The 144,179-nt window shown below is 41.3% G+C and overlaps 3 protein-coding genes across 4 annotated transcripts in view; all 3 read right to left on the minus strand.

Moving 5' to 3' along the window:
* Positions 1-347: 347 nt before the first annotated feature.
* Positions 348-5,103, minus strand: bmp3 (bone morphogenetic protein 3). The gene is made up of 3 exons (XM_034090188.1): positions 4,827-5,103; positions 2,726-3,639; positions 348-539 (listed from the first exon to the last, which is right to left on the minus strand). Exons 1-3 carry the CDS (start codon positions 5,101-5,103, stop codon positions 348-350), a joined length of 1,383 nt encoding a protein of 460 aa, XP_033946079.1.
* Positions 5,104-8,116: 3,013 nt separating this feature from the next.
* cfap299 (cilia and flagella associated protein 299) lies at positions 8,117-116,308 on the minus strand. 2 transcript variants are annotated; one of them, XM_034090231.2, is made up of 7 exons: positions 116,191-116,308; positions 111,551-111,693; positions 82,651-82,741; positions 31,846-31,988; positions 29,298-29,440; positions 11,765-11,894; positions 10,116-10,206 (listed from the first exon to the last, which is right to left on the minus strand). In XM_034090231.2, exons 1-6 carry the CDS (start codon positions 116,296-116,298, stop codon positions 11,779-11,781), a joined length of 744 nt encoding a protein of 247 aa, XP_033946122.1. In that variant the 5' UTR covers positions 116,299-116,308; the 3' UTR covers positions 10,116-10,206; positions 11,765-11,778. The 2 variants fall into 2 exon arrangements, with proteins under 2 accessions (XP_033946123.1, XP_033946122.1); XM_034090232.2 differs by lacking the exon at positions 29,298-29,440 and having other exon boundaries at positions 8,117-10,206.
* A 22,020-nt stretch (positions 116,309-138,328) lies between these two features.
* fgf5 (fibroblast growth factor 5) overlaps positions 138,329-144,179 on the minus strand; it is a 20,945-nt gene continuing 15,094 nt past the window's right edge. The window contains exon 3 of the mRNA XM_034091286.2: positions 138,329-140,170. Coding sequence (XP_033947177.1) covers positions 139,802-140,170 — 369 coding nt within the window. The 3' untranslated portion in view covers positions 138,329-139,801. The remainder of the gene's footprint in view (positions 140,171-144,179) is intronic.

Below are 144,179 nucleotides of genomic sequence, written 5' to 3' on the forward strand. Positions count from 1 at the left end.
TGATACTGAGTTTGTGATTCATCCATCGCCTGACGGATAGTTGAGCAGCGATGGTAAAGACATAAAGTGGTGAAATGGGAGCATGGAGATTTGACTTTCCATTCCAGTTATCTGCCACGAGGACAACTCACAGGATCCATTCCTTCCCATGAACAGTCTCCTCTTCACCTGGAACAACAGGCGCGACTCTCCTCCAGTGCAAAACGGAAGTTGGGTTCAAAGGTGGGTTTGGAAGTGAAGGAAAGTAAGACTGAGGGAACAGGAGGAGAGAGTGTCGTTTTGGCTACACTTTTTTTCTTTGCTGAGTTTTTTTATGAACAGGCATTTAAGGGGGGGGGGGGAATAAACTATCTACAGGCACAAGAATCTACAGTCATGTTGGGGTATACTTTCAACACCACGTTCTTGTCTTCATCGAAGAAGAGGATGCTGAGAGAAGACATCTTCTCTGGGACACAGCATGGCTCGGGGATGCCGGGGACGACGCCCACCGCCCGCACTATGCTCTGGATGGTGGCATGGTTGGAGGGCTTCAGAGCCTAAAGCAAAAGGACAACAAAGTTAATAAATGCCACGTTATGTTGTATGGTTGAATTCCATGATCAGAATGAATCACTTGAAAGCAAACGTTTTTCTTTGATTATACGAACATTTCAATAAAGGGATTCTCTTTTACCCCATATACCATCTGTCTTCGGAAGTGAACACAAAAAGTCAATTCTATCCAAAAGGTCCTGTTTTAATTATGAACCACTGTACTTGCCATAGTTGTGTATGCATTGTCATGTTCTAAAAGGACAAACTTGTTATTGATATTTCAGGTCCAAACACATTTGTTTGGATAATCTTGATCAAACGGTTTAGTCCAACGATCCAGTTTGTGCTTCCCCTGACTTTGTTGTTGTGATATTATCGGAGCAATTACTTGAATGACAATAGAGTTATATAAAAGATGGCTAGATCTGGCCTTCGCACAACAGGTTCAAATCAAACCCAACGTTAATAAAGGTGACACTTCATGTATCTGCCCTGTGAAACAGGGTCCCACTGAAATGTAATGTTTTTTTACTTGGCCCAGCTACACTTTTCCACAAAGTTTAAAATCGGGCCAGTAGTTTTTAAATAATCCCCCTGATAAAAAAGCAAACCTCCTTGGCGGAGCTAATAAGACCTAAGTTATAAAACAAGAGGCCTGGACAGTATCTCTTACAGAGGTCTTTGTGTTACTACCATTCAGAGCTAATTCAGAGCTAATTTGACAAGTTTGCATATCAATCCTATAACGCACACTAAACTGAATATTGTTCCGTGCATCCAACAAGCAGCCGCCTGTAGATCAAAGACCCAGGCCCTGAGTGTGGCTCTACCCCCAGCAGTTCACACACCTGATCAGCTGCTTCGTGTCTTAGCAGGACCCTATAAGTGACAGCTCACCTTCTAATAGTAGCTATTTAGCAGCTTCTAAAGCTTTTGGTTGACAGCAGAGAAACAACATCACAGGATCACAGACAGCAAACCTACAAGAGAGGGAGGGGCCGGCCTCAGGCCCTAATGCCCCACTTCTGGGACTAATTACGTCCGACTACAAAGGCCGGAGACTCCGAGGTAATGAATTAAGTGGATGGATCTCGTGCATTCCGGCCATGTTTAAAATACCTGTGATGTTATCTTGTCACCGGAGCCACAAGCTAAGATGCGAGCTGATGTTTAACATTCGTTTTTTGTATCTTTCACTTCTTGGTATGAGGTTTAAATGTGTACGCATATGTTGTTTTTTCCTGTTAAGAACAATGAATACATCGGTCTGAGAGAAGAATCTTGTTTGTGTTCCTCGAGCATTGTTTTAAACTTTCAATGATTATGATATCGAGGTCAGCCACCTGCTCGTAGGAAGTTGGATATTTGAGCTATTTGAGTTTTTCCAACTTTTGGTTCCAAAGCCATATAGATTGCATTATTTGTAATTCGACCATTTATACTGCATGTTTAGTGAAGTTAAGTACGCTCTGGACTTAACTTTACTTTATCACAATGGTATAACTGTAGCCCTGATGCATACATTTATAGACGTAATGACCTTAATTCCTAGAGATAAAAGCACAAGCTGTAACTATTTATTGTGGGAGTTGAAGATTAAAGCAGATGGCATTCCGTTTCTTTGCCATGATCATCTATAATATAAGACAGACAGGCTTCAGGGACATCTGATATGAATGTTATCCAAGTGCACATAACACAAAGCAGCAACAGTAAAGGGGCTGTGTACTTAATGGCCAAATGTACTGATAGCTCAACATAGCCTGCTCCATGTACAACACATGTGCCATACTGGCTGAAAAAAGAGTTAAATGTAAAGTACAGAAGGATGCGTGTAGTCTTCTGCACTGCATCTAAAATGCCTCAATATGCATTTACTTTCTGTCAATACAGATCATGAACTGATATACAAATACAAATGGACTACTTCTATTGGCTGAGAGGGAACAGAACCTTGTTAGAGGAAGTGTTGAGAGTTAAAACCAGTAGTGTTGCGTTTCCAAACTTGTTGGCAACCATTGTTTACTTGTAAACCTGTTGTATTTGTTGACCCATATTAAATATAATCCAGTCATTTCAAAGAGAACAATGAATAATGCCTGGAAAAATAAATGTATTTTGGGTGGCTTTTATGCTTTGTGTGTTTTCCCATTACTGAACCACAGCAGAAGTGCACTATAAGTCTCACCTTTGGCATGGGGAACTGGCAAGATCCTGAGCAGTAGTAGGCATCAAACGACTTTGGTGATATAATCCATTCACTCCATCCAATGTCAGCAAAGTCCACTTTCAGGTATCTGCGAGCACAGTTCCTAGGCTCGTTCCACTGCTTCTTTCGAGCCTTTTTAATCGTCTGCTCGTCGAACTGAAGCAGAGGCATCTTGTGCCGCTGATTCTTGCGTGTCTTTTTACGTGGGCGACGGGCCTGCTTGTTTTCAAAAGTTTCGTACGGACTCGTCTCATCCCACCCGGTCGTCTCGTACGGATACTCGGGCCCGGGGAGTTCATTGTTCTGCAACGGGAGCAGAACATTCACTGAGCGCTTGTTTCTGGCCTGCGGTTGTTCTTGTTCAGTGTTGTTTCGCTCACGCAGTCCCAATTGGGAAATGGAGCCCTCTCCTCCCACCGAGTGGTGTCTCTGGAGGGTGGCTACCACACTTTCAGGTTCTGAAATGGCAGAGTCATTGGCGTAAACCAAGATGTAGGGCGAGCGGTCAGACAGGAGCTTCTTCCACTGCTGGGGCCCTTGTGAAGTCACATCGATCCCTATGAGCAGCTCGTCGTGGTGTTTGGCCTGGTTGACCACGCGAGTTATGTCCTTCCACTGCCAGGATATGAAGTCCCTGTAGAGGGTGGACACATTGATCCGGAAGTGTCCAAGAGTCCTTATCTCGTTATCCACCGAGGCAAAGCTCCATATGACCATGTGGATGTGGTTGTGCCTCCGGGGGCCATGGCGACCACAGCTTTTGGACCTGGAGCAGCCCTGGGTTCTGTTCTGAAGGTCTCCGATGTAGTAATGAAGAGTGGCAGACAAAACGTCTTCCGATTTGGTGAGGGCGGTGAGGTTGAAGATCTGCAGCTGCTTGTTGTTTATCGTACCTGTGTAAATAAAGAATAATATTAATTACATAATGCAACACAGTTGTACAGGACATCAGAACTAACCAACTTTCCTATTTTCCCTTTTACAATGTTTGACATAATGATATGTTTGCATTCACTTTTTGATGGTCTAACATTTTACAGATAAAGTTTCATTTGCTCATTTTAAAATATCTGTGTTTTCATTATCTCCCTCCCTCCCCAATACTCTACAAAACATTCTTCAAGTTTAGTTTTTTAACTAAACAACTTTGACAGTTATGTGTGCAGATCATCCAGAGTAACAGGATGGTGTTGACCTATAGCCTACCTCTTTATAAATGAAAAAATTAAATATTTCACTTTTTGTTTATAACATAAATATAACTCCATTAATCTCTATTAATGTGGGATAGAAGCATAGTTCTCCAAATAATTTACAACCTTGGAAAATGAAAGCAAAACTGTCTGCATAGTTATATATTTGTAATTTAGGTGAACTGACCCTTTTAAAACCATGACATACAACTACCCATAGGAGGCAGTGCAGTCCAACACACTTTGAAACTGGTAGTGGAAACTGAAAATAGTGCACATGTCCTATTGATAATTCCACCCCGTAGCCTGTGAAGCAATTACAAGCTTATAAAATTGAAGTTACTACCAAAGTTCCCTGAAAAAAAACAACTATCAAAATCCCTTTAAATGCAGAGACTCACTGCGGTGAAGTCTCCCAGATTCTAACGCAACACATGCAAGCTGGGCATCTGCCAGATGCTGGCTCCGGAGAAATCTATCTGGAATATCTGACACTTAAATCTGAGAAGAAAAATGCTTCGGGAAAGGATTTTTGCATACAGAGTTCTCTCTGCTTTTGGCGCATGGAATGGGTAACAGGTTGATCATATGTCCATGACTGGATCAACAGGTGTATCTCGGTTTCAGCTCAGTACACCAGGACGTGAATGGTTCAGGTTTTGGGGATATTAAAAAACTTAATGAGGATAATAAGCATTTGTTGGTATGAGAATACGTTTTGTGGCCACACACATCGTTGCACTTGTAATTTGCGGATAATTACAACTAAGCAATGCAGGAGACGCTACCAGATCCAGTTTATATTAACCAACATTTACGCAACAATGCATACATGCCTCCTCTCGACTGGCAGTGTTGATAACATGCGTAAAAGTTTGGGCACCTACCCCATTGCGCTTTGAAACTGCGGACAGTGTTGCCGTCCTTGAAGGGAAATCCAGCCCGGTTGTACTTCGCGTAAAGCATCTGCATGTGTTCCGTCATTGTATCCTGTAAAAGCAGATCCTGGTCGTCTTTCGCAGGGTGCTTTTTATCCTCTGAATGCGTAAAATCCACCTTTCGCTTGTCTGGGAAACTGTCTGTTTTCAGCATCGCGCAGTATCCAACGCACAGATAACTCCATCCGTAGAGCAGCACGACCACGAACCGAGAGTAAAGAGCCATGCTCGAGCCAAAGTGAAGGTAGAAGCAGAAAAAACAACTATTTGTGGAAAGTCTAGCACGTTTCCAAATGTGGTCTCTACCTCCGGAAAAACATACCATCACCTGAGGAGTCCTCACTTAGAAAATGATACCATCACCTTTGACACCAGGCACAGCGAGAGGGAGGTGGGAACATGAGAGCGTTATCCAAATTGTCTCTCAGGGCTGTTAAAGTCAGTCAATGATAACAGTATCGGAGCGCTGGAGAAGGTGCAACAGATGCGGCAGAAGTAGGCTGCTAAAAAAGCGACGCATTTGGTTTTGCACCCGAGCAATGAACTGATTTCAGGGCAGCAGTCAACCGTCCCCCCGTCTCAGCTTTCATTGAAGGTAAAGCATGTTGTGCTTGGTATTATAGGACTTGAGGGACCAGCTGGGTATTCCTCTCTCTCTCTCTCTCTCTCTCTCTGACACACGCACGCACACACGCACGCACGCGCGCGCGCACACACACACACACACACACACACACACACACACACACACACACACACACACACACACACACACACACACACACACACACACACACACACACACACACACACACACACACACACACACACACACAGAGAGAGAAGAGTTTCCTGTTCGGGGTAGTTCTTCTAAAATATTGTATTACGTGACATTCCGCCGATGTATTGAACATATTTGAATATCTGAGCGGCTGCCACAGAGCAGCCGCTCCGTGCGTAATTTCTACTCCGCAGAGCTGTGCGTCTGGGCCGCGCTGCTGAATGAAGCGGCTTATTGTCGGCATTAAAGGCTCTCTCCCCTATTTAGTTTAGTTCAATGGAGTTAAGCACACACATCCTGTACCATCACCGTCCTGTAAACACCATGCCGCCCTCCACCCCCCGCCACGGGCTTCTCTTTCAGGGGCACTCGGGAGGAAATGATTAGGGTATTTCCCCGCCCTTGGACATCTGATGGCAATAATATTAGCATGCCATGTCCTCTATATGGGGGTTTAACCCCTTCAACTAGCAGGAGATGGGCAGGAGAGAATCCGTTAAAACAAGAACAGCAGCAGAATGAACATCAGACTGGATCAACTCAATATATATTTTTCACATGTTGTGCACAAGTAAGACATTAACACTTGAGGAGACGATGTGTCACATTCTGAACACTGACGCCTCATATTGTTATTTTAAATCACCTTTTCACCCATCACTTAACTATCTATGAACTGGAGGAATTAGCTCAGACCACTGTTAGGTACGCTGCGCATGCGCTGACTTTTGCTTTAAAGAGGCCCTATTCTGCTCATTTTCAGGTTCTTATTTGTGTTTTATGCCTCTCATGTTTCCATGATTTGATGTTCAAAAAGCTCTTTATTTGTCTCGTACTGCCTTCTGCAGCACCTCCTTTCATCCTCTGTCTGAAACCAGAGCCCAGTCTGCTCTGATTGGTTAGCTGGCCGGATCTGTTGTGATTGGTCAACCTTTTAGAGATGTGCTGGAAATGACCCGCCCCATAGCATATCACACACTTTGTTGGAGCGCTAACCAATAGAAGCACACATAGATACAATGGAGGCGTTTCAGGCTTAGTGTGGGAGAGAAACTTCTTCTGGAGGGAACTTTAGGATTGTAGCCTTTGCAGACCAATTACATGCACAAAAACCTAAATAACACTACAGGAAAGAGACAACCCCAAAGCACAACATGGCCCCTTGAAAACTAAAAGTGATATACTTTAACAGGATGCATACTGTATGTCTGGATGTTTTGTGTTATCATGGAGAAACTGAATAAAAACGCTTATCAACATTCACATAATAAATCATTTTTGTGGCTTCAATTGATATTATGGGATTTAAAACTCCAGGAAAACTAGTGTGCACTCTTTTTGAATGGAGAACATGTAAAAAACACAATTAAAAACATGAAGTGAGTTTTAATTATTATTCATAGTGCCCATGGTTCTGAATATACTTAGGTTAGGTTGTTTTCTTTATTAGTTGTATTTTAATTTTACTGCAGGTGAAAATAAAATGTCAATATAATATGAATAAAATGTACATTCAATCAAATAAACATATTCGTTTATTCCCATTCCGTTAGGCGGTAAATGAAAGAGTTGACAACCAATCAATGAATCGCTCAAAGAATTGTGAAAATGAGAATAGCATGAAACTAAAATGAAGTGAATGGGTTAATATGTAATTAATGCTGATTGTAATTGTTGGATGAAACATTTTATAACAAGAGTCCAAACTTCATGAAGATACCTGAAATGAATTTGGAACTGAAATTGTAAATGTATATAGAGGGTAGAACAGTGGTTCTATGGCCCAGTTGAGTTTGAATCCACCTCTTTACCTCATGTTGTGTGTTAGGGGCAAGTCCAGGCCTCAAACTAATAAAACCATGCTTCAGTAAAAACCCAACTGCTTAAAAGCCCAATAAAATGAATGAAGAGGGATATAAGCATTTCAATTAGATTTCATTGTGAAATCATTACTATTTAGAGACACATGATTTGTCTGGCTGAGATCCAGCAACTCGTTTTTTTCAGTTTTTAAGGTCTTGCACAGAAGTACACAGATGTACGGCACATATAAAAATAGCATTTTTACCAGCTTTTTAAAGCGCCCATTTGTCACGAGCTGTTTTGATTGGTCGGTGTTCTGAGCGACTGATTCCACTTTGAAAGGAGGGAGAGCTGTTTCATCACCATCGACGAGCCACATGAAGGAGCAGTGGTCTGTAAAGCTAAACAGCTGTAGATGAGGGTGAAATGTTCATTTGCCACCCGGCCAGTTTGAATTCGTGTTACCAAAACACAAAGCAGGGCAGATAGTGACAGGTGGACCGCCCTGGCCCGAGGTTAAATCATCTGGCCTTTGACAAAGAGGTCAAAGAGGAAATGACATTCCCCAAAGCAATCCTTTGCCAAATGTAAATGTACTTCTCATCCTTGTTAGTCCAGTTAGTTTTGTTGAGACAAAAGCAGAGACTATAACCTGTTTTTCAGAGCCTTTTTTATTTCATGAAGAGCGACATTTCTTTATTTTATATACTTCATGTTACACTATATTTAAAGACATAACAATAACAACACATTCGAGACAATGTGTAATGACGGAAGAAACTGCCCAACGCCAATATTGGTAGTTGTTATTTAAAACTCTGGAAGACTTATTCACATGTATTTCATCATTATGCCACAACAGACTGAGATTCAACATCTCCTTTTTAAGAAAAAAAGAAAAAAAATGAACTGACGAAGAAAACCCAAAACCCAGACCCCCATTCCCCAAACCCTTGCTTTTACAGAACCAGAACCCACATCCATGTGTCACCACACCACACATGGCCAACAGGGTCCAATTCAGTCAAAACAGATGCAGCTGCTCTGGTAACCGGGTTGCTGAGGAACATTAGAGGTTAGAATTTACTCATTTGTTTAAAACCTCGTAACTTCAAATTAGTACCACGGCAGGTTGAATATGGCTCGAGTTGAAAGGAAAGGTTTGATTCTTGTCTATGCGTTATATTAACCTAAAGGAGACTATAAGTGCAATGGAAAGATGGAAAGCAGGGCCAAGCAGCTAGCCTGGCTCTGTCCAAAAGTAAAAAAAAACATCATGGCCAGGAAATGTATAGATAATCCAGGAATTCCATGAAACAGTGTAACACAACCCCCATGTTAAACCACAGCTGGTTTTTGTATTGATTAAACACAAATGAGATATAACGCTTTATATAATCAAGCTTGAGATTTTCTGGCGGGCAGATTTTTAAACCATTGGAACGTCTAGTTGTTCCCCAATTTCCAGTGTGTATGCTAAGCTAAATTCAGCTAAGCTAACTAAACTAAGCTAACTAAGCTTCTGGCAGTTACATACATTTACCACACAGACAGAAGAAGGGCTATCCCCATCCAACTCCAAAAGACCATGTCAAACTATTTTTCTTAACACGTGTATTTGTCTTGTTTTAAATGCATTTTTTGTAACAAGATAACATGATAAGGAACCTTTATTTCTGTTAAGGTACATCAATGCTGGACTTTGTGGATTACCTGTATTTTAAGTTTTTTTCGGAGCATTTAAAAGAATGTGGGGAAATTGTGGGGAGTTAAAGTTAAGATATGTATATGGACTACATTTAGCAGGTTTCCTTGTAACTACGGAAACAAATGTTACCTCTCAACTACACGTTTAAATAGTCATTTATGAATACATAATAAAGGCCCTGTGATTTGTAAGCTTGTAGGGGGGCAGATTATATCATATGTTTCAATCATAAATGCATGCAAGAAATTAAAAGGAAGCAAAGTTGCCTACAGTTTCTAAATAACTTCCTGACGAGGGTTATTTAAAGAAATGTCTTCTTCAGTGAATGACTAATATGTAAATGATAGGGCACTTTGATGTCCTGAAAAGTGTGCCTTGCATCTGGGAACATGCGGAATGCTTTAAGCCCATTACCCATTCTTCCAGTCCAATTGGAGCTACCGCAGCCTGGGGGAGGACATAAAAAGCCGCCCCCATCATCTTTCAAAGCTCTTACGCCTTTAATTTGTTTAGACAAACAGCCCAAAACAGGCCAGGCTAAACGACGGGACGAGCCCGGGGTCCCAGAGCAAGCATATTCCATTCCTCTGGGGAATCCCAAATTAACTAAGGGTCTTCATTTCGGGGAATTAGGAAGTCAAAAAACTCTATAATACAATTGTAATAAAAGTTAATGGGAGGAAAAAATCTGAAGTATAAATTGACATTTTTAAAGAATTTTGCAAGTGAACTTGTCACACTAGTCCATCCACTTGTGCATCTGGGAATCCAATGTTAAAAGCCAATTTTTCCACTGCAGCACCTCCACCCAGATGGTATGCATGATATGAGGGCAACAGTTTGTAAATGACGGTGCAACTGCAGCCACTTGGTGAAATTAGAGGCTTCCTGCACTCTCCAATATGTGCCATATGTATGAATGTGTCGGCAGCAGCCTCTGAAGATCAGACCGTCCTGATGTTGTGGTCGTAGATGACGACATGGATGTAGAGGTCCGACTGTAGGAAGGTCCGGTTGGAGTCCTCACCAGGACCAGACTGGAACCCAGCACAGAGTAAGAGTGGTTAGTAGGGCTTGATGGACTACAAGGTGCATGCAAAGTGAATTGTTTTGCCTGCCATAGATGTGAAATTAAGCAAAGCCTCAGATATCGAAACACATTTATTTGTAATAAGACGTATTGTGAACTGTGAATATCAAATCTGATACGGCCCCACCACTAAGATGTGAAGCCACTAACAGCTGGGAACATTTATTCAAGGCTAAGTATGTCAAAAGCTTCTAGTGGGAGTGAATCCATAGCCAACCATTACACTCAATTTACACTTTTACCTCAAACACACTTGTGGGTGTCCTAATAAGTGAGTCGGTCTTCCTTTGCAGGTTCAAAAGAGCGTCAATAAAAATGGTCCAATACAAAAATGACTTTATGGACACTTTGGGAAATGCTGGGTAACCTAAATGATAAGCATCTGTTTGTCAGGAAAACAACAATTAACACTCAAATAATCTAAGAAACTTAAAACTTTTACTTAGATTGAATCAAGCCATGGTTATAACTGACCAATTAAAAACCCTCCACCCCCAAACCCACTTTCTGGCTAGGATTACACGAGCAGAAAAACAAACAAACCACCCAAAGTGAGTTGATGTGAGAATTGATTTTGGAAGGTTGCACTGCCTATCTGTGGGCACATGATTGAGCTAACACTGGGTTAAAAGCCGGATGGTTCTGTTCTGCTCCGTGCCGAGCCAATCTGGGCCAGTGTCTGGGAACACGGGTGGTTTGCTGTGTCTGGCTTCCTATGCCTTCTCTTGTGTTTTTAATAGACAGCCTGGTCGGGGCGGTGCTCGACCGCAGCTAGAACACTGTGCTGCCATTTTGGCGATTGGCCTCAAACACGCAGTCCCCACAACTCTGTCTGCAATTTCAAAATAGTTCAGCCCCACACCAACTTCTTCCCAACCCCCCCCCAGCAAAGAGGGGAACTGGAGAAAAGAAGAAAAAAACACAGTCTGTCAGTCGTTAGTCTTCCAGGGCCCCTGTCAGACTCTGAGCATGGAGGAAGCACCTGCCTCGACCCCTTGATCCTCCATTCTTTGTGCAGGTGGAAAGCAAAATACTTTTCCTTCACACTGGTTTACTCTTCTCTTAGTCCCTCCAACTGATAACCCTTTGCTCTAAGCTCCTTCAAAACAAGTAATACGTTTAATCTCGGGGTCAATTGTTGCTACGAACTAGTCAATTAATAAAGTCGGCAAAGTAACTTTAAAATAACTTTAAATGTTTCTTTGCATTTGATAGTTACAACTATATACATTGGAAGTAATATAATGGCATTTTAGGCAAAAAAGACCCCAGTACATATTAGAAAATAAGGGGGATGATACATTGCAAATAAGTGAATTGAGAAATACAGTTTGTTTCATTGATAAGCGCGAATACTTTAACAAATGTGTTCTGCCCCTATTGCCTTTTTGCTTTTCAGGGACCTTTTTAAAGCAGTGGAACAGGTGCACTTATCTCATTAGCAGTGCCATTTGTCTCCCTGGGGCTTACAAAAACACAGGACAACAACATAAACAAACACCTACCATGGGGTCCACATTCAGGATCTTTTTGTCCCTCTTGTTCTTGAAGAGAAGGCCGTTTGGGTCGTCATAAATGACCTCAAAGTTAGGGCTAGAGTTGGACGTGGACACCCGTGTCTTCCAGTTGTAGTAGCTGTAGAGAAATGGTAACAGGTTAGTCGACTGAGAAAGACACGTCTTAAGCTTAAATGTATAATAAGTACAATTTGCGCTACAAGACTACACCTCTTATATATTTGGTTGAGTTGTGTACTACCTACACTAAAATGGCCTCGTCTTTGTGCATGCGTTAGCTGGAAGCTGTCATGAGTTAACTTTCTCCCGAGTTTAAACCACAATGTTACAATACTTTTTGATATTTTTGGTCTTTAACTTTTTAACCAGAGGAAGTTATTAGCTATCGGACATCTCGATCTTAAATAAATATTCAGTGGTTTCACAAGTTTTAAATCCGCAGGTTGGTTAGATTAAACTTCGATGGAAAATGTGGCTTTAGGTAAAAAACTTCTGAACGATGAACACTGAAGACATTCTAAGTAGCAGAAGCTGCCAGCACTGACTGAAACATTGGTAAAGACAACAACTCCCATACCATACTACTTCATAACCCCACTACACTCCTTATTCTGTTATTATTTAGTTACTAAGTGTAGTAAGGTAACTAAAAGACAGTAGTTTTGGGTTGCACTGGTTTTGCTGTTTTGTTTGTTTTTGTGGGCCCACACCGGCTTGCTTGCTTAAGAGAAAACACATTTGAAACTCATGTATTTCAATGAAACCCAGAAACTGGGTTTTGGAGCAAACTCTGTGAACCATGAAACCAATTTATATTGCCACTTTTGTTGCATTCTGTTCGTTCATTTCTCTTCCCCTCTATTGGAAATCAATGGATCTAGCATCTACAGTGTACCTTGGGTTTCACTCCCAACAGTTGCAGAATTTCACTTGAATATAAAAAGTTAAACAGGTTTTGTTAAAAGTCTGGCTGTGATTGGTAGATCGCATTGCTGCAACATAACACAGAATGAACAGTGACCTGTTGAATAATATAAGGAAGAACTGGTGACTGTGTTCGGTGGTAGTGGTGTGGCCATTTGGAGATCTAACTTTCTTGAACATTTTCCTTTATAGCCTCCCACAGCCAGGAGGCTTTAAACCAACATGGGCACCATATTGAGGTTATGACTTTGCATGTTTCATGGAGGAAGGGAAACTTTATGGATTACAGAGCAATACACGGTCATTGTTATCGTATTCATATTCAACAGCAGGTAATAAAAGAACCCTGCATTGCAGAATAAGAAAGGAAAGCAACCTGCAGAGCCAAGTATCTTTTTAAGAGCTGCAGAAGGGAAGCGTATGTTTCCAATTTGATTGCGAGGGCACTGCGTTGGAGTTCACCAAGCCAGGCATTAGAGTAAAGCTGTGGCTAATAAGTGAATGGAACCAAAGAGAGGGTTGAATTCCAAAATAAATGAACGATTAATTTACAGCATCCTATTGGACCATGCATTGCTTTTAGGTTTTGTGTTATTTTTGAGACACCAGAGCAGTAGTGTATAACTTGGTGACAGAGTCAAAAGGACACAAATGACTACTGCAGGTAGGGGTGGACGATATGACGATATATATCGTCGTGACGATATTAGGTCTCCACGATATGCTTTTTCAGAGATATCGTATCTATCGTGATAAAAAAAAAAAAAAAAAAAACTATATATAAAAAAAACTTTTCCCTTCAGTTATGCTAAAGTCTTTTATTGCACTTCAAGTCTAAAGTTTTGGAACTGACTTTTCGTCATTGATGTTTTACGTTTTACTTACGTAGTTATGTTTTACCCTCCTTTTCATGTTTATTGATGTTCACTGCTAGTGCTACCTCAGAAAGTTCATTTTTATACTGAGAAACTGTGCCTTGAAGCCATGTCAAAATGTTGAATTGTTCATTCAGGGATTCATTTCAGAAATAAAACCAGCTTGAAATGCTATTTTGGTCTGTTACTCCTTTTTGTTTTAGTTTCTGTTACCTTGTAGGTGCTTGTACTGTTAAGTAAGTTGAAAAATAACCTTAATAAACGACATGAAAAAATATCGTGATATATATATCGTCTATCGTGATACTGCTTGAAAAATATCGTGATAATATATTTTTCAATATCGCCCACCCCTACCTGCAGGTTACTTTAATGCATTTAGCATGTGCATTATGATTTATTTCTTACAACTCAACAACCACAGGTCAAGGTTCTCCACTGTCTGACCGGGTGTCCCTCAAGTGTAAGTATTGGGTCCATTCCTGTTCATCATATACCTCCTTCTCCTTGGCACTATCCTACGTCCTCATAATGTCCACTTCCTGATACACAGGTGAACCTCTCCACCAAACCAAACACTGCCCTGCCGCTCACCTCTCTCATCACCTGCTTCCAAGACATCAGGAGCTGGATGAGCAGGAACTTCCTCAAACTCAATGGCAACACAACAGAGGCCCTGCTCATTGGCTCCAGACCCACCCTCTCCAAAGCTCAACACTCCACTGCCTCCTACCTCATTATAGATTAGGATGTAACGATACCAAAAACTCACGGTACGATAATATCGCGATAAAAAGTCCACGGTACGATATTTATCGCGATATTGAAAAATAAAGGAAAAAATGTGAATTTTTTTTTACATTTTTTTTTTTATTTCTTTATTAAATAATACATCTGATTTGTACAGCATTTTTGTAGGATAGTAGTATTTTAAAGTGTCAACAATATAATAATCAGACCCTGCAATAGAATAAAGTTTTTCAAGTAACTCACTCATTCAGCATCATCAAGGTTATCTTTTAGGAATATGAGCATGTCCACATTTCCAGGTAGAAGCTGGGATGTTTGGGTGTTTACAATATCCCCTGCTGTGGAAAAAACTCTCTTGCTTGGTACTGATGTCGCTGGGACAGAGAGATATGCTTTGGGCAGTGGGTAAAACTGCGCATTGTCTCTCCACCGCTTCAAAAACAATACCGTTTTTGCCAAGAAGGTGAGGCTTATTGACCGGGCGAGATATAAACATAATGTTGGTACTTGTCAATGTCTCTAGGTATGTATATGTAGCCCTGTAAATACGATGTCCTTTTGTGTTATCTGTTGTTGTATGTTCATGTTGTAACCATGTTGGACAGTTCTCCCTTGAAAAAGAGATCGATGATCTCAATGGGACCATCTGGTTAAATAAAGGTTTAAAAAAATATATATATTTAAAAAAAACATCCCTATTATAGATACATTCCTTGTTTATTACTCCAACCAAGTAGATATTGTTCGCAAATTGGTAGGGTCAATCTTTGTCAAATTATTCATCACCTGAAGCTACCCAAACAAAATGATAGAAGAAACATGTTTGTTGATGAAAAGAAAATTATAAACAGCAGCATGACATTCGTAAATCCTTTAATACTTTAATTGTTATTGCTAAAGCTTAACATTTTTGAATCCTCAATTGTTACATTATTTAAGTGAGGTTCTTCAGAAAAAAGGCACACCAAGGTTTTGTAACATTCAAAGCATCAAAAGCCAGCAAATGCGGGACTTCCGGTGAGGCACGAGGCTGATGGCAGCAAGATACTGAGCGCTGAACAAAATCCCCTTTTTCGATAGGTCTGGTAGCCCGGTGCCTCCACTGTTTACATTCATGGGCGCGTGATATGACGTCATCGGCAGGCGACGGTCTGTATATGGGCTATACCATGCTTGCGTTCCAATAGTCCATTTAGCTTAGGAACCTTCCTAACCAAGTGAAATGACCCGGAAGTCCCTCAGTGGCAGCCATGATAAGTGCCGTTCCAATTCTCCAAATGAAAGGAAAGGAGGTATCAAATTTCCTTTATCACCTCCTTTAGCTTAGGAACCACTGGACCTCCCTAACAGAAAGGAGAGGAGAAAATGCTGCCCCACAATTTCATTTCATTTCAAACCTTTATTTAACCAGATTGGTCCCATTGAGATCATAGATCTCTTTTTCAAGGGAGACCTGCAGCATATAGGTTCCACATGAAACATAAAACAATAAAGGACATTATACATTATATTTACAGGATACATAGTTATAGACATTTACAAGTGCCCATAGTATCAGCAAGCATTTCATTTAGCCTAGCTTTAAAAACATGCAGAGGAATGAGATTGCTCAGTTTCAATTCTTGCTGAAGATTGTTCCAAGCAAGTGGAGCTGCGCACATAAAAGCTGTCTTACCTAAGACAGTCCTTGCTCTTGACACATCTAACAAGACTACATCCTGTGATCTCAGACAATAGCAGCTTGCAACTCTCTGTGTTATCAGAGAGCAGATATAATATGGGAGTTTACCCGACAAAGCTTTATAAATAAAAGTGTACCAATGACTGAGCCTCCGTACAAAGAGTGATGGTAAACCTGCCTTGCAGCCGCAGCATTTGCCGTCACTCAACAGTCGGCCGTTCACGGAAACAACCGATTATGACCGAGAAATGATATCATGAAAGTTACGGTGCTTATTAAGCATTTTAAAACATAGGTGGTAAGTTGCCAAAGTGCTTTGTTTTGAACTTTTATCAGTATTATAATCAAAAAGAGAAATATGAACGTTAGTTTTTACTTAAATGATCAAATAAAGTCAACATCTCACAGTCTTTACTGAGCTGTGTGGAGTTTGTTAAACTTTTAAAAGATGTTTGAATGGTGATATACACAGTGATAGATGTTAAGGACTAACGTTTATAATAAATACATTTGTATTGATTTTAAGATCTTTTCATCAATCATACGTATTGGGATCATTTGTATTAATGTGGACCGGAGGGAGAGGGTGACGAGCAGAAGTTTCACTTTCCTTTTTTATTTCAATTCCAACTTTGGTCATGAAGAATATGTTTCTCTGTTGTCCACGTTCATAAAGCAAAGCAGCAGCATCAGAGCACGGTGCAGAGTCTCTAGATGAGTTTACATCAGTCCCTCGTTCTTATTAAACATCCATGTTGTAGTCCGCTGTATAGAAAACTGTAGTTTCCATAGTTTCCCCACAGCAGCAGACGCACATTCATGACGTCCGCTGGCGCATCATAAACACGTCGGATAGTGAAAGTGCAGTCTCTTCTCCGAAGTCCTTTTGAATTCTCCTATCCACTATCCCTTAACCCCGTGACGTTTCACTCAGAGGTCAAGGAATAGACGATAGGGTTAGAACTTAGGAGGTGATTTTTGGATTATCGGAACGCAACCCATGTCATGAGAACGAGAGGGGGATGGTTTTAATGATACAGGTTGATCGGTTTCAGAGAGGTTTTCTATTCCTCAGTTTTACTGTCTGTGAGATCTGCTATGCTTTATCTTTATGCAAGGGGGGGAACAATCAGTGTTCAGTGTTAGACGTAGCTAAGTGATGCTCACAGATGTTACCAAGAAGAGGGTCGAATGGGGGGGGGAAAGGGGAGGGTTGTTACTCAGGGATCCACCACCAACTCACAACAGGTCCAGGGAATAAATACACACACAGATAAATTGGAACATTTGAATATTGTATCATTTAATGTAGGAGGACTTAAAGGTGGGGTAGGTAAGTTTGAGAAACCGGCTCGAGATACACTTTTTCTTATATTCCATGGAATGCTCTTAACATCCCGATAGCAATGAATATCTTAAGTGCTTTGACAAAAAATCCATAAAATTTCATCTGGAGAAGCCGTAATACTGTAAAAAGTACAACCAATCCGAAACGGATTGGATGGCCTACCTGCCTGTCAGCCTTCCATCGGGGCACAAACTTATCTCGTGCCCTCATTGGTCATGTGCGTGTTCGTGTGTGTTGGAGGAGGGGCTCTATAAGGAAGTGGCAGATTTTCTCCGGTTGTGTATTTTGAAATTCTAGCGATCTCGAGCCGGTTTCTCAAACTTACCTGCCCCACCTTTAACTCTCCGTATAAACGTTCACAAATCTTAGATTTCTTACGTAGAAAGAAGATAGATAATGCAATGTTTCAGGAGACACACCTTAAACCTAATGATATTTCAAGGGTTCAAAACAGATTATATAAACCTATTGTGGCATCAACTGATGGCACTCGCACTAAAGGAGCTATGATACTTATGAGGCGTAACTTAAATGTATCAATTGAAAGGATTGGCTCCGACAATAAAGGACGTCTAGCTTATTGCTGCACATCTATTCAGGGTAAAAAAGTGGCTTTTGTATTATGCCCCGACAGTATTTGAAGCTGATTTTTTTCCCTCAGTCACTTAATGATTACCAATTATATATTCGGTCGGACATGAATGCTTTTGTAAATAATAACCTTGACAATTCTGCTGCAACTCCATCAAGTTCTCAATAATCTGCTTCCAAAGCACTTAGGCTGCGGCCACACGAGGACGAAAACGGCTAAACGCATAGGATTAACGCAAACGCAATCGCAAACAAGCTTCCGTCCACACGCAATAGTAATCCGGATAGTGTCTGCCCACACGAGACCGCTCCGTTTAGCTCCAACTGCTGGAGAAGCTGCAGTACATATGCAGGAGCCTGTACGTGGCGCTGTAACTTCCTCCACAAAAGCAGCGAAGAAGCATGGTTGTCATGGTTGCCCTTCTGTTTATTCTCCGCGGTGGGGGCCGAGGGAACAGAGTTTTTCGCCAGTCAACGTGTATTAAAGTTTAAATCTTCCGGACAAAATTATAAAAGTGCCGGTCAAAGGTCTTCTTTGTTATTTATTGAGCTTTAAAACAAATGAATAACGACTCTATATAATATAATAATAAAATACACAGAGCCTCTCTTTTTCCTCCCTCTCTTCGGACAGCGTCAGTGTCTGTCTCATGCAGCAGCTGATCCAGTAATGAGTGACCCGGCCGACAGTAAAAAATAAACATATTTATAACTAGTTTAGGGAGTTTGAGAGGTAATTAAAATAGCTAAGGGTGATGATCTGACTTGAAGTGTGTGTTTTGCTGCAGCGGGAGGAGCTGCAGGTGAGCAGAGCTGCGTGTCTCCGTCCTGTCAGATTAGACTTCACTCGCGTTTAGGTCCATATCGAGAGAAAGATAAATAATCTGAATTCAGGGTGCAGTTTACTTTGACGCGGGGGTGAGCAGCAGAGGTGGGGAGAGGCGGGGCTATTGCCTCATCATCATTATTGCTGTAGATGTTGCACAAACAACTGTAGCATGGTCAATAGCGTCCGGAGCACGAGTGCGAGGAAGAACGGCTGTCCACAGGCAGTTCCAACTTTAACAACTTTATTAACTTCCAGGGTCGTGAATTGAACATGCAATTGTACTTGGGTGTGTGGTATATTTTCATGCACGCACGGCGCATGTTCCACAACACACAAACTGAACAACACTCAATTTTCCGATCGCTAAATTCGCTACCAGTGTCCTTGCCATTTTGCTACAACAAAGTGCACATTACTGATGCAATATGGTTGAGACCATTCAGGCTTATTCTAGAGGGGTGCAAGGAATAGTCCAAGTAGTGGGGGAGTTTTATAAAATATGTTTAAAACATAAAGATAAAAGTTATTGTTTAATGTTTTAAGGAGGTGACGCTACTCAGCCAATCAAATCGGTGCCGTCAGTGAGTCAGCACGATAGATTCAAACACACACAGAGACGAGACAAGAGGAGCGAAACAGTCGGAGTAATTTCAAATGGCAATATTTGGAATGGTAAATGACCCAGTATAAAATGGTCAGCTCTTCAGTATAAAAAAACACTACTCCTCTGTCACACAATCTGAAGCACTAGCGGGCCTGGCTGTTCCTCAGCAGCAGTTTGTGGTCCAAAAACAAAGTTGGACCTCAGGGAGAAGGCTCAGTGTACATCTGGGAAGAGGGATGTTATGTTGGCTATCGCAGCAGCAGAAAGTTGTTAAATATGGGAGCATAACGCATTGGAGAGGCTACAGGTTATATTTCCCTAGCTATGACGCTTAGCTGAAGCTAATACATGATAGCAGGTATAAAGTATTCATGACCCACATGATGTAAAATACATCTAAAAATTTTTACATTTTCATTATAAGTCCTCTGCCATCTTTGAAATATTTTCGGATGGCGTCCATATGGTTTCTGCAGTACCTGTCCCAGAGGTAATCTCTGGTGGCAAATACAACTAGTTTGCAAACACTCATTTGCATGTGAGCCATTACAAATATTTTCTGACTACAACATATTAAGCGTGCTTGCTACAAATTACAAACAAACATATAAGCAATATGAAAAAAAACTACCAATGTGGCCATTCCAAGACCAACACAGCCCCACACAATTTTGGGAAATGTAAATACATGTTTTTTCAGGACAGTCAGCTTTTGAATAGCTATGAAAAAGCTCAGCCATTCCAGTAAATAGCATTAGAGACTAACTTTACTGCTGGTATTGTGGCAACAAGGTTTTCCTTGATTGGTCACTTATCACATTCATTGAGACAGCAATTCAGAATAAGTAAGGATTTCAATTTAAAGCTGACTTGAACTTGTCTCAACAGACTTCGATTCACGAAGTCTGTTGATTCACGATTGACTTTGCTCCATGACTTGACTAACACTTGTTTTAAATGGCTCAAGACTTGACTTGGACTCGTGTTGATTTACTTTCACTTGGAAATGAACTTGGACTTGTTTGAAATTACTTGACTAAAACTTACCCTGGTGGACTTTATCTTAGGTCTTGACTTGGACTTAAATAAAAAGAAATTAACTTGGACATGTTTAAAATGACATGAGAATTGTCCTGACTAAGATTTGTCCTTGTTGACTTTAAATTGATACTTGACTAGGACTTCCAATTACTTAAAGAGCCTGTGACACGGTTTTCCCCCATCATCCAAACCCATCAATTTGAGTACATATTGTCCCCTTGAAAACCGTTACTGAACTGATTTTGGATATTTGTACTTTGATAACCATTAATCTGCCTTCAATGTTGACAATTTTCTGGATCTTCTCGCGGATTCTTCAAGTCCCGCCAAATGATGGGTGACGTCATTGCGGGCACAGCGCTCCAGCTGCACCGTTCAGGATCCCAGCATCTGCATGAAAACCTTTATATATATATACAGTCAGATGTAAACGCACGACGGCGCACACAGCAGCAAACTCAGACAGCGATGACAGGTTAATGTTGAACGTGTCTGAGAGCTCATATGAGGCTGAAGGATCGGTTTATGTTGTATCTGTTAGAAGTTTAGGAATGAGGTGCGTCAATATGGGCGATCATATGGTCATGTAGCCAGTGGTGGAATGGGACTAAAAATCATCCCGGGACTCTCGACCGGCCCACTTCGGTACCGCTAGTAAATTGTCAACGGGGGGAGTGGGGGGTGTCAGGGGCGGCGGGTGCTGTAAATAGTAAATGTAAATATGTAAATATTTGTGTCACTGCATCCTGGTAAAATACAAATATAATGTATAATGTCTGTGTCTTTGACATTAGCGCTGCTCGCCACCTGTGCCCTGTACTACGAAGCCAGTTCAACAGACCCTGGATATGTTTGAGTAACAAACAAACTAACAACAACAAACTAACAAACGAGATCTCGCTAAGCGGTCCTACGACGCTGGTGATCAACTCGGTAAATCAAGCCAGGGTTTCTCTCTCCAGCTGAGAGCGCGTTCACGTCTAAGACAGGAGTGGATCTGACTTTAATTACATTTGTCTCGAGTGTTTCGTCAACATAATGTGTTAAATAATACTTCTGCATCCAGTCTGTGACACTGTGAGTGTTGCACGGACAGATGAGGCTGGAGAAGCTGACTCAGATAAGGAAATATATGATATATTATGATATTATATGATCGATGATCTGATTGATGATGTAATATGAATGATAAGTGCGACACGTCGGCGTCTTCTCTGCATACGGCAGTTTAAACTGTATTTTCTTTATCCTGTAATATGACTTGAGAGATTTAAACTCCGCACACTGAGTTGATCTCTTTTCTATAGACACCGGAGGCGGGCAGCGTCAGGTAAAAGAAGTTATTTAGCCTTCTCAAACCTGAGCCTCACGCGCCGCCTATGGGGGATGTACTAGTTACTTATCCGACCGGCCCACTTCGGTACCGGCCCATCGGGATTCGTCCCGATGGCCAGTCCGCCACTGCACCCAGCCCACGTAAACTGTCAACGGGGGGAGCCTCGCTGCGGGGAAACGGTGGACCGAGTGTCCCGATCGGAGTGGGAATAATAATAATAATCCGTGCATTTTATCCATTAATTTCCCCAACATTGTGGTAAAAAAACCACACGTTTAATCCATGTTGTTGGTGTACTACTACAACTACAAAAAGCATCGGTTTGTTTTCTCATCAGGAAATGCAGACCGGCTCAAACAAACGATTTTTAATCATCATCCTCACGATCATTTAATGTGTTCATATGTTCGCTGAATTGACATGAAAGCACTAATAAATGTAGTTTCATCCACTTGAGTTTATAACCACAAAAATAATCGATTTGTTTTTATATCTCATCCGACGGGAGGAAATTCAGCAGCTCTCACTCCCGATTTTTAATCCAAATGTAATCATCATCTTCACCACGATCATTTATGTTTATGTCGCCGAATTGACATGAAAGCACTGACAAATATGAATATACTGTAGTCAACTTCATTAAAACGTTATTAACGTGCCTAATCTCACAATTTCTACGCATGACAACACACTTTGTCCTTGTTTGGCTCTCGAAGCGTTCCCGCATTGACGTCACTTCCGGCTTCCCCCAAAACTTCAAAATGAGTGAAGGAATTTCCCCGCGATGTTCGAAATTATTGATATTTAACGGAACGGTATCGCTTTTTCTTTTTTAAACTGACGGTTCGAGATTACTAGTAGCCCAATATTTCATTGCACAACAGTTGTTGGGATGCTGTCACAGGCTCTTTAAAGGTCCCCTATTATACTCTTTTTCATCAATATATTATACGTCTCAGATATATACAAAACATGTCTCTGAAGTGTCTGGCTCCAAATAACAAACAGTTCATGCATTGTAGCATCCCATAAACCCCTCACCAGTTCAAGTCCCGGCAAGACCAAGTGCTACCGAGGTGTCCCTGAGCAAGGCACCGTTCCCTACACTGCTCCCCGGGCGCCGTTCAAAATGGCAGCACACTGCTCCTAACACTAGGATGGGTCAAATGCAGAGAAACAATTTCCCCACGAGGGATTAATAAAAGTCCATCTTAACGCCACTCTGATAGATATTTGGTTAAAAACAACACAATAGGCGCGTTCACACCGGAGTACTTTTCCCCCGTACTTTTCCCATTTAGTTCCGTTAGTACCCCTTATTGTTTATTTGGTTCACACCAAAAAGAGTACTTAGTGCCGGGAACTTTTACCCCCATTTGTAGTGCCTGGTGGTACCAAAAAAGTACCAAATTCCATTGGCTGGGCGAATTGCAAACCATGCCCCGTAAAACTCTGAAAAGTTTTTTGAAGCCGCCATTGTATTTGCTGGCATTAGCATTATTAGCATTAGCCCCGTGCACCAAAGGAGAGAGAATAACTTATGGCAATACAACAAAAAAACATGGGAGCGGTGTCCCCAACTCCGGGGACTTCCGGCCGGGGACTTCGGGCAGCAGTATACGCTGTGAAGTTGTTTGCGGCCTGCCAGTAAACCCAAAGCAGAAGAAGACAAAGTGACATCAGCGGCTCATTTGCGTAATCTTCCCTCAGGGAACTTATTCCGGTGTGAACGTGATTGGTACTAAGTGCGGCAAAGTACTTGGTGTGAAAGCGGCTAATGGTGCTCTAGGAGGAGATTCAGGTGATAAGGTGGGGGGGGGGGGTTACCTTGGTTGGTTATTGGCTAATGGTTACACAACCGAAAAAAACATTATGACATCACAAAGTGGGCAAAATCTGATCAGCTCATTTTCAGACAGGTTTTTATATAAATGGATCAGGACAACAAGAGAGAGAATCTTTTTTCCTGAAACTTCCAGAATCTCTTTCCACAGAGGGGACACATGTTTATGTAGAAAAGACGTGAAAAAGTGGATTTTGCATAATAGGTGAGCTTTAAGACTTTACTTGGACTTGTGTTGATTGAGTTCAACTTCTAAGTGAACTTCGACTAGGTTAAAATAATTAGAGACTTGACAAGGACTTGCACTGTTTCACTTTAACATAAGACTTGTCTTGAATTACTTGAAACTTGCCTTAGACTAGTCTTAATGGACGTCAACCTGGGACTTGATTTGGACTTGCCTCAAACTTGTTGTCTACATTGAGTTTGAAGGACTTGGCTCAATTGACTAGACTTGGACTTGTCTACATCACAGTATCTCATGATACAATAACATGTTTCCATATTGTTCACTCCTAGCAGGCTCTACTATATTTTGTATACAGCTATTAGATGCTATGTGAATATGAACATGTGACACTGGCTACCATCAAATGTCTCAGTAGTCCGTCAACCTTTTCCTGCCAGCTTTTGGAGTAATCTTCCTCTTAAGGGAAACAGGCACTGCATTCCTCTGAACAGTCCAAACTGTGTTGGGAAATAAACTGATGCATTCAATTATAAGGTATGCTAGGACGAGAGGTCTGGCATTTTTTATTACAAGTTGCCAACAGTGCTGAGTATAACAGGTTCAGAATAGACTTCAGCAATGCTCCAATTATGAAATACAAATTGAGGTTTGTCCCTTAAAACTCAGAGGAAAATTATATTGTCTGAGATTTGCTTTCAGAGACATACATACTTCTCTTCTTTGAAAATTAGATCTGACAGCGCTTCAGTGACTATTTATACCGAAATGCCAAACAACAATTAACATTTTTGGTCGGCCACTTTTATTCCATGGTGAACCGCTTACGTTTTCAAGAGAAATGGGACAAATGTGAGATATTTTAACACCGAACATGAAAAACACTGACGTAAGTGTGAGAAAAATAGTTTTGAAGCAATACAGGGAATTTTGGTTCATACGTTACTTGGATGTGTTTATTGGACCCACCTCCCTCATCGTCCCATATGAACTGTCACCAGGGCAACTAAATGCACGGTCTTTGCAAATTTGGTCAGAAAGAAAGTTCCAGCAGCTGGATGGCACCACACCCAGACACATGGACCAGTAAAAGTGTGAGAACCTGGATTTGGTGGAAACAATGACGGTGCTCTCAGCACAGGTTCCTGGTTCCCTATGCATTTACCAAGGCTGTTGGACACGTGCACTGAGTCCTTTCACTTTCCATAGTTACCGTGCTTAGTTCTATTGTTATCTCCAGGTGGTCATTTTCCAGTGTAATGTCAACAGTGTCATTATAGGGCTCAGAGGAGCTGGACTCTGCGCTGGATGATATATATATATCATAAAAGAGCAAATACCTTGCATGTGTATTCGTTCAGCAGTTTTTTTCTGAAGTGGCTGAAGAATACACGTTTTCTAACTGTTTCTTAAGTTAATGTTTCCAGTGTAAATCACAAAAGGCCTCTTCGGTGTTGAGAGGCAGGAGTTGAATTTATTATGTAGCCTTCTGGGGGTGCCATGGGTCTGATTCTAGAACAAATCACAGATGGGCCATGTCCAGTTGACAACCTCGTTAACAAAGTCATATCCAACGACCCACTTACACACACACCTCTGTTTTCTCATTACATTTAGCCGAAAGAGGACCTATTAAGCTGATTTTCAGGTTTCATATTTGTATTTTGTGCCTCTACTGTGACATGTTTACCTGCTGTTTTAATGTTCAAAAAGGACTTTATTTTGCTGCAGCACCTCTTTTCACCCTCTGTCTGAAACCTATACGACACAACAGGAAAGGGAAAGCCAATAATGGGGCCCGTTTAAAAAAATGGAGTGATATCAGACTCTAAGAAAAACATTTAAATACAGTTTACTGAATATCAGACTAAAATGAGTACATAATGCAAAAGCAGACTGTACAAATGAATCAATCAAGTGTTTACTTTGTACATACAAGATCTGGTGCGTAATCATGAGCTTCAATATGTCAAATTCCTTACAAATATAAAGCTGAAACAATTAATCGATCAACATAAAAATAAATGTGCAATTTGTATCTTTTTTCAGTTTCATTGATTTAATCCAACAACATTTGCAAACTTTATTTGGTTCCAACTTCTTAAATGCAAGGATTTATGAATTCTTTATTTTCAATAACTACGAACTGAATACTCTAGAATCCCAGACTGGTCACCTGAATGTGTCACCTTGGCTTCAGAGCTTGTGATGGACAATTTGTCCTCTCCTATGGCTTTTCATACACAAAGCGAGCAATCAAAAAAGAGTCATGAGAGACAGGTAATGTGTAATGCATAGAAGATAGTTCAGTGTGTGGTCTGGCCACAGATTGGTACACGCACGTCAGAGCCACAACATAATACAGTGACAGAGTGTGTTATACTGTATTCATTTTGACTGGAGCTTAAGAGGTTAACCACGCCCTGAAGGAGTTTGAGGGTCAACCTCTGTTTGTAAAAAGGGCCTAGAAAAATACAGGCAACTAGCCCAATACCTTTACTCATATTGAAAGAATGCTCACTAATGACAACTTATGTCCGGTATGATAACACCTTAACAAAAAGATTTATAATCACTTATAACAGTTTGTGTAATTGTACGGTCCTACTTTAAATGTTTGACATCCAGACATCATTGCACATGTTAAATCTTGTTCACGCGGGGGACACGGATGAAACGGCCCATCGCACTTGGCAGGAGGTCTCCGATGATCGTATCGCTGGTGGAAAACCGAGTTAATCTATCAAATGCAGTCCAAACAGCATCAGCACTGAGAACAAACAGCCTGACTGGATTTAACCCCAAGGATCCAGCCAATGAAGTATGTGTGCGCCATGTGTGAAGATCAACACTCATGACACGGAATGTTCCGGCTTACCGGCAAATATTTATCAAGCTGGCCTGCTCCTCGCCAATAGAATAACCCACCGCTCCACATTAAAGCCCGGACACAATGCTTTGGGCCGAGCCGCCAAATCACCTATGGAGCTGGAACAACTTCTCTTTTGTATTAAAAGTTAATAAAATAGGACAGCAGTGCAAATATGCTCACAGTGGAAAATGAAGCCAGACACATAGGTGCATTGCAGAGGTTGAGCGTGAAGGCAATATGGTTTTGGTTTTGGCGGAGACATGCGCCATGTTTTGACCGAGCAGATCTTTCAAGTTCAATATTTCAGTCTGTCGGCGAGTGCACGCAGGGTGTGCAGAAGAGCTTTATATGATCCAGTATTTCCAAAAAGCCGTTAGCTATGAATAATAGATGCATGGTATATATTGCTGAATCCAGAAATACCCATTCATTTGTATTATGTAGTTACGCAAATATTTGTTTTCCCCACAGAATGATACCTCTACACTAACACACTGTTTCAGTTTGAAGAAGAGAAGAATCAATTAGGATTACCATATGTCAGATGTTGCCCAGCCGATTAAAAGAGTGCTAAACACAGGGACTGCAGAGGGAGAGAGATAGAGAGAGGAAGGAGGGAAACAGCCAGAGTGCATACACAGATGGTCACTTTGCTGGGGAACATGAAATAGACATCAGAGATGCTGTAGGCACATCTGGAGGGGCAGGAAGCTGGGTGCACGGAGCTGCAGATCTGTAGGATAATTAGATGAGGGTCAGGACTTTAGTGTGCGTGTGAGTTGGAAGCGCAGAGTTAAAAGTAATGGAGACATAATGAAGATTTAACGTTTAAACATTGTATGTTTTTTAAACAGGTTTTTTAAACCAACAGGTGCAGTATCATTATCAGATTCTGGTGAAATCAATTATAAGTAGCCCGAGTGTTACGTAGTGATAGTGGAGTCCAAGTCTAGTTTGAGTCATTTGTCAAGTCTTCATTTAAAGTGAATCAGAACAAGTTTTAGTCAGGTCTCAAGTCATTTCCAAGAAGTCAAGTCTTGAGTCATTTGAAACAAGTGCTAGTCATGTCATAAGTAATCGTCTATCGAGACAACCCCAAGCCAGTTCTTGGCGCAAAGACAATTGTGACAAATTAAGTCAGGAGTCCAAGTACAAGTTCAAGTAAGGTCTACATTTAGATCCTTCCCTCTTATTCCGAAAAGCTGTGTTAATGATAAGTGAAACATTAAGGAAAACCTTGTTGCCACAATACCAGAGGTTTCGGTTTGCTCTGAAGCTGCAGGAACTAAAACATATGTACATATCTATCTTAAACATTTATTGTCACTTTGAAGAAGTTACATATTTCATTAAAGCTATAGTGATTCACATTTGTTATCATTTTACAATTTTTTATAAATGTCCATCATTTACAAGTATTTACAAAAAATTGCCAAGAGAAGTGTTGGTTTATCATCGTCAATATCGCTTCTATTGTTATGTGGTTTAGCTTCTTAGATGTAAACCTTTTACAACCAAAAATGCTGCGCTCGATTTACTTTAACCAGGTTTCCCAGGAGGCTTTCAACATATGCTTTTTACAAATTACGTTTATATGTCCCACCCACTCAGTGTGTGCCTGCTCAAATAAATCAAGCCAAGCATTCAACTGATTGTTGCCTAAGCATGCACAGAGGTGACTGAGAATGTACTGAAATACGAACAATACATTTACATGAGATTTGTTTTGCTTATACTGCAGATGACCAAACATAGAGGTTAGTTTACTAGTAGTAGCACATTAAGATGGATGCAAAATCTAAAATAACAGCCTTAAGAAATCAAGCTGTAATTTATATTATGGTTCGAATTCTAAATTAGAATTGTGTTGGGTCTTGCTTTACAATTTACACATTGGGTTGAGATGGGGTATAATGAAGGGCAGAATTCAAAAGTTACCAAATGTGTAACAAGGAGAAAAAGCTTGTGTGATTATTTGGGAGCACCACTTACAAATTTGAGGAGGAAAGATTTGTTTTCCACCCAATATTTCTAGGGCAGATCCAGGGTTCCTACAGCCACCTTCTAAAGACCAACTTTAGACACATTTTTTATCTGGATCTAATTTGGTTTAAAGAGGTCCTATTATGCTTTTTGGGGTTTCCCCTGTTGCGTATAGGTTGTTGTGCATCTAAATTGTCTGCAAAGGCTACAATCCCAAATGTCCCTCCAGAGGGAGTTTCGTTTTCACTCCCCCACCCTCTTGCCTGAAACACCTTTACTTTTGTAACATATTGACGTCACTATGTAATACTTGTGATTTATTGACGCTCAAACACACTGTACATGTTAGGCTAAGGAGCACAACATTTCCGACACATCTTCAAATAATCTTTAGTTACCACTTGGGAAAATCAGAGTTACCAATTGATGATGAGATCTAACAACGCAACATAAAAAAAAAAAAATTCCATCTCATGTCTAAGCTCTTTTTAGACTTTTGGAATATTGATTCAAGACCATATAATACCAATGAATTGCTTTTAGATGAATGAATGAACTTCCACACGTAGCATGAGAAACAGGCGTTCTTTTTTTCATGACTGATATTTTCGTCAAAAAAATCAATTTCTGTTTTTCCTGTTTTTAAAATTCACATACTCTGCTCCAGGGAGATACTCTCCAACTGCTCTTTTCCCCCCTCATTGCAGTCTGCATACGTGAACCTATCCACCCTTCCTTGCTGGAGGTGGGAGGTGGAGGCCAGAGCTGGCGCTGGTGTCGCTGCTCTGTGTTCTTTGTGGCTGTGGAGGAGGAGGAGGGACAGGATTCAGAGAACTGCGGTGGGAGGTTTAGTGCACTGAGTGGGCAGCAGCTCCAGCATCTGCTCCCTCTTAGCGGCAACCACACTGGGTGTTATTGTTCCCGACAAAGACGAAAAAAAATAGGGGGGGGTGACAGAGAAAGGGGGAGAGGTAGCAAAGCATGGAGGTTAAAGAAGTTGAACATGAGCCGTGAATCTGATGGAGTTTGCCGTGTAAAGCAAAACGGACGGAAGGCAGATATCAGATGGAGGGTGGGCAGGGAGACCCATGTAGGGGGGACGCCTCATAAAAGCATCATTAGGGAGTGGGCTGCACCTCCAGGCATGCTCGCCCAATGACTCACACCTACAGCTTGTGATCAAGCCACGAGCAGGGTCGTGTGTCAAAACACATTGTGAGAAATGGATAAATAAAAGAAAAATGCTGCACATGTCTTAACCTTCAGGTTTCAAAGAAAGGGAAAACCGCTTCCTAAAATAATATGCAGACAGTCTTTCTTGTTGTGCTTTAACCCCCAACGCAAATAACACGTTTGAAATGACTGAACATATCGCACCTTTGATATTAACAAAGATATTGTGCTTTCTAAACTGGGGATATCTGACAGTCTTATTGCCGTGCATATTGTGCTTAGAAAACTAAAGACACTTTTTATTCTCAAAAGGTTTGAAATTAGTTGATTAAAGGCAGCTACAGCATGTCAGCAGCGCACATCTTGGGACAATGCAAATACTGCTGTTAAATTATAGGACTTTGTATTTGAATCATTTAAAACACTCAACTCAATGTATTCTCTCTGTAAAATCTTTTTTTAAATTTGTTTACAAACTCAGTCTTACTTTTTCTCGTTAGCTACTGTAGCTCTTGGTTTATCTGTGACCTAACTACTGGTTGACCTGGAAAGCAGTTTTCGACGCTGTGGAAAACATTTCAAGTATGCTCTATCACTTTCACTTTCTTGGATAATATGATCAAGCTGGGCATTTGTTTAAAAACGTTGGTCAAGGTAATATTTGCCCTCATGGCCTCTGTTGTAAATGGTAACTTGTGTTTTGGCACTGATTTAAGCTAGAAGTTAAAAGTGCTACCCAACAGGGATGAAAGTCAAATGTAAGAAAACAAAATCCAAATGATGGACGAAGGGATCCTTTATCCTTAGTATCTGTCCACATTATAAAACAAAATCTGCACAGTGTCAAAGAGGTTATACGGGTTGCATGTCATTTGGCTGAACTCAGAAGTAACCGTAACACACATTCTCATTACCCCGTTTGTCCTCATGGGATTCTTCGCACATATCTGAAATGTTGATAATATGTTACTATGCAAGACTATGTGGAATGTGGGACTGGTTTTGGCTCAGGTAATTTGCTGACAGCTATGTACACAGCTCTCTTGATAGACAACGAATTACAATGATGTTACTTGCCCTACACAGGGACACAGACTCGATTTTAGCCAACACCTGTAAGGTCAGCAGTTCACTTGTGGCTTGGCCTGGAACTGTGCGACTGGCACTGATGCTTGTACTTGTTTAACAAGCAGTACATGATGTATCTTGGCTAAATATGCCATGTTGAAAGCACCTGAGAACTTTATTTTTGCATGTATACTATGTATGTGTACATTGCTGATATGACTATAGCATTTCGCTAGTTTTTTCTAATGAGAAGAGTCTTTTAAGACATTGCAACATTTAAGATTGAAATGTTGGACTATCAATGGGCTTGTCATTTGTTGTAAACTGCTTCATTGGAATTGAATGACATTGGTGTTTTCAGAAAAAAACACCCAACCACTGTCATGTTAAGATTGAGAGGCCTGACTAGTACTGCAACTAACAATATGTTTTCATGATCGATTTATCCATCTATATGATTTTATCAATCAATGTAAAAAAAAACTAGAACTTCAAAATCCCATTTGCAATTTCTTGAGATCCGGGCGTATGGTGGCAGACTGGTGCCAATGGCTCAAAACACTTCCAAAAAACACAAATGTTTGTCACTGTTGGCACAGTTAGTCCGTTTCATAATTGTAAGCGTTTTGTCAGTATGTTTGAAATGACTAGGTTAGCTACGTAAAATCACAATCTAACAGTTTAATCCTGCTTTAATCCCAATTCAAATTCAGACAGGTTTAGCCCTTTGGCAGATCTGCTCAGCTTTGCTTCAGAATCTTATTGTTATTCCACATATATGATGAGGCCACCAGGGCTGCACATACTGTACATGTCCTTCCGAGCCTATAATGGTCTCTCACGTCAACCTGAGTCTTTAATCCTGTATAATACGATTTCCTTACCCATCAAAATCTTGTCAAATCCCACTCGAGTCAAGACCTCCCCAACCAACGTGGACATGTTACAATGAAAGGAGACTTACCATAAATCTGAGCGTCCTGGCATGAGCCTCATCTTTCCGCTGAAATACGGTTCAAAATCTTGGGTCTTGAGTCTGTGGGCGTAGTCTATATAGCCAGATACTTCCTGTCCAAGAGTATTATGATCCCTTATGAAAATGACCGACTGTAAAAAAGAGAGAAAAAGAAGGAAACATTCTGCGTAAATAATCATCAAGCTTTTGCTGGGTAAAAGCCAGAAAGGCAAATATCACTTGTTAAAAGCGGACAGATAGAGGAGATCTGTGACAAATCCTCCCACTTTGAAATCCAAAGGCTCATGTTATACGGTTCTGATCAGAAATTATTCCAACTAATGTCGTTCTGCCTTGGCCGCAATAGCTTTGATAGCTTTGGAGGGCTGTCTCCAGGATATCCTGCTCAGATAAGTGCGTGGGACTCAAGCTGAATCCTTTGACTTACAGTAACTAGAGTCTCAGTTCCGTTCCAGCACACCTACAGTTCGGACAACAATTTAGCTTTAACTGACATTAAAGGTGGAGTCCTGAGTACAAATTTTATACAGCAAGTTGTGTGAAAAGTTAAGGATCTCTTAAGAAAAGTCAAGTCAAAAAGGGGGACCTAAAAATATCAAAGGGGATGAAATTGGTCAATGCAATAGGATTGTATTCCTGTTGACTTGACACAATTTCCCACAAGCCTACTATCTTGTTTATCATCACCTGAATACAAGACAAATCAATGCTCCTGGTTCAAAGGGGTGTTAAGAGTAGCAGACTAATGCAAATGTCCCTAGTGGCTAAACACCAGTACTACAACTTATGTGTCAAATACTTTTTTCCATTGACTTACATTGGTAAAGAGACATCTGTGGATACTTTTTTTTTTAACAACCCAGTGCGAACACTTTTATAGCTTTAATTGAAATCATTGGGGTCTACAGGTTATAACATGCGCTAAAAAACAAATCCAGGGTTATATTCCCTGTCCATTCATCGGACAGAGCCAAGAGCGAGAGACGTGGGGTTTAAGGATAACTTCACTATGGGCCTTTTACTCTCAAGATTCAGGCCTTTTTGCCTTCATGCGCCACTGAGCAACTTTCATAGGAAAGAAAGGGGTCCCACCTCCATCCGTGTATCCAGCTCTTTGGATACATCGTTGCCCAAAACCCATCTTGTCAAATGCTACAAAAAGTGTTAAGTGTACTAGTAAAAAGGATCAGATTATGGATGCTAAATATCTTTTTAGTAAGATAAAAACCAGCTACTGGGGAGCCCCTTTGGTTGAAGGGTTAAGACCTTAGAAAAGAATAACCACTAGAAGTGATGCAACAGGTTAGCCCTCTATAGTTCAAAGACTGATTTCTGATAGAACTATATGAGTAAGAAAAGATAAGGCTAAGATTATTCAACGCAAACAAAACACATGATTCCTAAAACAGTGTTATGCTTGCTCAACAGAGACAGGGTCTTTGAAGTAAGCCCAAACCAGACTGAGGAAAAAAAGGATGACGAATGGTTTTGTAACCGGATTCAGACAAAGCAAATGCAAGTTGTCCAGATCCCCTCTGGGGACAGCAGAACATGAAATGATCTTCTCATGTTGATTTGATGGTTTAGATCAGGGGTTTTCAAAGTGAGGGAAGGTGAGCCTCGCCAGAGAACATAAGAACAGCCGCGCCCCCCCCTCCCAATTATTATTGCTATTAATATTATTTATTATTATTGTTGTTGTTGCTGCTATAATGCAGGGGTATTCAATTGCATTTCAAAGAGGTCCAGTAAGAGAACATGTCATTAAATGCTCTGTTTTCGCCGTCTACCTTTCTCTTGTTTGAGCACGCCATTTGAAACGACTGTTTCTCTCGTCTCTGTGTTTGAATCTATCGTGCTGACTCACTGACTGCACCGATTTGATTGGCTGAGTAGCGTCACCTCCTTCAAACATTAAACAATAACTTTTTAAAACCTTTTTATCTTTATGTTTTTAACAATGACATTTTTTATTTTTTTTGAAAATGTTCAACATCATGGATACATCCTTATATGCTCCCGGCAACACACACTTTGCCTCCTTCTTACACTCACCCCTACTTTAGTGGGAGCAATGAGTCTGCGTCTTCGATGCGCACAGGCCGATGATGCGGGGATGCAATGTAGACAGGAACAAAGGCAGATCATCCTCTGGCTGCAGCCTTGACCGGTACTTGCTTTGATCAAAGTCAATGCGGAAAACCCGCTCTCACACAGGTAGGTGGAGGCAGGGGCAGACTGGGACTGGGACTGGGACTGGGACTGGGACTGGCAATCAGCCCTGGAATCTCTCTGCGTGGAAACGGCCCGATGAACGGACCTCTGTCGTCTGTCAGCGCAGCTTAAATGATGCCGTTTAAAAACATAAAAAATAAAGGGCGGTGCCGTCAGCGAACCGAGTTCTCCAGAACACGCAGATGGCCAGTCCGCCCCTGGGTGGAGGTGAAGGGAATGAGCACTTTTACAGCCATTTTGGCGAGGTGGGGGAACTCTGTCTCCACAGACAGCCAAAAGTGTGCAAGTGACACTTTACTCGTCTTTTTCTCGTTATTTTTTTCTCACGCTGCGCCTCCCCTGAAGCTCTCTGGCACCCCCAGGGAGGCGCGCCTCACTCTTTGAAAACTGCTGGTTTAGATAACACGTGATGACAATGGATTGGAAGAACTCCAAACAGAGGACACACTCAGGTGTGAAGAGGTTGTTTTGTCTGCCTTCACAAGATCAAATAAGCTTTTCTTTCTGCCTTGAGAAACGGAGGACTGTTTTTGTCTCTGACTTGTGTTGTTTACTCCGAGCATGAATGCGTCCCACTTGTGAGCCTACAGTAACACAGTAAGAGGATCCAAGCAGAATACCTCAGCTGGTGATGGCACATTCATACAACTGTCAGGACACAGGCCATCTGTAGATCCCTTTACCAAAAGGCGTGAGATAACTAGCGCTCCAGAGCTCAGAAGAAAAGAGGGTTCCTTTCTCTCTGTCTCTCAAACGTTTAAAACAGATGCTATCAGGTTCACAGCTGGCTGGAGTCCTGGGCCAGATACCCTATCTACTGGCTTCTGTCCTCCTGCAGCCAACCTTGAAAATACATCATCAGGTGGACGCGGCAAAGGAGGCAAGAGACATTTTGGAAGGGATACAAATATCAAATGAATTGTCAATGGGTGACACATAAATCCTTATGGTCAGTTTGCTAAATAGTACAAAAACAACATCTTAACAATGCAGCCTTTGGTTCTGGGATGTTTTACACTTTTATAACGGTATGTTTTATCAATGTGAACCGATTCTAGATATAAAGATGAAACAATGTTTCAAAAGCTGGAACCAAGCGGCACCCTCCAGGTCTGAAAAGTGAATCCAATGATTCAGATTAAAAGGGTTTATTGTCATATGCATAATAGTTGAAGGGTAGTTCGGCAGTGGAATCTTGAGTCCCAGGCTCCTCCAACAGAACAACAGTATACTCCATTGGTTTTAAACGTCTGTTTGTATAAAAGTCTATGAGTCTATGAGGCTTCTTATAAAATGTATTCATTTAGTAAATATTTTGTTGGTGAATTTATGGATTAAACTAGTTTCAAGTCTTCAATACAGCCTGATCATCATTTGTATAAATGTTGGTCCCATTTAGAGTCAAGATGATAAAGCAGGATATGCTTCAAAGCAGGCCTACCTTGTGATTGGCCGGTCAGTCAATACCACAGTCTTGTCAGCTTTTTGTGTAGTCTATGTTTTTGTTCTGTTACTTTAACCTTCTCACAATGTGCTTTCAGTTTGTAGCAGTAACTGTAACATTTAGGTCGCCGTTACATTTTTCATTCTGCATTTGGATGTAGTTAGCTCCAACTTCTGGTCTCTTCTGTTTGCATAAAAACAAGATGAGGATGCCCTAAAACTAAGAAAGCAATGCCAAAAAATGCTTCTATGGATATATTACAGACAGCAATGTTAATGCGAAATATCTGCAAAAATCGAATGAGATTTATTAGGCACGCTAACGGCCCCTAGACACGGCGGCGTGCGTTGCCGCTTGGCGGTGGGCGTGTCTTGAGCTTGGGGAGTCAACGCGAGCAGCCCGACCAACAACCAATCACATGAATGTCCCGCCCCGGACATACAAAGCAAAGCATTCATGCTACATCCATGCTGGCTGAATATACTGTCTATGCTTGCTAGCTGTCCAACGAAATACACTGGATATAAACTCCCCAAACAAGCGAAAACCTACCAGTTTCCCCCACTGTCTCTGCCACCTCCCCCCATGCCTGACTCCTCCGGTTTGTATCCCTGTATGTTCCCTACCGCCACGATCATTTTCTCCTCCTTTTGTTGACATATGGGAAATAACTGCGGTCTGGCTCTCCCAACATACACCCGGTTTGATTGGCTATTGCTTGTACTGTCAGATTTACATACGAGGGATTTGATTGGCTGACGCCTCCGTCGAGGCGGCAAAAGTAGAACATTGCTCTACTTTTGCAGCGAGCACCTCGAGAGAAGCTACGCTTTGCTCCCACAATGCAGTTCGGCGAATCGTGACGTCACCCCATTCAAAGTGAATGGGCAGAAGCGTTGAAGCGGCAACGCACGCCGCCGTGTGTAGGGGCCGTAACACCTAATAGATAAGAAGGCAACATATGTGATGGTGGACAAAGGAATATCAGATTAGTGCCCAAACCTATGTAATCATAAATAATAACCAAGTGACCAACACATATAAATCAAACCACAATTATGCGTAAACCATGCCAAAACTGTGTTTGTCAGGGAACTACATTTGGTAGAAATATCCAAACCATAAATAAAAATACAAGATTACATTCTGTTTTCACTCATTTGCCTCCACAGGTAGGCCTAGGATGATTTCACTCTCAGGGAACCGACTGAGAGAGTCTGACGCACTTATTTGCCGTGAACAACTAACATAACTTTCCAGCCACCATAGAAGAGGGGGCCAGGGGACCTCCACCTTACACCATGGAAAACAAGTGGAGGCCTTACGTCACCTGCCAGCATTTACCAAGAACAGGTGCTGTGACCTCACAGGGCAGCAAGTGAGAGGCCCCGCTTCATGGCAAACATCAGTCTGGTCAGAGCATGAGAAGCTGAGTGCTGCACAGGTCCCAGGTAGAGATTCTAGCCCTTTGTGGTATTTATTATACAGTTTGCTTTTCTTTGAAACATTTGTTCATAGCTGAAATTTCAGCTGGCAGGGGGGGAAACACCAGTGACCTTAAGAAGAAGGTTACATAAACACGGTTAAAAGTAGACCTGGAGTTTCCTTTAATTCCATGATCCATGCAGTTAATAAACAAATCAAATCCTTGCAGGTCTCCCGCCCTCAAGATGTTCATGTGCTCAGAAACAAAGAGTGAGACTTGAACGGTGTTTACAATTGTAATAATTGTGGCCTGTGAAAACGGTTGAGGGATCCCCTGCCTCTTGACATTAAGTAAAACCCACAAAGATGTGAATTAGTCCACAAACCTTTGGCTAATCTTTCAAAGCCCCTCGGCTGAAGGAGGGGGATCGACAAATTCAAGTCAAACAGAAGCTGACAGCAGGCTGACACGTACTGTGCTACCTCCTTTGTGCGTTGACAATGTCCTACAGGTGGGGACACAATAGCTGGACCACCTGACATCCTGTGGCATGAGGAGGGTAAGTCTGAATGCGTTAGTGACTGTAGATGTTTTTTCTGTGGTGTGTATGGCAAGAGTACACATGACTAAAGAGAGCTACCTCAGAGCTGGGAATTGACACTCAATAATAATATTTCCGTATCTCAAGATTCGCAACTTCCAAAAAATGTATTCCAATTTCAGGATCTACTTTAGCCCACTGTGTGCTGATAAAGTGAGTTGGGCGAATTATGACAAAGAGTAAAGAGACTTTAGATTACGAGTTTATTTTACTTTGAGATGTTTAAGTGATTGCAATGAAGTAAACAAACAAACCTGAAACTTAAAAGATTTGAAGTACTTCTCTATTATTTGTGAATTCACATGGTAGGATTAGGCTAGCTGCCTTTTCATTTGGATGAATTGTACACAAACAGGTACAACTGGTATTTTTTGTTATAATGTTTACCAAATTCACAATATAACCATTGACATAAATCTGACCTCGTGTGTGGGATTACTGTCAATCAGTAACACTACTACTCAACTTGTTATCATAAGTTTTAAAACAGCTGCTTGAAGTTAGACAATACTTAACATTTAAGAACTCTGATGTCTTTTGTTTAAAAAAGTGCTTTGTAGAAACCCCCACCCGCACAAACACAACCAACCTGTCTGCTGGCCCCCTCCTCCTTCCTTTCTCCAGCCCACCTCTGCCCACACCAACCCCCCAGTCCCTGGGAACAATCCTGCAGTGTCAGGGAGCTGTGCAGGTGTCTTGTGGGTGTCAGCTGCCACACTGTTTATTATTGGTGGGCTGCGCTTTAGGAAGAATCCCGGGCCATCTAACAACTGTGTACATTTATTGGGGTAAGGAAAACACGGTCTGTAACACAGGAATGTTTTTAAGCAGAAGCCCTTTTTCTGGCAGGATTTACTCTCGTCCCCTTCATGGATATAGCCTTTGGAGTGTCTTATCTGATTGTTTATCTAGATCCCTGTTAGATACTGTAAAAACATCAGAGGCTACACTTCCTGGAATCCACATCATGTATTTACAATGCTTTGATGAAAAACACTTTCATTGATTAAAGCATGTCTTTCTGTCTGCATTAAACTCTCCTTGTAACAACTTCCAAGCCACCATTGCTTACTTAACTTCTTCATACTAAACCAGTTTTACATTTTTGTATTTTAGAAAAAAGCGACATGATTGCTGTGTTAAAAATGATGTCTGTCCAAAAGAAACAATGGGATTTAAGAAAACATCTTTGAATTTGTTCTGGTAATATTTTAATTGGGATATGACTAATACTTGAACTCTTTTGGCGATCAGTATGTTTGATCGAATAAGGCTCCTTCGACCTACTTTCCTCCTACACACAGATACATATTTTTTAGGATATTTCGAGGCAGTTGTAGTTTATTCGTCACTCGGCTTTTAATAGAGGGGATTCTTGAAGATATCGTCTTTATGTCTCATGTTCGTGGCAGTTATCAGTTAAAAAGTCCACCTTCCATTGTGTTTCTGCAGTGATCAATCCTTATTATTATTGTGCATGCCGGAAGAAACTTACATCCGTAAGAACCATACAGCCAACTCTTCCACATATCAGACACACAAGGTGGACACTGGTTTCGTCTTCGAGGCTAGAGTCCAAATATTGACATTTATGCATCGAGACAAAATCTTTTAAGAGAGAATTGTGATGCATCTAAGAAGTCCCCCAAATCTACTCATTGTGTGTTGACGTGTGAGCGTGTGACTTTGGGAAGGGGGTTAGCAGGAGGCTGAGGATGATTACTTATTTGACTTGGAAGTGACTTCACACAGCTGGCTTGTGTAATAGATGCAACGGTAGAAACCATATGAGTTGAGGTGTTTTGCGACCGTGGGGGTCTAACCGAATTACACATCCTGCAGGAAATGTGATCCAGAGTCATAGCTTATTGACGGAAGAGTTGGGTAAAGTCTGTTTATAACATCGATCGAATTGTGAGTAATACAAGAGGCAATGCAAGTTGTAAACTACAATTAATACACACATCCAATAGCAGAGTACCTTCAAAGATGTCCATTTATCATAGAACAAAACACATTTGAAATCTCTCCCCTCTTAGTGAAAGGTTTTACTCATCAGCTTCAAACCATCTATCTATTATCTATTATGAGGTGTTAGGGTGTGATCGTCATTAAACCAGGCTAACGGTTGCCCCCTGTTTCTAGTCTGTAGGCTCAAATAACTTAACCACATCCTCCCTCTAGTGAGTTCTTGGCTCAGAAACAAGATTGGTATTAATCTTCTTCTCATTCACACTTGAAAAAAGAATATAAAAGATTGATTCCCAAAATATGTAATTTTTCTTTTATATACGGTGGGACTGGAATATACGGATAATCTCATGTTCAACCCGTGCAATTGATAATCTCTAAAAATCCTCCCATTTTTCCCAAGTCAGAATTGCTTGTTGATCATTCTGGGCTTGGATTCTTTCGTCAATATAATGCAAAATCCTTTATTTGTCAGGTATTTAATTTATTCAGATTAGCAGGAAACAAACATTCCCTACTGGTTAACAATTTTAAGATTTCAAAATGTATATCAGTCAGTTTGATTCTGTACTGGACAGCCAATATGGGTATATTTCTAATAGCAACCGCACTTATTACTAATCCCTGTCTTTCAAAAAGCATGTTCAACACCAACTAATGTGTACGTGTTAAAAAAGATCCACACTACAGTCATTCTGGGAAACCGCTCCTGAAATCTCACATCAGAGATGTATGGTATGGTAACCCATATTGTAAATGAATAAGAAAAGATGATTTTTCAAGCTGGTGTAGGGTGGGGAATTGTGAACACGCACAATCCTTGTAGAGATTGCTCACCATATTGAGAAATTGCGCCTTCACAAATGCAGTCATGAAATCCGTAACATTGTGATGTCATAACTATACAGGTAGAAGGTTCAGCTCGATTGCTTATGTAGTCATTCCGTGGCTGCAACAGAGTTGTGGAATGAGTCCTAAAACCCAAAATGAGTTAGTATATTAAGACTCTTGGTTCCATTGTCTTGAAGTCAATGGTTCTTCCAACGTGTTTTTGGTTAGAGGGCTGAAATAAGGTCTGAGGTTAACATAAGCTTAAGAGATGTTGTGTCAGTAAATACCCCACTCGTGAATGTCCGAAGCTTCTATGTGAGAGGTACCATGATTTTCTTTGTTAATAGCCTAACCTTAGCTTTTTACTTATAGGGATTTCATTAACGCTTAAAAATTCATAAAAGTGATGTTAATACGTGGAGACTATCTAAACAATATGCGTAATTATCATAAACTCGTGTTTGACACAGATTTTATTTCAGACAATATTCCAAAATCGAATAGAAAAATCCCATTGCTATTTGTTGAGGGGCTCTCACTTCCGGGTCGGCCTACACAAATATCACTGCACTACTTTATAATGGTGCAGAAAAGCAAGCAGGAGACCTGGAACAACTGAGAAATCAGAGCAAACTAGGGGTTTAAGAGGGGACCTTAAATAGACAGGAGCTAAGACGAGGGTGAAAATTGTTATATTCAATCAAACGAGATTACAATAAAAATGTTCTTTATGAACATTAAAGCATGTAAACACCTTCTAGTTAACACCCAAAAAACAAATATGATTGATACCACACACAAACACACCTATTGTATGCATTCTTTGTAAAGTGTGTTCGAGTGATACGAGCGCAGGGTTGCTGTTTGCACATTGCTGAGTCATGACAATTTCTTTGAGCACCCTTTACCATACCCTCTCATCACAGCCCTCCACATGGGCTGCTGATCGTGTTCAGCCAGCATTCCCAGACTTCCCTACACTCTCTTCCGGCAAATGTTTCTAAATTTAAGTTTAAAGCAAGTCTATATGTACAAAAATAAATAAAGACTTGTTTGTTTCCACCCTGGAAAGAGATGAACACATGTCAGCTTTGCCCCACAGATTTTGCGGTCTCTTCAGATATTTAAGTGTTTACAATGCAAACACAGTATTTTAAACAATTTCTGTCACCATCTAGTGTCTAACTGTGCCATCATGTTACTAAGGTGTCAAAGAAAAGACATAGTGCCATAACAGGCCTTATTGTGAGTGCATGAAATGAGGATGGAAATAATCAAAAAGACATTTATTTTCCTTTCGTTTATAATTACAGGGTGTGTCACCAGACAGATGTCTTGGCACCGGATACAAAAATGCACAAGTTAACTGTTCAAAAGGATTTCTTGCCCAACATGGTGGTTTAATGTTATATCTGTATTCTCTTAAAGCCCCGAACAAGGCTGGCCAGGCCACACAAAATGGTGCAAAGAAACATATGTCTTTATTCTATGCAATGCATTATTGCATTTGAGGATTTTCTTTTTTTGTGAAATCATTTTTCCTTTGTAGCCCTCTACCGTTCCTCAAATGTGTTGATGCCCTACTCAAAAAAATGATATTCATTTAATTTAGCTGACGCTTTTATCCAAAGCCACCCACAATAAGTAACAATACAATACATTACTTTATTGTCGTAGTCCAACAGCTTTATGTTGTGTCCCTTTTTTCTTAAAAACTATGTTGTAACTGTTTGGTTTAGCACATATAAAATAAAGAACTTGTTAGTGCATTAACTATGTAAGAGCCCGATTATGCTTTTGGGGGTTTTTCCTTTCCTGTAGTTTCTTATATGGGTTTTTGTGGATGTAAATGGTCTGCAAAGGCTTAAATCCCAAAGCGGGAGTTTCTATCCAACAGATTTCCCCCCCCCCTGACTGAAATGCCTTATTTGTTGTCCTTTGCAAACTTCAATTACATAGTGATATCACTACGTAATAATCGTGCTACTATTGGTTAGAGCTTCAATATATTGCACGTGATAAACTAAGGGGCGGAACATCTCTAAGTGGTTGAACAATCATAACAGAGCTGGCCAGCTAACCAATCAGAGCAGACTGGGCTCTGGTTTCAGACAGAGGGTGAAAAGAGGTGCTGCAGCACAGGCAATATGAGAAAAATAAAGACCTTTTTGAACATTAAAGTACAAAATACAAATATGAACCTGAAAATAAGAATAATATGGCTCATGTAATGGTCATTTTGTGTCCTTAAAGAAAACAAGAACTTCCCTTAATTAGTTTAATTCTGGGAAGTTAAGGTACACAAATGCCAAATAGTGTTTGGATGATATAATATCTAAAGCCCAGATTAGGTATTAATACAACATACAGTATAGATCAGGGGTCGGCAACAGGCGGTCCGGATTCGGACGCCGACCTATACGGACCCGGACCTATAATCAATACATTAATAGGGGATTTCAATTTTGACGGGGCGATTCTATTTTAACCGCCGCCGACAGGGGGCGAAAGAGACGAGTGAGCGATACAGGGAGAGAAACACAGAAGAAGAGACGAGAGAGCGGCGGAGAGTGAGTGAGTGAAGAGAAGAGTGAGTGAGTGAGTGAGTGAGTGAGTGAAGAGAAGAGTGAGTGAAGAGAAGAGTGAGCGATACAAGGAGAGAAACACAGAAGAAGAGACGAGAGAGCGGCAGAGAGAAGCGGAGAGGAGAGTGAGTGAAGAGAATAATTAGCGATACAGGCAGAGAAGCGGAGAGGAGAGTGAACAGGCGTGTTAGCGGCAGACGGGGAGAGACAAATAATTACACATGGCGCTCTCCAAGAAGAGGAAAGTGGACAGTGAGAACAGAGCTTTGAACCCTGAGTGGACGGACTCATGTTCATCCTGCCCACTGGGAGCACAGAGCCAGTGTGTCATTTGTGCAGAGATCGTGGCGCTCATTAAAAGTGCCAAAAAGCCACTATGAGACAAAACACAAAGTGTTTGACCAAACATTCCCTCTCAAGTCAGAACTGAGGTCACAACAAATAAGCAGTCTCAGAGCCCAATATGATCAGTCCACCAGGATCTAAATATCGTTCCAGCGCAGGCTAACCAATGAGCTAACCGAGGCTAACCAATGAGCACCTGCATGAGTGTATGAGAATGGCCCTGACACCATTTCAGCCCAGATTCAAACTCCTGGCAGGACAAGCTCAAGCTCAATTCTCGCACTGAATAGAATAAAGTGAGTGAGGGACTGCAATATAAGAGGGAAAGAAAGAGAAACTTTAAAACTGTTCAATTGTTATGATGTGTAAAGACTGATATTGTTCTATAATCGTCTGAAACTGTTAAGTCATGATGTGAAACGGTTAACAAAGAAAAAGGGAAACTCAAGCTGCTGCTACACTTTATTTTATTTATCTAAATTAAGCACTTTTAAGATGCACATCTTTTCAAAAGCTATTTTATTTATTTTCTCTATTTTTAAATGCAGCCAGAGAGGAACATTACACATATTCACAGTAGTTACTGTATATTAGGGCTGTCCCGAATACCATTTTTCGGGCTCCGGATATTCGGTAGTAATCAGCAGCGAATATTCGAATATTCGGTGCGGAGAGATTTGTATTTTTTTTTTAATACTTTTTTTTTCACATTTTTTTTTTTCACATTTTTTTTTTTTCCCCAAAAGGTTTCATAACACGCTCCGAATCCGAGACACCTGACAACACGCTGTTAAGCAGAAGCGCAGATAGAGCATACTATTACGATTTATATGTATTTATTGTATCAGTACTCGCAAACATTAAAACTAAATGTGTCCTCTGCATTTAACCCAGCGCAGCACCCGGGGACCAAATCTGGTTCCACATTCCGTCTATAACATTTTACAACCTGAACAGTCAAACAAAGATACAAAACACATATTTCAGCTGCCAGCTTCATGTTGCTGGCATTGTCGTGGACAACGGCTACTCGCTTATAATTCGGAATGGCAAAGGCGTCCGCCACTTCTCCAAGCTGTTCTGCAATATTTACTCCCGTATGGTTTACTTCCATTACTTTGGTTTCCAAAACAAAGTTACAGAGTTTCCACTCGCGAGTTATGAAATGACAGGTGACAGCCATATACGCCTCCATACGCACCGAGGTGGTCCAAATGTCCGTTGTAAAACTTACGGCAGTTGAGTTTTCAATCTGAGTTACAATTTGGTCTCGGTGATCGCTGTACTTCAGAGACATGGCATCTAAAATACTGGAGCGTTTCGGGACAGTGTAGCCGGGCTCCATCTTCTTCATTAATTTTCTGAAGCCTTCGCCTTCGACTATGTAAATGGGTCTCATATCCATAGCGATGAAATGTACTATGGCATCTGTTATCTCTATCTTTCTTTTCTCCGTTATCGTTTTTTTTAACTGTAGGGTCTGCTGTATTGTTGAGGATGTTGATGGCTGGGATGCGTGGGGATGCACCTATGGCCACAATGTATTATTAGGCTGAGCTACTCAACTTTATGCCAATAATTGCCTTAGCCCCAGATGTTCCCACATTACTCCTATTATTTTCACTATGCTGATAAAATTAAAAAACTAATATAAAAAAATAATTCGGTTGCTTGCTTGCAACTATTTTCCAAGCAAAGTAAGTGCACGTTTTATCATGTTTAACGTTACTGTTTAAACGGCGGATAAAGCAGCTTCATCATGGCAACTTCACAACAGCTAAGCTAAGCTAGGTTACAGCATCCAGGTGACTTTTCAGAGTTGTTGTGCCACCGTGGTAGGCCAGTTTCTTATCACATATTTGGCACACTGCCTTCTTTTTACCGTCGTCCAATTTAAAATGGTCCCACACAGCTGAAGTCTTCGGCATTTTATGGGTGAAACGAGGTGAAGCGAGGTGAAGCGAGGTGAAGCGTGCCATTTGCGTTCGTGACTGTGAACAGTGAACGCAATGTCAGGAGCACAGGCTGAGATTGTATATATTTCCGCATTTTAACAGTGCAATTCAAAAGTATAAATATAGTATAAGAATATGGCAATTCGCCTTTATTAATAGCATACATTTAGAAAAATATATTAATTTGTTTGAAAAATATTTTTTTGTTTGAAAAAAAAAAAAAAAAACGAATATCCGAATAATGAAATTGAAACCCGAATAGTTGGCCAACGAACGAATATTCGAATAGTCGAATATTCGGGTACAGCCCTACTGTATATCTGTATAGTTCAATGTTAATTGACAATAAATATTGTTGTTTTTGAATTGTACTTTCCTTATTTGACAGTCAGTCCCAAGAGCTCTCCATCTTCATCCATATAAAGACTGCATGGGTGTTTGTGCAAAAAACGGAATAAATAAATCAAGAAGCAGGTGTCCTCCTATTGGGCTTTCCAAACACCCAATGGCAGACAGCGACGCCCAGTGAGGTTAGCCATGAGGGCAGAACAACTGTGGCCAGATACCAAATGGGAAGCGGCTCGGTCAATCAGTAAGGAAGGCAAAGCAGCTAGTGCAACCCTCAGCTGCATTGGCCTCTGTCTTTTTAGAGAACTCGCCAGTAAAGCCATCACCACAAAATAAGTGGCTTGAACCCACACACTTCAAATTACAGGGCACTGAGAATCAGAAAATGCTATCCTGCTTTTCGCAATTGGTGTTTTAGAAAATCTATTAAAACCTTAGTTTGGCCCATGCTGCATCATGCCTGTTTTTCTCCGACTGCATAGGATCACATCGGCTGGAGGAATTATGCCAGGAGAAGAATTCCACATGCAGTACATGTGTTGCGACAACAGGCCAACATACCGAAGAGTAGGCATGAACACATTGAAGTTTGACAGAAAAAGCAGCAGCGTGGTTTCTGATATGGAAGTTTTGATTGTCTTTGGAAGACATGTTGGACTATTAAACTTTAGAGCTGACTGGGAAAGAGCAGCACAGCAGGCTCTCACTGTCGTAGTGCCAACACTTCCTGCAGCAGCAAAAAGCATCGATGGGAACATGAACTGGACAGATAACCTTAAATCAACACTTAAAGTAGTTTAACAGCAACTCAATCGCTGTAAAACCAATTTGAATGTTGATTTTTGTCACAAGGACTCCAAACGAAAGTCAAAAAGTGCTTATTTTCAGTCAACTTTAACAAAGTTTTACTTAGAACTCAAGAAGACTGAAAAGCAGAGGCAAGATTCGTGCAATAAATGCAGACCTCTGAACAGAAACAGCGGTCCCGTTGCAATATCACATCGGTAGACCATCTGCTGTCGGGTTGCAACATACTACAAAGCAGTTCACGTAAAAATTGAACATTTTGTAGACATGCATTCTTTAACCACCAGAATAACATTTAACTTACAATGTCCAAAAGTCACTATTCAAATACCTAGCAAAACCAAACAGTTAGGAATCTCCTTAAAGTATGTTAAAGAAAAGTTAAAGGTTTTAAATGCATGGCAGGTGGCAGATATGTTCCTGTTCGTTACAACTGCAGCTGATAAAAGCCTTTTTGGAGAATTTAGCTGTCAGCCTGACAGGTGGCATCACTTACAGCGCTTGGTACACAGCCCTGTAACAGAAAAGGGGTAAAGTTTCTGGAACAGAAAAAGAGAATCCTGCCCCTACAGTAAATTAGTCGCATGCCTGAATTCAGGGAGGAATTACATGTTGAGAATAGCAGGCGGGTCTGGCACATGTGGTTAGAACACAAATCAGTCAAACGCCATTTCAGCTACGGATTTCAGACACCAAAGTGACCAAGCAAGGCATATCTTTTCCCTCCCCTTCACTCCTACAATCATTTTCCACATTCCACTGGCTTTTAAATTACCAGTGGGAAGAAAAATACAAGTTTAGACTAAAATACATGGGAAAGCAGTGCAACACAGTTTTTTATCCAATACATAATTTGCAAAAGCTTATCGCAAACACAAAAAAAAGGGCATTATGATGTCATTAACTTTGTGAATAATCTTTTCAGTTGCCTTTCCTTTCCTGTTAAATCAACTTGTTTATTTAGTGTGCAGCGGCTGGCACATTACAGCAGCTGTCCACATATTTGTGTTCTTTAGAAATATCAAAAAGACACGAGAGTTGAATTTGGGAGAAATAGGGTTTCCTAATACCTAATAACATCACTGTGAGATGTGTCCCGCATCTATGTCTTGTTAGTGCAAAAGGTTCTGATTCAAGTTTGTTAAAGATCAGCAATTTGCCCTGGACATTTCAGGGCAGAACTGGAGGTTTCAAAAGTGGTATAAAAAAAAGAAATTAGCGCAACAATTACTATAAAATTATTATTTTGTAAACCAGTATTTGGGCAGGAAAAGCTACACCAGGCAGAGTACAAAGGGGGACTGCAATAGATTTAACCCATGCCTCACACCGAGTATTTGTAGAAGTTCCAACTGTGCATAAAAAAACACTTTTAACTCCAATGTAAGAAGACGTTTCCATCGTGGCTGCCTATATTACACATATTCAAGTTTTTGAATTGTCACATGGTGGGAAAATAATTCGCAAAATGTGTGTGTCCTTGGATTCAAAGTTTTTGTACCTGAATAAGTTGTATATTTATGGACACCTTTCTAAAGGGAACATACCGTACGTGTCTGCGGAACTGTAGTACATTAACCATACATAAGTAGGATACAGATAGTATCCTACTATTCTTTTGTCAGTGTTGTTTAAAATAATAAAGTAACATACTATATAGGAATAATATGTCTGAGAAATACCATTTTATTTTTTTATTTAGATGACTAGATTTTTGGAACACTGTTGCATCATAGTCATGTTTAGGCTACATACATTAATGCATTGACTAATATTGATTTAGGCTATTCATTAATTTATATTGCCTTAATATTAATTAATGTGTGATTACTTAATTTTATATAAATGCTGATTTCCATGAAATTACCTGTTAGTGTTTATTTGTGGTATTGGAAAACTTTTGGTTGAATTGATTGAACCATCAGGGTTTGTTACGCCGTGTTAAATAAATATCATTTCAGGTATTTAGAGAAGGGAAGACTCCTGCTCCTTATAATGTGTGAAGTCATAAAGGCCTCATACGGGCAGCAAAGATGTCAAAAACAATGCCTGATGTTGAGAGCGATCATTGGTAGAAATATTTAAGGAAGATGGAAAATGACATATAACGTACAAAATATTTTTCAACAATACACATCCAAAGAAAGCATGGCCACCACCATCAATACTAAATCACTCTTAGAAAAAAGGTCAAAAAGAAGTGAAGACAAAAAAATAATTGTTGTATTAGCATAAACGCTACCTGCGGTAGCCTTTTCAAAAGTACAAAAGGTGAACACAAACCTGAACACGAAACCGCTCCACGGACAGAACTGCTTGTGCAGGTGCATGAAACTGGTAGCAGATTGTGTGAGCAAGCATTAACCAAAGACCTTAGTGCCTGAGAATTTCTCCGTAAATGCCTGACACAAAGGTCTTGAGGTTTTCTTGTCTTTGTTTTTCAGTGGGAAGCTGCTCAGAATCTAAGCTACCGTGTTGTTTTGGGGGAACAAAGGCTAGACCTTGAGGTAAGTCATAGCTGTTTAAAGGATTTGTATTCCTCAAACATCCGTGTGAAAAAGGCGCATGCAAACAATGTTACCATCTGTGGTAGACCGCGTATCATTAGTGACAACTGATTCAACACCGTGGAACAATAAGGTTGTCCGAACTGAAACAAAGTTAGCACAATAAAGTCAAGACTGTCGATCATCACTTTACTGGGTTGTCTAGAAAAGAAAATCCTACACCAAGTATTTTTCTAAACATTTGAATATCAACAAAAGAATTAAAAGATTTAGAATTGTAACCATGATTGCTTGATGGGATGGGATTGGATTATTACTATGATTAGCGATTTTGCTGCCAACACATTTCTAGCAATGCTTCTTCTGACAAGCGGAAAAACGACTCGGCGCTGACGATGCCATTATGTTTCTATGGAGAGAGCAGTGTTGACAGAATAGCGAAAGCGCTACCCTCGGCATCGCCCACGGCTTGAAATGGTTGCCTTCAACTATAAAATAAAAGCTGTGCTAAGTGGTGCAAACTATCAGGGGCGGTAATAGGGTTGCAACATTCCGGGAGTTTTCAAAGATGGAAACTTTCCACGGGAATTAACGGGAATTTATGGGAATAAACTTGGAATTTAAAAAATTGAAGGTTGGCTCTTCTTAGGGGACTTAAATATAGTTGGGGAAAGTATATTTTAGCATAATCTTGACTAAAACAAACAGATGCCATTCAAGTACAATTGAATATCCATGCCATAGCACACTGCTTACTGCATGGCTATTGAGACCACACAAAGGTTCGCAACAGGCTCACAAATGTGAGAGTGGAAAACTGATCCAAATCTTTGAGCCGGACACAGAGCCATCTCTGAATTACAAGGCTGGACAGTGACACTGCAGAGGAAGAGTGTGATGTTGATGAGGCCCAGGAAGAGCCCATTGACTGAAAGGGTTTAGCACAAATGCAGAGGATCGCTTGAAGGAAGATGTGCGTGTTTAATGGGACTTTTTGGAGGGAGAGGGGCTCTTTTCATTTAACATTTTGAATGGGATTTTTGGATGGGGGTGCATTTTTGTTCATTTTTTAATGAGTGGGGTTGGGGGGGATGAGTAACATTTAACTCAACATTCCTGTTTTCGTTCTTCAATGAAACTAATCATTTATTTTTTTTAAATCTGTTGAAATGTCATGTTTTTTTGTTTCATTTTGCATCGCATATTTCCAAAATTCCCCAGCTTAACTTCCCATGGAAACTTTCCGGAAACTTTCCGCCCCTTTGCAACCCTAGGCGGTAACCATAGGAACTTTGACCAAAAGGCTCTGCGCCCAACCTTGCAGTGATCAAAGAGCAAGGAGCAAATCACAAATAAATTGTACAATACAACATTTATTTTAGGTAATCAGATTGCCTTCAACGACTAGAAAGAGAGTTTCAAACTAAGAGTGCCATTTATCCATAATATAGAAAATGTTTTTTCCAAACACTTCATATCTCTCTAATTATTATTTGAAGAGTTTCTGGAACATGTGTCACAATCATTAACAATGTATGTGAAAATGTTTGCTGCTGTATAGATTTTAAGAACACTTAATACTCAAGATCAGGTTAGAATAAGTATGCATCATGAGTCGCAGCTACAGTGTGTGTCTGGTATTGCTGCATCTGTACAACTGATTCAACACAGAGATGACTGAACGATCGGGGCTAAACTGCATATTCTAAACATCCTGCAAGTCAATGGACTGGACACAGAAACAAATTCATCTTGGTGGGTCCCATACTTGTCACCTTGAAGACAACTCATTATAAAGTGTTTCCAATTATTGTACAGTTACCCACTGTGCAGCTATGCAAAAATTACACAGAACCACACACTTAGTTCTAAAGTGGGCACGAACAAGGCTGCCACAAACAACTTTATTTTTGAGTGCACTCCCTTCCTGTTATTTAACAGATTTGGAGTGGAGGCAAATATATGGTTACATGGGTCATCTTGCATCTGCAGCTCAACAGCAGTGGCCCCGGCTCACAAAGTTACTACTTTAGGCACAGGGACCACATGACGGCGATCCGGCAGTAGTAAACACATTCCAATCTTTCACTCCAACACGTACTAACATTTAAAGAGTGACCAGATCCTTCTATAGGCATGAATCTGAGGATCTACTGCATGTGGAATTATTCTCCTGTTACTGCGAGTGGAGACACTTTTAACACAATTCTGTCGCAATTATATTTGTAGGTGTTTTATTTGATTATTTCAACAATCTTACATATTTCTTACATATTTCTTCTCCCTGGTGTTTTGTCGTTGTTGGATTAATTTTTGGTTATTTTGAATGCATACTGCTCTACAGCATGCCAAGGATGTTTAGCACATCAGGAAGAATAAGATGTAAGGAAGTAAGGAACTGACCTTGCATGGGATCCTGATCAACCGGTCTGTGTTCTTTCCTCATTAATGGCCGGCTCACTGTAAATTATCCTGCTTTTTACATGACTACGTACTAAATAAACTGCTTGACTCAAAATATTGATTAAAAACATTATTTCATTGATTTCAAAAAATGATCGAATTGCTTCTGCTGATAAATTATTAATCAATTTTACTGCGTAGCAATGGCTGGAACATTGGGAATAGCAATGTAACTTAGAAGCCTTAATATGCTTTTGCCGTTCTCCCTTTCCTGTAGTGTGTAATATAGGTTTTTTGTTCATGTTCTGCTAAAGCTAAAATCCCAAAGTCCACGCCTGGGCTGAATGTTTTACATCATGATCCACTATGTAAATACTCATGCTTCTATTGGCTACCGCTCCAAGACTTGGTGATATGATAAGGGACAGAACTTTTCCGACACATTTAAGCAGTTGATCAATCAAAACAGAACCGGATGGTTTCAGTGAGTGTTTGTGTTTCAGATGGTCTTGTTTCAGACAAAGGGGGAACAAAAGTGTAGTAACAGAGACAAATATGAACCAGAAAAATTAGCATAATATGTCCTTTAAAACGACAGCAGCACATGGGTTTCTGCCTTTTAACTGTGAACAGTTTTTTGAGTTATAGGGCAGCTGTAGATAAAGAACACCTTAGTTTAGTCAATTTATTGAACATGTCAGAAACAAACAAAACAAATATAACAATAATATATATATATATATATTCTCTTTTTTTTCACTCAGATTAATAATTATAACAAAGTAAAAAAAAAAAAAAAAATAATAATAATAATCTCCTCTCAAGATAAAGCAAGCCTCGCAAACCCTTATGAAGCTTTAGCGTCCAATGGCTGTCCCTAACGACCAGGTTGGGAAACCAGTGGGACTAGGTTATAAATCTTATGAGTCAATTGACAATTTGTATTTTACAGTTAGAATGCAGCCAATTTAAAATGCTCTGTACAAAATTGAAAGGGAAAACTCAATGAACCCAGTCCAACGGCATATCACTAAGCAGCCTGCAAAGGGTTACAGATGTGATAGTGTTAGTGATCCATTCATTGACATGTTCAAAGACAGCCCAATAACATTTCCAAGAACCATACAGGTGTTAGACCTGTAACCTGGAACTACACAGATGCCTTGCCAGGTTTGCCAGTTTATCTGATCCTGTCAGCACAGGAGGTCATGCCCACTTACAGTTTCAGACCTCTGACGTCATTATGGGGGGGTGTAAAGGAAAGCTCCTCAAAAGAAGGTTTACATGAGAAATATTCAATAAATGCAGCAAATCCAAGTGACTATGATGTGCTCGGAAGCCAACGCAGGTGAACATCTTCTCAGGTGTGCATATCAGAAGGGAGAAGGAAAAAAACAGGATGTTGAGAGGGAGTTGCCCTCTGAGTTAACTCTCTGAAAACACTCACCACAGAAGCCGCTGAGGCATTATTATCATTCTTCCTTCTTTGTCTTGGACAAAGTTTGGAAGATTTTTTGTCAGATGAAGTGAGACTAAGGGATTTTGCGTCTTTATTTCCCACGTTTCTCCTGACTACTAGTCTGTGTTTGGATCCAAATGTGGCATGGATGTTCACTTGTAGAAAAACTGTCTCTCAAAGCTGTACACTTGTGGTGAAAGTGCATGGAGTGGGTTGTAGAGGCAGCCGATTGTGGAAACGTTGTGAATCTACACAACAATGAGGCATAATCTTGCATTTCTTTAGGTTCAGATGTTTTGGAATGGTAATATTGAGGGTATTACCTACAGAACATGGATGTTGGCAAGCACCCAGTTTGGAGTAGTAAAGCCTTGAACAGTGACATCCATCTGAAAAAACGATTTAAGCCACAATATAAAAAGGCAAAACTATCAATGATTTTTCAACGAGGAAACGGTCATATCCATCTGTGCTTTCACCATCAGACTCTCTCTTTCTATTTTTAACCAAACAAAGTTCTATGAACTGTTCAATCCCCATCACCACACCCTTTCAACTGGGGGATTTCCCGTGACATCTATGGCTGATGCATTAAGCATGATACATCTTACATTGATATCAACTAAAGGTACAACTATTATTTTATATTTCAAATGGATTTGGAGGAAACATGGAACAGGAACATACAGGTGCTAAGATTATTTTTTGATATACATATCGATTGCGATGGTTTGAAAGATTACGGAATATTGTAATCACTTTTCAATAATATGTCATAAATCAAATAAGTGAAATCAAAGTCCTGCCATGCAAACAAAATGGGGATTTTTATTTTGAGGCCATTCTTAATGATAAGAATCAATTTGGGTGCATTCCTACAATGCTCATTACGTCTCAAATAAAGACTTTCAAATTGGTCCAAACAATAAGATGTTCAGCTTTTGTATAAACCTGAACAAAATAAATGCCTAACTTCCATAGTATGTGTGAAACAAAAATAAATAACTTGGGTTAGAAGTGTGTTCATTTCTGCTAGAATTCTGTGCTCTTTCGTCCAAATTCTGTTTTTGTAGGATGTTAAAAGGCCACATTACTAAAGTCCATGACCAACCACAAAAAGCTGTAAAAATGACTGAATCTCCAAGTCATTTCCTCAACATCTTGCATCCTGATACAGGAAGCCACATAGTAAATGCTTAGAAAGGTTCACCGTGATACTGTTTACCACAATCCAAACACCATGCTTAAATTCAGAATGGTGTGTGAGGCTATGGTTTTGCGGGGACAATCTGATATCTGAAGGATAAGAAACATCGCTGTCTAAACGTTGTCCAGGTTGAGAGAGTCAACAAGGAATGTGGTGCCAGAGCAGACTGACTGAACTGGTCGAAAACTGAAAATAAGACCTACATTCTCATTTATGCTCAGATTCTTGCTACACTGATGTTAGAGCTTTAGCAGTAGTTATTCTTTAACATTACAATCTAATAAAGTGTTTGACCATCGTGAAGTCTTTCTGACAGGTGTCTAGGATCATAAACTTTTGAGTGACTTTTACTCTGAGGTTCATAATATTAGAAAATGCGCTGAAGGAAAGTATTCTCTGTAATCAACTAAATGCCTAAACGTTTTTTTTATAGACAGCTGGAAGATAATTTATTTCTAAGGTTTGCAAAAATAAAACAACGACGTAGAAATGAAGTAATTTGATTTAGAAGATGAAAAAAAGAATGGCAACTGGGTGCAATTCAAGCTTTTAAGAAGATCAAACACGATTTATAGCCTACGAATAGTTAGGTTTATAGATCATAACATAATAGACAATCAGCAGCAGGGCGTCGGAAGGTTACAGCCACTGTGCACTGACAACATGGATCTAACAAAATAGTGTACAACTTTAGAATTATTTAACTCCATTTAAAAAGTCGATGACCAGCAAAAACACATTCTCTGTCGATAAACTCCACTTGCTTTTTGTCCCCACTTTTCATGTTCAAGCCACTGGCAAACACAGACTTCAAAGTCATTGGGTGGGGCACAATTTCCTCCTAAAATGTTTGTAGATAAGTTTGATCTTAGCAAATTTACCAAAACGCAATTTGCAGACATGACACTGTTGAAAGCAAGTATGCCATGCATTACTACCGTCTTCCTAGACATTTAACATGTCCAGGACTCATGGGTTTGAAATGTTAACATTTGTGGTGTGTCTCTGTCACAGCGGGCTTCTCTTTGAGGGTTCAAAGTGAACAAGCACTTTTCAAATTGTCAGCTCTTGCTCCCACTGCACATTAATCTGGCCAGTGCAGCCAGGGATTTGCTCCACACAGAGGGGAAGTCCTTGCCTGTTGATCTCACATGAACCACACACACACACACACACACACACACACACACACACACACACACACACACACACACACACACACACACACACACACACACACACACACACACACACACCACACACACACACACACACACACACACAACACACACACACACACACACACACACACACACACACACACACACACAGTAAACAACAATGCATAGAGTACATGCATGTGTGAGTAAAAGCACATGTTCACGTGCACACACACAATATTGATTCCAGTCCATGAGCTAATGAGAAGCAGCTTTTCTAACCACTCACTGCATGTGACATGATGGAGTTCCACTGCATTAAGTCTGTTAACATTTAAGAATATAACTGAACCAAGCCAGGAACCACCGGTGTGCTGAAGGCGTCAGGGTGGCCTCGTGGTTACAGTAACCACCTTGTAACTAAAAGGTCACAGGCTTGATCCAAATCGAATGGAAGCCAAACCTTTCATTCACTGTAAAAGGCTCTGAGGGTCAGCTGAATGCCAAATGTGCAAATTATATATAGAATATGGTCTTTAGAATACATATTCTGCAGCTTTAAAATTCAGTGATCAACATTTCTGTTCTTCTTCACCAGGTGGGGTTTGGGCCTTAACTATATATTTTACAACTTGACATTTAAGCTGCTATTTTCAATATTTTCATATTTATAATGACTACTAGCATGTGTTAGTATGTTCATTCTCAGTTTGTCTCAAGTCCACCGTATAGCTCTTTTTTCAACTTGTAGCTTTATTTTTTGATTTTAGTTGTTATTTTCTGTTAATAACTTCTATTACTGACCTATTACGGAGTGTCCACACAGCAGCGTGCGTTGACGCTTGGCGGTGGGCGTGTCTGAAGCTTGGGGATTTTTTGCGAGCAACGCGACCAACACCCAATCACATGAATCTCCCGCCCCCGGCATACAAAGCAATAGCAATGTTAAAACGAAGTAAACTGGATATAAAATCCCCAAACAGGCGAAAATCCTACCAGTTTCACCCACTGTCTCTGCCACCTCCCTCCATGCCTCGCTCCTCCAGTTTGTATCCCGGTAGATCAGGGGTGGGGGGAACCTCCGGCCCCCGGGCCGTATACGACCCGCGAGGACAATTTGGTACGGCCCTCGAGGTAATTTATGTACACACGCAAAAAAGAAAAACATTAAGAAATCTAGACCGCAAAAAAATTAAACAACGAGCGCCTGTTTTTCCTGGCCAAGGTCAGGGTCCTTGAACACAACCACGAGCCTAACGTGTCATCACGTGGTATATGTCTCTGACACAGAGGGCTCTGGTCTGACAGGGGTGCAGTTCTGACAGAGAGCACCAGAACGCGGCTCCGGCAACTTCCAACAATTGCAGTACCCATAAGGAGCCGTACACATGCTGCAGTTTCTGCGTGGCTGTATCTTTAGTTGAAAGCCCAGTGGCGATCTGTTCTCTGTCATACTGATCATACAGTCAAAACTTTGTTGTTATTAGCATCTGGTTAGCTAGCTATGCTAACGAATATAAGAAGCTTTTTTCTCTCCAACCAGTGAGGTAAGGCACATCTTTATATGATCATTATAGTTATAAAAAACAAGAGAATAAAGTGAACAGGTATAAACATACTATATGACAGTAAAAAAAGTTGTTAATAAACAAGAATACAAGTTTGAAAGGAGAGTGATTTTAAAATATCCACAAAGAAAAAAGAAATCTGCTTACAGTTCTGTTTCATCTGGGTGTTGAGAGATGTTTCCATAGATCTACTAATGGTGCTCTCAAAGTGCACCAGATTGATGCTTTCAACTTCAACATTTAAAGAATAATCTTCCCGGGGGAGCATGCTAGTTTGACCCCCCTAGAGGAGGTTAGGTCCCCCCCCACACTTAAATCATGTCCACATGAATAGGAAACTAAATACATTTGCACACATCTTGTGTCCACATCTTTCTGTTTTGGTGTTCATGCCACCGTGCATGTGCATGCATGCGCGAGTCATGGTGAAATATCTGGATTAAGAGGTTGCTTTTTCTTTGCACAGCATGAAAGAAAGGCGAAATGAATGGGCTGTGATTTTAGTATTTTTAAGCAGAGGTCAATAATGTGTACGGCCCTCGGAGGATGTTGGAAAAATTGAAATGGCCCTTGAGAGGAAAAAGGTTCCCCACCCCTGCGGTAGATGAACAGAGACTGATCATTCAGCACCGGGTGATTCACTACCGCTATAATGAATTTTCCCTCAATTTTTTGGAGTATGAGGAAATTACCTGCGTAGTCTCTCCCGGCATACACACGGTTTGATTGGCTAGCGCTTGTACTGGCAGATTTGTATAAACGGGATTTCATTGGCTGACGCTTCTGCGAGGCGCCAAAAGTTGAACATTGCTTAACTTTTGAAGCGAGCAACACCAGCAACGCTTCACGTCGCTTCCCAAAATGCAGTTCGGCTAAAAGTGACGTCACCCCATTCAAAGTGATGGGCAGAAGCGTTGGAAGCTTCAACGCACGTCGCTGTGTGGACGGGCCGTTAAGCTGTGCCCTCTTGTAGATAATTTCGTATTGGCTCCCTTGTTTACACCAGGGAGAAGTAATCTCACTAAATGGCTGCTAGCATGCTTGTCCGAACAATTGCTATTCCCAGTGAAATCTGGAGAAGGACCCAGAGGAGAGGAAGCAAGGTAAGCTAAAGAGACGGAGGAGGAGAGCTGGGTCCAGATGTATGTAGAAAATGAGAGCTGTGTCTCCCCCCCTCTCATAATGGCAAACGTAAAATAACTGGCTGATTGGAACGTTTTTTAGCTTAATGAAAGATAAAACGAGTGAATTAGCTTTATTTAAAGTGGACCTATCATGCTATATTTTAATAATATATCGTAGGGCCATACCTATATAAAACATGTCTGCGAAGTTTTTTTTTCAAAATACCAAACAGGTCATGCATTTTAGCCATGCCTCATTTCTCACTATTTGCTATTTTTTAGCCCTGTTTTTGCAAGGGCTGATTCTGTGAGAAGTCTTCTTCGCTGCTTTTGTGGCAGACTACAGCGCCACCTACAGGCCTGGCATATGTACTACAGCGTCTCCAGCGCTTTCGAACGATAGGTGGAGAGTTGCCAATATAGGCGGAGCTCCTCGTTTCTGACATCAGTCTGTATCAGATCCGTTGCAGGCCCATTTTTAGAGATTTGAGTATGGAGGAAAAGAGAGAGGGTCGTGTTTTCTGACACTTGGTGAGTTCCCCGACACACCGGGGACACATTCATGTATAAAAGACGTACACAAGTGCATTTTGCATGATAGGTCCCCTTTAAATTGCAGTTTTTACAGCAACAACCCACAGTAAAACAGCAATGTTGTCAATGTAATCGACCTTGACGGGATTAAAAGCATTTTATCCCACAGGCTCACCTACATTTACAATATTAGCTACGTTACATTCATGGATTTCCTCAGCAATGTTTTCACGGGTAGAAAGGAAGCCATTTTCTGTTTGGCAACAGGCTGAATACCTTGCATCTCATTTAAAGGGAATAGTGTTGTTGGAGCCCTGAGCTCAGACTAAGCATGATTATACCGTTTTACATACAACTTTAGATTGAACTTTACTCTCTGCTCCTCTTTAAAAAGATCACTAAACTTTCTGTCTGTATTGAAAGCCAAACATGGCTTTTATCCACTGCACTCATTAATATGAAAAGCTTGCCCAGTCCAACTTCAAATAGAAACATTGTTTTTTTAGCTTTTTGCAGCTGTATAAAGAGTTATGTGCCTTTGAACTGAAACTAAAACACACATAAGCGCTCTAATAGCCGTGCTCATGGCATAATGATGAGTTGTTCCGTGATTATTGTTTACCCTACTTAAAATAACTTATTAAACAGGTGCAGCGTTATCAGAGCCAGGCAGACAAAGCCACAGGTGTAAGGGCTTGAAAGGGAAAGTGTACACAGCACAATCAGTTCTTAAGACTTGGTGCACGGGCTGGGCAGAGCTTAAGGGCTATGTTTGCACTAAATTCAATTACTTTTGTTCATTCAGTCAGTTCTGAACGTGTTTGTTAAAGGCAGATTCCTACGGAGCATTATTAAGTTGAGACACTTAAAGGACTGGGTCGTTTTTCTTATATAGCAAGCTTAGATATGCAGACATGCCTTGTAATTAAGTCTTATATTTTTATACTGAGTGTTAGGAGAAGTAGATGAGGTGACACAATAACCAAAATTGCTCCAGACATTAATATTCTTCTATAACACAGTTTCTGTCAGAAGGGATAGTGGAGACAGCTCAGTCCACATGATTCCTTTTGAAAAATGTGGTGAGATTTTATTGGTGGCTAAAAGCAGATAATAATTTCCATGGTCAAACACTAACAAATGAAAGACCTGCAAGAGATTGATTTCCAGTTTGGTAATTAAAGGTTGAGCGGACAGAAATAAACACAGCAAAGGAAGGTTATGATTAGGTCTTTGAAGATGCAGATAGGCTTCAGGATAGAAAACCATGTTTGGAAAACTTCATCTGGTAATAGAAGAGATATGCCTATATAGAGCACTAACATACTGTACATCAAAGTTTCGACCTCTATACTGCACACAGTCCTCTCAAGTGCTATAATGGTTTAGGGATGTTCAGATTATACAGTGGAATGGCAGATGCACAGACTGTAGCCAAGAAGGCTTCCAAACTATCCCACATTAGCGCTTGCTAAAAATCCAAGGTCTGGCCGGCTGAGCTGCTGAAACAAATGTTTTGTTTTGGTCTTTGTTATGATAGTTCTGTCTGAAAGACATGTTCAAAAACAAACTTCTCCTCCAATTTCTATAGTGATGTCATCAGTGCAGAGTTGAAATATTTTCAACTTTAAGTGTTCGTAGCAGCCCCACAAACAAGCGCTCAGAAAAAGGCTCTATGTGGACACGGACCCTGATGCCGAGCCCATTATGCTTCTGATTAGACACATCCATTGTTAGGGTATGGATAGTTTAAGGTCAAGGAAAGATCATGGATTAGGTTACAATAAGTATCAGGTGACGGTTCAATCTTGATAGAGGTTCAAACAAGATCGTCACGGTTAAGAATAGGGAAAAAAAACTGTCATGGATAATAAAAACGAATATTGGAAGGAGTCATAATTCGAGTGATTATCCATGTCACTACCAATCCGTCCACCTCCAGCTCTTCTCCAGGATGTTTTAAAGATCAATATAGTCATGCAACCAAGAGTCCTTTAACCCGGAAATTAATTAGCATTTAACCGCTTCCGGTGGTGTTTATATGTGAAGCGTATCCTGCTGAACAAACCGAAATAAGTATTTTAAACGTGTGTTGACCACAAAGATTATTTTCTGCCAAAATCCAATGATTCCATTGCTTTTTGTCAAGGGACATCTTGCAATGCTACCTTTTGGTTTGGCCTACAAAAATACATCAGCACTGCAAAACTCTATTCTTGTTCATGCTGTTGTACTGCCTCTTGATCTGCTGCTGATCTAAGTGTTTTTGTACTGTCTGAACCCAACAATAGGCACCACTTTTTTGGATTACAATTGTCTCAGAGGTGGAAATAGTGCGACATCGTTTTACTGCAGCTAAACGTCTAAAATATGATACAAAGATTTACGGTTGAAATGTACTGCAAACTGCAAGTCAAAGCATCAACCCTCACAGACCCCCCAAAAAAGAGTCTTGGCTTTCAGCTAAGCATTGCAAAAATGTCCTACACATTGAACATACCTTTGTCACATGCTTTAGTTACAAAAGTCATCATGTAGTGTTATGAAGAAAAAGTGGATTGTTGGGAGTACAATGTGTGTGACCTCCAAATACCATTGAAACCAACAGTCAAAATGTATTTTTGTTTTTTTAAACACATATTTTTCTGATCCCAAAAAATCTAAATAATGGTTTTAATTGTTTTTCGCAACTTGTTTTGTTCGCATCTTGCAAATCTAAATTATAATGCAATCAACATCAAACATATGTAATATAGTGTACATTAGATAGTGTTCACAAAGACAAAAGGTGATGCTTCTGCCAAAGGCATTTTGTTGGCCATTCTCTTTAAAATAGCTAAGCTAATCCACCGAGTAACATCACTAAGATAACAAGGCAAACGTGTCCTGGTAGTGGAGCTACAATACCCCAAAGCCTCGGTTTCAGCTAATCTGAAAGTATGCTAAGTGTCCTTATGTGGGGAACAATGAGGGTGTGTGGTAGGAAGAGGAGGACATTTTACACATACCAAGACGGCCGCGCAAAATTAACTGAAGTGTGTTTTTAAGAGTGGAGGGACCTAAAACAAATCTTGAAAGACCTGACTATCATGCTCCTTGTCTGACTCTTATCCGAGTTTAGCCACGCACACAACTGGAGGTTAATTCTTTTGACCTGAGACAAACTCTTTCACGTTATTAGGCATTTCTGCCGTTGACAGAAGCTTTCAAAGCCTGTTCGTTACAGACCAAACATGTCAGAGAAAGGACCAAGAATGCCAACCATCTCAATGAGGCAGCAGCCTCCTGTTTGGTGATCGAGATGAGTGAACTGTTCGCAAGACTGTGAGCAACAATCAGAGGAGATGGCGCAGTTTATTTTAACGTGTGCTCTCTAGGTACAATCCTCCAACCAAAGCCATATTTCCCAAAAACAACACGGATAGTCATACTGAGGTGTAGCAGCATGCATCATTATAATTTCTATAAAGTTAACAATTTATAAGGTTTGCAACACTGAAAAAGTGATAAAACATTACTATATATTTGTTTTTCGACAGCCAGTCACATTTGATTGTCCCACACCTAAAATTACCACTGTGTTTTTGTATTTTAAGTTTGTATGGTATGTCCTCCAACGTACGAAGCAGAGATTTGCTTTCCAAGAAGGGTTTACTGGCTAAATGGCATTTGATCTTTTTATTAAAGTTCCTTCAACCGTGGTGCAATTTCTAAATGTTGTGAAAATTGGGTACAAAGTACAGAGTGTGTTTACTGCTATAGTACTCAATGCCTTGTGCAATTTTAAGACATTAAATGTGTTAACAAAAATGCTGAAAGTGGTTTCCTACCCATGTGAAATTAACTTTGACAAAAATAAATCGTCCATCCTGGGATTTGCAGATGTTGCATAACAATATATGAGTTGAGGCTAATAGTGCTATTAGAATATTTACATGCCCGATGCTCACATTCATTTTTTAAATCATAGATATCTGCTGCCTAGTACAGACCTACAACTGCTGGACAATAGGATCCACTGCAGCTGGGGCTAAACACTTTGCTCAAGGGAACTTTGGTACTAATTAAAATACTGTATGCCTAGAGCATTGGCCATTCATACCTTTTCCTGGGTTGAGAAGTGTTGAACTCCTGGCCACAAGCGCACTGCTAACCTATAGGCTACCTCTGTAGTTATTCCTCAGCACCTTTTTATGCAAGGGTCTCTGTTTATTTAGAGAAGCAGTTATTAGTCGTGTTTACTCTGGCCGAAGGTTAAAACGTTACATGCCTGGATGAACTCACTCTTAACACAAGCTTAAGTTCCAGCGAAAACATTTCCGTAACATTGTCAGGCTCTCAAAAACTTAAACCAATCAGTGTTTAGAAAGTCAGACTTGTTTAACTTATGAATGGTAAACACAGAGGTGAAAGCTGTACATCTAAACATTCATTGCACATGACAACTAACAGCTGAAGCTTTAAAAGCGAGGTCACAAATGTCCTAATATGTTTCAATTTTAAAAAAGACCAGAAGAAGACAAATCTGTGTCGGAAAGGCGAACTGAAGGAGCAGCAGTCATAAATAAATAAAGCCTGGTTGAGTGTGTTTAGCTGGCATAGCTAATGTTCAGTGATAATGGGGTCAAGTGCCACAGAGCTCTTTGCCAAACAGCCTCCACCTGTGCACCCCAAAGGATGGCTGAACTGCAGTGACCGCGACAGTGTGACACAAAACAGAGCACCTCCAGTCCTTGTAATTTGAAAGTCATTTCACAAACCATTATCGTAAATTCGCCTTTGCAAGCCCTTTCTTTAGTATCAGTTTATGATCCGTCAGTTGGCCCTGAGGGGGAAGGAAAGGAGGTGGGCTGCACTTGCCCTATGAGGGCTAAGTGGCAGCTCAATGTGTCATGGGAAAGAAAACATGCCCCCTGTGGCTGGTCTGTTTAAGGTATCCTTTCAAAAGGTTATCGTCTCTCTTTAATGCCAACTTCACAGGCTGGTCTGGCCCTGTGCTTGTCACAAACAGGAAGTCTCTGCTAATCCTGGTCTTCCCTAATGACGCAAAGGAATTCTCAATATTCCCATTGTCTTCCTGGCTGCACTTCCTCTAAAGTCTTCAACTGCATTGTTGGCTCGGGTTCTTTCTTAAATCCATAGTCACGTTTAAGGGACATGATTGGCGGAAATAATGATAAACCTTCCAATATTGTCACTCTGATCCAACCCTTTGGCTAGAAAGGAAGCGCTCTTTTCCGTGGTGTTTCTGCACTTCAGCAGAGATCATCTTGAAATTGCCTGGGCCAAACCATGTTGCATTTTTCCACAAATAAAGCGCTTTTATCAGCTGTTCAGACCTTGTGGTTTAGCTGCCCATGCTAAGTCACCATTTTCTTTTGTTTATTTCAAACAAACCACTTCTGCTTCCAGTACATGAAGGGTTTATTAACAGACATCAGTGTATTCAAAAACACATTTTGGGGGTTATCTTTTGGCCACACTTTGAAAAGAATCGGGGATTTACAAATTGTTGGGGTGATTTAAAAATAATAATAATATTTGTCCACAAAATCGCTGTTTTTGCAAGGATAAAGATGTATTCAGGTATCACTACCTTGTGTCAAAACAAGTATAATAGCAAAAGGGAAATGGGCAATCATCTGTACCTGTGAGAGAAAGCAGAAAGCAAGAGCTCTCAATAGGCTTCATATGCAAAACTCTAAACTTTAGATTTTTTTTATTTGTATTATTCTACTAATTCAATCCAATATGAATACAGACAATCGACACAGGAAAGGTATACCAGAAAACAACATTAGTAGAAGTGGGAAGGCAGAAAACATAGCTTGATAGAAAAAAGCCCTCCCGTGAATCATTGAACTTCAACATTATGGACATTTTCTGTTTTTGTTGATTGATACATTTTTATTTCATTGTTCATTTTCCATCATTCTCTAAAATGCACAGTACACTTATTGACAACAAATGTCTCTTAATCACTTAATTTGGGCATTATGGGATTTATTAGGATTTTTTTTATTTTGACACCTTCCCATTTGACTCTGTCTAAAGCCCCTGTCACACTGTCCCGAAATTGACACCAGATGGACACACAATAAAGGGCCATTCGTGAGGGCATCTAAGCCTTCGTTTGACCGCCGGTGGAGTTTCTCAGGCTCCGGCAGCAACTTCGTGAGTGGTGGCAAAATCTTTGGCATGCCAAAAAATTGCCGAAGAACCTTGCGAAGGTTCATTTGCGTGTTGAATTTGTGTGTCCATTTTGCCCTTCGTAAGTCACTCGTGAGGGCATCTTGTCAAATCGTCATCTTCGTGTGATCATCGGTGCCATCGGGCATTTTTCGCCTCACAAAGACAATACGAAGGAAACAAGAAGCTGCCCGATTGTCTTAGGAAGGCAACACGACTAAGTGAAGCCCTCGCAATGCCGTCGTGTAGCCATCGTATTATAGTACGATGACATCGAGATTGCATTTATTGCACAACAAAATCATGTGAACATATTATGTAAACAACCCAATTTGTGTTCTGTGAAACTGAAAAGTATATTACATTGTATTTGTTACTTTCGTTGCAGTTGTATTTCTTAAATGTAATTTAGGTTAACTTCCTGTTTTATTTAGATGCTTTTATTTTGAAGGCGAGTTTACGCTGTTGACAGGAAGTTGTTGTTGCTATGGAAACAACAACTTGTGACAGGGGACAATGTGACAGGGGCTTAACACTTTTCAGAGCAGAAACGGTTGCCTTTTTAAGCAGCAAGGTGTAGTTGAATAACCATGATGAGGAATCAATCCATCCATCAGTCTGATTATTGATGGAAATGTACTTGTATGCAGAAGAAGTGTAGTGCCACTGTCTCTGAATGCTGATGCACAGAGTAAAGCTGAGTCTGTCATGAGTATAGTAGAGCCTATGTCAGCTCCTATCAGCATTATTCCGAAGCACTCAGGCATGACATCTGCCAAGAGGCCTGCTGCAGGGTTTGGCCTCATCACCAGGAACTCGTCCAAGTCAAATATTGTTGCCCTTGCACATTGTGGGGCAGAACCCTGTCACAGCTCCTCTTTAACCAGGAGGTGATGTTTATGACAGCGCTCGGAAAATTAATGGTACCGTTTCCATACAGGACGGAAAAAAAACGTGGGAGGTACAAGATACCACACACACACTCATGCAATTCGGATGTGGTGGTTAAGGGGGGAAGGTGGGGTTTTCCTTTTTTTGTGTTATTTTTTCACGTCACAACTTGACCAGTGTGTTATCTGCAGTGGAGATATGTCCGACACCGTGCTTCAAAAAAAGTGGGATCAAAGGGGATGACATAAGCCAGCAGAGTCTTCAGAGGAATAAGATACATGTACAGAGCAGAGTCTTTATCAAAGGCTCGCCTGTTTTAAGATCCTGATTAAAGCTTGCAGGGCTCCCCCCACCCCCCCCTTCCCAGTGGAAATAGGTGTTCAAACATGATTCTGTTTTAGTTGGCCTGCAGCTCTACTGAGAAGCTCCCCCTTTGGGCTTGCCATCAGGCTCCTGCAATCGGCGGCTGTCACACTGCAGCACAAGGAATTCTCAGTGTTTTTCAAACCATGAAATGCACTTCAGTTCAGCCCTGCAGGAAGAAAAGAATAATAGAGACAGCAATGCTGTTTGATCTCTGCTTTCTGTGACACTGAAATAACTAAAAAGGGCGCTTGTGGCTTAAGACAATACTAACATTGTCCAAAGCAATAAGGCTACATGTGTGGAAGTGCAAACATGTTTATCTTTTTCATCCTTTTCCTGCTCTCTGTCGGCTGATAGACTTTTTCTGCAAAGACAAGATGAGTAGATTTTGTTTTTTTTTGTCGTAGGGGATAAGATAAGTGAGGGTGGACATCCATATTGCAACCAGGCCACCGCTGTGATATCAGCTGAGCCAGATGGTGGCTGGAAGAGGGCAGCATGGAAAGTAAATATCAGCAAAATACTGGGGCTGTGGTTTGGAGGTTTATCTAATGTACCAGCCACTTTGGTAGGTAACTAAAGAAAATAGTTAAAGCAGCAGGTGAGTCCTGGCCAGCCACTGCGGTGACCGTGGTCAAATGTTAGTTTGGATTTGTGTGTGTGATTTGGAGGGAAGACAAAAAAATGTGCTGTCGTAAGCTCCTGTAATAAACAGCTTCATTTAGTAATTTTTTAGACCAGTGGTTTCAGCAAAGAAGACGGTTGTGCGATGCATTTTTCCTTGTATTTTCTGATGATAAGGGGGAGTTTCTTTAGGCAGAGGTACTTTTTTTATTCAACCACTTGTGTCAAAGTACTTTTTCCCAACTAAACCAATGTTCCTGCTGCAGGACACAGTTCTCCCTGGTTGAGAATTCTTCCCCGGAAGGATCTTTCTCAGTGTTTAAAGCAACATGTAAACAAAATGTAAAAGCATCTGGCCACATGTTTTTGAGACAGCTTAAATAATTAGACAATGTTATGAAATTAGGCAATGCTATGAAATAAGCCTTTCTTAAGTTACCATAGAGGCCAGAAAACAAGTCTGTAAAATTATCTTAAATGGTGTGTTGACACAATAGTCTACTACATTTCTCATATCCTGAGATTGTTTAATCAGAAACTGAGGAAAAAATAGAGCTGTCTGTACTGTAGCCACCTGATGATAAAAACGAATATTTTAATTGTTTATATCATTTGGAAGTTACAAAGTACCTGTTTGTGTACTGACTTTTTTTGTTTTTTTTGTGTGTTGACTATGCAGTTACTATGTTAGCATAGCCCTGAACCATCCAAAGTCAATTCAGAAAAAAAGTATCTCAAGTCCCACGCGTGTCCAGCATTCCACTCAACTGTTTTATTGTTATGAGTGCACCATTTGGGAACATTGGTTTTTGCCATTCTTAGGATGAGACCCACTTATTCAATCAAAATAGCAAATGAAGTACAGAAGTAAGCAAATTGAGACCCTTGCCGACTGCATATCTGCTTTCAACACATGGCATGCAAGAGAGCAAGCAAATAACATAGTAAGAAAAAAATCTTTACAAAATTAAATAGGCAAAATCCATTCTTGTAGCCTGTTTAACTTTTAGTAAAGGCTAAAAGGAAAAAAATTGAAGAATAAAAAAAGAACAGAACTGTAAGGCAACATAAACATATTTTTAACCGCTTAAAAAACGCTATGTTGTTACCCAGAAATGTTGCATGATTCTGGTTCAAGGTGCTAAACATTAGGACATAAAATAGTCATAGCATTTTTTTAAAACAACATTTTAAAGAAAAAACTGTGCCTTTATATAAGATAACCTGACTATTAACTCATGTATCAACACCCTGAAGATTAAAAAAACCCATCACAAACAGGTCTTCAGAGCTAGCACTATCTGGCATAAGATAAATAGGTTACATATTGTCTACAAATAGGGGGGTGCACATATTCACTCTTGTTTGCCCTCCCACAATGCTCATTAAAGCCAACATCCGTTTAAAACACCTTTATGTAAAATATTAGATCAATTGTTAACATGAACAAATGTGTGTAACCTTAAGTTAAAAATAATAGTTTTTGTACTCCTTTTTTAAAAACCCATACTTACACTTTTTTCTGCGTGATCTTGGTTCCTTCACGGTTTGAGTCTAACCAAACATGTGTTATACAGTAATTTACAATTATAACAAGAAACCGGACCCCAACATTGGGTAACATAGCAGGTAGCTTAAATGTAACCAATTTTAAAAGTCCCTTGTGTTTTTTGGTAATAGGCTCAAACCATCTGCAATTCTCTCTGCCAAGCACCTCATACACATGCTAATATGCATTACAATGACATGAAAATATGCTGAGAATTTGGCCTGTCTACATTTTAGAAGCTTGAAAGTTAAACCATGAGCTCAAACCTTTGGCATTTCAGCGGGACTGTGTGTAGGAAACAGAGACACACTGACATTGACCTGATGAGAAACTGTCCATCAATAGCAGCTGGTCTCTCAGGATACGTATCAAAAACACAAAGTCCTGGACATGCTCTTATGGCAGGAGGAGGGACGATGTATACTGGTGTCTGGCCAAGAACAAGGAGAGAAGGTGCAGGGGCTGAAGCTTGGACGCCTCTGGAAGACATGTGCGCTGCTCTAAGTAGGAGAGATGCCGTCCAGTATTTACTCAGGTGGAATAATACACAGCCAAAGCAGTCCAGTGTGTAGTGATAAAACAAAGAAGATTCTGAAGAATGTTCTCCATATGTTGCTAAGAGCGGCTAAGGATTATCTGCATTCCCAGATTGGGTATCAATGTTTTGACCATAAATGGATTCCTTCTCTACTCATGGGGCTAGCTTGTTAGCCACAATGATGACCTATGAACCTCGGTAGCGCTTAACAAAGATACCATAGCTTCTGCATAGCTAAATGGCGGAAAAGGAAGTTGCACAGCAAGGCTGAATGTTTCACCCTTTGAGGAACAAGGAAGGGAGCATTTCACTGGCTGATAACTGGAGGTGCAGAATAGCTTCTTCAAGATGGACTTTAGGAAACGGCCAGTGTAATACATGCTTGATCCTGACCAGCAGCCAACAGAAAAAGATGCTCCACTGTACGGCGTCTTATGGAATCCGAGCTCTCTCCTGTAACTGAGTCCTTTTTTAAAAACTGGCATCAAGCATGTCAGGTGATCGGACAAGTAGACAGCTTCAAATAAAAGTGTAAACATCCACCAAAATGCATCGTGATCGGACCCCTTTACCCACTATCCGAAATGTAAACTAGTGTAGCTGGCGGTTATAAGCCTGTTTTGTAAAAAGGCAATAATAAAATAATATTTCATAAATGCACCATGGTTAGGGAGTATAGATCAGATGATGATTTCCTTTAGATTATATCTTCAATAAAATAAATACAGTAGTAACCGATTGTTTATGTAATGATAAATCAGAATCACACTGCACCTGCAACATTACAGACCTGATCAGTATCAAAAGTTGAGTTCAGACTATGAGTAACTGGGCTTCCCTCCCCAACAAGAGGCCAGGAAGTAGATGGGTCCAGACACAAAGCGGAACAGTCTAATCACTGTTTTGGAGCGAAATCCAAGGCAATGATGTAAGAAAGATGGGATGTAGAAGAAATGTAAACACAGGCAGCAGGTAGGCATCAATAACACCATATCTTGTGAGGCTGTATATGAAATTGAAGAGTCGGCTGGTAGAGTGAGGTCATACATTGTTATGCGAGATCGAGTCCACTTTAATCCATTACGGTTGATTTAAAGGTATTTAACTGCTATATTTCAGAACATAGCAGGTTTATTACAGGACCTGCTACACAGAGTGTTGATTTCAAGGCTGAGGAGTCTAGAAAAATACCGCCTTTACAATGGCAGGTGCACATTCCTTCAGGGACAAGCCAGAAACCTTAAGGTAGTATCTAACACAGATGTTCAATCCTCCCTAATATATAACAAGCACATGCACCCTGTGTCTTCCTAATTCATATATGGGAGTTGGAGTAAAAACATACTAAGGTTCATGAGCTCATGAAAAGTGCAAATTAAAAGGAATGTAAAAGATAATATAGATGTAAATAATGATTGATTACAGCGGTGGATGATTTCAATCTCACAGTTAAAGACTTCCCCAACAGGGAGAAACCTGTAACCTTGGTATGCAAATATTCAGGCCACAATAAGGCCAAGCTAAGCAGCTCCACCAAGTTTGATACAACTGTATTATTAGTCCTACTTAAAGACAGGTAGTCTTCTTTAACTGAAATAGCTTAAAGCATTTTATGGTATAATAGTGCAATTCATGTATACTGCTGTCTAAAATATAGACAAGTGCTGTACAAGTGCATTTGTTTTGATAACATTAGTTAGGAATGAACATAAATTAGTGGAGTGACAACTTTGCCAACATCAAGGGACTATGGCTAAGCAGGATAACACCCTTTGAGGTCTCCAATCTGCCCCCCTCCCATTCCTTGATGTTTTATAATGGGAACATGTGTTATGTTTGTTGTCTACAGCTGATTGATATGACTGCACAAAGTCCCTTGATCCACCTTAGCCTTGATCCACCTTAGCGATAGTATGTTCTCCTTAGCTGTGTTCTGTCAGCGCACATTTCCATTTCTGGATTGTCAAAATTGACCAATTAGAATCAAGTATTTAACTAAGCCGTGTTGTAATTCCTGATAAAGGACACCTCGTCCGGCCTTTGCGTATCTCCGAAAAGTAACTGCTTGTAAAATACACTGGAAAATCAAGGTTCCTCAAAAACATAGTTTATGTGAAGCCCCATATACAGTATTCCATTGCAGTGGAAAAGGACTATTAGGATGTCAGTTCCTGTTTATCTATAGTCTTGGTTGCCTGTAATTTAGGAGATATTAATACAAGAAAAATCACAAGAGACAAGAAGAAAATAAAGTAATCCCTTCAATAATCTGCTTCCGAATAAATCTCCAACTGTATCCAAAGTGAGAGCTCTTAAGGACTGGTCACAAAGTGCGATGATATTTTATCCAGACTCCCAGACTTCCTTTGAAGCCACGTTGACAGCTTAATATGATTCCCCATCTTCCCAGTGGCAAATCATGCTGACGGCCCACAAGTGTTCCCGACGTATTTAAAAGATCCACTCAATGCATTGAGTTAAGAAAAAAAGACCCTCAGAGATTAGATAAAGTGTATCCGTTTTCATTTACTCTGAACATGGTCCAGGGGCCACATTTTCAGGGCGATGTCTCTAGACAATTGCAGCTGTTCAAAGGAGGGAGGGGCGCAGACAAAAATCATTATAATGGGGCTCATAGGCTTTTAGCGGCGAAACAGTAGATCGAGTTGTGCCACTTGCATTCTGGGATTTGTGAAGTTTGATTTCATGGGTATACAAACCTTACATCCGCCATGAACCAGCTTCTCATGGCATTTTCCAACAACATGTGTATTTAATTACACATCTTTCAAGAACATGTTGCATGTCAAAGCTCTGCTATTGATAGACAATGCGTCCCTCAGAGGAAATTGTTCAAATGAATCAGAATCAGATTATTTTAAGTGTATTATCTATTGCCATTTATTAAGAGCTCTATGAGACAATTGCATATATACCATGAGGGTGGTTTAATCTTTCCTTTCCTCATTCCTTTCCAAATCCCTCAGTAGCAGATATGGGGCATTGAAAGACAGGCCACAGCTGCCATGTTGGCTGTGTGGACTAACATAACACATAATGCTTTGGCTATCCGTTTTCTTTTTATAGACCAAGACACTACCCATGAAATCCACGTCTTGTAATCAGCCAAGAGTAATACTTCACAGTTAAATATTATGGGTTTCTTCGAGACCTGCAACTGTGAGAAAGTGCAGCCAAAGTATTACAGTTCGAATCTAGCAAGAAAAATGTTCACATGAATGAATAGCCAATGTAAGGTTTTGTGACATTTAGGGTGAATCAAATAGGATTTCCTGTGTCTGCATCAGGTGAAATCAAAATATAGAATTGAAGAAAAAGAAAAGAAATGCTGATAAGGTGATATCAAATATCACAATGGTTGCTTCTCCAAACAAAAAGTCCTTGTTGTCCCCTTGATAGATGGTTGCAAACTGTTGAGGCCTTATTCCCACCCCTCCACAACTCTGACACCATTCAAGTCAAGGTCATATGATAGCCCTGCAGGACTCTTTCCTTTCTAAAGGCTGTCCACCTAGGTCCTGCTGCTTTGAAATCTAACTTGCCATTGTTATTTTTACTGCCCATGACAAGGACAAAGGGACCGGGCAGTGGGGACACACACACGGCTTGTAATGCAATAGGGCTGGGAATTCCTCTTTAATTTCAATGCTATACTTGATCTCTGGGCTGCATGACTGACCACCTTATTATCTATAGCGACAGGAGCTTATCAATACAGAACTCGCTGGGTCCACAGACCAAAGACAAACACTTCCTTTATGCAGGATGTCCCCTCTGGGCATGAGACACGCAGCGCAGGCCGGCCAGCTAAATTCCACAACTAAAAGGGTGGGAGACTGAAAATCACTTCGCAAATAGGGCTGCATGATTTGGGGGGAAAAAGCTGATTATTTTTGAATGATATTGTAATGAATGTGATCTGACTCCAGGTTTAGGAATGAATATCCATCATGCAGCACCACAATCCTTTATTCAGAAAGATATGTTCACATATGTTGGCTTTACCAAATAATGCGCTTGCTAGTGGATTTTGCACTTGGCATCATTGCGATGTTGACAACATTTTGAATAATGATTCAGCTCCTTTTCCAAACCATCAAATTAAAGTAAGTAGGACATCTATTACAGTATAACACCTTTTGTCAACAGTTTCAGAATAACATTACAAGTCAAGTTAACATGTCCCGATGGTTTATGGACACTGACCCTGGGTAAACACATTCATTCTTGGCCAGGCTAATTGGATTTCACCAAACACACATACAAAGCATGTCCCTACGTGTTATTGCAGAGTATATTTGAAATACTAGAGTTTGGTATTTCAACAGATAACATTCACACAAACTGAATTAGATGCTTAAGGAGTGAGACACAGAGCTTTAGAAACAAGATGAGAAACAATGCTCACATTAAAATAAGTAATTGACAGACAATTACTTATTTTACATTTGTATTAACTGAAGACAAGAACAGACGAGCCCTTTTGTGACATAAATAAAATGTATGAGTTGTTATTGTTATTTATTTTGTACAAACCCTTGTGCCCTCCTCGGGCATTTTTGTACATTTTTCCTGACTTTTTTTTTTGGTTTGATAATCATTTCAGCTTCTGGCATGGATTTCTGCAAGAAGTCTTCTTTTGAGTCAAATGTTTGAAATCCAATGGCGTTACTCTTACATGTTTTCTATACTCTTGAGATGCATTTTGCACCCTCTGGACCCCTTCATGGCAAAAATGTCATACATCAATATTTGTTTCTACTTTTTTTTCCATGAATCACTTGAACAACTTCTAACGTGCTCAAAACTACCAAACATTAAGTCATTTTCAGGATTTTAACCCTTTAAATGCCTGTTTCATTATTTGAATTATTTCATTTATCTTAAAAAAAAAAACACAAAAAATGAAATATGTTCAATATATTAATTAGTAGAGGGATGGACCTTTGGTGGTTATTAGAGTCTTGGATGTGTCAAAGATTAGCAACACAATAGATTTGACTGCATTCTTATTTTGTACGTAGTGTCAGATACTACCTCTGGACCCCTTTGTGGCAAAAATGTACACGCCCCAAATAACTGCTATTAAATCATCATACATCAATATCTTTTTCTACTTTTTTCTTTTCATGAATCACATAACCAACTTATAACATACTCAAAACTACCAAACATTCAATAATATTCTGGATTATAACCCTTTAAATGCCCGTTTCATTATTTTAATGATTTAATTTCTCTCAAAAATGCCTCATTGACTTCCATTCAGACCACATTTGTTGATCTCACTGCCATTGCAGTATAAAACCATGCATTTTGTAATGTCAGCATTTCATTTAGAAGACAAGTAGTGATATTTGATATTTCTCCTCTATTCCAACAGATTACACTGTTTTCCCACCGGAGGCCGATGCATGCAATTCTTACATTGTTGCCGGTTATATTATGGGTGTGTGTGTATGTGTGTGTGTGTGTGTGTGTGTGTGCGCGCGCGCGCGCGTGCGTGCGTGTGTGTGTGTGTGTGTGTGTGGCCTAGCATTAATATACTTGTGGGGACCTACATCTGTCTACACAGTCACGTGTGGGGACAAGTCAATTGTAAGTCAATGTAATGTCCCCTGAAGTGATGTATACATGGTATGTGTGTGTGTGTGTGTGTGTGTGTGTGTGTGTGTGTGTGTGTGTGTGTGTGTGTGTGTGTGTGTGTGTGTGTGTGTGTGTGTGAATCTGTAAGCATGCATGGATCATTTCATGGGTAAAAAAAGGCCATCTCTTGAGGGATGAGTTTGATGTGTCTTTGAAGAGCTGCTTGATTACTCAAAAACAACTGTTAGTGTGTTTATGCACCTGGCTGCCAAATATAAACATGCAGTTTGACCAAGGGTTTATTTCATTAGTGAGCAGAGAAGGAGAAAGACCTGGAGCAAAGAGAAGGAACTCAAATGAAGAAGCATGTCAGTGCAGAGGAGACTTCAGAAATGATCTTGTAGCCTCCTTCTGCCAGCGAGCTGCAGGACTCATCTGAAGAAGACACAAGGTTCGGGGGGGGGGGGGGGGGGGGGTCTGACACTGAATGCTCTCTGGAGTCCAGCATTTCTTGGAGTTCCTCTGACCCTTCCTCTCACAATCTGTGAGGACACCCTGGTTTTCCCCAGCTCCTGGGAGGACGACCTCCGTTCTTCTCTGTCCCCTCACTGTGGACGGGACCCTCAGTGTCCTCTCCACTTTCAGAGGAAGGGTCAGAGGAACTCCAAGAAATGCTGGACTCCAGAGAGCATCCACCCCCCCCCCCCCCGAACCTTGTGTCTTCTTCAGAAGAGTCCTGCAGAAGAAGGCTGCAAGATCATTTCTGAAGTCTCCTCTGCACTGACATGCTTCTTCATTTGAGTTCCTTCTCTTTGCTCCAGGTCTTTCTCCTTCTCTGCTCACTAATGAAATGCAGCCAGGTGCATAAACACACTAACAGTTGTTTTTTGTTTTTGAGTAATCAAGCAGCTCTTCAAAGACGCATCAAACTCATCCCTCAAAAGACCACTCTCGGGCCCCCTGGTAGTCACACGGCTCCATAATATAACCGGCAACAATGTAAGAATTGCATGCATCGACTCATTGGACTCATTTGTTTTCTTCTGTAACATAGTGACATCACTATGTAACACTCGCCCTTCTATTGGCTAGAGCTCCAACTCATTGTTTGTGATATGCTAAGGAGCGGTACATTTCCAACACATCTCTAAGCGGTTGACCAATCACAACCGAGCCGGCCAGCTAACCAATCAGAGCAGAATGGACTCTGGTTTCAGACAGAGGGTGAAAAGAGGTGCTACAGCACAGGCAGTGTGAGAAAAATAAAGAACCTTTTTGAACATTAAAGCATTTAAACATGTCACAGTAAAGGCACAACATACAAATATGACCCTGAAAATTAGCTTTGAGTATGAAAACATTAATACAATTAATATGACATTTTTTACATGATAAAATCTTATGATAAGTAATTTTTATCAAATCTCTTTGACAGGCTGAATGCGACTTTTGTTCTGACTTCTTTGATAATCCTGAGAGCCAACATACTTATTCACTGTTTAAGGCAAGGCACTGTGCCAGGTGCATTGTTTTAATGAAGTTCCCTCTTGTTCCTGAGTGAGTGATGGCTTTACTCAAACAATGATTAACATATTTGTTTGCTTCTTACGGGCAGCGCATGTTTACTTTCAGGGTACATTATGTGCTTTAGTCGATTGAAAAATCATTTTTACACTCCTGGCATTTGATGAAGGTGGAATACATTATCATCAAATAGCATCATGTCCACATGTCGGTCCTGTAATTTGTGTGTTAAACACCATGAGTAAACACGCGCTATTGAACTTTTTCAACCTGGGTCATTTTGTGGTAGTATTGGCGACATGCCTAGTATAGTCAATATGACATGTTTCCAAAATGTCCACTATGACCGATCAGATAAAGGTTTTAAGAAAAAATAAAAATGAACTACTGTGCTTTAAATAATAAAATGTGGCACATCTTTTATTTTTTAAATAATAATTTTTGTATTTTATATCATTGGCACAATCTATGTTTCTCAGTCAGTTATGGCTAAACATGTTCAGTAAAAGGCTTACTGCATGCACATTTGATTTGATCTGTGCTCATTCATCAGTTCAACATTAGTTTGATATTTATCATTTCCACATTGATACCATCAGAGCCTCTCAACAAACTGCTGAAAACAAACGGGGAGCAGAGAGGGCGGTGACAGCACACCTTCAGTTTCAGATGTGAAGCTTCCAACAATGGACACCCTCAGGCATCCTGCACAGGTGTGACCTGGGTTTGATAAAAAAAAAAACTAACTTCTTACCCAGTGCAAATAAAAGCCAAAGCTGTCCAGGTGCAGCTTTTGTTTGTGTGTGACTTTTGGCAGTGGGGCTGCTTTCGCAACAGGGCCCAGGGAAGTCAAAGCACGACGAAAAGGCCAGGCACTGAAGGCTTTACAGGTTCAGCTGATCAGCAAACATAGAGGAGGGATCCTTCGACAGAGCAACAACTGAAAATGTATCAAAGTCCATATTTTGAATACAATTTAGAATTTATTTGCCAGTCAGGATGTACACACATGCAGGGAAAATTAGCATTTTTTTTCAACAAAGAAAATGTCTGCTATCAACCTTTTGTAAAGCCCTTTTGGGCATGACATAAAAGAAAACATACCCTGACAAAATGTATTAAGTGACAGGTGTAATTTCAACCGGGATTGAAAGGCTGAGCCTGACAGAAACAAAAGAGTGACCCCTCTGATTAATCGGACGGAAAATCACAATACATGTCATCCATTTAAAGGAAAGCCAATAACTCAGCCTTAAGTATCAATTTTCTCCGTCAAAGAGCCTTAAATGGATAATTTTCTGTGTCCCGACAGTCCCTTATCACGAAGATGAAACATTAAGCCTAACCAATTAAACCAGGGAAGCTATTTGTGTTTGATTTGGATTTCAACTATTTAAATGTTACCATAAAAGAAGACTGGCAGATACAGTTACAGATAAAGCTAGTATAGATAGAACAACTCGAGGGGAAATAACATGTTTTTAGGTTTTTCATAGTCATAAAGAATGAAGGGTTTATTTTGACCGGGAAAGTTACCTCGTGTTGCTGGGTGGTCTTATTATTGAACCTAATCGAATATTAAAGTGGGTAACTCGACACTTTCATAAAGGATAGTGGTTGCAAAGGGAAGAAATCCAAACTCTCTCCAACTTCTTTATACTGCATTATTTTTGGCAGCATTTGTAACATAGGCCTACTATGGAGGAATACCTCACAGATACCAACATATCAATGTTTAAACTTACAAAAGCTCACCTACTTAAAAAGTTTCAAAGAGGAGAGGCACCAATGTGTGTTCAACTTTAAACACAGGGCAACTCAAAGGAAAAAAAACATTGCTCTGATCAAACTTTTGAGCAAGGAAGCTCAGTCTTTTTGAGATGAAAAATAAGAAATGTGGGAAAACATCTCAGCAAAACAGTTTTGGTAATAACAACATGATGTTTTGATGGTGTTGTTATTCTAGCCATTTTATATAATCTGAATACAGGCAGCCTTATGTAAAATCACTTAAGATTCTCTGATTGAAAAAGCTGCAGTTATATCTCAAATGAAGGGCTGAAAGAACGGGAGTGGTGGGGTTGCTTTTGCTCAGTACTGTGTGTAACACACTTCCATGTGTTACTCCCTCTACACCCCTCCATGCACTTCATGTGATCTCATAATTGCAAAGCCATCAGGGGCAGGTAAATGGAGGTGAAACAAAACTCAATTGTGGTTCTCCAGCATCTTGGAAGAGATTCATTTGAAGTCTATCAACCCTTACACTCTCTGCAGAACACATTCCCCCAAAATGTTACATTTGTAATCCTATACGGTAAGTATAGACAGAGAATTGGGTTAAAAGTAATGTTTGTAATACAAAGTAGGCAGCGTTCATGGTCAAAGGTCCCTGGTGTGTCCACGTTTAATAAGGCATGCAGGATTTGTCAATGCCTCGAGAACACCTGCTGAAGGGTTAACTGAACAGATAGCTTCACTTCAGACAGGAGAGGTGTGTGAGGCAACAGCTCCACCTTTATCATGGCAGACAATAGGGTGAATCTTGGAAAGTACAGTAAGCATCGTCCTGGTTCCCTTGACAGAAGAGCCAATGGGATTTTTCCATTACATTTTGGATTATTGAGAAAAACAACAACATTTTATGATACTGTACTTACTTGTTTTTATTCAGCTTATCTTGACCACTTTTGTGAACTGGGCTATAAAGAAACACACACTAAAGTAGTATATTTTTTACATCACCATTACGCTAAAGGAGGTCCATTTTGTCAAAGTACTTTAGACAAGATTAGCCTTTATTAGTGAGTACATGGGCAGCCAGCTCTAACCACTATAGCTATACAGCCCTGCAACCAACATGTTGGTAGCTTGTGATTACTACAAACCATTTTCCAAGCATCCAAACCAAAAATCCATTCAAAGACCCATTGATTCAAGACAAGTGAACCGGAATTGCCAAAATGCTAACTAATTTCCAGGTTTTAGGACTCTTTCCACAGCTCTTTATATGCCTGCCATGTCCGCATCACTGCAGATGCCACACAAATATGACTTTAGATCTTCCTCACCATCCTACTGTCACGTCACCCTTGAACAGACCTAAAGGCTTTACCTGAGGTATCAACTCCAAACCCAAAGGAGGCATTTTCCGACTATTTACCTCAGACTTGGCGGTCCTAGACTTTCATTTCCAATCCTCTTCACACTCTGTTGCAAGCTGCCCAGTGTGTTGCTGGAGGTCATAGTCTGATGGAGCAAACCACACCTTTACTCATCTGCTGCACCTGGAGAGTCTGTCTATGAAAACTGAAACCGGAATCTGCGCCTAGGCCTTCGCAGAGGTCAACTGCCCAATGGTGAAGTACCACACACCTCTTAGCTCATTGCAGAAAAACAATAATCGGCAGCTAATAGTATGGACAGGCATCCTATTTCGTCAATCTACTCCCACACAAGAAAAATTCCCTGCAACCCTTACCACTGCGAGACTACCTCTCTGTTCACTGTTAGAAATCTCTGCCAAAGGGATGGGCAACACCAATCCTTATCTCTCAGCACTCGCATTTACTTGGCACATCTCACACTTGGCAACTACTGTGCAGGCGCTGTGTAGACGTCAGCCCGATTAGTTGGTATTGCTTCCCTCCAACGTGGACCAACATCCCCGCTGCCGTCACCTGATGCTTCACATCTCAAAAGCAGCTTTTAGCAGCCAAGAATACGTTTACAAAGGCTGCATGCCATTCAGCTGACAATAGACCTGACCCTTACACCACTCGCAGGTGATGAGATAAGGAACAAGTACAAACATTCCTAAAGAGACTCTGTTTTTGTACACAAGTAAAGACTTCGTTTACAGAAGACAACATTTTTCATCACGCCAACCATGGTTGAATAAAGAGAACTGGATACAGTGCTGGAGGCGGGACCCCGTTCATTACTATGAAAAATACTCAGTGGTGCATGAAGCCAAAATGACCAGAATCTCGAGAGCAAAAGTACGCTTATGTGGGCCCATAGCGCGTGCACACAAGCGTTTTACTCAAGCGTTTTACTCAAGCCCCGCATCCAATTTGCAGCATTACGGATGATCTAGTCAAATGAACAGAGAGGTAAAATAACTCTGGATTGGCTTTTAGCTGATTGTACAACTTTTAAACCCTAATGATTTATGTAAGGACCATAAATGGGTTTGTACTGGATTTACAGACGTCTCTTTCCCAATGTAAGTCAATGTGAAAAGTATTTTCTGGCCCAATGAGGTCACGCACTGACACACAAGTTGTAGTAACACAGTTTGGCCACTACGTACATTTGCTTCAATGTCTGGTGCACTTGCTGGGGGCTTGATGCTGAACCCTTCCGCCATGAACGATAGGCGCTTTCTTGACATTTTTATTTCAAGCACATAAACAGTATTTGTGTTTCAATTCATGCAAAAAAAACATGGTGAAAAACAATATCATCTTTAAGCCGTAAATAAGACTGATATTAAAGGTGTTCTATCATGAAAAATGCACTATTTGATGTATTTTATACATAAATATGTGTCCCTGGTGTCAGGGAACTCACAAAGTGTCAGAAAAGAAAAACCCTCTCTCTTTTCCTCCGTACCCACATCTCTAAAAAACGGGGGTACAACGGAGCTGATCCAGATTTGCATCCGATATTACGTAATATCGGAAATGTGGGCTGGCTTTAAACCCACAGCCCTATCAGAAACATTGCTATCAGTAATGATGCACGACGTGTTTTGGAACTAATATGGTCTTTGTTTACATTAGCAAGCATCGCTAACACTCAGAGCTAACCTGTACTGGAGAGAGTATGTGTAAATAAGCATGAAATAAAAAAAGGAACTCACCTTGTAGTAAAATCCGTAAGAAAAAAGCATTTGAGCTCCATACTGTTTCAGAAATAATACTTGAAGTGGTTTGGAACATAATATGGCGTTTAATTACGGCAGCATTTAGCTGTATCTGAGCAGAGCAGACAGCCTGCTCGTCACAGAACGGTGGGTTACGTATTGTAACCCTAGTATTAGCACAGGCGGAGCCCTCTACTGGACTCTATGGGTACTACTCTCATCAATGATACGCGAGCGTTCACACACTGAAGTTGTATAAACATAGCCGGCCAATTGGGGCGAGCCTACCTGAATGCGCGCAGAGCTCACAGTATATAAGCCGGCTACGCCTCCTGACTGTCATCCTACACCCTCTTCAGCGAGCGGCATAGGAAAGACAGGGCGCCTAGGTAGAGGGCTCCGCCTGTGCTTACAGAACTAGGGTTACAATACGTAACCCACCGTTCTATCTCACACAGGCTCCGCCCTCTACTGGACTATGGGTACAGTGGGTGGAGCCCCGATGGATAAACGCCTTGTCGTCCCTCAGCATCGACCCACCACACTGCCCCTGACCGGCCTTTGGCTAACAGCCTCCGCACCCCAACTTCCTATCACCCGGTTGAGACCGTGGAGAAGTCGGGCCGCAGCTTACTTGGCTGGGTAGAGCCTAATTGGTGTGAATAAGCCCATAGCTCCACCCTGCAGGTGCCAGCGCAAGTGACTATACAATGCACACCACATTTCCCAGTTCCCTAAGGAGCATGGGGAAAACGTAAGTGTGCTATGTCCTCCACACTCACACGCTTACCTCGGGTAGTGTGTGCACGGACCCTAGTGGGGAAGGCTCTCCAACCCTGTATGGGGCTTACTGCGCACCACGTTTCCCAGGTCCCTAAGGAGCATGGGACAACGTAAGTGCATTATGTCCAAGGGGGTCAGATACAGCTTACTGACCCACAGCCCTCCTCCTTTCACCAGTCCTGTGTTAGCCCAGCACGCACCAACGATGAAAAAGGAGCCAGACATGTCTTAAGGCCCTGACACACCAGACCGAAATCGGCCGTTAGGACGACGAAGTGTGCCCTGTCGCCCAAACTCAATTTGGTGTGTCCCGCACCGTCGGCCGTGACACGCCTTATTTGGCCTTTCATGGCTGACGTATGGCCGATTCAACATGTTGAATCGGCCATGCGTCCGCCCCGCTGGAATGGCGAACGTGAATGGCACCGCCTCGGCCATATCCTGGTCCCCAAACACTCGAAGCAGAGGTGGTGGGGATCGGCGCCCACTATTGAGCCAGGGCACCAAGGACAGGCCCGGGTCTCTAGAAGTGGCGACTCCATGAAGGCACAATAACTTTTTTCTTTTTCTTTTAAATGTTTTACTTTTCTCTGTTAGGTGTTGTCCTGCTCGCTGAAGAGAAAAATATGACAGTCAGGGCATAGCCGCATTATATACTGTGAGCGCGCATTCAGGTAGGCTCGCCCTGATTGGCCGACTACGTTTATACAACTTCAGTGTATAAACGTATACACTATAATAGAGTCCAGTAGAGAGTGGAGCATGTGTGAGATATAACTCACTGCTTGCCTTGGCTCAAAAGGGGGTGGGGCCAGCAGCTACAGTCACAGAATCAGCTGAAATAGAGGGATAAGAGGGATGTCTATAATGCATAATCTGTTTGGTATTTTGAGCATAACACATCATAGACATGTTTTTTATATATTTGTATATATCTGAGACCCATAATATATGCCTAAAAATAGCATGATAGGAGTTGTAGTTGTGAGAATTCTAAATGTTGTTGAATAATGTCTAATAAACTGTGCAACACTGGGTCAAACATTCTCCTTAGATAGGTAATACACTCAGGCTTGTACTACGGCTCTGAGGTGAGGCCCCTTTTAAAATAATGTTCAATCGTAAAAGAACACCTATGACAAGGTAGTTATGTAAACTGGGTTTTATGGGAGAGGGGCAGGTAGCTAGTGCTCATGGTATTTAGGGAGTGAAAAGGGGGGGGGGGGGTATTTCCACTCAACCTGACACAGTATGGATTTTGTTCCCATCCTAATGGAATAGCAGAAATATTTGAGGGGAATCCCATTACGTAGCAATTGGAGTGCTGTAATAATGTACTCACAGTCATTTTCCCACTGCGGTTGGCCTCCTCTCGCTCTGCCAGGGCTTTCAGGAAGTTATCTTTGAGTTCTTTTCCTGCACTTGCCAGTGTCCTGGAAAAGACAACACTCAAACGGTTTGAAATGTTTCTCTTAACCTGAAAAAAATGTCACATGAAGTCACATGAAGCCTTAAATGTTCTTTATGGAGGCTTTACACCTTTAACATGTTATAGGGTCAGGGCACTATCTGCTTTAAATGGGGGCGGAGTGGCACAGTGGGCTGTGCGTTGATCATCAGATCAAGGGATACTTGGGATAGTTGGGGAACTCCAGTTCAAAACCCTCCTCCGCCGCAGCTACGTCTGTAAAGCTGTTGTGTCCTTGGGCAAGACACTTCACCTGAATTTGCTCCTGTGGGTATTGTCCACAGTACATGACCGTTACATGTATGATATGTGTGTAATGTGTATTTGTAAACCGCTTTGAGCTCTGGAAAAGCGCTATAATATATATAAGGAATTATTATTATTATTATTATTATTATTAAATGAACAATTAAGAATACTACTCATTGAAATGGTTTGAGTATTTATTTTTGGAAGAACCCAAATGATCATAGATATTGTTGACAAGTCAATGTTGTTACTATGACAGAATGTTAATACTATGAAGAATCTCACATGGCCAAATGCCCTTCCTAATTTCATTATGCATTATGATATGATTATTTTAATCATATCAGAGTTTAATTACTTTCTATGACAGATGTTAACACATAGGCTGGCCTGTTTCTATGGAAACATGGTTTTGCTGCACTCTAATGTACACCTGAAATAACATTGGCACTAATATTTGAACAGTTAACACTACAGCACAAGCTAAAAAACGGGCTTGTATCCAGCACAACATTCATCAGATCTACACCAAGTTAACATCTAAAAGGCAGTAAACAGGTCATTGGAGCCTCTCAGTTGTGGTTAAAGGTTCTTAACAAGAGAAGAAGTTAGAGAAAGTGACAGTGGAACGCTGCTGTTTCTATTGACTTCAGCTACTCTAAAGGATAATCGGTTAAATTATTGTATATTTTTTCATTTATGATGAGCACAAATCAAAGAACTGTGTAAGCAACTGTGTATTTTTAACCACATTTAAAAATCAACAAGATTATGGCAGTAATAACTACTTTGTTGGACAATATTTTGTCCAACAAACAACATTATTGTAATTGTAACACTATTTCATGACATGATTATAATTAGTAAATAAATATAACACAGTAAATCTTGATTCCAATAACAGCAGACTATTGTCATAAAAAGTATGGGAATCAAATAGGATTTCCTGTGTCTGCATCAGGTGAAATCAAAATATAGAATTGAAGAAAAAGAAAAGAAATGCTGATAAGGTGATATCAAATATCACAATGGTTGCTTCTCCAAACAAAAAGTCCTTGTTGTCCCCTTGATAGATGGTTGCAAACTGTTGAGGCCTTATTCCCACCCCTCCACAACTCTGACACCATTCAAGTCAAGGTCATATGATAGCCCTGCAGGACTCTTTCCTTTCTAAAGGCTGTCCACCTAGGTCCTGCTGCTTTGAAATCTAACTTGCCATTGTTATTTTTACTGCCCATGACAAGGACAAAGGGACCGGGCAGTGGGGACACACACACGGCTTGTAATGCAATAGGGCTGGGAATTCCTCTTTAATTTCAATGCTATACTTGATCTCTGGGCTGCATGACTGACCACCTTATTATCTATAGCGACAGGAGCTTATCAATACAGAACTCGCTGGGTCCACAGACCAAAGACAAACACTTCCTTTATGCAGGATGTCCCCTCTGGGCATGAGACACGCAGCGCAGGCCGGCCAGCTAAATTCCACAACTAAAAGGGTGGGAGACTGAAAATCACTTCGCAAATAGGGCTGCATGATTTGGGGGGAAAAAGCTGATTATTTTTGAATGATATTGTAATGAATGTGATCTGACTCCAGGTTTAGGAATGAATATCCATCATGCAGCACCACAATCCTTTATTCAGAAAGATATGTTCACATATGTTGGCTTTACCAAATAATGCGCTTGCTAGTGGATTTTGCACTTGGCATCATTGCGATGTTGACAACATTTTGAATAATGATTCAGCTCCTTTTCCAAACCATCAAATTAAAGTAAGTAGGACATCTATTACAGTATAACACCTTTTGTCAACAGTTTCAGAATAACATTACAAGTCAAGTTAACATGTCCCGATGGTTTATGGACACTGACCCTGGGTAAAACATTCATTCTTGGCCAGGCTAATTGGATTTCACCAAACACACATACAAAGCATGTCCCTACGTGTTATTGCAGAGTATATTTGAAATACTAGAGTTTGGTATTTCAACAGATAACATTCACACAAACTGAATTAGATGCTTAAGGAGTGAGACACAGAGCTTTAGAAACAAGATGAGAAACAATGCTCACATTAAATAAGTAATTGACAGACAATTACTTATTTTACATTTGTATTAACTGAAGACAAAACAGACGAGCCCTTTTGTGACATAAATAAAATGTATGAGTTGTTATTGTTATTTATTTTGTACAAACCCTTGTGCCCTCCTCGGGCATTTTTGTACATTTTTCCTGACTTTTTTTTTTTGGTTTGATAATCATTTCAGCTTCTGGCATGGATTTCTGCAAGAAGTCTTCTTTTGAGTCAAATGTTTGAAATCCAATGGCGTTACTCTTACATGTTTTCTATACTCTTGAGATGCATTTTGCACCCTCTGGACCCCTTCATGGCAAAAATGTCATACATCAATATTTGTTTCTACTTTTTTTTCCATGAATCACTTGAACAACTTCTAACGTGCTCAAAACTACCAAACATTAAGTCATCGTCAGGATGTTAACCCTTTAAACGCCTGTTTCATTATTTGAATTATTTCATTTCTCTTAAAAAAATAAAATAATAATTAGTAGAGGGATGGAGGAGGTTATCAGAGTCTTGGATGTGTCAAAGATTGGCAACAAAATAGATTTGACTGCATTATTATTGTGTACGTAGTGTCAGATGCTACCTCTGGACCCCTTCGTGGCAAAAATGTACACGCCCATAATAACTGCTATTAAATCATCATACATCAATATTTTTCTACTTTTTTCTTTTCATGAATCACATAACCAACTTATAACATACTCAAAACTACCAAACATTCAATAATATTCTGGATTATAACCCTTTAAATGCCCGTTTCATTATTTTAATGATTTAATTTCTCTCAAAAATGCCTCATTGACTTCCATTCAGACCACATTTGTTGATCTCACTGCCATTGCAGTAAAACCATGCATTTTGTAATGTCAGCATTTCATTTAGAAGACAAGTAGTGATATTTGATATTTCTCCTCTATTCCAACAGATTACACTGTTTTCCCACCGGAGGCCGATGCATGCAATTCTTACATTGTTGCCGGTTATATTATGGGTGTGTGTGTATGTGTGTGTGTGTGTGTGTGTGTGTGCGCGCGCGCGCGCGTGCGTGCGTGTGTGTGTGTGTGTGTGTGGCCTAGCATTAATATACTTGTGGGGACCTACATCTGTCTACACAGTCACGTGTGGGGACAAGTCAATTGTAAGTCAATGTAATGTCCCCTGAAGTGATGTATACATGGTATGTGTGTGTTGTGTGTGTGTGTGTGTGTGTGTGTGTGTGTGGTGTGTGTGGTGTGTGTGTGTGGTGTGTGTGTTGTGTGTGTGTGTGTGAATCTGTAAGCATGCATGGATCATTTCATGGGTAAAAAAGGCCATCTCTTGAGGGATGAGTTTGATGTGTCTTTGAAGAGCTGCTTGATTACTCAAAAACAACTGTTAGTGTGTTTATGCACTGCTGCCAAATATAAACATGCAGTTTGACCAAGGGTTTATTTCATTAGTGAGCAGAGAAGGAGAAAGACCTGGAGCAAAGAGAAGGAACTCAAATGAAGAAGCATGTCAGTGCAGAGGAGACTTCAGAAATGATCTTGTAGCCTCCTTCTGCCAGCGAGCTGCAGGACTCATCTGAAGAAGACACAAGGTTGGGGGGTGGGGGGGGGGGGGGGGGGGGGGGGGGGGGGTCTGACACTGAATGCTCTCTGGAGTCCAGCATTTCTTGGAGTTCCTCTGACCCTTCCTCTCACAATCTGTGAGGACACCCTGGTTTTCCCCAGCTCCTGGGAGGACGACCTCCGTTCTTCTCTGTCCCCTCACTGTGGACGGGACCCTCAGTGTCCTCTCCACTTTCAGAGGAAGGGTCAGAGGAACTCCAAGAAATGCTGGACTCCAGAGAGCATCCACCCCCCCCCCCCCGAACCTTGTGTCTTCTTCAGAAGAGTCCTGCAGAAGAAGGCTGCAAGATCATTTCTGAAGTCTCCTCTGCACTGACATGCTTCTTCATTTGAGTTCCTTCTCTTTGCTCCAGGTCTTTCTCCTTCTCTGCTCACTAATGAAATGCAGCCAGGTGCATAAACACACTAACAGTTGTTTTTTGTTTTTGAGTAATCAAGCAGCTCTTCAAAGACGCATCAAACTCATCCCTCAAAAGACCACTCTCGGGCCCCCTGGTAGTCACACGGCTCCATAATATAACCGGCAACAATGTAAGAATTGCATGCATCGACTCATTGGACTCATTTGTTTTCTTCTGTAACATAGTGACATCACTATGTAACACTCGCCCTTCTATTGGCTAGAGCTCCAACTCATTGTTTGTGATATGCTAAGGAGCGGTACATTTCCAACACATCTCTAAGCGGTTGACCAATCACAACCGAGCCGGCCAGCTAACCAATCAGAGCAGAATGGACTCTGGTTTCAGACAGAGGGTGAAAAGAGGTGCTACAGCACAGGCAGTGTGAGAAAAATAAAGAACCTTTTTGAACATTAAAGCATTTAAACATGTCACAGTAAAGGCACAACATACAAATATGACCCTGAAAATTAGCTTTGAGTATGAAAACATTAATACAATTAATATGACATTTTTTACATGATAAAATCTTATGATAAGTAATTTTTTATCAAATCTCTTTGACAGGCTGAATGCGACTTTTTGTTCTGACTTCTTTGATAATCCTGAGAGCCAACATACTTATTCACTGTTTAAGGCAAGGCACTGTGCCAGGTGCATTGTTTTAATGAAGTTCCCTCTTGTTCCTGAGTGAGTGATGGCTTTACTCAAACAATGATTAACATATTTGTTTGCTTCTTACGGGCAGCGCATGTTTACTTTCAGGGTACATTATGTGCTTTAGTCGATTGAAAAATCATTTTTACACTCCTGGCATTTGATGAAGGTGGAATACATTATCATCAAATAGCATCATGTCCACATGTCGGTCCTGTAATTTGTGTGTTAAACACCATGAGTAAACACGCGCTATTGAACTTTTTCAACCTGGGTCATTTTGTGGTAGTATTGGCGACATGCCTAGTATAGTCAATATGACATGTTTCCAAAATGTCCACTATGACCGATCAGATAAAGGTTTTAAGAAAAAATAAAAATGAACTACTGTGCTTTAAAAATAAAATGTGGCACATCTTTTATTTTTTAAATAATAATTTTTGTATTTTATATCATTGGCACAATCTATGTTTCTCAGTCAGTTATGGCTAAACATGTTCAGTAAAAGGCTTACTGCATGCACATTTGATTTGATCTGTGCTCATTCATCAGTTCAACATTAGTTTGATATTTATCATTTCCACATTGATACCATCAGAGCCTCTCAACAAACTGCTGAAAACAAACGGGGAGCAGAGAGGGCGGTGACAGCACACCTTCAGTTTCAGATGTGAAGCTTCCAACAATGGACACCCTCAGGCATCCTGCACAGGTGTGACCTGGGTTTGATAAAAAAAAAACTAACTTCTTACCCAGTGCAAATAAAAGCCAAAGCTGTCCAGGTGCAGCTTTTGTTTGTGTGTGACTTTTGGCAGTGGGGCTGCTTTCGCAACAGGGCCCAGGGAAGTCAAAGCACGACGAAAAGGCCAGGCACTGAAGGCTTTACAGGTTCAGCTGATCAGCAAACATAGAGGAGGGATCCTTCGACAGAGCAACAACTGAAAATGTATCAAAGTCCATATTTTGAATACAATTTAGAATTTATTTGCCAGTCAGGATGTACACACATGCAGGGAAAATTAGCATTTTTTTTCAACAAAGAAAATGTCTGCTATCAACCTTTTGTAAAGCCCTTTTGGGCATGACATAAAAGAAAACATACCCTGACAAAATGTATTAAGTGACAGGTGTAATTTCAACCGGGATTGAAAGGCTGAGCCTGACAGAACAAAAGAGTGACCCCTCTGATTAATCGGACGGAAAATCACAATACATGTCATCCATTTAAAGGAAAGCCAATAACTCAGCCTTAAGTATCAATTTTCTCCGTCAAAGAGCCTTAAATGGATAATTTTCTGTGTCCCGACAGTCCCTTATCACGAAGATGAAACATTAAGCCTAACCAATTAAACCAGGGAAGCTATTTGTGTTTGATTTGGATTTCAACTATTTAAATGTTACCATAAAAGAAGACTGGCAGATACAGTTACAGATAAAGCTAGTATAGATAGAACAACTCGAGGGGAAATAACATGTTTTTAGGTTTTTCATAGTCATAAAGAATGAAGGGTTTATTTTGACCGGGAAAGTTACCTCGTGTTGCTGGGTGGTCTTATTATTGAACCTAATCGAATATTAACGTGGGTAACTCGACACTTTCATAAAGGATAGTGGTTGCAAAGGGAAGAAATCCAAACTCTCTCCAACTTCTTTACACTGCATTATTTTTGGCAGCCTTTGTAACATAGGCCTACTATGGAGGAATACCTCACAGATACCAACATATCAATGTTTAAACTTACAAAAGCTCACCTACTTAAAAAGTTTCAAAGAGGAGAGGCACCAATGTGTGTTCAACTTTAAACACAGGGCAACTCAAAGGAAAAAAACATTGCTCTGATCAAACTTTTGAGCAAAGGAAGCTCAGTCTTTTTGAGATGAAAAATAAGAAAATGTGGGAAAACATCTCAGCAAAACAGTTTTGGTAATAACAACATGATGTTTTGATGGTGTTGTTATTCTAGCCATTTTATATAATCTGAATACAGGCAGCCTTATGTAAAATCACTTAAGATTCTCTGATTGAAAAAGCTGCAGTTATATCTCAAATGAAGGGCTGAAAGAACGGGAGTGGTGGGGGTTGCTTTTGCTCAGTACTGTGTGTACACACTTCATGTGTTACTACCTCTACACCCCTCCATGCACTTCATGTGATCTCATAATTGCAAAGCCATCAGGGGCAGGTAAATGGAGGTGAAACAAAACTCAATTGTGGTTCTCCAGCATCTTGGAAGAGATTCATTTGAAGTCTATCAACCCTTACACTCTCTGCAGAACACATTCCCCCAAAATGTTACATTTGTAAATCCTATACGGTAAGTATAGACAGAGAATTGGGTTAAAAGTAATGTTTGTAATACAAAGTAGGCAGCTTCATGGTCAAAGGTCCCTGGTGTGTCCACGTTTAATAAGGCATGCAGGATTTGTCAATGCCTCGAGAACACCTGCTGAAGGGTTAACTGAACAGATAAGCTTCACTTCAGACAGGAGAGGTGTGTGAGGCAAAGCTCCACCTTTATCATGGCAGACAATAGGGTGATCTTGGAAGTACAGTAAGCATCGTCCTGGTTCCCTTGACAGAAGAGCCAATGGGATTTTTCCATTACATTTTGGATTATTGAGAAAAAAAACAACATTTTATGATACTGTACTTACTTGTTTTATTCAGCTTAATCTTGACCACTTTTGTGAACTGGGCTATAAAGAAACACACACTAAAGTAGTATATTTTTTACATCACCATTACGCTAAAGGAGGTCCATTTTGTCAAAGTACTTTAGACAAGATTAGCCTTTATTAGTGAGTACATGGGCAGCCAGCTCTAACCACTATAGCTATACAGCCCTGCAACCAACATGTTGGTAGCTTGTGATTACTACAAACCATTTTCCAAGCATCCAAACCAAAAATCCATTCAAAGACCCATTGATTCAAGACAAGTGAACCGGAATTGCCAAAATGCCTAACTAATTTCCAGGTTTTAGGACTCTTTCCACAGCTCTTTATATGCCTGCCATGTCCGCATCACTGCAGATGCCACCACAAATATGACTTTAGATCTTCCTCACCATGCCTACTGTCACGTCACCCTTGAACAGACCTAAAGGCTTTACCTGAGTGGTATCAACTCCAACACCCAAAGGAGGCATTTTCCGACTATTTACCTCAGCCGCTTGGCGGTCTAGATCTTTCATTTACATCCTCTTCACACTCTGTGTGGCAAGCTGCCCAGTGTGTGCTGGAGGTCCATAGTCTGATGGAGCAAACCACACTTTACTCATCTGTGCCACCTGGAGAGTCTGTCTATGAAAACTGAAACCGTGAATCTGCGCCTAGGCCTTCGCAGAGGTCAACTGCCCAATGGTGAAGTACACACACCTCTTAGCTCATTGCAGAAAAACAATAATCGGCAGCTAATAGTAATGGACAGGCATCCTATTTCGTCAATCTACTCCACACAAGAAAAATTCCCTGCAACCTTACCACTGCGAGACTACCTCTCTGTTCACTGTTAGAAATCTCTGCCAAAGGGATGGGCAAACCAATCCTATCTCTCAGCACTCGCATTTACTTGGCACATCTCACACTGGCAACTACTGTGCAGGCGCTGTGTAGACGTCAGCCCGATTAGTTGGTATTGCTTCCCTCCAACGTGGACCAACATCCCCGCTGCCGTCACCTGATGCTTCACATCTCAAAAGCAGCTTTTAGCAGCAAGAATACGTTACAAAGGCTGCATGCCATTCAGCTGACAATAGACCTGACCCTTACACCACTCGCAGGTGATGAGATAAGGAACAAGTACAAACATTCCTAAAGAGACTCTGTTTTTGTACACAAGTAAAGACTTCGTTTACAGAAGACAACATTTTTCATCACGCCAACCATGGTTGAATAAAGAGAACTGGATACAGTGCTGGAGGCGGGACCCCGTTCATTACTATGAAAAATTACTCAGTGGTGCATGAAGCCAAAATGACCAGAATCTCGAGAGCAAAAGTACGCTTATGTGGGCCCATAGCGCGTGCACACAGCGTTTTACTCAAAGCGTTTTACTCAAGCCCCGCATCCAATTTGCAGCATTACGGATGATCTAGTCAAATGAACAGAGAGGTAAAATAACTCTGGATTTGGCTTTTAGCTGATTGTACAACTTTTAAACCCTAATGATTTATGTAAGGACCATAAATGGGTTTGTACTGGATTTACAGACGTCTCTTTCCCAATGTAAGTCAATGTGAAAAGTATTTTCTGGCCCAATGAGGTCACGCACTGACACACAAGTTGTAGTAACACAGTTTGGCCACTACGTACATTTGCTTCAATGTCTGGTGCACTTGCTGGGGGCTTGATGCTGAACCCTTCCGCCATGAACGATAGGCGCTTTCTTGACATTTTTATTTCAAGCACATAAACAGTATTTGTGTTTCAATTCATGCAAAAAAACATGGTGAAAAACAATATCATCTTTAAGCCGTAAATAAGACTGATATTAAAGGTGTTCTATCATGAAAAATGCACTATTTGATGTATTTTATACATAAATATGTGTCCCTGGTGTCAGGGAACTCACAAAGTGTCAGAAAAGAAAACCCTCTCTCTTTTCCTCCGTACCCACATCTCTAAAAACGGGGGTACAACGGAGCTGATCCAGATTTGCATCCGATATTACGTAATATCGGAAATGTGGGCTGGCTTTAAACCCACAGCCCTATCAGAAACATTGCTATCAGTAATGATGCACGACGTGTTTTGGAACTAATATGGTCTTTGTTTACATTAGCAAGCATCGCTAACACTCAGAGCTAACCTGTACTGGAGAGAGTATGTGTAAATAAGCATGAAATAAAAAAAGGAACTCACCTTGTAGTAAATCCGTAAGAAAAAAGCATTTGAGCTCCATACTGTTTCAGAAATAATACTTGAAGTGGTTTGGAACATAATATGGCGTTTAATTACGGCAGCATTTAGCTGTATCTGAGCAGAGCAGACAGCCTGCTCGTCACAGAACGGTGGGTTACGTATTGTAACCCTAGTATTAGCACAGGCGGAGCCCTCTACTGGACTCTATGGGTACTACTCTCATCAATGATACGCGAGCGTTCACACACTGAAGTTGTATAAACATAGCCGGCCAATTGGGGCGAGCCTACCTGAATGCGCGCAGAGCTCACAGTATATAAGCCGGCTACGCCTCCTGACTGTCATCCTACACCCTCTTCAGCGAGCGGCATAGGAAAGACAGGGCGCCTAGGTAGAGGGCTCCGCCTGTGCTTACAGAAACTAGGGTTACAATACGTAACCCACCGTTCTATCTCACCACAGGCTCCGCCCTCTACTGGACTATGGGTACAGTGGGTGGAGCCCCGATGGATAAACGCCTTGTCGTCCCTCAGCATCGACCCCACCACACTGCCCCTGACCGGCCTTTGGCTAAACAGCCTCCGCACCCCAACTTCCTATCACCCGGTTGAGACCGTGGAGAAGTCGGGCCGCAGCTTACTTGGCTGGGTAGAGCCTAATTGGTGTGAATAAGCCCATAGCTCCACCCTGCAGGTGCCAGCGCAAGTGACTATACAATGCACACCACATTTCCCAGTTCCCTAAGGAGCATGGGGAAAACGTAAGTGTGCTATGTCCTCCACACTCACACGCTTACCTCGGGTAGTGTGTGCACGGACCCTAGTGGGGAAGGCTCTCCAACCCTGTATGGGGCTTACTGCGCACCACGTTTCCAGGTCCCTAAGGAGCATGGACAACGTATAAGTGCATTATGTCCAAGGGGGTCAGATACAGCTTACTGACCCACAGCCCCTCTCCTTTCACCAGTCCTGTGTTAGCCCAGCACGCACCAACGATGAAAAAGGAGCCAGACATGTCTTAAGGCCCCTGACACACCAGACCGAAATCGGCCGTAGGAGGACGACGAAGTGTGCCCTGTCGCCCAAACTCAATTTGGTGTGTCCCGCACCGTCGGCCGTGAACGCCTTATTTGGCCTTTCATGGCTGACGTATGGCCGATTCAACATGTTGAATCGGCCATGCGTCCGCCCCGCTGGAATGGCGAACGGAATGGCACCGCCTCGGCCATATCCTGGTCCCCCAAACACTCGAAGCAGAGGTGGGTGGGGATCGGCGCCCACTATTGAGCCAGGGCACCAAGGACAGGCCCGGGTCTCTAGAAGTGGCGACTCCATGAAGGCACAATAACTTTTTTCTTTTTCTTTTAAATGTTTTACTTTTCTCTGTTAGGTGTTGTCCTGCTCGCTGAAGAGAAAAATATGACAGTCAGGGCATAGCCGCATTATATACTGTGAGCGCGCATTCAGGTAGGCTCGCCCTGATTGGCCGACTACGTTTATACAACTTCAGTGTATAAACGTATACACTATAATAGAGTCCAGTAGAGAGTGGAGCATGTGTGAGATATAACTCACTGCTTGCCTTGGCTCAAAAGGGGGTGGGGCCAGCAGCTACAGTCACAGAATCAGCTGAAATAGAGGGATAAGAGGGATGTCTATAATGCATAATCTGTTTGGTATTTTGAGCATAACACATCATAGACATGTTTTTTATATATTTGTATATATCTGAGACCCATAATATATGCCTAAAAATAGCATGATAGGAGTTGTAGTTGTGAGAATTCTAAATGTTGTTGAATAATGTCTAATAAACTGTGCAACACTGGGTCAAACATTCTCCTTAGATAGGTAATACACTCCAGGCTTGTACTACGGCTCTGAGGTGAGGCCCCTTTAAAATAATGTTCAATCGTAAAAGAACACCTATGACAAGGTAGTTATGTAAACTGGGTTTTATGGGAGAGGGGCCAGGTAGCTAGTGCTCATGGTATTTTAGGGAGTGAAAAGGGGGGGGGGGGGTATTTCCCACTCAACCTGACACAGTATGGATTTTGTTCCCATCCTAATGGAATAGCAGGAAAATATTTGAGGGGAATCCCATTACGTAGCAATTGGGAGTGCTGTAATAATGTACTCACAGTCATTTTCCCACTGCGGTTGGCCTCCTCTCGCTCTGCCAGGGCTTTCAGGAAGTTATCTTTGAGTTCTTTTCCTGCACTTGCCAGTGGTCCTGGAAAAGACAACCACTCAAACGGTTTGAAATGTTTCTCTTAACCTGAAAAAAATGTCCACATGAAGTCACATGAAGCACTTAAATGTTTCTTTAGGGAGGCTTACCACTTTAACATGTTATAGGGTCAGGGCACTATCTGCTTTAAATGGGGGGCGGAGTGGCACAGTGGGCTGTGCGTTGATCATCAGATCAAGGGATACTTGGGATGGTTGGGGACTCCAGTTCAAAACCCTCCTCCGCGCAGCTACGTCTGTAAAGCTTTTGTTGTCCTGGGCAAGACACTTCACCTGAATTTGCTCCTGTGGGTATTGTCCACAGTACATGACCGTTACATGTATGATATGTGTGTAATGTGTATTGTAAACCGCTTTGAGCTCTGGAAAAGCGCTATAATATATATAAGGAATATTAGTATTATTATTATTATTATTAAATGAACCAATTAAGATACTACTCATTGAAATGGTTTGAGTATTATTTTTTGGAAGAACCCAAATGATCATAGATATTGTGACAAGTCACATGTTGTTACTATGACAGAATGTTAATACTATGAAGAATCTCACATGGCCAAAGGCCCTTCCTAATTTCATTATGCATTATGATATGATTATTTTAATCATATCAGAGTTTAATTACTTTCTATGACAGATGTTAACACATAGGCTGGCCTGTTTCTTCATGGAAACATGGTTTTGCTGCACTCTAATGTACACCTGAAATAACATTTGGCACTAATATTTGAACAGTTAACACTACAGCACAAGCTAAAAACGGGCTTGTATCCAGCACAAACATTCATCAGATCTACACCAAGTTAACATCTAAAAGCAGTAAACAGGTCATTGGAGCCTCTCAGTTTGTGGTTAAAGGTTCTTAACAAGAGAAGAAGTTAGATAAAGTGACAGTGAACGCTGCTGTGTTTCTATTGACTTCAGCTACTCTAAAGGATAATCGGTTAAATTATTGTATACTTTTTTCATTTATGATGAGCACAATCAAAGAACTGTGTAAGCAACTGTGTATTTTTAACCACATTTAAAAATCAACAAGATTATGGCAGTAATAACTACTTTGTTGGACAATATTTTGTCCAACAAACAAACATTATTGTAATTGGTAAACACTATTTCAAATGACATGATTATAAGTAGTAAATAAATATAACACAGTAAATCTTGATTCCAATAACAGCAGACGATTGTCATAAAAGTTATGGTGACAGTTTAATGTAAACAAACATTTGAGGGCAGCAAAATTACTTTTAAGGGACATATTTTTGTACAAAACCTAATTATGGTGATAGGCCTTCTCTGGAATTAACTTTATATTTATTTTCATCCTTGTACATTTTTTCTAGTGAAGGACTGTAACTGTGAAGCCATTTTTTTTATTACTACAGTTGCATTGTGGGAACAACGGATCTTACTTGAAATTGGCATGAATAACATGAAAATACCATTAAATGCAGCATCAATCAACACCACTATATAGTACTTTGGTATCAATATTGCAGTTCTTTTACATTAATGGTTGATCCAATGCCTTATTTTTCAGTACCAACAAAAACTCGTTCTAGTCTTCAATACCTTCCTTGCAGAAATATAAACATTGTATGCATGTTGAAAAAAGTACAGTCATCTAAAGAAAAAAAATTATTTATATCAGGAAATGAAACAAGTGTAAAACATTTTTTAAATAAAGTCAGCTTTCGGTACGTGACCATTTTCAATGTTTGCTGCTCAGTACACACTTGCTAGGCACTAAAGTAGTTCAATACTCAGACTCTTACAGCATACTGTATGTGAGATTAAGCTATAATCCCAAACTTCCTTTAAAAACACCTGTTAGTTTGAACCGGCAATCCCCTGGTCATAGATCTGTTTCATTCATGCTGAATATTCAAAATGACTGAATCCAGTTGCTTCACAGTCCAAAGAAAGTTTAGTAACTCTCTACATTAATTGCTCCACTTTCCATACCCAGAGCAAAAGCCTCAACAGCCACAACAAGCAGGGACAACTGGCAAACCAACGTCTGCTTTGAGCTAGCTTAACATTACAGTAACATAAAAAAAACTGGATGTAAATTGACTAGAATTTGGAAAAAGACTGTAATCTATACTAGTCCTTTGGCCCGCCCCATAATGAAAGTCTTGGAGGAATCACCACAGTGGTAAAAAGTGCACAGACAGCACATATTTGGAGGCTGGGACCCTCACTCCATCTTCTGAGTGAGTGAAGGATTGCTGCTGGGTCATGGGGGCCGAGGCCCCAAAGTAAACACAGGTGTTGAGGAGGCAAGTGACTGGGGTTACCCCATCCAGTAGCTAAAGCAACACACACAGTCACGGAGAGTGAATAATACTTCAGAAACACATATGAGCCGCTGCAAGTTTGAGTTTCCCGTCAATAACACATTTCTTATCAAGCCTCATTTAGGAGGGATAACAAGACTTTCACTATTAAATGATGGTTATTAGTGGCTAATGACTAGGTAATTAAGCTGACTGTAATCCAGCCCTGTGTTTTAAAGTGTCTTTCCTTTGGATTGTGGTCAAGGCAGGTGGGCACCTGGCATTAACAGAATAGAAATGAGGAAGGAATGTGAACGGCTCATGAAACAAATCTGTGGTGTTGAAAAAAGTACATCTTTCTTAAAAATCTGTCCTACTTTTCATTTCAAACCTTTATTTAATCCAGATTGTCCCCTGAGATCATAGATCTCTTTTTCAAGGGAGACCTGCAGCAAATTAGGTTCCACATGAAACATAAAACAATAGTGGATATCATACAACATATTTACAGGTTTACATATTTATCAACATTTACAAATACCCATAGTTTCGAAGAGCATTTCACTTACACTTGCTTTAAAAATATTCAGAGGAATAACATCGCTCAGTTTCAATTGTAGCTGTAGTAGACTGTTCCAAGCAAGTGGCGCTGCGCACTTTAAAGCTGTCTTACCTAAGACAGTCCTTTCTCTTGGCACAGATTCAGATACAGATTCAAATGATTATTACAAACATATGTGTTGTTGTGCTAGGTTAAAAGATAATCACGAGATAACAGGAATCAACATGTGGAAGGTCTGAGGATGTCATTGCATCTAATTGTGAGCACCACCGGTACGTTTGTTCATGCACGATTAATGCGTGCGGAGGATGATGAATGAAAAAGAACTAGTAATCCAAAACGTTTTCTTCATCAAATTAAGACGCCATGGTTCCTCATCATTGTGGCCCGTGCTAAAATCTGTCTATAACTATTTGATATATCGCCTAAACAACATTGAATAACAAACTTACAAAAGAACAAACAAGGGCAATTATTCATGCACCCCAATATTAAACATGTCCCATTAAACTGCAAGCCGAGAAAAACAAACGCCCTGGGGGGTTCATCTCGGGGGTAAAGGGCTTTCTGTCGATTGGAAACATTTCTGAATTGTTGGAATCATGGCATGGCACTGGCGAAGGTAATCATCTGAGGGAAACATACAGTAAGGGGTGAGGTAAGTAACACTCTCCCTCAAAAGATTCAGAAAGATAATCAATCAATCATTCAATATGCCATTTTCTGTTGTCAAGATGTTCATGTCCAGTGTGTTATAAACTGTATGTATGCTTTGTCCACCCTCTGTTGGTTGAGAACGAGCCTGTTACTGCTGCCTCCAAGCATGTTTACACATGCATAAACAGCGTTACAGTGAAATGTACTCAGCCTGAAAAACACGGGGGGCCTTTTTCCTGGACCTCCTAAACTGATGTTTTAAAACTATTTATTCTCAGTAAGATCTACTAACTCTATCCGACATGTTGACATGGATAGGAGATAGCAGGGGAAGGACCCAAATGGCAGATTATGGCAGCAGGAACTGAGCAATGATTACATTGAAATGGGTTTGAATCCAAGAGACAGGGCAGGGTCACAGGATAGCAGGTAACAAAACTCGAGACAAAGGTTAAAACTAAGACGAACTGAATGAAAGAAAATGCACCGGTATATGTGTACTGACTAACTAGTATGGAAGTGGGATCAGGTGAGCAGAGGGTCTTCTGAGTGACGAGGGACAGGTGAGAGTTATCAAGGAGGCGGGAAACCGAGAGGGTAGGAATTGAAACAACCGAAGTTAGTGCTTCAGAATAAAACTGGAAATACTATGCACAGAGAAAATGGTAGGTTTTGAATTTCATTTTTTCAAATGTCTTAATTGTTTTGCATGATGATATTGTTGTGCAGATTTTGTGATAAAGTAGCCTCTGTACATTGTATTTGGAGAATATGGTATTTAACAAGTGGAAATTAATTTACAGTCACGGGATGATTTGTATTAAAAGAATGCCATATTGTCATACTACAGTTTTATCCCCACGTCAAAATCTGAATTTGAGTGTGTGCTAATTTGACAAAGTTGAACGTGATTGATGTTCCCTCTCACTTGCACTTTGAAATTGTTTGAAGTTGTTGCTGTTCATGTGTTATTTACTGCACATGTTTACATCGGTCACCTACAAATGTGTTAACCTCAGTGTCCTTGAACTACAACAATGATTAATGTCTTAGCTAGTCTCAAATAGACTCTGTTTGCAGAGCTGAAAAGAGGAACTATACACTAAGTACAATGAAAAGTTAAGAAATTCAATATACTGTAGCAGTTCTCCAGAGGCTTCAACTTGTGTTCAATTGTATCACCCTTGCCAAACTAATTTGATCTGTATCAGGTCGTGTTGTCTTTCACACATGCAAAACCTTGCTAAAGCAAATATTTCCCAGCATAATTAATGGAATATCATTATAGGGGTCTTTGAGGAATGCGGAGATAGCATTCCTTCCTCATTTGTAGCCTTCGTTTTGCAAATAGATATTCAGCAAGTGGACAGATTTCGAGAGATTTTCATTTCCTGATTCGTAACAGATGTGCTTTGAAATAATATCTTCTTCTATTATCGAGACATATTAACAGATTGAAGCTTTCATTAGTGTGCAGCTGGGTATGGCAGATGTGAACTTTCAATAGTACAGTGATTTCTTAAGAAACAACACATACTGTACCAGAATATTTGAGTGCTTGGGAAAATGAATCTCATAGAAAATATTATTTTGGGCTGCTGGACGTCAAGAAAAATTCCACACAGCATGACAATTTACTATATTTTGGGCTTTTTGTAAAATCCTCTGTCACCTCTGATTACAATGAGCTGAATGTATCAGTTACACATGTGCTACGCAAGATATTCTACCTGAGTTTTCTTTGTGTATTGTGGCCACCTTGGCTTTCAGGGGTTGGGGAAGTCGCACATTGTGCTTTGGCTGACTGAGTAGTGCATGTTTTTGAAGGAGGATCAAAGGAATCATTGTCATCTTTTTCATACCGAGTGCTTATTAAGGTAAATAAGATATATTGCATTTGGGGAACATGTAGTGATGGGCCTTGTCCAAACATAGAGAGAACAAGAGTAGGATTTTTGAAAAGTGAAATATGATGTGTAGATTTGAATGGAACTAAAGAAAGCTTCAAAGTTCTGAAAAATAATATCTACTCCAATGCAAGTTGAAATTGGAAGACATGTCCTATCCCTGTCTGTCTTGCACATGTTAACACCAGAGTGGTTTCTTCCTCATTAGGTCATTAGCTTACATTGTAATGCAAAGCAACACATATGAAATCATTTAAAACATATTTTCTCAACTAATTTCATGTGCTGATTAGTGAAGAATTTCCGTAGTAACACAATTGTAACAGACTTCTTATTTCTGGTTATATACTGTAGGTCCTGTCCAAAACTGTGGAGTCATGCTTACACTTTAGAAAATAAAACAGCTTTCTGGGGGCCAAAGAAAGCCAGCAATTATTATATTCATCCTAAATATAAAAATGACAGCACAATTTTCATTTCTTATTAAAATAACACAAAACATGTATTGTTGTTTTAGTACAATGTAGCCTGTCTCTCAGTGAAAATAGCCTTAAAAAGTATTTTCATGTTGTACACAATTTGCAGCGTTAGAAGAAAACAAATCTGTTGGAAAATGTCCTTGTTATGTTATAACTGGGAAAGGTAAGGTGTCATTTGACTAGTACAACCAAACATTGTTCATTTAGTTAGTTGTTATTGTGCAAACACAAGACAGTAGTACTCCAAAGTGTAGCTTAGGAGAAATAGGGCTCGCTTGTTAGCTACTGTAGGTAGCTTGACTTTCTCTACAGTGGTAGGGAGAAAGGTAGAAGCAATTTAGAATAGGGCCCATTTTTAAGATGGGATTTGTCTGGAAACAGTTCATCTCTTCTGGCAAAACTCTGGGACCGTTCAACACCAACGACCTGCACCTGGGCCAGCCTGCTCATTTTCTGTACCCAGTGTAGTTTACAGTGCCATGCTACATTTGTTACAGAAAATTAGCCAAATAAAGTTACCCCTCTTCTAATGATAGCAATGTGCAGTTTTCCCCCTAATCTTAACTCCTAGTTTCCTTCCATGTTGTAACAAACAAGAGGCGCTTTCACACCGGAGTACTTTTCCCAGGAATAGTTCCGATAGTTCCTGGGATTTTGCATTCACACCAAAAAGATCTGGAACTAGAACTTTTTTTTGCCAACCTTTTCACCCCTTTTCAGTCCCTGCTAGAGAGGTGGTACTTTCCTGGGGAGGAAAAGGTTCCAATTTCTGATTAGCATTAGCCCAGCGCACCAACGGAGAGAGACTAACTTATGGCAACACAAAATAAAACGTGGGAGCGGTGGAGTGATGAAGAGGTGTCGGCGCTTCTGGCGATTTACCCGGGGGACTTCGGGTGGCAGTATACGCGTGACGTCAGCGGTTTCATTTGCGTAATCCTCCCTCAGGGATTTATTCTGGTGTGAACGCGATCTACTAGATAGTTCAGGAATTAAGAATTCCGGGGAACTACACTGAACAAAAATATAAATGCAACACTTTTGTTTTTGCTCCCATTTTTCATGAGATGAACTCAAAGATCGAAAACATTTTCTATATACACAAAATAACCATTTCTCTCAAATATTGTTCTCAAATCTGAAAAAATCTGTGATAGTGAGCACTTCTCCTTTTCCGAGATAATCCATCCCACCTCACAGGTGTGGCATATCAAGATGCTGATTAGACAGCATGATTATTGCACAGGTGTGCCTTAGGCTGGCCACAATAAAGGCCACTCTGAATGTTCAGTTTTATCACACAGCACAATGCCACAGATGTCGCAAGTTTTGAGGGAGCGTGCAATTGGCATGCTGACAGCAGGAATGTCCACCAGAGCTGTGGCCCGTGAATTGAATGTTCATTTCTCTACCATAAGCCGTCTCCAAAGGCGTTTCAGAGAATTTGGCAGTACATCCAACCGGCCTCACAACCGCAGACCACGTGTAACCACACCAGCCCAGGACCTCCACATCCAGCATGTTCCCCTCCAAGATCGTCTGAGACCAGCCACTCGGACAGCTGCTGCAACAATCGGTTTGCATAACCAAAGAATCTCTGCACAAACTGTCAGAAACCGTCTCAGGGAAGCTCATCTGCATGCTCGTCGTCCTCATCGGGGTCTCGACCTGACTCCGGTTCGTCGTCGTAACCGACTTGAGTGGGCAAATGCTTACATTCGATGGCGTCTGGCACGTTGGAGAGGTGTTCTCTTCACGGATGAATCCCGGTTTTCACTCTTCAGGGCAGATGGCAGACAGCGTGTGTGGCGTCGTGTGGGTGAGCGGTTTTCTGATGTCAATGTTGTGAATCGAGTGGCCCATGGTGGTGGTGGGGTTATGGTATGGGCAGGCGTATGTTATGGACGACGAACACTGGTGCATTTTATTGATGGCATTGTGAATGCACAGAGATACCGTGACGAGATCCTGAGGCCCATTGTTGTGCCATTCATCCACGACCATCACCTCATGTTGCAGCATGATAATGCACGGCCCCATGTTGCAAGGATCTGTACACAATTCCTGGAGGCTGAAAACATCCCAGTTCTTGCATGGCCAGCATACTCACCGGCAGAGTTTGTAATATTACTGTAATAATATTACTTTTGTCGGTAGGAGTAGTGTAACGCGCTACTTTTATAATTCAGTAATCACACTACAGTTACTAACATTGCCCCGACACGCGTTACTTCGTTACTTACTAAAATCGGTCATAATCAAACCTCAACAAACACCTGCAAAGAACACATGCTAAGGTGAAGCTAACGCACAGCTATTTGTTGTTTGTTTATATCAAACAACATCTGTTCTTCTTCTCTGTTTTCCGTTTGTTGCCTGTTTTGAATGACGAATACACACTACCGCCGCCTGCTGGTAAGGAGAGTTATTGCAACTCACGCATGCGCAGTTCGTACGTGCTCGGCTGAAGTCTTTGCGGTGTCTGGTTCCAGTGCAACACATGGCCAACACGCAGGAGAACACGCCGACGCAACAGCGTGAGCAGAGATAGACTGCGCAAAATATACAGATAGCAGGAGACAGAGGACAGCCACGGTCAGATAGGAAAACATTCAGGATCTGGATCAGTCTTATGCGACAATGGAAACTGAACTAAAGAGAACATTTGAAACTTTAGCAGTCGTGATCTGCGTGATCTGCGTGATCTGCCTGCAGGGAGGGGCGGGCCGGCCCTGCGAGTAAAGTAACGAGTAAAGTAACGAGTTACTTTATGTAGAGAGTTACGAAGTAGTGTAATATATTACTTTTTTTTAGTAACGACCCCATCTCTGCTCACCGGACATGTCACCCATTGAGCATGTTTGGGATGCTCTGGATCGGCGTATACGACAGCGTGTTCCAGTTCCTGCCAATATTCAGCAACTTGGCACAGCCATTGAAGAGAAGTGGACCAACATTCCACAGGCCACAATCAACAACCTGATCAACTCTATGCGAAGGAGATGTGTTGCACTGCGTGAGGCAAATGGTGGTCACACCAGATACTGACTGGTTTTCGGACCCCCCCAGACCCCCCCCAATAAAGCAAAACTGCACGTTTCAGAGTGGCCTTTTATTGTGGCCAGCCTAAGGCACACCTGTGCAATAATCATGCTGTCTAATCAGCATCTTGATATGCCACACCTGTGAGGTGGGATGGATTATCTCGGCAAAGGAGAAGTGCTCACTATCACAGATTTTTTTCAGATTTGTGAACAATATTTGAGAGAAATGGTTATTTTGTGTATAGAGAAAATGTTTTAGATCTTTGAGTTCATCTCATGAAAAATGGGAGCAAAAACAAAAGTGTTGCATTTATATTTTTGTTCAGTGTAAATTCCGGGAACTATTCCTGGGAAAAATACTTTGTTTGAAAGCGCCTAAGATGGAGCATCGTCATCTATCTACTTGGATCTACAGCACCAGTGGATCACAACACATCTGGCAAGATATTACTATTTGCAAGGAAACATTGGTTCCCTTTTTAGTTTTATCGCACCTGGAATTACTATGCAACAACTCTTTTTGGGTGTTTTACATCTAGCCAGTGAGTGACCAGGGGATTCATTAATCAAATAATTAAATATTAAATACGGAATGACTTCTAAAATGTGGCAACGTCCAGGTCAAACAACAGTTTGTTATTTATTATCTGCTGTACCACCTGGTCTTAAACCAGCGTATGTTGATCTATGGGATGTGGTTGTGAGCTTAAGCCTGGCAGGATGTGTGTCTCTGGACTGAGCTTGCAGGGGATAACTCCAAAGTTAGACTCGTCCAAAATCACATAGAGCACAGAAGGCAATTGGCTTGACAGCATATGTAATAGAGCCTGCAAAAACCTCGTCGCCCGAGGGCCCTCGCCAAAGAAGCAGTCGTGGAGAGTGGCGGGGGTTTGGCTCGCTAAAAATGAGCCTCGGATCAGCTTTGCGAGGCTTCTCATGTCAGTCACATCCACGATCTTATTTTCGCTAAGCATCTGGAGGTTGGATCCGCAGTGAAATGTATTCACTGTGCGTGTTCGTGGCGCTGGTTTTCCTTGGCACAGCAAGTGATAGCTCACTTTTAATATAGAGTAGAGAGTTAGAGAGCGGAGAATTCTTGAGGTGGACTGTACAAACGCAGCAGCACAATGGACAATGAGCATGGCTGTGGTTTGGACTGCGGGGAGATCGCGGGGAGCCTGATGGAAACCTTGCAGGGCTGCCGTGAGCACGCGAGGTCAGGACATTTGCTGACATGGACTTCTGGGCCAGAGCCGGAGCAGAGGAACAGAGGCCTCATGTCTGCTCAGCAGGGCTCCTCTGCTCCTCTTGTCTGTCTCTGACTTTGTATGAAATGTTATTCGGGCACGAGATAACATTTGCTAACAAGACTGATTTGTTTGCGTTAAACAGAACATCATTTCTATCATCTGGCAGGTTGAGAAATATGTGTGAGGAATATCCAATAAGTCCTGATTAAGTGCTTTTGATAAGACACTATAGTCAACAAACTTAAATTGTTGGGTAGCTTCCGGAATACAAAATTAAATAACAAAGATTCTATATTCTTTTGTGGGTGTTTTCATAGCATTTTTCCTAATCTTAATCCAGTGTACAATCCACTAGTTGGATGTTAATCATTCAAAGCGGTTATCAGGCTTTCAACATGTTGCTAAAGAAAAGACAAAGATTACACAATAATTGAAATATACAAGTTATAAAAACAAAAATTGGCCAACTAAAAAACCTTCTTGCAGATGTATCTAACCAAACGTAAATCTCCTTTTGCCAACAACACTGCATATAACATTTTAAGAGTCAGCCTAACAATTCTAGTTAGTTTACCAACTTGAAATTGGATCTTAAATTAAAAGTAATCTATCTGAACCCAACCCTTTCTTTTTACTATTTGTTGATTCTGACTACCCGTTCAGCTTCCCCCTAACCAAACAACCTCACAACTGACTAAGCATCCCATTAATTTAAGTATTGTATTTCACTTATGTCTGATGAGAGCACCAGGTCTTTTGTTCGGCCTTTCTGTGGTTTGCTGGCAAAGCCCCCCACCTTTCACAGCCAAGCTGTCAGGGGCAGTGTGTTGTCCTTTAAGAATGAGACAGGGCAACAACAGGGCAACATCTGATTAGCATTCACGGCACTATCTCCACTCCCTTGGTATTTTATTACCACAGGTGCAGGGGCATTCATTGATCAGATGCACGCTACAGGCGAGGTTGGCCCTTAATTGAAAACAGCTCTATTTATACACCTGCAGGCACTAAAGGTCTTAGAGAGCACAGGGAGGTTGAAAAGAAGAGAAAGGAAGGGGGAAAAAACACAGAGCAGTGACAGAAGAGTGAAAAAAGACATGCCTCTGGAGACATAGGTTAAGGCCTGCGAGGAAGGCGAAATGCATTCCCAAAACAGCAGGGCTACCCACTGCCATGAGAGGATAAGTATGCAGGTGCCAAAGTCTTTAGGGAAGCTAACATTTTTTATGAAAAGAGGCACAAATAAATGCAAATCCAAATGCATAATTATTCAGAGCATGACTTTTTCAGATGTATAGATCTTTCTTTGCCAGCCAAATACATTGAGTTTGTATTTAGCTTACAGCTGCCTGTTTGTGTGGCCGCACTTGTTTCCAGAACAATGTTCTGATTGTGCTCAGCCACTTTGCAGGTGGTACATTGCATTCTGGAGCTCGTATTTTCACAATGGGACCAGAACAGGAGGTCAGGGGGTCACTTTGGTGGAAGTCCAATCAGAAAAAACAGAAACACAGAGGAAAGAGAAATCTGCATTTAGACAGAAAGGGACACCGCTCAAACTTGACACTTTTGATGGAAAAGTCTGCAAATGTTGAGCAGTTTTGTTCGCCTTGGAGGATTTCCATGTGGGATAGCTGTAAATTAGTTCGGAATGTTTTTTTAAAAACAATATATGTTGGCCTACAGGTTGTTGGCGTTGAAGTAACAAAGACAGCAGCTGAAATGGACCAAAATGATTTAGCTGAGCTCACTCTTAGCTCACATTTTGACTGACAAAAGTGCAAGAAAAACCTCAAAGACAGCAGAAGTATCTGATTATTATTAAAGGCTTACATTTAATGGAGTTAAATGACATGATTGGCTTTAAGCTATAAACAGGGTCACATTGAATGTAAAGGGTTAATTACTATGGAAAAATCACCTGCTGCTGTCTGGCAAGCCCAGCACAACAGACACTAAAACTGTTATGACTGATGTCTTTTCCAGCCATGTCCGATTATTAGCGGAGCACTTTCATCTGTCTACTGCACGGCGCTGGTGAAAAACAAGCTACTCTATAACAGATGATGGCCAAGTCCTGTACAAGTGAGCCAGAAGGGGTTATTTTAAGATTACACTGTTTTTGAATCAAATATTTTTGCTGTAATTAAAATGACCTGAGCAGATGGAAAGAAACTTGTGTTTTAAACTTGGCAGGAGACATCTCTTTTCGTGTCTGAGGCAATATTTTTAGTACATGGTCGAGATTGTCAAATTCAATAAAAAAATACAAGGGGAAACAACTCGGCTAATGTATTACTCTTATGGGGTTGTCAGTCACTAACTAAACATGTGCCTGGTTAAGATATAATCATTGTTTTTGCTGCCACTACGGTTCTCTTAATTAATAACAAAATACACCGTTTTTGTTGTTGTGAAGTAGCACGGGATGCTTCTAATGCTTTTATTGCAATTGCATTCCTTCTCTCGGAAATTGTTCATCATTAGAAAGTTCTTGAATGGGAGCTGTATTATCTGGAGAGGCTTCTTTCTTTACAAAACAAACGGACCAGATTCAAAAACCATAGCATCTATGAATAAAGCAGTTTATTATTAAAGATCAGTGTGTCTGTCCGTTATTTGATGAAGGTGAAACAATGCTTACGTTTGTTTGGATTATTTCGTTGATAAATTAAGATGCAGATTTACAAAAAGTTTTAGATTGGTCGCCGAATTATCCGCAGATCTGATGGATGATACAACAAATAGGTGCGTTGCTCCTCATAGATATAGAACAGTGTTTGAGAATATGCAGATCTGAGTTTTGCTACAACAAAACAATACTTATTTCCTTGTCTAACTTTGAATGATTTGAATATGTGTGGCTCGAAAGCTAGTTGTCATTTTTGTATTCAACAACAGAAGCCAAGTTATTTTTTGTAAAATGTTTACGAATAAAAGTAGAAATAAAGTGGCGCAGTGGTGACGTATTGTTGTAGGCCAACCCTGAAGTTAGCATGGCTAGGGATCCATTAACAAAATGTTTACTTAGCTGCTTGTTCGTAACCGCCGTTTTTATGACACACAGACACTTCAGACATTCTCAAGTGGGGTGTGAACTGTGTGTTTTACACTGTATGTCATAATAAGAAAATGTCTTCAGCTTGTGTTAACCATAGAACTTTTGTCAGGCTTCGAACCACCACGATGACTTTGAGACTAGGCAACCGGAAGTGGCTAAATGTCAAGTCATTTCCCGGTTTGAAGACTACTGTGCCACTCTATATCAAATAAATGCAGCATTTATTTATTGTTTAAAGGTCCCATGTCATGGCCATTTCTACTGATCATATTTACATTGTTGAGGTCTACTAGAATAGAGTTAAATTGTGCAATTTTCCAAACTCACATTGGTTTCTCATACAGCATCTCTGTATAGTATGTGTATTCACCAGTCCTAAACGGCTTGTTGGAGCTCATGCCCCCCCCCCCCCGTGAGCCCAGTGTGCTCTGATTGGTCGGGACGTTGCGAGGCTCGCTTATGCTCGCCACTGCTGCGAGCTGCTGCGAGGAGCGGACAGGTTTCCGGGTCGGCGATACAGCGAGAACAAGCGAAACTCATCCTGAGCACACACAAACAGTCACAGCCGAAGTAAAAACAATAAGTGTGGCTTGATATTGAGTAAGAAAAAGGTTTGTAACGCTGTGAGAATGGGTCTGCGGAGAGCATTTCTCCGCCATCCCAACTCGTCTATTACCTGCGTTCAGGGAGCTCTATGCAAGTCAAGGGGACTCTCTGTTAGTTAGCCAAGGGGTCCTGGTGTGTGAGGTGCTCCGCGGGTTGGTCCATTTGGGCCAATCCGGTCATTTGTTGTTGATTTGGGTATATCACATGTCACAGAACCCAGGAAGCAAACAATGGAAAAAGAGAAATCTCCAACGAGGCGTTCTGGGGCAGCACAGACAGGTATTTTCTGTGTTAGAGTTGTACTCGCTACAGGGTGTACTTTGAGGGTTTTGACTCTGCAGACCGTTTACATGCAGAAAAACCTTCACAACACACAAGGGGGCGGGTAATAACCGGAAAAGCATGACATGGGCCCTTTAAGCATGTTAAGATGCTTTTTTATGGTGTGACTTACAATTGTAAAAATGTTTAACTAAATCCAAACTGTCAGAAGAATCAAGCTACAAACCTATTTATGGTGATTATAGATTTAAATTGACAGATTTTTTAGATGTTAATGTTGAGTTTTCTAATCCTGTATCTCAAACATTGTGAGGACCCTAAGAAACAGTCTTTGAAACCATCTCTACTTGGATGTGGATCTTGGAGACGGAACAGACTAAATGTGTATATTATAACATCCCAATGTTCCCGTATGACATTTCCCTGGATCCTGTTGGGACAAGATAAAAGGCTTTGTGGCCTAATATCACTGTAACTGCAGGTGTGGAGGCTCCCATTTCACCAGTGTCACTGATGTTCACAGACGTTTGGAGAAAGGAGGGGGGACAAAACAGCGAGACATCTGCACGTTTGGATAAGCATCTGAGGGTTCAATCAAATTCAACACCTAGCAGGTTAATGTTTGGAAACTTCAAAATCATGGGTCTGTGTGTGGGTGTGTGCATGTTGAATGGTCTTATTTGGAGTCTGTTCTGGCGTATCATCAAAGGAGATGCCACAACCACAAGGCTTTATCAGGAATGAGAACAATATCTGTGATCATTTTCCTCAGGAGGGGCAGTTTATAGAAGACCCTTTGTAGTTTTTGTCATTGAGCTTGTTTACGTTAACCATTTATGTTTGCATTTAGACAGATGGGCAGGCATTCAAATAAAAGCCTTGTTCATGTAGGACGTGAACTTGATGAATTACTCCAATTTATCCTGTCTTTTGTAAAATGCAATCATAAAGAATTATACAAGCTGCTCAAACCGCTACCGCACCGGATACGGCTATAAAAGATTCAGATTTTATGAGCTGTCATGCCTTGATTAGCAGAGCAGAACTTCAGTTGAGATTTCCTTTTACATTTCCCTCTAGATAATACTGCTGCCACTTGTTGCAGGGAGACAGAAATCCTGTCTCAAAAAACACGGGATGAAAGTAAAAGACGTTGTGAATTATATTTTATATGTTAAACTTTTAGCTGACACTTTGATCGAGCAACACAGTTCCAATCTGGCACATACTGTACTGTACACCCACCCACTCGGTGACGGGCGTTTGTAGTCACTTATTATTAAGCTGTAGTGTATAAATCCAGCGTCAAGTCTTTTCCGTTGGCAACACCAGGAACTGACTTTTCGTAACCATGGTCTCGGTTTTCAAATCTCCCAAAAGCAGCAAACTACATTTACAATGGAGAACAAAAGCTCAGAAGATTCTTTGATGTCATTTCTTTAGTTTTTACTCTAACATTAATGATCTTGCTTGACTTTTGCAAAATTCCCTTTTTTGTTGTTGGACCGGTTTCCGTTTCGCATCAGTAAAGGGAGTAAAGTTAGCATCAATGCAGATTCGGACTTTGGAGTTTTATAACCAACATCCACGGCCCCCTAATTAGTTTAGATGGCATTTAAAATGGCGGACCCTCAAAGCGAATGCACAAACAGTGTTGAAGGGGTTACAAGAGTATCGAAAGTCAAGTATAGCCTATACATATATAGCCTATACTTAAACAGTGAAGATGTGTGAAGATTTTAATTTGTTTTGCGTTTCATTGAAGAAGTGCAACTGTCAGTATCATTTATAATTGTATTTGATCTGTTTCTCGCACATTATTTTCAAATTGAAACATTAGACATTTGCACTACCTCGAATTTGCATGTAATCGACGAGGTTAGGGTGCAATCAAACGCATGTGCGTGCTTATTTTTGGAAGACTACCTTAAAACATATAGCTGTAAGCCAGTGTTTTGCTGAAAAATAATTATCAAAGTACCTTTTCTAGTGCCAGTCTGTTTCTAAAGAACTATATTTTGGGAATCCTGAAAATGTAAAGTCACGCAAAACAACTTCATAGTCAAGGAACATTTTGAAATATTAAAAATAAAAACTTGGCCTAACATGTAAGGTATGGTTTGGAACTCAAAGTGGCTGAGGCATCACGGTACGGATACAGAATTTCTTCACAGGGAGCTCCCAGCTTCCACCAAGAGAAAAACAAGAAACTCATTTTAAGCAGAGGATCACTCATCTGAAATATTATTCACACTGAATGAGAAGTCAATACAATAAACCACATAACACTAACAGAGGGGAGTAGACACAGAGGGTCACTTTTTTTCTCCTAGCTATGGTGATGGATTCCAAAATCCACTGACCACATTCAGATTTGAAAAGAGCCAGATTTAGTTTTCAGGGGAGCCTTTTGATATTCTAGCATTGGACTGGTGGTTGGTGTGAATGTATATCCGCTGTTAGTCAAGCACACAATATCTCAGTGAGCATGGTGGGTTAGGGTGATTATTTAACTCACATTGGTCGGCTCCTGCTGTAGAAAGTGTTGCTTTTCGCAGCCTGTGCAGCCTGCGCAGCTGCTTTCTTCTCCTCAAATTCTTCCCTGCTCAGGACTGTGCCCTTGTGGCCATGCTTCACCAGCTTACGGGCCAACTCCCTGCTCTGCAGGAGAAAAGGAGAGGAGTCAGTCAAGGAGAGGGGATACAGTATGCAGTCACTGCTCAAGAGAGTTGAATCTTGTCAGTCTTGGATTTTGGCATTGGAGTGCTATCTTTATTACTATTAAACGTCGCTGACCTCAAGGTAATGTCCCTTTGCTTGCTCTGTTTGTCAGACGGTCCACATACAACAGATGTTAAACTTCAAATGATAGACAAACCGAGAACAGCATTTTAGTATTTAGCAACTCATACGGCATTGATTATTTTTCTACAAAAGGGATTTACTAGATTACACTGTACAGTCTGATTGTTAAGCAACAACCTTAGTGCTCAGACTGTATATGAAATATTAAATAAATCTACTCATCGGTGGATCGCTCTGGCTTGAGTTGTCAATAAAGTTTAAAAACTCCAAGACAGGTTGAAATGTGTTTGCTAGCAGTGGTTTGTACGAATAAACCAGTACGGATCAAAAACAATCTCCTGTGTCAAGTGCGTTATGTGTGAAGGAAAGCATTTGCCTCGGTAGATGTGGACCAAACGGTGGGTCCATTTCACAGAGTAATCTTTAGGACAACTAGCTAAGTTTTACTGTAAAAGTTGAACAGCAAATGCCCCAACATGCAAACAAGTGTGGCCCCAGTAGGTTGCCAGGTGGCATTTCATTTGGATTTTCCTGTTCCAAATTGATATACATGGGAATGTAATTGTGTACGTTTAAATCAAACAAGGTGTAAGAGTGCTCAATAAAAGCATCAACATAGACTTGTTTATATACAAGAAAAAACTAAACGGGTAGGGGAGGATACCCTGACAGAGGCCCGGTTTAGGCCCCTGGCTGCCTGTCATTTTTTACGAAAAAGTATTCAGGGCAAAGCAAGTTCAGTATCCCAATCCCGCACAGTGTATGACCCAGTGGCTATTTAAGGACGAAGCATACAGTGTAGTCTGCAACATCCTGGTTTTGGGTGTTGCTAAGCAATCCCTACAGAGCATTGACAAATTAAATGTTTCATTTGTCAGCCAGTAAGATTTACTCACCACTCTGGCTTTATGTCTAAACTTGTTATTTTACTTTCCTGCCTAAAATACCGAAGTGATAGCCAGCACTGCAACACCACAAGCTTCAGATATAGTAGTTTATGGGTTTAGTGTGATTTCATGCACAGGTCCACTCTTTTTCTAAGTGTGTGTGCTTGGTGTGCGTGAGTGTCCATGTGTCATTGCCCCTGTAGGGATTGTTAGCTACATTATTCCAATCAAAGTTTTGCAGACCCGCCGTCATTAGAGCCAAGTCATAAAGTCATCATCTAAAAACCAAATCTTGATGTCAAATCCCGTGGCTTGTAAGATCAAAGCTTCGGCCACATGTCCTCCTACCCAAATCCTAGCAGCCGGGCCTGCGTCCGCACCCCAGAGGAAAAGTTATATTTTCCCTCAACTTTGATGTGGCTTACCAGAACTGAGTCTCAGACATTTGCCGGACCTAAAATTGGCTTGAAAATCATTGTCTCCATTTTCAAGGCTCATTGAGGGGGACCCAAGTTCCCATCAGCAAAAACACGTGGGTTTGCTATCCTGGCTCCAAAATGGTGGAATGAGCTCCCCATTGACATCAGGACAGCAGAAAGCTTACACACCTTCCGACGCAGACTAAAGACTAATCTCTTTCGACTCCACTTCGAGCGATAGAACTATTAACAAAGCACTTATATACTAATAAAGGACTGGCTTATCTAAAGCTAGTTGAGTAGCACTTGAAATGTTTTGGCTCTATGAAACCTGATGTACTTATATGATTCTGTTTTCTTCTAGTTTGTATCTTCTTGGTCAAATGCACATTGTAAGTCGCTTTGGATAAAAGCGTCAGCTAAATGCAAAGTAATGTAATGTAATGTAATTGAATAGGTCTATGTGTTTGAGCTGCTTCTTGCACTGGACACATCAGGACCTGGATGAATACTCAGCGACATATATTCTGGCAATACTGACCTTGTATTAAAACCTCTTTAACTACTTCACTTTTCTGAGTCATAATTGGTCAAATTCTTAAAAACAGGAAAATTAAGTTTATAATTAGCCAATTTATCAGAACTTAGTCCATATCAGTGTGACCGCACAGGTTAGATGACCTGTGCCGACTGTGGTGTGTCACAACACAGGGGTGATGGAGTTAGATAGTGATTGACTGCAGCTGATTATCAGGGCAGATATGAGTTCTTCTCTTCTCTGTGTGGACACAGGTGTTCAAACAAAGCAGCTAGCAAATCATTAGCAAGTGGGCCATCTGCTGGGCAAAAGCAAGACTGCCTATTAGTAGGTTCATTTCAAGCCTATCTAGAAGTATGTGTGTACCAGTGAGCAAAAACCAGAAGAGAGTAACATAAAAGCAAATAATTATGAATTATGATTCAGAGTTTTCCCCTTGACATGCAATTCCAAACTTGTAGCGACACAGACAATTCCTCTCAGGGTTTTGTCTAAACCAGGTAACAGGGGTGCTGTGCCCTCTTACTTTTGGCGTGAGCCCTCATACCAAAATGCAGATGTTCCCTCTAAAATGTTAATGTGATGCCAGAAAACAATATTTCTGTTTGTCAAAAACTGTATAATTACTCAAAAATATGAAAATCGTGTCGAATAGACCGTCAGACGGCATAGACAGCTTTACTTTTACGGAATGCCAACATCAGGCTGTTATTTATGTCTGCAGCACCATCTTGTATAGCCGTCATATTCTCACGATAACTGATATATCTTAAGATCAGCACCCTAATACTATATTTTTCTAGAAAAAACGCTGCTTCAATAAAAACACACGTTTTACATTTTATAGATACACTTCAGGTGATAACAGCATTTGCAAAGTAGACGATTAAGACTTTTTAAATTCTCAAAACTAGACAATTCAAATCATTTAAGTTTTAATTTTGGCCAGGAGTAAATGATATTGTCAAAATGGCCCAACTATCACTTCTAGGGCAAAGGACACGCAGAGACTTCTTTGTGACTTTTTGTCTTTACATTTTATTTACACTTTTTTATTGTATCAATGATAATCATTCTGTGGTTATCTTGTGTGTTTTGAAATTATGAATGAGTGAAGCACATCTCAAATGGGCATTGGTGGTAGCTGCCTGTTAAATCTACTGTCTAAATCGCTTTAATAAAAACTGTGTATGACTGCCACCTAGCGTGCGACCACTTGCACTACAACAGCTAAATGTATCACCATGGCCAGCAATTGTGCAATTTGAGAAAACAGTGCTTTTGATTAATGGTCGAAAAAGTTATCCAATTATTTACTTGAGTAAAAGTACAAATAAAACACTGTACAAATACTTTTTAGATTAGAAACATGTACTTAGAGTCTTAGGAGTAAAAGTATTAATTGCAGAAAAAACATTTAAATTAAAAAATATATTTTACAGCATAACATATTTCATTTTAAAAAATATTTTAGAGAAAAATCAGCTATTCCTAACATTATAGAAGCTGTGATATATGTTTGAACCTGACAAAACCTCTTGCTCCCACTTATTTTTCTGTTTTTTCGGTTTAATCTCAACCAAATAATCCTACTTTAAAAAAAAATCCTAAATATTGTTTGTCAACATCATAATGTTGTAACGTAACTAAATATGTAAAACAGATTTAGTGAAATATGTAAAACAGATTTAGTGAAGCAAAAGTACAACATTTGCTTCCAAAATGTAGCCTAGTAGAGTAGAAGTATAAAGTAGTATAGAATGAAAAGGGTAAAGTGCAAGAAACTCAAATGTATAGGCTACTTGAGTACATTAGCACGTATATGTATTTAATTACTTTCCACCACTGGTTTTAACAGCACGCTATTAAAAACTGTCAAAAAAGTGAGATATGGCTATAGTTTTTAAAATGCTTACTTTTTAAAGCGTTTTTAACCTAATTATATTAAAGAGGGAAAAGCTGTCACAAGAAATGTCGTCTTTGGTCTATGTTTTGAGTATGAACTACAAACCAGATACCATTAATGTTGTTCCCGCATGTTTGTGGCTTCATCACCAGCAGGAGATAGCCATACTCATTAAAACGTGAATTTAATCGATGTAATAATCTTATGGTTTAAGTAAATAAGTAAACAAAAGATAAATGCATAGCAGGGCAGCGTGTCAAAATAAGTGTCATGCTCTTCTTTCGCGTCAGCTAGCTGCTGCTGCTGCTGTGTTGAAAAATATATCTGAAACAAGTGGTGTTGTATTACTTTAATTATTAAATAAGACCACGCTTGAAGATAAAAATGAGGCCGAATTGAACAGGAGCTGGATTATGTTTTTTAAAGTGAAAAATTACGTTTTTGTAACGTGCACTGTTGCATTATTACAAAGATTACCTACAACTGTCAATTTAGCTAATGCGGTTCTGACATAATGTTCAAAACAGAACGGGGTTACCTTGTGAAAGACATTTAACGTTTCAGAGAGGAATTACGCCACAAGTTTATAGCAGAGTGACTCACTTTTAGGTAAAATAAATCCATTGGCTTGACTTTTGAGTCGAGATAATCTTCGTAGACTTTAAACTGTGTTACTGAATCGTTGACACGAGCGGCTGTGCTGTACTCCATCTTCACGTGCTCCGTGTTGTGAGGCTGCTATAGCAACAAGGCATCACAGGAAGCGGGAGTCCACAAGCTGCACACACCCACTAAATGCTTCCGCTTAAAATCATAAAAATTTGACTAAAATGTTATATTAGAGCCCTCAGTTTCACAAATAGATTCATAAATAATTATTACAGACGTCTTTTTTTACAAACTCATGAAGGTTACAATCGTAAAACAGCAGTTTGGCAGGGCAGTTAAAATCCTGGTGCTATGATTGCAAGTTTACAGCACAGTAACTTAAAATGTGAATATAACTGGATACCAAATAACTTTCTGTACCACGTAAAACCCTCAAAGCTGTAATGGACAAAAACATCTTCCTATCACTGCAAAAATTGAAGTGTTGATATGTCAGGGTTAAACATTTGAGAGTTGAATTTAACTCCAAAAGTGTAATTTTAACACTTTATGAAATGGTGTTCAGTGTTGGAGTTATTTAAAATAGTTGATCACATCAGTGTTGAACTAACCCTGCAGAGATGTAATTAAGCTCCACCCACGCAAGGCACGCACAGGCACTCCCGCATTGCAGTTCTTCGGTTGGAGACAAGAGACACTGGGGCCGTTTCTCAATCGAGGATACTGGCTTCCAAGCCAATATTTCAAGGATGCTACGTCATCGAGTGCCGCCGAAGGACCGTTCCAATCTCCAGCATACTTGGAATTCCACCGCGGCCTCGTCCTTGGTTTGGGGGAAATGTCGAGGCTGCACATGGGTAGACTTCGTGTCCTTAAAGGGAAATGGAAACACTTTTCAAACTGCTTTCCATGAGACAATATTACCATTAGGAAATGTATTTATCTAGTCTATTTCCAATGTAAACGATCGAGATACGCGAATTTACTTTTTGAAATACGTGCCTAATGACCATGGGCGCTTCCATTGCTCCGGGACTTTTCCAGTGACGTCACTGACTGGGTACGGCTTCCTGGGCCAAAGCTCAATAACAAACAACATGGCGTGCAATGCACCAGTAGTTTACATTACAAGAAAACGGTCGTCGTCAGGAGTTTATTGTATTGCCCCAGGCTGCACAAATGGATTTTATACAAAGAAGGAAGAAGTACATTTCCATAGGCTGCCACTAAAGGATGAGAAGCTGCTCAAAGTCCAGTCTGGATGCCTGGTTCAATACAAAACATTGGATTTGAAGTCAGGATCTGTTCCCACAATATTCGATTTCTCAACGTATGCAGTCGGGAACACCGACCGTCCTAGCACGTCGGCCGCGCAAGACAATGACAGTGTCAACAAACGTGAAGTTCGAGCCACCAAACGAGTTGCTTCAGCTGCCGAGAGAGAGGTACATATTGCAGCACTACCAGATTACTAGCTCACACATGTATTTACTGACACAGTGTGACCTTATTAATTAACGCAATCGCGTCCAAACTAAATGGTAGCTATTATTATGACGCACAATAGAGAATTGGGGGTGTTCTATAGCTCAACTAATTAAACTGGCATACACACGCTCATCTGTCGAAAACAGCCCTAAAAAGGCTAGTATTGCTATTGATGGATGGTATTGCAGGACCCAGAGCGCACGGAGCACAGAGCGGACAGCAGATAACGGAATTGCAGTTTTATTGCTTATAGATTATCAGAACATTTCAAAGGGGACACAGCCCCATTGGATATTAACCTATGGATTAACTACATCATCGTTTTTATCGTTGTAATGCCATTGAAGACCAGTTTAGACCAGACAATGAGGAAGGTAAGCTGTTAGCCTGGCGTATGTTAGTACCTAGCGCCACTTGTTTTGATGTACGTTTTTGTGGATAACCTCGCGAGTTTGTATCTTTCAGTGTTGAGGTGGGCACCGTTAGATTCTGTGTCTCCTTGCGATCATAAACGATGTGTTTGATGTGCGGCTAGGATAAGTAATAAGGGAGCTAGGAGTGATTTTCGGTGCAGTAATAGGTTAGCATTTTCGCTCGGGGCTAATTCAGAGGCTCACTGTTAGCATTGTGTTTTATTAATTTTTTTATTCCGGATCGTATGCCACTCTATTCGACCGAATCGGTTCATAAGCATAGGCCATGGGATGCCTGGTAACTGTAGATGCTTCCACATCAATGTCATCTCCCGACGAATAGTCAAATTCATCGTTCAAAACGTCGATCTCATTGCAAAATTGTGTTGACTTCTGGTGGAGCGAAAACACAGCCAGTGACGTCACCATTTGGGACTCCCCTAATGGCGGCGGCCTGGTCCCGGAATTCCCCACCCGGCCGGCGGATAATTAATTTTCTTTTGGCGAGTAATATCATATACAATAAATATTACGATCAATATCCATTGTAAAATGAATAAACTACCGGAATATTATAACTGTAATTGGTGTTTCCTTTCCCCTTTAAAATCCCCACATTGCTTTGCGCACGGACCAATTTCAAAAACCCTTGTGGAGAATGGCTGAACCGACGCAGCACACATTTAAATGTAGTGGCGTAGAACATGTGTTGGTAAATATGTTACTTTGTTACATTTGTTTGTTATCACCAAAAAAACACCCACTGGCCGTTTCTCAATCACGAGGATGCTTGCTTGGTAGCACATGTCTTCCGAGTCACTTCCTTCAGAAGCTAGGCAAGAATCTTTCCTGGCATTCGGAAAACGAAGAGTGGAACAGGCTAGCAAGTGTGTCAGATGAGAGGCCCCGCCTTTCATTTTCCGCCACAGATTTGGGGAAATTGGTCCATGCGCAAAGCATTGTGGGGATTTGAAGGACGCAAAGTCTACCTACGGTGGCCCTGAAGTGCAAGACACCACAGCAATTCACAAAACACCATTTCACATTGGATGGAAAGGATATTCCTTAGGGAGAACACTTCTTGTTTGTGATTGGACAGAGCCAGCCAGAGAAGCACTGCTGTGATTGGTTGTTTTTGCTGCCAGTCAAGAAATGACGCTTCGTGATTGGCCCAACACATCAGCCGTTAGCACACACTCAGAGCTCACAGCTCCTCATATCTGTTCAGAAACTGGACAAAAGTTAAACATATACAAAACACAGACTGTCTATGTCATGGCGAATACATTCGCTGCTTTATTTATGTCTGTATGACGTTGTTGTGAGTGTGGACGGAGCAGCAACAGGTTAGTTTAGACCAGGGGTCGGCAACAGGCGGACCGCGGTCCGGATCCAGACCCAGACGCCGACCTATACGGACCCGCGAGCTATAATCAATACATTAATAGGGGATTTTTCGGCGCCTCCCGCTTTTTTAACGCTGATTTGGGTGACTTGTGTAATTCGTGGAGAACCGAAGAGTTTTCGTTTTGGGGGTCGGGGGGGAGTCCGTCAACTTCTCACTTCAAAAAAGAAGAAGAAATCTAGACCGCAAAAATAATTAAACAAGTGAGTACCTGTTTTTCCTGGCCAAGGACAGGTTCCTTGAACACAACACGAGCGTAACGTGTCTTCACATGGTATATGTCTCGTCTGAAAGGAGTGCTGACAGAGAGCACCGGAACGCCGCTCCAGCCCTTAAAATATTGCAATATCCATAAGGAGCCGTACACGTGCCGCAGTGTTTGCGTGGCTGTGTCTTTAGTTGTAAGCACAGTGGCGATCTGTTGTTATTAGCATCTGGTTAGCTAGCTATGCTAACAAATTTAAAGAGCTTTTCTACAACCAGGTGGAAGAGAGCTCTCTCCTGAGAGGCTCAAATAACCTCAGTGAGGTTAAGGCACACCTTGATATGATCAATATAGTTATTAATCAGACTAAATGAAAAACAGGTATAAAATACTATATGACAGTAACAAAAAAGTTGTTAAAAACAACAAGAATAGAGTTTAAAATGGGAGTGATTTGTAAAATATCCAAAAAGAAAAATCTGCTTACAGTTCTGTTTCATATGGGCAGGGCCGCCTTAATGCACGGGCTGACCTGGGCTGAAGCCCAGGGGCCTACAGAGATCAGGGGCCTATCATGAGCCAATAAAAAAGAATTTTATTTTTTTTTCGGATGTTTTAATTTTTTTTTAAATAAACAAAGTCTTGGCTTTCAGAATATGAAACTTTTATTTCCAAAATCTCACGATAAATACATTTTTGAAGCTTGTAAAGGGAAGAAGACAGCTCTCAATCGCCACTCTGCTGTTCTGCTGTTCCCCTCCCTCTGCTGAAATTATGAATGTAAGGCGTATAGTAATCATAGATAACACGGCAGGGGTTTCAAATAAACAAAGTCTTGGCTTTCAGAATATTAAACTTGTTTCAGCAAATTCAGATGATAAATACAACTTTGAAGCTTCGGCATAATTACAAGCGGAGAACGGAGTAACTTTACGTCACAGCAGGCATAACAACAGCCGGTGTTTCTCGTGAGTGTTTTCCCCGGGAAACAAACACAATACACACAAACGCAAAAATACACACACACACACACACACACACACACACACACACACACACACACACACACACACACACACACACACACACACACACACACACACACACACACACACACACACACACACACACACACACACACACACACACACACACACACACACACTTGTGAGCTTCCCCCAGACCAGTAATCCAAACGAAAATATCTTCCCTCCATACTATTTTGATAATTTGCTCCGCTAATCAATCAGATCGATGGATTCCAGAGATTTTTCCCAAAAATGATGACTCCGAAACAGTCAGTGGGCACCACTTAACAGCCAATCAGAATGAGAATATGTTTCACATGTTGTTAAGGAGAACCCAAATGCAGCACTCGAGAAACCAAGGAGAATTGGTAATATCCTTTATTGGAGATTCCACTGGATCGGAGGAATACCAACCGGGCAGTATAACGCACCGGAGGACAGCGGGCAGAAGGTGAGTCAGGGACAGGCAGAGGGTCAGGGAGTAAGCGAGGCGGTCAGCGTAGATACAGGCAGGGTCGGATAACAGGCCAGGCAGGATAGTCGAGGGACAGGCAGGATCAGGAAACAGGCAGAGCAGGCAGGTCGGGGACAGGCAGGGTCGGAACCGGGTAGGCAATCTAGTGTTGAACGCGGGAGAGACAAGCATGAGGCAAAGTACAATCTGGCAAAGAGTGTGTGTCAGGTGCGAGTTTAAATACTGGCAGAAGCTAATGGGTGCAGAAGAGAAAGAGAGTGAGTTAACGAGTGGGTGTGGAAAACAGGTGAGACAGGTGAATGGAAAACTACTGGTGAATGATGGAGCAGACTATGACACATGTGACTTATTCAAATTGCGAGTGATTGATGAAGGTTGTTTAGGAGAAAAAGTTTGAGAAGAAAAAGTTTGAGAGTGGCGCTCGGAAAAGGAAATTGTTGAGGGAAAAGGAGTTTTGAGACAAGCAGCTATTACTTTATTTTAAACCTGTAGGCCAGGATGAGGAGGAAGGACAGATGAGTTCTGTACCGAGCGGTAGCGGTGCCGGCCGCGGGGCCTCGGAGCCAAGTAGGCCGTCTGGTTCTGATAGCGATGGAGTAGCGGACAACCGGACAAATACATGAGGGAGGCCCGATACGTCACTCATCTGGAGGAGAGGACCAGGCGCGCGTAGAGCAGAGTGGAGAAGTGCGATCACAGAGACTGCAGAGGCTATAAATGACTTTGATTTGTTGTTTAAATAGGGGGCCTACAAAACCTATCAGCCCCAGGGCCTGATGGCAGGTTAAGGCGGGCTTGCATATGGGTGTTGAGAAATGTTTCCGTAGATGTCTTAATGTTGCTCTCAAAGTGCACCAGATTGATGCTTTTAACTTCAATATTTAAAAAAAAAAATCTTCCCGGGGGAGCATGCCCCCGGACCCACCTAGAGGAGGTTAGGTCCCCCCCCACTTAAATCATGTTCACGTGGATAGGATACTAAATACATTTGCACACATCTTGTGTCCATATCTTCCTGTTTTGGTGGTCATGCCACACCGTGCACATGCATGCATACGTGAGTCATGGTGAGATATCTGGATTCAGAGGTTGCTTTTTCTTTGCACAGCATGAAAGAAAGGCCAAATTAATGGGCTGTGATTTTAGTTTTTTTAAGCAGAGGTTGAGTTCAATCATTTGTACGGCCCTCGAAGGATGTTGTAAAAATTGAAAGGAAAAAGGTTCCCCACCCGTGCTGTAAATAATAATAAAAACCCTTGATTTATAACTTAACATCTCTGTCTCCTATTGATCTGAGTATATTATAAAGAATAGCAGTTAATTGAAGCAACAGGCCTTTATTAGATGGTATATTACGCTGTTTCTTTTCTGCTTCGAATAGTTCTCTCTTTTTTCACCATACCTGTGTTTGCAACGCGGGAGAGACAAGCATGAGGCAAAGTACAATCTGGCAAAGAGTGTGTGTCAGGTGCGAGTTTAAATACTGGCAGAAGCTAATGGGTGCAGAAGAGAAAGAGAGTGAGTTAACGAGTGGGTGTGGAAAACAGGTGAGACAGGTGAATGGAAAACTACTGGTGAATGATGGAGCAGACTATAACAGAACCCCCCCTTAATGGACGGCTCCTGACGTCCCTAAATGCTAATCTACAGATGAAGGTGGGAGGTGGGATTAGTACTCATCTAAAAAAGTTCTTTCCGCCTCCCTCTCCTGCCCCCTGTGGGAATCTGCATCCTCATCAGAAGCCTGCCCCTCGCTGTCCTCCTCTGACGAGCTGACGGTAAGAGGAGAGACTCTCCCTGTGTCTCTGCCCGTCAACGCGACGGTCTTAGACGGTTGCTCGGGATTACGCCGATGGAACTCCCTGATGAGCCGGGGGTCCAACACATGACGAGCTGGAACCCAACACCTCTCCTCAGGGCCGTAACCCTTCCAGTCCACCAGGTACTGGACTCCTCTTCCTCTGCGACGGTAACGAAGAAGTCGTCGGAGAGTGTACGTAGGCCCGCCGTCAATCATCCGGGGTGGTGGTGGGGGAGGGATCGCAGGAACCAAGGCACTCTCTCGGACAGGTTTGATCCTGGAAACGTGGAAGGTGGGATGGATCCGCAGAGTCCGAGGCAGTCTTAGCCTTACTGCTGCGGGATTGATTATTCTGACAATCTCAAACGGTCCAATGAATTTAGGTGCAAGTTTCTTTGAATCCACCCGTAAAGGAATATCCCGGGAGGAAAGCCATACCTTTTGGCCCACCTGGTAGACAGGTGCTTCAGAACGTCGGCGGTTGGCAGAGGAGGCGTACCGGTTGGCCAAACAGACGAGAGTTCTCCGGGCTTGATTCCAGGTCTGTCGACAACGACGGATGAAAGCCTGGACGGACGGACAGGTAACCTCCCTCTCCAGGGCCGGAAACAGAGGGGGTTGAAGCCCGTAAGCACACTGAAATGGGGACAGCTTGGTGGCCGAACTGACCAGAGTGTTGTGGGCGTACTCGACCCAGAGCAGCTGTTTAGCCCAGGCCGCTGGGTTCTTGGAGACTATACATCGTAAGGTTGTCTCCATCTCCTGGTTCTTTCTTTCTGTCTGACCGTTGGACTGCGGATGGAAACCGGATGACAGACTGACCGTGGCCCCAAGGAGCGTGCAGAATTCCCTCCAGAACACCGAGGTAAATTGAGGACCACGATCGGAAACCACATCAGTAGGCAGCCCATGGAGCCGGAACACATGGAGCAGGACCAGCTCTGCCGTCTCTTTAGCTGAGGGGAGCTTGGGTATCGGCACAAAATGAGCCATCTTACTGAATCGGTCTACCACAGTCAAGATGGCAGTGTGTCCGTTGGACGGTGGCAGACCAGTAACAAAGTCCAAAGAAATGTGAGACCAGGGGCGATGAGGGATAGGCAGAGGTCGTAGGAGACCAGCAGGAGCTTGGTGAGAAGACTTGTTCTGATTGCAAACGGGGCAGGCATTAACAAATTCCCTGGTGTCCTCCTTAAGTATTGCCCACCAGAACCTTTGCTGGACTACCTCCCATGTGCATTGGATCCCAGGATGGCAGGTGAGTCTGGAGTTATGATCCAACTGGAGAACATCAGACCTCAACGTCTGCGGAACGAACAGGCGGTTCGGAGGACAGGCACTGGGTCCCGGCTGGTCCTGCTGGGCAGCCTTGACCCTCTCCTCCACCTCCCAGATGAGGGCGGCGACGAGCTGAGAAGTCGGAAGGATGGTGTCCAAGCCCCTGGGAATGTTACCTCCCTCTCCAAACTGACGAGAAAGAGCGTCAGCCTTAATGTTTCGAGAACCAGGGCGGTAGGAGAGGGAGAAATTGAACCGAGTGAAGAAAAGGGCCCATCTAGCCTGTTGGGAATTCAGTCTGCGGGCCGACCGGATGTACTCCAAATTCTTGTGGTCGGTCCACACCAGGAAAGGTTGACTGGTCCCCTCGAGCCAGTGACGCCACTCCTCCAGAGCCAACTTCACTGCTAGCAGCTCCCGGTTTCCCACATCATAATTCCTTTCCGCTGGAGTCAAACGCTTTGAAAAGAAAGCACAGGGATGGAGTTTTTGGCTGTCCATTGCTCGCTGAGACAGGATGGCTCCCACCCCCATATCAGAAGCATCCACCTCCAAAACAAACTGTCTTACAGGATCGGGTACTCGGAGGATAGGGGCGGAGGTGAACCTCGCCTTAAGGTTCTGGAATGCCTCCTCAGCCGAGGAGGACCACTGGAACATGACCTTAGAGGAGGTCAGGGCTGTGAGAGGAGCGGCCAAGGTACTGTATCCACGAATGAACCTCCGGTAGAAGTTGGCGAACCCGAGGAACTGTTGTAGCCGCTTCCGGGAATCTGGAACCGGCCAGGAAGTGACTGCATCAACCTTGGAAGGATCCATCTCGATGCTCCCTTGTCCCACGATGTATCCCAGAAAAGAGACAGAGGATGTGTGAAACTCGCACTTCTCTGTTTTAACAAACAGCGAGTTCTCGAGTAATCTCCTGAGAACCGCCTGGACGTGGTGCACGTGTTCTTTCAGTGTCTTGGAAAAGATCAGGATGTCATCCAAGTAAACAAACACATGTCGGTCCAACATGTCTCGGAGCACATCATTTACCAACGCCTGGAATACTGCAGGGGCGTTGGTAAGCCCAAAAGGCATGACTAGGTACTCGTAGTGCCCCGAGGTGGTGTTGAAGGCTGTCTTCCACTCATCCCCCTCGCGAATACGTACCAAGTGGTACGCGTTACGCAAGTCTAGCTTCGTGAATATGGTTGCTCCCTGCAACAACTCAAATGCAGAAGAGATAAGAGGCAGTGGGTATCGATTCTTGATTGTAATGTCATTAAGACCCCGAAAGTCGATACAGGGCCTTAGGGTCTTGTCTTTCTTCTCTACAAAGAAGAACCCTGCGCCAGCAGGTGATGAGGACGGGCGAATAATCCCAGCCGCCAGAGCGTCATTGATATAAGTCTCCATGGAAACTCTTTCCGGAGCAGACAGGGAGTACAATCGACCCCTGGGAGGGCTGGTGCCGGGATGCAGGTCGATGGCACAGTCGTAGGGCCGGTGTGGTGATAGGGAAGTAGCCCTCGACTTGCTGAATACTTCCTTGAAGTCCAGATATTCCGGTGGAACTCCTGTAACATCCAGAACTTGGCTGGGGTTCCCCGAGCGTTGAGGCGCGGCAGCCTGTTTCAGACAGATCTGATGACAAGAGGGGCTCCATCCCAAAATGGCTCCCGTCTCCCAGTCAATGTTAGGGTTGTGGCGGCGGAGCCATGGGTAACCCAGGATAAGCGGGATATGTGGAGACCGGAGAACATGAAACTGAATAGTCTCGTGATGGTTCCCAGACAGGAGCATGTGAACGGGTACAGTCTGATGAGTCACTGTCCCCAGCAGGTGACCGTCTAAGGCGTTGGCTGGAACTGGGCGAGACAAGGGAACCCGGTCTATACCCAACTGCAGCATAAGCTCTTCATCCATAATACTCGCGTCCGAACCAGAGTCAATAAAAACTGCAAGAGCCTGAGAGCTATCCGGCAATAGCAACCTGGCGTGGCTCAATGGTCTCTGAGTGGGAACAAATCCAGGGGTTTGGCTCACCAGTATGTTCCCCATTACTGCTGAGCCTTGCCTTTTACCGGGCAGTGAGAAACTAAATGGCCGGCCCGGCCGCAGTAGAGACACAGGTTACGACGTCTGCGATGCTCACGTTCCTCCAAAGTGAGGTTGGTGCGACCCACCTGCATGGGCTCATCCCCCCCTGGTTGCGGCTCTGGAGTGAGGTGAGGAGTCGCAGCCAAACTCGGACGTTGGGGCGCCCAGGCATGTTGAACTTCCGCCGATCGTCGCTCCCGTCTCCGTGTCTGGATGCGCCGATCCATGCGGGAAGTCAGTTCAATCAACCCATCCAGTGAATTGGGCAAATCAAACGACACAAGCTCATCTTTGATGTAATCCGCCAACCCACGCAGATAGGCGTCACACTGGGCTGCAGAATTCCAGTTGCTGAGGCGGCTCCGGGTGCGAAACTCAATGGCATAATCCACTATAGATCCATTACCCTGGCTCAGGTTCAATAGTCCTCCTGCAGCGTCTGGACCCACAGACACGGGTCCAAACACCTTGCGCAGCTCCGCAGAAAAAGCGGGGAACGAAGAGCAGGCGGGTGTTTGTTGCTCCCATTCCGCTGTGCCCCACAGTCGGGCTTTCCCAGTCAAATGATTGACCGTGAACGCCACACGAGCAGCTTCAGAAGCGAAAGTGTGTGGCTGCAGTGCAAACAGGATAGAACAGTTCGTAAGAAACGGGCTGCAGCCCTCCGGTTCCCCGGCGTAGCGCTCCGGAGTTCCCACCCGAGGCTCCGGGGTAAATCCCATCAGAGGTGATGCAGAAGCGGGTGTCGACGGCATAGGAAGAGGCGCTGGAGCGGCCACTCCTGCCACTAGCTGCTGCACAGTAGCCGTTAGCTGCTGTAGCTGCGCAGCTAAATAGGTTAGCGTCTGGTCATGTGAAGATGTAGCATGATGAGCCTCGGTGGCCAGGGCGGCTATCGAGGCTTCCTGCCTCTGGAGAGCGTCCTCAACTCTCTCGAAACGGTCTCTTGGTGAAGAGGAGTGCGCTGGGTCCATGTTCTGGCCAGATTGTTCTGTCACAGTCTTAAGGAGAACCCAAATGCAGCACTCGAGAAACCAAGGAGAATTGGTAATATCCTTTATTGGAGATTCCACTGGATCGGAGGAATACCAACCGGGCAGTATAACGCACCGGAGGACAGCGGGCAGAAGGTGAGTCAGGGACAGGCAGAGGGTCAGGGAGTAAGCGAGGCGGTCAGCGTAGATACAGGCAGGGTCGGATAACAGGCCAGGCAGGATAGTCGAGGGACAGGCAGGATCAGGAAACAGGCAGAGCAGGCAGGTCGGGGACAGGCAGGGTCGGAACCGGGTAGGCAATCTAGTGTTGAACGCGGGAGAGACAAGCATGAGGCAAAGTACAATCTGGCAAAGAGTGTGTGTCAGGTGCGAGTTTAAATACTGGCAGAAGCTAATGGGTGCAGAAGAGAAAGAGAGTGAGTGTGGAAAACAGGTGAGACAGGTGAATGGAAAACTACTGGTGAATGATGGAGCAGACTATGACACATGTGACTTATTCAAATTGCGAGTGATTGATGAAGGTTGTTTAGGAGAAAAAGTTTGAGAAGAAAAAGTTTGAGAGTGGCGCTCGGAAAAGGAAATTGTTGAGGGAAAAGGAGTTTTGAGACAAGCAGCTATTACAAAAAATATCGAAGTTTACAGGTTATTTTAAACCTGTAGGCCAGGATGAGGAGGAAGGACAGATGAGTTCTGTACCGAGCGGTAGCGGTGCCGGCCGCGGGGCCTCGGAGCCAAGTAGGCCGTCTGGTTCTGATAGCGATGGAGTAGCGGACAACCGGACAAATACATGAGGGAGGCCCGATACGTCACTCATCTGGAGGAGAGGACCAGGCGCGCGTAGAGCAGAGTGGAGAAGTGCGATCACAAAGACTGCAGAGGCTATAAATGACTTTGATTTGTTGTTTAAATAGGGGGCCTACAAAACCTATCAGCCCCAGGGCCTGATGGCAGGTTAAGGCGGGCTTGCATATGGGTGTTGAGAAATGTTTCCGTAGATCTCTTAATGTTGCTCTCAAAGTGCACCAGATTGATGCTTTTAACTTCAATATTTAAAAAAAAAATCTTCCCGGGGGAGCATGCCCCCGGACCCACCTAGAGGAGGTTAGGTCCCCCCCCACTTAAATCATGTTCACGTGGATAGGATACTAAATACATTTGCACACATCTTGTGTCCATATCTTTCTGTTTTGGTGGTCATGCCACACCGTGCACATGCATGCATACGTGAGTCATGGTGAGATATCTGGATTCAGAGGTTGCTTTTTCTTTGCACAGCATGAAAGAAAGGCCAAATTAATGGGCTGTGATTTTAGTTTTTTTAAGCAGAGGTTGAGTTCAATCATTTGTACGGCCCTCGGAGGATGTTGTAAAAATTGAAAGGAAAAAGGTTCCCCACCCGTGCTGTAAATAATAATAAAAACCCTTGATTTATAACTTAACATCTCTGTCTCCTATTGATCTGAGTATATTATAAAGAATAGCAGTTAATTGAAGCAACAGGCCTTTATTAGATGGTATATTACGCTGTTTCTTTTCTGCTTCGAATAGTTCTCTCTTTTTTCACCATACCTGTGTTTGCATCACTGTAACCAATGAGCACCTGCATGTGTATGAGAATAGCCCTGACTCCATTTCAGCCCAGATTTACAAACTCCTGGCAGGACAAGCTCGAGCTCAATTCTCACACTGAATTTAAAAAAAGTGAGTGAGGGACTGCAATATAAGAGGGAAAGAAAGAGAAACTTTAAAGCTGTTCAATTGTTATGATGTGTAAAGACTGATATTGTTCTATAATCGTCTGAAACTGTTAAGTCATGATGTGAAACGGTTAACAAAGAAAAAGGGAAACTCAAGCTGCTGCTACACTTTATTTTATTTATCTAAAATTAAGCACTTTTAAGATGCACATATTTTCAAAAGCTATTTTATTTATTTTCTCTATTTTATTTTTAAATGCAGCCCGAGAGGAACATTACACATATCCACAGTATTTACTGTGTATCTGTAGAGTTCAATGTTCATTGACAATAAATATTGTTGTTTTTGTACTTTCTTTATTTGATTGGCAGTCAGTTGTTGATTACATGCAGACGTTGATAAAGCTACAGGTCACTTCAATATATATCACACTAATTCATGAAGCAAGTTAGACATTTTGATGTTCCGGACCTTTGCATGGGGAGATTTTCTCTAACTGGACCTCGTTGAATTTTAGTTGAAGACCCCTGGTTTAGACTGATCGATCCGATTTACATGGAGATACGCCCCGCCCCCTCTCCAGCGTCTTGTTTGAATGACAGGAGTAAACACAGAATGTATGCTTTATTAATTCATGGTTTTTAAGGGGCTTATCTCCATGTAAATACTATGGTAGACTACCCAATATTCGCATCGCTCTAATCGCTCGAGTTTCACCGCGGCTGTCAGCTGTGTTTGCTCCTGTCATTCAAACAAGAGGCGCTGGAGAGGGGGCGGGGCGTATCTCCATGTAAATCCAATGCGAGATACCAACTACAACAAAATTAACATATTTGACCGTAATTTAATTGTAATACACGTTTCAAAGTGATGCCGAAGCAACTACATACTGATAACGGTTAGTAAAAACCATGAATTAATGCTTTGACAAGTCTGCAGACAAGACGGCAGGCGAAAAGCTTTTAAAATGCGTGTTTTCTGAATGGAATCGGATCCATCAGGCTAAACTAACCTGTAGCTGCTCCGTCCACACTCACAACAACGTCATACAGACATAAATAAAGCAGCGACTGTATTCGCCATGACATAGACAGTCTGTTTGTACATGTTTAACTTTTGTCCAGTTTCTGAACAGATATGAGGAGCTGTGAGCTCTGAGTGTGTGCTAACGGCTGATGTGTTGGGACCAAGGAGCAAACTCTGGGGAATAGCCGGGACGCCAATACGGAAGTGCCACACACTGCAGTTCATATATTGGCCGATTGGCGATGGCTGCAGAAAGGAGCAATTTCCATAGACCCCCATGTTAAAATGCCCAATTTTACAGCAGAAAAAAACATGTTTTTACCCCTGGCTCCATACATTTTTATTATCGATATAGTTAGATTCCACCATCATGATTATGGATCTGTGAGTGAATTGTTTCCTAACACGACCCTTTTATTTATATTAGGTCTTAACGTTTTTGCATAAATTAGGGCGTGGTCACATTGAGTGACGGCTCTGTCAAGTGACTGCTGCTGTTAGCTTCTTGTCTCTCTGCTAGCTGCTCCGTGAAGCTACAGGGACTCTGCCTGCTCAGCTCATCCAGGAAACACAACTTGAAGCCGGCCGTGGTTGTTTGTTCTTCATGCTTATATATCGGACTATTGTGAATCGCTCTGCGGTTAAAACAGACGGTACATGAATGCGGTTTTGCGGTAAGTGAAATTCGAGTGCTTTATTTACGTGTTAATGATTTTAATCAGCTACGTAATTAATGTTAAGGCTTGGGTTAGCGTGTAGCGAGTGGTAGCTACATCGGTGCTAACGATGCTAATCGTAGCCTCCAAGTTAAAATAATAGACTGTATATATAAAGGTTAAAATGAAATAGACGTTAAGTGGGATAATGCTGTTGAACAAACGGCTTCTGTTTGAGGTTGATAAAATAAGGTAATCCTTGTAACATAGAGAGATATTTTATTAGCCTATGTAGGTAGGAACTGTATGGATCGCTAAGGTTAATTTAAATTGGCTATGCTCAAGTATGTAGACAAGCTAACGTCGAAGTAGTGTATGTGAAATCAACCTCACAATAAGATGTGTATATTACAATTATTAATGTCATATTTCAAGATGATTACTTAGATATTACAATATGGTTGGTTGAGCTGGAGTTCATTATTGAGCTTACACGTTAACGTCACAGTCATCTGAAGAACGAATCCAAACCTTGTTGTTTTTATTAATTGCATTACCAAATGGGTATCAAACAAAACAGTAAGCATTGGTAACACAACTTCCAAGTTACAGTAAAATAAAAAGGACCCTGACTCGGACAATACACAATCCAACATGTTCAACAGAAGATAATCAGTTATATTGTTTGTACACATGGTACTTTACACATATATATCTGTTTGTTTAAGGTGTCCAGGTGATGCAGACAGGCAGATCTGGACTCCTCACAGCAGTGAACTTCATACTGTACAAAGAATCAAGAAAGATATTGGTTTAAATAAATGAAGTATTGACTTGAATACACTGATATACATTCCATTAAACAATACTAAATACTAGATCACCTACACATCAGTTAAGTTGAGGGTTTTTTCCATGCAAAAAGTTACGTTTAGATGACTATAATTTTGTCAGCTTTCTAATGTAATGTATTGAAGGCAAAGATATTTAACACATAGTGAGAACTGCTACTATTTATCTCTCAATATTGTCTGTAAAAAACGTGGTAAAAGTTTTTCTTTCAGTGAGACAACAGAGCAAGCTTCTACAGTTGCACTACGTTTTGATAACAGTTCAATATTATTATTGAGCTCTGGAACTTCCAGCTCGGTGGCTGCAGGTCCCGCCTCGGCTCCGCCTCTTTGTCCTTATTTGGAGCAGGCTGGAGAAGGCGGGAGTTGAACTCTGACGTCACTGTCGAGCCGTTAGTGGCCGACTCCGCCTACTAAGGGCTTCTCGGCAACTCTGCAGAATCCTATGGGTGACGTCACGGACCCTACGTCCATTTATATATACAGTCTATGGTTGGGACCGGTTGGGACATATTGCGCTGTCGGGCGTTGACCAATCACGAAGCGTCATTTCTTGACTGGCAGCAAAAACAACCAATCACAGCAGTGCTTCTCTGTCTGGCTCTGTCCAATCATAAACAAGAAGTGTTCTCCCTTAAGGAATACCCTTTCCGTCCAATGTGAAATGCTGTGGTGTTTTCTGAAATGCTGCGGCGTTTTCTGAAATGCAGTAGTGTTTTCTGAAATGCTGTAGTGTTTTCTGAAATGCTGTAGTGTTTTCTGAAATGCTGTAGCGTTTTCTGAAATGCTGTTGTGTTTTGTGAAATGCTGTGGTGTCTTGCACTTCAGGGCCACCATATCTACCCATGTGCAGCCTCGACATTACCCCCAAACCAAGGACGCGGCCTCTGTGGAATTCCAAGTATGCTAGAGATTGGAACAGTCCTTCGGCGGCACTCGATGATGTAGTATCCTTGAAATATTGGCTTGGAAGCCAGTTTCCTCGCGATTGAGAAACGGCCACAGTCACTACCCGATCTGTCCCCCTGCCCGATCTGTACTGCGCATGTGCGAGATGGTCCACCATATTGGACAACTCCGGACGGCAACCCAAGTAGGACACTTGACACAGTGGCTTTTGGCAAAGCTCAAAAATAAAACTCGAGAGAGATGAGTTATTGTTATTACAACGTGACTTCCCTATTATTTAACAACTCTTTTTATTGAGTTATTTTATTTGGGGTTAGGTACATTGTCAGAATAAGTGAGAAATGGATTTAACTTATGTTAGACAGCTATCATACTGAATACATATTTACTGTGAATGTATGCAAAAACGTATGGCATATGGCACATGCGCATTACAGATCGGGCAGGGGGACAGATCGGATAGTGACAGCCACTATTTCAAGCGTACTACGTCATCGAGTGCCGCCGAAGTGACTGTTCCAATGTCCAGCAAACTTGGAATTCTACCAAGGCCGGCGTACTTCGTAGCGAGAAATTTCGAGGCTGCACATGTGTAGACTCCATGGTCTTAAAATCCCCACAATGCTTTGCGCACAGACCAATTTCCAAATCTTTGGCGGAAATCGCGCTCCATTTAAGGCAGGGCCTCGCATGTGACGCACACCTGCACACCTGTTAGCCTGTTCCACAATTCTTCGTTTTCCGATGCTAGGAAGGATTCTTGCCTCGCTTCTGAAGCAAGTGACTCGGAAGACATGTGTTACCAAGCAAGAGTCCTCGACATTAAGAAACACCCACTGGGGGCCATTTTCTCCTTGATAAGTTCTACGTGGTGAGTTCAATCAAGTCAAACTACAGAAACAATTTATGCTGTGTCGGTTGGGCCGGTACTCACCGGTACGCAGTACCGGCACTTCTGATTTTTCCCCATGTGGTACCGGCACTTCTTGCAAAATGCCAGTACTCAGCTGCCGGCCGCCGGACTGGCCATCGGGAGGACCGGGAGGTTTCACGATGGCCTGGCCTGCTAAGTGGCCTGCTGGCCTGAGGATTTTTTTGTATAGGTATGTATTGTGAACGCAACGCTGCGCAAATGTGGGTCTGACTCTGCCTCACAGAGGGTGACTGGCTGTCTACATGATGTGGCCTGCCGACATGGCCACTTTCCTACAGATCATACTAGTGCCCTCGATTGGTCTCTGTGTGTCATTCAAGCTCTGGAGGGTGTGTGTTAGTGTATGTGTGGCGCGAGCGAGCGAGAAAGCGCGCGCACCGGTTCCAGGGTTGCCAACTCTCACACATCTGGCGTGTGACACACGCTTTCACTCTCAATCTCACGCTCTCACGCTGCCCAAACTATTCTCACGCCAAAAACAAGAATACCGAAGAATAGAAACGGTTTTGAAAACTTTTGTCACGTAGTGATCGTTCTTTGGGTTCAAGAAAAGTGCTATAGAAATATAATTTATTATTATTATTATTCAACAACCCATTGACTAGGAGATGTGGGAACCAGATGAACTAATTTCCATGTTTTAGGACTCAATGTTACTGCAGCGCTGTGTTAAGGTTGAGTGCAGCAAAAACGTAGACTATGGGAGAATTCCTCGCTGAAGGTCTTCACCAGTCCTTACTTGTCAAGATTAAATCCAAGTTTGGGTATAGGTTATCATAGTAAACTATTAAAATCAACTAATTTAAATTCAAAGTAATGTATCACTATATTGCAAGTTGTAAAAGTAATACATGTCTTCTGTTTCAATGTCTTTCTGTATATCTAAATACCTGCTTAACTTCACTGAACTCAATATACACATATATATATATGGAGCCTAAACCTGGAATGAATGTACAATATGAGAAAGTTACTCAGTCCCATGATGTCAATCCCTAAATTCTCAATCAACACTATTTGGTCCCTTTAATGACAGTATAATATAGAATAAAAAGTAGAGTTGGAATGTCCTCGGCTCAATTTACAGAAATACTGTGACTCTTGGCTGTCATTATCAACGTTTACCATCATTTTGTTTAATTTTCTCATTCAGCATGACTTTTAATGGCTCTGCAATGACGTCCACGGAAAGTGAGGTAATGATTTAAAATGTTCTTATGAGACGTGCTTTCATGCACAGCAATGTAATTCATGTCCAATGTGGGCATACTGTACGCAGACAGAGAAATGAGATAAGTGGAGGCAGAGGGGTGAGCAGAGCGGTGGAGATGTAAGTTGCTTAACAAGGGAACATGCTCCTTCAAGATCAACTTAAAATAAAGACTGTCACGCAATCTTCATCGTACTTCTGAGGTCACCAAGGGTGTTCTACCTAGAAATAAAGACCCACTTCATTATTTAACACCAGGACTGTATAAATAAGAAATAAGAAAATCCTGTTGTTCTGATTCTGTGTTCAACAACCTTTTTTCCATGGTGATACTCTTTCTTTTCTTTCAACGTTAGTGAAAGGATCTTGATAATTTTAGGTTTGGTTTATAGCGTACTTCAGCTTATTTATTTTTTCCGTTATACACATTTGTCTCAATCTTAGAGGGAATGACAAATGAATATCCTGCACATACGTACTGTAGGGAGAATTGAAAATAATAATGCTTACTTGATTTTGTTGTTGTTTATTATACTGTAGGCATAGCCTATAGCCGATGTGTAAAACTAAGATTTTTGCAGTTTGTCAAAAATGTGATTAAATCAAATCAAGATTCGATTTGATACTCACATTTTGTGATGTAAATGTTAGTGTTTTATAATGTTTTGGTTTACGAATTTTACGTGTATTTTATATTAATAAGACATTTTAAAAACACTTTACAAACCTGGCCCAATATGGCATAATGGCTGGTGTGATTCCATTTGGAAGTTGTTTTGTAGTTTGTTTTGTGACCAATTAAATTATGTTAATGTGATGTAACAATCTTGTTGTTGACTTTGCAACTCATGACCTTTTGTCTTTAGAATAAAAAATGAAACACTTAACCAGGACATACCTGGCAGACATTTCTACTCCACTCAAGGCGCTTTTGAAGTTCAGAAGTGATTAACCAAGTGATTCCTCCTCTCTGCATTCAAGGTCGAGAGGTGCTGGCCCCTGCTGATTGGGCCTCCTTTTAAGTCATCAATTATTCTGAACTGTGTTAGTTTACCCTGACATCTAATCCTGAGACATTCTGAGTGAAGACGAATCAGAAACATCCCTCTTCTATTATTGCCAACCATATATTATTTGGCCAAATTAACAATTTTGGTCAAATGTTGGGTCGTTGTAATGCACCAAATATGCTCGTAATGCTATTGCTATTTTACAGTATAAATAGTTTTTGGCCTACCACTGATACTGTAGTATATGAACAGATATTATATTTGTGATAGTATTTGATAGATGGAAGGACCTGGAGGATTTTTATACAGCATATTATTCATAAAAAAAATATGTATACAGTACTGTCATATAGATAACACATTTATTTTCTAAAACTTAAAAAGGATTTCCATTTTGGCCAAACTTACGATCATGTTTTAAACTTCGATTTAAAAAAGAATGAGCAGATTCAGTAATGCTGTGTAATGAAATACAATTCACAAAGTGATTTTGTATTGACTTCCATTAAGATTGAGGAAAAAACATTAAAATACATGGAGCAGAGGCCGAGATATTCTGACTTGTGTCAGGGTCCTGACCTCTGACCTCTGAAGAGAGAGGTCTCTTTTATTGACAGAGTGACACGAGATGTTAATGTGGGCGAGTAATCAGCCCTCAGGCCTTTTTTAGACTAAAGTAAAAACTGTCATGACCTCAGAGGATAACATCAGCCAACTGTTTTGTAAGCACAATTGCTTCACACACACACACACACACACACACACACACACACACACACACACACACACACACACACACACACACACACACACACACACACACACACACACACACACACACACACACACACACACACACACACACACACACACACACACACACACACACACACACACACACACACACACACACACACACACCTGTCTTTTATTAGACGGCCACTGCCATCCTGTACTCTTCTTCTTTTACTGTTCTTTGCGAACAACAAAGGTAAACAAAGGAGTCCAATGGAGGTGTTTCAGTCAGGGGGGAGTGTGGGAGAGAAACTCCCTCTGGAGGGAACTTTAGGAATTTTGCATTTACAGACCATTTACATGCACAGAAACCTATAACACACTACCGGCCCCCAAGGGTAAGCAATAAATATCACCATAAAACCTCTAGCAATGGATTACTTACATTTAGGCAATGATTTTTTTACAATATGAGTTTTCTAAAATGTTAAACTTAAATATGCAGATGAGTGATCTTATTAGTTATTATCATTTATGTAATGCACATTTTTCGTGAATTAAGAAGAAATCTACAGACGCAAAAATACAAACTTGGGAGGAAAAAATACCTAAATTAGTATTTTGGATGTTTTTTTTCCACTATTCTAAAAGAAGACATCTTATGGAATGGAAATAGCCCAAAAGTCTAAAAATGTACCAGTGTGTGAAATAATGTCTACCTGTAGTGTCTCATCCAACATAGAAATACCACAAAGCATGATCTGTATAACAAGTAAGCATATTTAGCATTCTAAAAGTATGCTACATTCAAGTCAAATACAACATCATACACACATATAAAGATCAGCTGATACAGTATGTGCACTGTCTTTAATAGTCATACAAATATATTTCATACATACTTTTTAATATTTTAAAAACGTGGTAGAAAAAATATTTCCTTAGGATGTGTATGACAACCAAACAACATGATAACATCACATAAGATCATAAAAACAAGGAGTGTTTTACTTTGCCACAACAAAGACAAAAACACCACGTAATACTTGGCCACTGTATATATTGTATATACTTTTCCTCTGTATTAACCTGCGTATTAACCTTAAAATAGAAGCAGTTGCTTAAGTAGAATTGTTTAGTTTTTTTCCCATTTTCATATTTTCCCCTAACTGGTTTCCATGTCCCATGATTGTCCGTCATTGTGCATATTATTTGGCAAATGTGTTAAGGATTATTAACATTTTATATCGTCATTTTGTACCTCTACTGTGACCTGTTACATGTTTAATGTTCAAAAAGCTCTTTATTTTTCTCATACTGCCTGTGCTGCAGCACCTCTTTTCCCCCTCTGTCTGAAACCAGAGCCCAGTCTGACATGATTGGTTAGCTGACCGGCTTTGCTGTTATTGGTCAACTGCTTAGAGATATCCCGCCTGATGTACAGTGTGATGGAGCACCAGCCAATAGAAGCGCGCGGGGTGGCACCATGATACGGATAAACAAAGGACTACAATGGAAGCGTTTCAGGCAGTGTGTGGGAGAGAAACTTCCTGTGGCGTGAACTTTGGGGATTTTAGCCTTTGCAGACCATTTACATCCACAACAACTATATAACACACTACAGGAAAGGGACATCCCCAAAAGTCTCAAAGGGCACCTTTAAGACCCAGCCCAAATGTGAATCACTACACTGAACCCAACCTGAGACCCAAAGTTACAATTTTGCTTTATTTAATTAATTTCTAACAGTTAGTTTGCCAAGCCAGTGCATTGGATACATCATGGGCACTGCAAATCCTTTTTTAACAGGCATACATGTTAACATGGGCAGATTATTAGCACGTTCGACAGAGTAAAGTCAGATATATTATAATAAATAATATTTTTAACTGTAACAGTTTGAACATATACATTATGGTGTGATACAGACATGAAACCCACAGCTGGACAGGTAGTAGAATTCTAGCTCTGAGTGCTTTCTGCTTGCTTGGTTTGTCTTGACATTGTTAAATACCGTTTGGATATAACATTTTAACAGAATACTGTTCAAAGATATAAAATCAGCCACGTTCATTACCCTAACGTTCTTTTTAAACCAAGCTCTAATAATTGCAATTTAAATAGAAAGTTTATAAACACATGTTTTATACTTTTACTCTTCTTGTTACAGGCCTAATATGAAAAATACAGATATTTTAGGATTTGAGATATATTGTGTCATAATGTACTTTTTCACATAGGTTAATACACAGGTTCTGACAGCGGAATATAATCAAAGTATTGTGACAGATTGTCCATTTGAGTTTTTTAGAATGCTTCTTAAAAAAGATACCACAAGCTCGTAATCCAAACAATTAAATAAAAAGACAGCATTGTAATTTATAGTTTAGGGTCTTGATCTCCTCCCCAGAGATGTCCCTAGTGCCCTTCCACGGCTGCTTGCCATCTGATACACCTACTGCTCCAACCTTCCCCAAAACAAGTGACCGCTCTTTCTTGGCATCTTTATCCCTGTGGTGACGGCGGTGCACGCTGCTCCTGGGGGGAATGCCGCGAGGTCATGACTCTGGATCTTTCAGGGGGACAGCCGGTTGCTAAAATGATGTTTTGATGGACAAAATGTTCTCCTTTATCCCCCAGCTGTCTCGGAGTCTCCAGTGAACCAGTCCTCATTTTAATGTTGATTATCTCAAATCTGGGGGGGGGGGGCGTTTAGGCAGGAGTAATGTTTGAAGCACTGTCTCACTTTCATACTCATTCTGTGTTTAAAGCGAAAATCGACATCTTATCTGCTCTTATTTCTCTGGACTTGTTTAGAAGTTCTCATCTTGTTTTCAGTATAATATATCAGCTGTATTAATTGTACTATATATAGTATAAAAATGTACTAATATAAGTATGGTCAAACAAGAGCCTTCACACACAACATAACATAACTTTCATTTTACGAAATCCATGTCTCATTGTACTTCAGTGCATCATTTCCACACTTAAGGGACTGCACAAAAATGTTTTTCTTTTAAAACCCATCAATATCTTCTTTAGACAGTCCCCTGAGTTGATTATAATAAGTACATAAACACATTTGTGTGCAGTCCCTCACATAATAATAATGACTGACATAGTGATGCAGGACATGACATGGATGATTGATGATCGATGATACTAAAACATAAAACAAGACAGCGCATCATCAACTTAAGTGGAAACCCCAACCATGATCACAGCTTGAACAAAGGAAAGCTCAGTGTTTTACATGGCAGCCCTTTGAGGTTTGTCACACACTTTATGGATACCCGGAATGTTTTGAATGCGATTATTGAACATTGTCAGTTAGGGGGATGCGCGTCACATATGTCCAACGTCTATGAGGTTTTTGTCCCCCAGACTGAGTCAATAACACCTATCCAAACCGATACTTCGGCCAGTATTTGACCTGCGTACGTCTCGTGGGTGTTCTTGGAAGGACAGCCTTCGCCAGTGGAGGTTTGGGCGGTAGTGGCGGTGGGGTTTTCCTCCTCTCTTTGCTCCTCTCAGTGATCGTGAAGCCACGCTCGCTCTTGTTATGCAGGTCAACCCTGGGCAGGAAGTGAGTGGAGACATGCTGGGATTTAACCCGGGGACTGGAGCCCATTTTAGCTTTCCCTCTCTTATTGAGCGCCACAAACCAGTCGCGACCAGTCCTGTGGTTCCTGTGGATTACTGAGGCGTAAGTGTTGTAGCTGTTCTCCTGGAATCGCTCCCTGAACTTACAGTCATCAGTGAACCATTCCTGCAAAAGAAGGACAACATAAGGTATTATTACACGGCTTTGAACACTCGATTCTGATTAGTGAATCTAGACATTCCAGCGGTTGTTAATTGTTGCTAACAATCCGCTGATTAGGAGAACAGACAACTCAAGGGACTGACTATATGCAGTAATATCAATCTGCAGCAAGAAGTCCAATACATTTGTAACCCCAGCTCTGGATAACAAATAGTTTTCTCCATCAGAAAGCACCATGGAATACTTTTTGAATGTTCACTTTTATATTTGTGGAGAGCACACAACTGTGGATTCACGATGGCTAAATTGTCCGCATTAAAGAAAGAAAAACAGGGCAAGAGAAGGAAAGAGGTTAAAAGACAGAGTGCTCGATTTCAGAGAAATCAAGAGAAGACAGACAGGAAGTAAATACTAACATGGTAGGAGCACTGTCAAACCTCGATCAGTGCTGCCGCCATTTTAAGTGATGTAGCAGTCGTTGCATTTCTAGCCATTGGTACTTTTTTAATAAATAAAATCATGTTGAATCAACATGATTAAAAAACCTTTGAATCTGCTAGTTTCTTTATTGTTCCACGTGTTCTGACTTCATTATACTGGAACTGTCCTCGTGTAAACAGGGCTCAGCTGCAGAACATATGGGATCTTTGTTTGGTTGCTACCATAACCCTGAGTTGCTCTTGTAAGCTGCCTCATAATTGTTTTTTAATTGGGGTAAGAACAAGTAATGGCTCCTATCCCTCCAACACCAACAAGCATCTGGAAGCTGACTCCTTCCAGATTCTCCCCACTGATTACATTTAATGTCCTTGTTAATACTGATCTGACAAAAGGGCACACACACTCATGCACATTTGCTGCTACTGTGAGACAATTGAAATGTTCTAGGTGCTTGGTGTTTTGTCTGTAGGCTGGATTACAAAAAACTACTGGACCGATATTCAAGAAACTTAGTGAAAGGGTATAAATGATTAGAGCAAGCAACAACAGTGACGTTTTGGAGTAGATCTGAATCATAGGCAGATACACATTATTTGGAAACTTTTTTTAAAGGGACATGTACTGTATGTGCTCCATCATGTTGTTTCCATATGACTTTAACTTAATGAATACATCAAGTTCTCTGGGACTCTGGAAATAGGAACATCCAAGGTCTGAGCTCTCCGAGTGCCAGTCTACTTTAGTGTATGTCATTTGTTTCCCTTTAAAATATCCCTCAAAACAGGTGATAGGATGATATAGTGTAAAAGTAAGGGACTGTGTGCTCTAAAGCCTTTCCGATTTGCAGTAGAACTAGGGCATCCGCATATGATACACACTTTGTTTCACTTTGTAACAGGTTTTCTATTTTTAATTCATTTAAAGGTCATCTATTATGCAAAATTAACTTTTTGATTTATTTTATACATAAATATGTGTCCCCGGTGTGAAAGGAGACTCACAAAGTGTCAGAAAATACAACCTTCTCTGTTTTCCTCCTTACCCACATCTCTAAAAACGGGGGTTAAACGGAGCTGATCAAGATTTTCTGTGGACTTGGCGTCATTTCTAAAATGTAGGCTGGCTTTACATTGAACTCCTGGCAATGTCCCCCCCAAGTCCCAACCTATCGTCTCCCGTTTACAGTCGGCTAGCTGTGTGTCAGTGTATTCAGCAGGATGTCTACGGGACTTGTAGAGTAAAGTTGTTATACAGTATATATATATATATATAAATAATGGCACTGTTCTAGCGGTAAACACTGAAGAAAGAACATGTCAAGCTATGTGCTGTATCAGAAACAATGCACGACATGTTTGGGAAGTAAGATTGTCTGTGTTTACATTAGCAAGCATTGCTCTGAGCTAACGCTGTACTGGAGAGAATATGTGTAAAGAAGCCGGAACTCCATACTGTTTCAGAATTAATGCTTGATGGGGTTTGGAACATAATATGGCGTTTAATCACCGCAGCGTTTAGCTGAGTTTCTGCCGGTAGACAGCCTTCTCTTCACATAACTCTGTTTTCCTGCGCTCGAAAGGGGCGTGGCTAGCAGCAGCTCCAAAGGGGCGTGGCCAGCAGCAGCTCGGTAACATTTACTGTAAAGGGCCGGACTCAGAATCAGCAATGTTGTAACAGGGCTGAAATAGAGGGGTATGAGGCATGGCTACAATGGGTGATCTGTTTGGTATTTTGAGCAAAACACTTCAGAGACATGTTTTGTATAGATATGGCCTTATAATATATTGTTCAAATATAGCATAATAGGTGAGCTTTAATGTAAGTATGTCTAACAGCTTTCTCACACAATAGCTGATGAAGAAGGAAATCCAAATCAGAATCAGAAGAATCAGAATCAGAAACGGGTTTATTGCCAGGTAGGTTCACACGTACGAGGAATTTGACTTGATGTCATGGTGCATACATAAAATATAAAACAAAAAAATCTAAAAAAAGTACACCGATAGCGAACTATATTAAGAACACTGCAACACACTGTAAAATGAAATGGAAGACTGATGTGCGACCTGTTGCTGTTGAATAACCAAGAATAAAAGGGAGAAAGAAAATTAATTGTATTTCTAATGAAGTTTGATCTCAACCTCACTTCTCACTGAACAGCCCCTGTGTTGTTAACATATCTTCTGATTGTGATCTGATGGCGTTAGCTGCTGCAAACTGACACCGCTCCAAAATACAGAGCATTTGTCTTTCATCCTGCGGCTGGGTTTCAAAGTCATTTAAATGACTTTCCTTATCTCTGAGATGCTTTGACTGACAGCAGCAGACCGTTCTTTGTTCTGGTCTTAACTCATTAGGGACTGTGTCTTAACTTCATTCAGGAAGTACTTCTAAATGAAGACTGACGAGCTGGTGCTTTTATGACATTGATCTAAAGACCTAGTTTTGATATTTCTGGAGATGTTTTTGAAAAGGTATTGCTCTAAGAATGAATTGGAATTGAAGACATCACATCATTGTTTCTGACTGGGGTTGAACAATGTCTTTTCTGACTTCTTATTTACGTGGAATGCCGATATTTGACTGGTCAACAGAAGTTAATTAAATTAAATGATATTACATTTTATACATTTCTAATGGATTCATAATAATTATCTGAAGAGGCTTAATACTCCCCACATCTCTTCTGATACTCTTCAATGGAAATATTTGGGTAATATTACATTCCATTACATTTAGCTGACGCTTTTATCCAAAGCGACTTACAATAAGTGTGTTCGACTAACAAAATACAAACTTGAAGAAAACAGAATCATATAAGTACATCAGGCTTCATAGAGCAAACACATTTCAAGTGCTACTCAACTGGCTTTAGATAAGCCAGCCCTTTATTAGTATATAAGTGCTTTGTTAATAGTTCTATCGCTCGAAGTGGAGTCGAAAGAGATGAGTTTTCAGTCAGCGTCGGAAGGTGTGTAAGCTATCTGCCGTCCTGATGTCAATGGGGAGCTCATTGTACCATTTTGGAGCCAGGATAGCAAACCCACGTGTTTTTGCTGATGGGAACTTGGGTCCCCTTCGCAGTGATGGTGCAGTGAGCCGTTTGGTTGATGCAGAGCGGAGTGCTGGGGTGTACAATTTAACCATGTCCTGGATGTAGGAAGGGCCAGATCCATTCGCAGCATGGTATGCAAGTACCATTGTCTTGAAGTGGATTCTAGCAGTTATCGGAAGCCAGTGGAGGGAGCGGAGGAGCGGCGTGGTGTGGGAGAATTTAGGAAGGTTGAAGACCAGACGAGCAGCTGCATTCTGGATGAGCTGCAGAGGTCGGATGGCACATGCAGGTAGACCAGCCAGAAGGGAGTTGCAGTAGTCTAGGCGTGAGATGACGAGAGCCTGGACCAGAACCTGTGTCGCTTTCTAGGTCAGCTGGGGACGCATCCTCCTGATGTTGTAAAGCGTGTATCTGCAGCAGCGGGTTGTAGCAGCGATGTTTGCAGTGAAGGACAGGTTGTTATCTAGGGTCACACCCAGATTTCTTGTAGTCTGAGTCGGGGAAACGACAGAGGTG

Source organism: Pseudochaenichthys georgianus, chromosome 9 (assembly GCF_902827115.2).
Source record: "Pseudochaenichthys georgianus chromosome 9, fPseGeo1.2, whole genome shotgun sequence".
In the NCBI taxonomy this organism is placed as follows: domain Eukaryota; kingdom Metazoa; phylum Chordata; class Actinopteri; order Perciformes; family Channichthyidae; genus Pseudochaenichthys; species Pseudochaenichthys georgianus.

Excerpts from the sequence above, each read along its gene's own strand:
- bmp3 (XM_034090188.1), bottom strand. The coding sequence starts at position 5,103 with ATGGCTCTTTACTCTCGGTTCGTGGTCGTGCTGCTCTACGGATGGAGT. Across the intron at positions 3,640-4,826 it reads CAGTTTCAAAGCGCAATGGG|GTACGATAAACAACAAGCAG; the intron begins GTAGGTGCCCAA and ends TTATTTACACAG. Across the intron at positions 540-2,725 it reads GCCAGTTCCCCATGCCAAAG|GCTCTGAAGCCCTCCAACCA; the intron begins GTGAGACTTATA and ends CTTTTGCTTTAG.
- cfap299 (XM_034090231.2), bottom strand. The coding sequence starts at position 116,298 with ATGGAGTACAGCACAGCCGCTCGTGTCAACGATTCAGTAACACAGTTT. Across the intron at positions 111,694-116,190 it reads TGGATTTATTTTACCTAAAA|AGCAGGGAGTTGGCCCGTAA; the intron begins GTGAGTCACTCT and ends TTTCTCCTGCAG. Across the intron at positions 11,895-29,297 it reads GAGTATCTCCCTGGAGCAGA|CTACTACAACTGGAAGACAC; the intron begins GTATGTGAATTT and ends ATTTCTCTACAG.